The sequence below is a fragment of the Myotis yumanensis genome, unplaced genomic scaffold (assembly GCF_028538775.1).
Source record: "Myotis yumanensis isolate MYYU_CA2020_CCGP unplaced genomic scaffold, mMyoYum1.0.hap1 SCAF_2, whole genome shotgun sequence".
Classification (NCBI taxonomy): domain Eukaryota; kingdom Metazoa; phylum Chordata; class Mammalia; order Chiroptera; family Vespertilionidae; genus Myotis; species Myotis yumanensis.
In genome coordinates, this window is record NW_027223753.1 from 92,631,610 (window position 1) to 92,737,555 (window position 105,946).

Genomic DNA, 105,946 nt, shown 5'->3' on the forward strand with positions numbered 1-105,946 from the left:
CTCGCCTGAGCCCTCCCCTGCCAGCCGGAGACATCCCAATGTGATCTGGGGGCGGGTGGAGGCTGGGGCAAGGCAAGCGGTGCCCATTGCCTCCCTGGAGCCCTTGCCCGCCCACCGGAGACACGTGCCAATGCGCGTGGGCTGGGGCGAAGGCAAGCGGTGCGGATCGCCAAGCCAGAGCCTTCACCTGCCCACCGGAGACATGTCCCAATGCGATCCGGGGTCGGGCGGAGGCTGGGGCAATGCAAGCGGTGCAGATGCTTCACCGGAGCCCTCGCTTGCCCACAGGAAACATCCCAATGCAATCTGGGGGCAGGAGGGGGCTGGGGCAAGGCAAGCGGTGCTCATTGCCTCGCCCGAGCCCTTGCCTGCCCACCGGTGGGCAAGCAAGGGCTCCGGAGAGGCATCTGCACCAATTGCATTGCCCCACCCCCCACCCGCCCCCCAGATCGCATTGGGATGTGTTTTCGGTGGGCAGGCGAGGGTTTGGGTGAGGCATCTGCACAGATTGTATTGCCCCAGCCCCCGCCCGCCCCCCAGATCGCATTGGGACATGTCTGCAGTGGGCAGGCAGGGCTCAGGTGAGGCGATCAGCACCGCTTGCCTTTGCCCCAGCACCCACCGGCCCGTGTTGTGTCTTGTCTCTGGTAGGCGGGCTAAGCGATTGGCTCCACTTGCCTTGGCCCCAGCCCCCGCCGGCGGATGGCACACGCGAGTGGCCCCCTGTCTCTGGTAGGCAGGCGAAGCAATCGGCACCTGCTTGCCTTGGCCCCAGCCCGACCCGATGGCACACGGGGGTGGGCCCTGTGACTCCGGTGGCCGGGGGAGGGCTCCGGTGCAGTGATCAGCACCGCTTGCCTTGGCCCCAGCCCCCAGCAGACCCCATGGCAAACGGGGGGCCTGGATGGTGGCTTATGCTGTCCTACCCTGCCTTCAATATGCAAATTAGCCACCATCTTTGTTGGCGGTTAACCACCAACTTGGCTGGCAGTTAATTTGCATATCGCCCTGATTAGCCAATGGGAAGGGTAGCGGTTGTACGCTAATTACCATGTTTCTCTTTTATTTTATATATATATATATATATATATATATATATATATATATATATATTAGTAAAAGCCTAAGTGACCAAAGGACTGTTCATAGCTATGACATGCATTGGCCACCAGGGGGTAGACACTCAATGCACAGGCATGGAAACATGAAACAGACTGATGAATCTCAGAGGGAAGCAGAGGACGGGAAGAGATTAACCAAAGATCTTATATGCATACTAGAGGCCTGGTACATGGATTCATGCACCAGTGGGGTCCCTCAGCCTGGCCTGTGCCCTCTCACAATCTGGGACCCCTCGGGGGATATTGTACTGCTGGTTTCAGCTTCCTTAGAGTATAGAAGAAAAACAGAAAAGATGTAAGGCATGGATGTGCTCTTGCCAGAGCGTGGTGTGGCTCCTTTGTCTTGAGGCTTTAGTTACCAAGGGAGGTGGAGCGAGTTGGGAGTGGCACCAACTCCTGTGCTAAGCTAATACACTTTAATGCTGATCCAATCCTGTATCTCCAGGGCAGAGCTTTCTTGAAAACCCAACTTAAGACAGAGGCATTTTAACATGGAATCAAGAATGCCAATCTCTCAGACTCCTATTCCAGAGCATTCACTCTTCAGGGAGTGACTCCCCAGACAGTAGAAGGGGACAGTGAGGCTTTTCCGTGGAAAAGAGTGAGCCTTGGTCTGCCCCAAGTCAAGACTGATCATGGCTTTTATTTACATCAGCGATTTCCAACCTTTTTGATCTCATGGCACACACACATAAACTAATTTCTAAATCCTGAGGCACATCAAAGAATATACTTTTTGCTGATCTGACAAAAAAAAAACACGGGTATAATTTTGATTTATTCACACTGATGGCTGTTGTTGTGTTGGCTGTTGTCATTTTTTTTTTATTTGACAGTCTGTTGAAATTGCTGATTCAGAATAATTGGAGGTTGGGATGCAATTCCTAGCCATGCCCACATGGTGTCACCGTGATTCTATATTAGGTTATTCCTCACCAGCTTCATGAGAAGAAAAAGTAACTGCCCTGTAGCTAGTTAGTAGTCTTCAAAGATGAGAGGAGACTTGCAGGGAATCCAGGAATGCTGGTACATTAAAAGGAGGCTATGACAGCGGTGACAGAGGCCACACAGACAGAGCTGCCAGTCCACCTGGAATGTACTAGCCATTCAATGTGAGCCACCATTTAAGATGCAATGCCAATCATGCATTTCAAATGTATTACTGATGGGAACAGTGACTGGTAGAGATATTGTAATAGCTGTCTTAATTTTTCAAAGCTTTCACTTGTGTTTTGCAATATGCATACACCCTTAAAACGATTCTTGGACCTAATTACTAAATTATTTTTCAACCAGGAAGTCAGGAACATTTAGAAATAAACTGAAGAGGTGGGGGCAAGACTATATGCCCGGCCATATTTCAGGTTTCTCAGAAATCATTGCAGACCTCAGGCAGAAATGTTCATCTCTGAGCCCTCCCAGTTGCTTTGACCACTCCAATTACAGGGATGTTCTCCCTGCCTCCTCTGATTAATCATTAATGAATACTTACAAGCTTCCCCCTAACACTATGCAATGTAATGTGCAAGAAGCTGAGGGATCAGAGATACATAATACTAGAGACCTCCTCTCTGAGAACTCAAAATGTAGGTATGGAGACAGTTCTATAACCAAAGATGGCGGTGGTTGTGGGACCACTCTGCCATTGTTTTTTCTTATATTCCATCTCTTTCATTTCCATGTCATTACTAGATTTGATTGTTTAAGAAGTGTTTCCATGGTGATTCTAACACACCTGCATAGAGATTTGGCTACAATAAACTTTCAGGTTCCTAGCATGCCATCTAGGACTAGTTTGCCCATCTCTGGGATCCATAAGTCTGAAGACTGGTTGGCGATTCCTCTTCTATCTGCTGCACTTTTGTACTTTATTGGTAAGGGAAAATCAAATCTACTAAATTTGAGCATTTAGCAACATGTGGTTGAGCAGAAGGACTCCTTGGAGATATTTCTTTCTTTGTCATTGAGGCAGGATAGTAAGAAGCCAGGGAAATTCCCTGACAAATGGAATAAGAGAAACTGAGACAAAATAATTAGACAAGGTCAAACCATTTGAGCAATTTATAGCCAGCTAAAAAATCACAAGGCTTTATCTCCCTAACCAAGCATACTTAGGAATTCCAGACTGTCCCAGGGAAGACTGGTATTGGTCCCAGTCCCTCTTCGATGGCATTCTTTAAAAGTAAAACTAACCATAAAATAACCCTGGCCCCTTTATGCACACATTTTGATGAATCAACATATTGAAGGGCACATCTGAAAAACTAATGAATATTCTGTTGAGACCCTCCCCATAAGCCTCCCCTAGGATTCCAGCTGGCAAAGAGAGAAAAAAAGCCTCAAGACAAAGGAGCCACACCACGCTCTGGCGAGAGCACAGCCATGCCTTCAATCTTTGCTGTTTTTCTTCTATACTCTAAGGCAGCCATGAGACTTGCAACCAGGGTAGCAGTGGGCAGTGGCAACTCCACCCGGACTAAGCCCCTGAACCTGTCGCCAAGGCCCCTTTTCTCTGACTTTTCCTCTCCCATTGCTTTTTCTATCTCAATTAAGCCCCCCTTTTATTTCGCTGTCCCCAGCTTTAATAAACATACTCTCAAAACCACCTTGTCTTGTGTTGTAAAATCTTTCCTACACAGAGTCAAGAACCCACACACTCCTGGTGAGCCCTAGGCAGACCCACCCCAGGCCCAGACCCATCCAGTACATCATGAGCCTGTCTGCTTAACATATTCATGAAGGTTTAGAGTCTGGAACCTTGGGATTGGTGTGAAGGGCTGTGGATGCTGCTATTCCGAATAGCCTTCAAACTTTGAGAAAACGTGTCTGGTAGGAATTCACTACAGGGAAGGACTGTATAAATGAAAGAGTAGACTACCTTGCTCAGCCAGCATGGCTATGAATGTCAACCTATGAACCAGGCGATCATGGTTTGATTCCTGGTCAGGGCACATGCCTGGGTTGTGGGCTTGATCCTCAGTGTGGGGCATTCAGGAGGCAACTGATCGATGATTCTCTCTTATCACTAATGTTTCTATCTCTCTCCCCCTTTCCCTTCCTCCCTCTGAAATCAATAAAAATATATATTTTTTTAAATAATACACTATCTTACTGGAACTATTCTTGACAAAAGTTTTGACCAGCTAATATTTTCCTGGAAGAATTATACTTGCTAACTGAGGATGAAAGTCTGCCCCTGCCTATTACCCAGTGGTGATAACTGGAGCAAAAACAAGGAGGTGGGGGAAGAAACGTCGATAACACCAGAACTTCCTCATGTAGCCAATCATGTTTGTTGAGGGCCTCTTCTATGCCCTAGATAGGTAGTCAGGGTGGCAGAACTGCCACTTTGGGCTAGTGAGAGGGGCAGGAGCAAAAAGCCAATGGCCATACAGAAAGGACATTTTAAAGACTACAGAGGCAAAACATAATTAGAACCCGGGGTAAAAGGAAGGATAAGAACAGGCTTAGAGAAGCAGTATTTCCACTGAGAGTGGTGCCATTGTTAGACTGTGTGTGCCCACGTGGCCTGGGAAAATGAGAAAGGAGGTAATTACACACAGCGTGGTGAGTGCTATTCATAGAGAGAGGCGCCGGTGGTGTGGGAGCACAGACAAGAGAAATTTCTTCCTCCTCCTCAGGGAAAAGATAGCAAGAAAGGAGAAGCTTTCATTAATAGTGACTGCTCCCTGTGGCAAGGTGGGCCCTGAGGGGCAGATGGCACTTGCTAAGTCAGAACCAGGACAGGTGACACGTTGCACATGGGATTGATCCTGACCGAGTAATTCAAACACTTACTGAAATTGCTATTGGTCATCAGAGAAGTCCTCACAGACAAGGAACAGAAATGTAAAGAGGACAGTGTAATGTGCAGATAAATGTGGTCTACAAAGAAATTAATGGTCTGGTCTCTGCACCATCTTTCAATCCTATAAAAAGAAATCTCTTAGGACATGGCCCTGAGAGAATAAGGTGTTACTGAGACCATCTCATGACTGTATAAACTTTTAAAATTTGCTGGGAAGGTGCAGAAGTTTAATTATCTTGTGGCTGCCAAGACAAGTTTTGGAGGATCCCTTGTTAGTTAAAACTGTCACCTATGGATCTGGAGAGGTTTGCCTCTTGCGTCCCTCGTTGCCCTCCAGGTAACCAAAAACTGGCCAATGTGGACCTGAATGGAGCAGAAAGGTAGAGGAAAGATGAATTTGCCTTTTGTGTGAGTGGGGACATCAGTGCTCCTTGTTCTTAATCTTCAGACTTGGGCCAGGACTTAAGACAATTGGCTTCCAGTTCTCAGGCTTTGGATTTGGACTCAATCTACACCACTGGCTCTCCTGGGCCTCCAGCTTGCAGACAACAGATTGTGGGACTTCTCAGCCTCCATAATCACCAGATTCAAGCAACAGCGGACTCCTGATCACCACACGTTCTGTCTGGGGAACACTTACTGTGTGTGAAGCCTCCCTCCACCAGCCAGAAGAGCCACCACAGCTGTGAACAGCACCCACCAGAGGCCCTGCTACCAACGGAGGAGCAGCTGCTACCACAACCACCCAAGGAGCAACCACAGCCCAAGGAGCCACTGCCACCCAGGGAGCAGCCACTGAACGACTCAACAACTAGATATGTCAGTGAGATCAAACATGGGTAGACAAAGAAACCCCCAAAGGAAAGAAAAGGAGGACTCGCCAGAAAAGCAGCTAAGTGAGACAGAGGCATGCAACATGACAGAAAAAGAATTCAGACTAAGGGTCCTAGAGTGCATACACCGGACGGAGGAAATAATCAATACCATATGAAGAAGCTAGAAGAAACAGATGAAAAAATCAACAACTTAAGTAAGTCCCAAGAAGAAATGAAGAGCAATATAGCTGCAATAAGAAACACCATTGAAAGCATCAACAGTAGACTAGGAGAAGGGGAGGACCGAATTAGTGAATTAGAAGACAAGGAAGCAAAACACATCCAAACTGTACTGCAATTGGAGAAAAAAATTAAAAGACAGGAGGAGAGCCAAAGGGAGCTTTGGGACAACATGAAACAAAACAACATACGAATAATAGGGGTGCCAGAACAATAGAAAGATGAACAAGGATTAGAAAACCTATTCGAAGAAATAATATCAGAAAACTTCCCTGAGGTGGGGAAGAAAAAAGTCACACAAGCACAGAGAGTCCCAAACAAGGTGAACCCGAAAAGACCCACACCAAGACACATCATAATTACCATGGCAAATGTTCAGGACAAAGAGAGAATCTTACAGGCTGCAAGAGAGAGACAGAAAGTTACATACAAGGGATCTCCCATTAGATTATCAAATGATTTCTCAACAGAAACACATCAGGCCAGAAAAGAATGGACAGAATTTTACAAAGTGATGCAAAGCAAAGATCTGAATCCAAAAATACTCTATCCAGCAAGGCTATCATTCAAAATTGAAGGGGAAATAAGAAGCTTCACAGACAAAAAAAGGCTAAGGGAGTTTATCACCACCAAGCCAGCCATGCAAGAAATGCTAAAGGGACTGGTGTAAAAAGAAGAAATAAAAAGCTCAGAAAGAAAACAGCCACACACAAAAAAAGAAATGGCTACAAACAAGTACCTTTCAATAATAACTTTAAACGTAAACAGACTAAATGCTCCAACCAAAAGACATCGAGTGGCTGAATGGATAAAAAAACATGACCCATACATCTGCTTCTACAAGAGACCCACCTCATTAGAAGGGACTCACACAGACTGAAAGTGAAGGGATGGAAAAATATCTTCCAGGCAAATGGAAAGGAAAAGAAAGCTGGGGTAGCAATACTTATATCGGACAAAATACATCTCAAAGTGAAGGCCATAACCAGAGATAAGAAAGGCCACTTCATAATACTAAAGGGATCAATACAACAAGAAGATATAACCCTGGTAAACATTTATGCACCCAATGCAGGAGCATCCAAATACATAAAAAAAAAACTCCTGGAAGATATCAAAGGAGAGATCGACAACAATACAATCATAGTAGGGGACTTTAATACACCACTGACATCTCTGGATAAATCCTCTAGACAAACATCAGCAAAGAAACAGCAACCCTAAATGACTCACTTGATCAGATGGACTTAATTGACATCTTCAGAACACTTCACCCCAAAGCCACGGAATATACATTCTACTCAAAGGCTCATAAGACATATTCAAAAATAGACCACATATAGGGTCACAAACAAAGTCTCCACAAATTCAAGAAGATTGAAATCATAAAAAGCATCTTCTCAGATCACGATGGCATAATATTAGAAATGAACTACAAAAAAAACAACCCAAAATACTCAAACACTCGGAAGCTGAATAGCATGTTATTAAATATTGATTGGGTTACCAATGAGATCAAAGAAGAAATTAAAAGCATCCTGGAAACTAATGACAATGAAAACACAACAATCCAAAACCTATGGGACACAATGAAAGCAGTCCTGAGAGGGAAGTTCATAGCTCTACAGGCCTATCTCAAAAAGTAGGAAAAAATGATAGTAAATCATCTAACTCTACAACTCAAGGAATTAGAAAGAGAGCAACAAGAAAACCCCAGAGTGAGCAGAAGGAAGGAGATAATAAAGATTAGAGCAGAAATAAATGACATAGAGACCAAAAAAAAATACAGAAAATCAATGAAACCAAGAGCTGGTTCTTTGAAAGGATAAACAAGATTGACAAACCTCTAGCCAGGCTCACCAAGAAGCAAAGAGAGAGGACCCAAATAAACAAAATCAGAAATGATAGAGGCGAAATAACAACAGACCCCAAAGAAATACAAATTATTGTTAAAAAAATACTATGGACAACTCTACTCCAACAAACTAGACAACCTGGAGGAAATGGACAAATACCTAGAAAATACAACATTCCAAAACTCAATCAGGAAGAATCTAAAAATCTCAATAGGCCAATAACTATGGAAGAAATTGAAGCAGTCATCAGAAAGCTTCCAGCAAACAAAAGCCCAGGACAAGACGGCTTCACAGGGGAGTTTTACCAAACATTGAAGGAAGAACTAAAACCTATCCTCCTCAGACTACTACAAAAAATCCAAGAGGAAGGAACACTTCCAAGCTCATTCTATGAAGCCAGCATCACCCTAATACCAAAACCAGGTAAAGACAACACAATGAAAGAGAATTACAGGCCAATATCCCTCATGAACATAGATGCCAAAATCCTCAACAAAATCTTAGCAAATCGGATCCAGCAGTACATCAGAAAGATCATACACCATGACCAAGTATGATTTATCCCAGGGATGCAAGGTTGGTACAATATACGCAAATCAATAAACGTGATACATCACATAAACAAATTGAAAGAAAAAACCACATGGTCATATCAATTGATGCAGAAAAAGCATTTGACAAAAATCCAACACCCATTTTTGATAAAAACTCTCAGCATGGTGGCAGTAGAAGGATCATACCTCAACATAATAAAAGCCATATATGACAGGCCCACAGCCAACATCATACTCAATGGACAAAAACTAACACCATTTCCCCTAAGAACAGGAACAAGACAAGGATGCCCACTCTCACCAATCCTGTTCAACATAGTCCTGGAAGTATTAGCCCTTGCAATTAGACAAGAAGAAGAAATAAAAGGCATCCAAATTGGAAAAGAGGGGGTAAAACTGTCCTTATTTGCAGATGATATGATATTATACATACAAAACCCTAGAGACTCCATCAAAAAACTACTAGACTTAATACATGAATTTGGCAAAGTAGCAGTATACAAACTTAATGCCAAGAAATCTGAGGCATTTCTATACACCAATAGTGAACTTTCAGAAAGAGAGATTATAAAAACAATCCCATTTACCATCGCACCAAAAAAATTAAGCTACCTAGGAATAAACTTAACTAAAGTGGTAAAAGACCTCTACTCAGAAAACTACAGGACGTTGAAAAAAGTGATAGAGGAAGACATAAACAGATGGAAGAACATACCGTGTTCATGGATTGGTAGAATCAACATCATTAAAATGTCCATACTACCCAAAGCAATCTATAAATTCAATGCACTTCCCATTAAAATACCAATGGCATACTTCACAGATCTAGAACGAACTCTCCAAAAATTCATCTGGAATAAAAAAAGACCCCGAATAGCTGCAGCGATCCTGAGAAAGAACAAAGTAGGTGGGATCTCAATACCAGATATCAAACTGTATTACAAAGCCACTGTTCTCAAAACTGCCTGGTACTGGCACAAGAACAGACATATAGATCAATGGAATAGAATAGTGACCCCAGAAATCGGCCCGAACCAATATGCTCAATTAATTTTTGACAAAGGAGGCAAGAACATACAATGGAGCCAAGATAGTCTCTTCAATAAATGGTGTTGGGAAAATTGGACAGATATATGCAAGAAAATGAATCTAGACCACCAACTTACACCATACACAAAAATAAACTCAAAATGGATAAAGGACTTAAATGTACGACAGGAAACCATAAAAATTCTAGAAGAATCCAAAGGCAACAAAATCTCAGACATATACCAAAGCAATTTCTTCACTGATACAGCTCCTAGGGCAGTTGAAACTAAAGAGAAAATGAACAAATGGGACTACATCAAAATAAAAAGCTTCTGCACAGCAAAAAAAAACCATCAACAAAACAACAAGAAAACCCACTGCGTGGAAAAACATATTTGCCAACGTCATAACTGTTAAGGGCCTAATCTCCAAAATTTATAGGGAACTCATACAACTTAACAAAAAGAAGATAAACAATCCAATCAAAAAAATGGGCAAACGATCTAAATAGACATCTTTCAAAAGAGGACATTCAGAAAGCCAAGCGACATATGAAAACATGCTCAAAGTCACTCATCATCTGAGAGATGAAAATCAAAACAACAATGAGGTACCATCTCACACCTGTCAGACTGGCTATCATCAACAAATCAACAAACGACAAGTGCTGGAGAGGATGTGGAGAAAAAGGAACACTTGTGCACTGCTGGTGGGAATGCAGACTGGTGCAGCCACTATGGAAGACAGTATGGAGTTTCCTCAAAAGTCTAAAAATGGAACTCCCATTTGACCCTGTGATCCCACTTCTAGGAATATATCCCAAGAAACCAGAAACACCAATCAGAAAGGATATGTGCACCCATATGTTCATAGCAGCACAATTCACCATAGCTAAGATCTGGAAACAGCCTAAGTGCCCATCAGTAGATGAATGGATTAGAAAACTGTGGTACATCTACACGATGGAATACTATGCTGCTGTAAAAAAGAAGGAACTCTTACCATTTGCAACAGCATGGATGGAGCTGGAGAGCATTATGCTAAGTGAAATAAGCCAGTCAATGAAGGAAAAATACCACATGATCTCACTCATTCATGGATAATAAAGACCATTATAAACTTTTGAACAATAATAGATACAGAGGCAGAGCTGCCTCACACAGATTGTCAAACTGCAGCGGGAAGGCCGGGGAGGCTTGGAGGGCAGGAGGGAGGGGGGTAAGAGATCAACTGAAGGACTTGTATGCATGCATATGAGCATAACCAATGGACATAAGACACTGGGGGGTAGGGGAAGCCGGGGTATTGTCAAGGGCGGGGAAAAAAAAGGACACATATGTAGTACCCTTTGTAATGCTTTAAGCAATTAAAAAAAAAATAGATGATGTTGGGACAAATGACTATCCATATGGCAAAAGGTAAAATTAGTTCCTTATCTCACGCTATATACAAAAATAGAGTCCAGATGGACTAAAGACCTAGATGTAAGAAGAAAGAATATGTAAAATCATGGGTAAATATCTTCATGAAATCTGGATATGAAAGATTTCTAAAGAAGTGAAAACCAAAAATTATAAAGAAAAATATCCTGTATAACAAAAGCCTAATATGCTAAGTGTCCAGTTGACTGGTTGGCTGTTCAACCAATCAAAATGTAATATGCTAATGATATGCTAAAGCCGCTGAACCGCTCGCTATGATGTGCATTGACCACCAGGGGGCAGACACTCCAACTGGTAGGTTAGCTTGCTGCTGGGGTCTGGCCAATCGATACAGGGTGAGACAGGTTGGACACACCCTGGAGACCTCCCTCGGTCCCTTCCCTGCTTGCCAACCTCCTGTGTCCCTCCTGGGCCCTGATCATGCACAGGTGGTGTCCCTCGGCCTGCCCTGAGCTCTCTTGCAATCCAGGAACCCCTCATGGATGTCAGAGATCCAGTTTCAGCCCAATTCCACAGGCCAAGCCCAGGGACCCCACTGGTGCATGAACTCATGCACCAGGCCTCTAGTTTTAAAGAATAAACACATGAGACCTAGCCAGTGTTTCTCAGTGGTTGGAGTGTCAGCACAAACACAGAAATGTTTTGGGTTCAATTCATGGTCAAGGGCAGGTACCTGGGTTGGAAGTTCAAGCTGGGGCCCAGGTCAGAGGCCACTGATTGAGTTGCCTCTCACAGGTTGATGTTTCTTTCTCTCTCTCTCTCTCTCTCTCTCTCTCTCTTTCCCACCTCTTTCCTTCCTCCCTCCACTCTCTAAAAATCAATAGAAAAATATCCTCGGGTGAGAATTAAAAACAAAAAGTGAAAAAGGAATAAACACTTGATAAAATTCAATGATTAAACATAAAATACGATTAAAAATAAGTCCTAGCAAACTTAGAAAAGAAGGTAATTTTTTCAATAAAGAAAATTTACTAAAGTTCTACGCAAACATATTTAATTGCAAAATATTTCAACCTCTTCTCCTCAAAGAAAAGAAAAGACAATTATGTCTGCTATCACCACTTGTGTTCAACATTGTACTAGAGATCTTAACTAGCAAGAAGGTCTTACAAGAAGGCAAGAAAGAGGGGATAGTAAGGTTAAAAAGGAAGAAATACTCGCTGGGGCCTCCAAAGAGAAAAAATTTAAAAAAAAAGAAGAAAAGGAAGAAATAAAGCTATCATTATTTGCAGACAAGTTTGTGTACATATAAAATCCAAAAAAAGATTATTAGAATAAATAAGTAAATTTAGTAGTGTTGAAAACTATATGGTCAATATGCAAAAATTAACTTAATTTCTAGATATTACCAAAAAAATATTAGAAAATAACAGCATCAGAAAAAAATATGTAGAATAAATCAAACAAAAGATTTATAAGACCTCTATATAGAAAACTACAAAATAGAAAAAAAATATTCAAAACCTAAATAACTGAAGAGATATTCCATGTTCATAGATTGAGAGAACATTGTAGTTACCTGGCCGGGTAACTCAGTTGGTTAGAGCATAGTCCTAACGTGCTAAGGTTGTGGGTTTGATCCCCAGTCAGGCTACATACAATGAATGCATAAATAATTGGAACGACAAATTGATGTTTCTCTCTGTGTCTCTCTCTTCCCCTTTCCTCTCTCTCTAAAATCAAGAAATAAAAATGTAAAAAAAAAGAAAGGAATGTTATAAATATGTCATTCTCACCACATGGTACTATAGATGCAATATGATCCCAATCAAAATCCCAGCAGAGCTTTGTTGTTTGTTTTTGTTTTTGGTTTGGTTTGGTTTAGCATGAAAAGAGACAAACATGGAAATGTAAGGCTGACATTATCTTATAGACAGAAGACATACAACAACATACATCCAGGTCTATTATAAAACTGCAATAATTAAATTAACATGATATTGTTGAAAGTATAGACAAATAGACCAAATAAGATAATAGAGTTCAGAAACAGACGCACACATATACTGTATTAGGGAAAGTGGTCTCCTTAATAAATGGTGCTGGGAGAATTGGCATCTCTATGGGAAAAAAAATAAATCCTGGCTCCTACTTTACACCATAGACCAAAACCTGGTCCAGGGGGATTTTTTTAAAACAAAATATGAGCAGTAACGAAATAAAGCTTCTTAAAAATAAATGGAAAGGAATCTTCATGACTCTTAAGTAGGCAAAGATTTTTTAAACAGTACATTTTTAAAAATCAACCCTAAAGGATAAGCTTGATGAACTGAAGAAGCTAAGAATTTCTGTACATTCAGAAAAAGTAAGTCATCAAAAGAAAAAAAAATAAAGCCAATAAAAGGCAAGTAGAACAAAATAAACTGTTGTAAACCAATAAGAAAAGACAGAGAACCCAATATAAAAATGGGCAAAAAATTCAAATAGGCACCCCAAATAAAGACACAAATAACCAAAGCTGTTTAACATGATTAATTAGTCATAAAGTATAAGCAAATTGAAACTGATACCATTGTGATAATCTGTTTATTATTTAACAGGAAAGGAGTAAGGGAAAAACTAAATAATATAGGCGTGCCATTTATACAGCTTTTGCTAGAAAGCTGTGATTTAACATTCAAGTCTGTTCCCTGCTGATCAATGGGGGAAGGGACTGGACAAAGACAGGTTAGACGAATGCCTGGTAAGGTCTAAGTGGCGTGGTAAGGTGCTTACCTGTCTATCAATCACACCTGGGAACAAGTGATTGGTCAGAATTGGTATGCCTACGGCTGGGGCTCAAAACCTGAATATTTAAACTTCTGAACAAAGGCAGTTTGTCTCTTGGCTCTTGCCTCTCCTGCTTGCCTTCGCTCCTGTGACTCCTGTTACAGGGGGCGTCCCATGTGGCTCATGGCCATGTGGGCTCCACACAATGGACTGATGGACTTTAATTAGCCTGAATGCTGAACTGGACCCGGCTACAACATGGAACCAAAACTCTGGACACTGGCTTTGCTTCTGGCTCTGCTGGAGCCCCAGTTGCACCGTCTCCAGGGCTGGATTAAGAGACATGGGACTTTACAACCCGAGGCATGTAACTCCACCACGCAAATAAAGTCTTTTACCACATCTCATTCTCCATGGGGGCTTCTGTAAGTGTTCATTTCAGCCGTGCCCCAAGAACCCCACTCCCACAAGCAACAGAGGAATCCCACTCAGGTATTCCTCCAGTAACAAAACTACAATGAAATACCAATATGCACCCATTAGAATGGCTCAAATATTTAAAATGACAGTATTCAGTACAGGCAAGACTGTGGAACAGCTGAAACTTCTGGTAAGAGTGTGAGTTACTGCAGTTATTTAGGAAAACTGGCAGTATCAACTACAGCTGAAAAAACACATTCCCTTCCTATGCATCTGCCCAATACAAATTCACACAATTGTGCACCAAACACCATGGATATTAATGTTCACAACGGCATCATTTGTACAACAAGAAAGAGAAAGGCATGACATCCAGGAAAGGAGGAATACAACACAGAAAAAAGACAAAAGGAATTCCAAGAATAAGAGCAAAGAAAAATCCCAGGACAACAGGGGAACAGAGGGCAATTGGCACAGGGGGGAGAAAAAGGTAATCTCCAGTTGGTGTCTTTGGAGGAAAAAAAAAAATAGAACCAATAGATTATTTGATATGAATCACCTTGAGGAAAATTGCACTGTGAAGCGATGACATGTTGAGATGTGTGCAAAGCATTAGCAATGAACGCAAAGAAACTAAGCAAATAAAGACACAGGTAACTGCTACTTTCGGTGGGCTGGCACGGGGGGCGGGGAGGAAATGACCATGGTGCACTTACAACTATCAGCTGCAAAGATTATCTGCAGATGTATATTAATAAACTGAATATTGCTTTTGCAAATTGAGTGACTGTGAAGGAGGGTAGGGGAGGAGATTCAGAGACAAAGACTTTGTAAGAAAGATAAATCTTTCTCACAATAGGCAGTCAATAGGTAATGTCTAAATTTTGAAAATAATTAGATGCGCAAGGACCAGAGGAGACAGATAAAATAATTGAAAGTAACTGTCTCTGGTGGGGATTCCAGAGGGAGTGGGGAAGGGAGAGAAAGGAAACCACTGCATTTGATTTTTTACAATTCTGTGCTCATCTTACTTCAATAACATGAAAATTAAGTAATTAAACAAAGAAAGAATGAAATGAGAAAAAAAAGTCTAAAAGAACATAAACAAAAATATTAGTAGCAGTGTCATGTGATTACAGGCTATTATTTTTTCTTTCTTTTGGCTTCTTTGATTTTTCTACAATGGACATTTTTCACAATAAAATGATACAATGAATTCTTAGGCAGAATATTTTATTTCTTTGAGGTGGTAATTGTCTGACATCAGGGCACTCCCCAGGGAGCTATTACAGGTCATTGGGCAATAGAATCAGAACTCAGGAATCAAGCTGGGGCCTGGGCAAAGGTGACATCTCTGAACAAGGAGAGAGCAACCAAGTGGTCCCAACAGCACCTAAAAGGGCACCCCGTGTTCAGACATATTCCTGAATCAGTCAGTGCACAAGTCTGACAGTAGGTAGGGGGCAGAGGGGCTAATGGTGGCTGTAGAAGCCTGGCAGAGAGTGAGTCCTCAGGAGCCCACAACCGGCTAGTATTGTTCAGAAGAGGCCCTGCCTTCCACATCTTCGATGCTCAAGTAGGATCTGTTTTCAAGTAGTCATCTAAGCTGGGGACAGGTGAAGCCTCAGTCTTAGAAGGGGAAACTAGAGGATCAGGCAAGTAATCATTCTACACTCAGTGAGTTCAGAAAAAGCCAACATGAGAAGCTGAGGGGTGTCCCTAGGCTTCCCAACAGTGGAGACACCTGAGGGCAACTCAGGAAGTCTAGTCATTGTGACCAAGCCCCTGGAAACTGGCCAGGAGGAGTAAATTCCTTTATAGCTGTTAGTTTCCTAGGGCTGCCATGACAAAGTACCACAAACTGAGTGGCTTAGACGGCAGAAATGTGTCTCACAGTTCTAGAGGCTGCATGTCCAACATCGAGGTGTTAGCAAGGTCATGCTTCCTCTGAAGGTGCTAGAGAAGGATCTGTCCCAGGCCTTTTTTCCAACTTGGATAGTCTTTGGCTGTGGCAACATAATTCCAGTCTTCATGTGGCATTCTCCCTGTTGTGCATGTTTGTGTTCAAATGTCCCCTTTTTATAAGGACACCAATCATATTGGATTTAGGGCTCACCCTACCTCAGTATGACTTTATCTTAACACTAGAGGCCTGTTGCACGAAGATTCGCACAATAGGCCTTCCCTCCCCTGGCTGCCAGTTTTCCTTCGACACCTGGGACCCAGGCCTTTGGTCCGGCCGCAGCAGAGAAGCCAAGTGTTGAGGCTAGGCTTCTCCACTCCAGCCGCAGTGGAGAAGCCAAGCCTCTTCAGTCTTTAGTCGTCTTCAATCTTCGCTCTGTGCCTGCATACGCAAATTAACCTGCCATCTTTAGTGGGTTAATTTGCATACTCATCTTGATTGGCTGGTGGGTGCATCGGAGTGATAGCCAATTTACATATTTCTCTTTTATTAGTGTAGATTTGGAAGGAACCTATTTCCAAACAAGATCATAGTCTGAGGTTATGGAAGTTAGGACTGTAACATGAATTCTGGGAGACACAGCCCCATGTGGCTATGGATGGTACCATCTGGACTTGGCCTCAACCAGTAATGAAGCACACCGGTGGGTCCAATTTCAAGAAGCTGAGGAAAGCAGAGACGGGATAAAAGAGCAAAGCTACACTTACGCTCAAGCACATATGTGAGGATGGATAAAGAGATGGCATTATCCATTTTATTTCAGATGTGACATGGGAGTATAGCATAGTGGGATAGCACAATGGGGTCATTTTTCTCAATGCCATCATGGCATAAGCAAAATCACAGCTGAAAAATGCTGAGCACTTACAGAAGTGTGCTGTTTTACATGACTAGACACAGTTAATCCTCAACTCAGACCAATGGGGGAGGTGTGACTATTACCCCATTTTATTTTATTTTTTTAAATATATTTTTATTGATTTCAGAGAGGAAGAGAGAGGGAGAAAGAGACAGAAACATCAATGATGAGAGAGAATCATTGATTGGCTGCCTCCTGCCACTCCCTATTGGAGACTGAGCCCACAACCCGAGCATGTGCCCTTGACTGGAATCAAACCCGGGACCCTTCAGTCCACAGGCCCATGCTCTATCCCAGCTGTTCTCAACCTGTGGGTCGCAACCCCTTTGGGGGTCGAACAACCCTTTCACAGAGGTCGCCTAACACCATCAGAAAACACATATATAATTACATATTGTTTTTGTGATTAATCACTATGCTTTAATTATGTTCAATTTATAACAATGAAAATACATCCTGCATATCAGGTATTTATATTACGATTCATAACAGTAGCAAAATTACAGTTATGAAGTAGCAATGAAAATAATTTTATGGTTGGGAGTCACCACAACATGAGGAACTGCATTAAAGAGTCGCGGCATTAGGAAAGTTGAGAACCACTGCTCTATCCACTGAGTCAAGCCTCATTTTTCAAATGAGGAAAGTGAGACTTGGAAAGACTGAGTGACTTTGTATAAGTTCCCAGCAATTCATGAAATGACCCAGGATTTGCTCTTGATCTGTCTAACTCTAAAGTCTGTGCTCACCTTCACCTCTCTTCTTGTGCTCACACCCATTGAATGAAAGGGCTGCCAGGTCTCTTATGGAAAGAAATGGTGAGGTTTAGTGGGAACCATTAATTGTGGGTGTCTGCCATAGACATGCAAGTGGGGAGCTAGGGCACATGTGCTGTGTCTTTGCCACTCTAGTGGGAAAAGTTCTAAACAGGGAGTCCAGAGAGCTGGGTACTAGGCCTGGCCCTGCTTTTTCTATGGGCTTAAGGTGTCATCTGTCTGTGTAACAATGGGCTCATGAGATGATTTAAAATTTCTCTTCTTGCCCTAATATTCTATCCTAATATATAAAAACCCTGGGTCCTAACAAACAGTCATGACCGAGGCTGACCAACTGGAAGTCAGTCCTACAGTCAGCACTGGGTTGCTGTGGCTGACTGCAGGACTGACTTCCTGTTGGTCAGCCTGGGTCGTGACTGGTCATTAAGATCCAGGGTCTGCTTCCGCTGCAGGCGAGGTGCCCCAGCTGAGGGGGCTGCGAATCAGGGCCAGAGAGAGGCCTGAAGAGAGAAGCAGGGACTGATCCATTGCCTCTGTGGCAATTTTGATCACCACTTGCCTCTCTCTTTCTCTCCCAGTCTGGCCAGCAGCCATGCATCCATTTCTCTCCAGGCCAGCACCCAGCCCCACCTTTCTGATCAGGACCCATTGATAGGCCCAGAGACGCTGACTGGCATAGGAACTGACCAATCAGAACAGAATCTGGGTGCTATGAGGAGCGAATGGCTGCCTAGGAGGTGGAGCTTTTGACGTTGATTGACATAAGAACTGACCAATCAGAACCAAATGTGGGTGCTGTGGAGAACCAATGGCTGTCTAGGAGGCAGAGCTTTTGACGCTGACTGGCATAGGAACTGACCAATCAGAACCAAATCTGGGTGCTGTGAGGAGCCAATGGCTGCCTAGGACAGTGATGGCGAACCTTTTGAGCTCAGCGTGTCAGCATTTTGAAAAACCCTAACTTAACTCTGGTGCCGTGTCACATATAGAAATTTTTTGATATTTGCAACCATAGTAAAACAAAGATTTATATTTTTCATATTTATTTTATATATTTAAATGCCATTTAACAAAGAAAAATCAACCAAAAAAATGAGTTCATATGTCACCTCTGACACGCGTGTAATAGGTTCGCCATCACTGGCCTAGGAGGTGGAGCTTTTGATGCTGACTGGCATAGAAATCGACCAATCAGAACCAAATTGGCAAGCAGAGGAGGACAGTTGGGGGTGAGATCAGGCCTGCAGGGAAGGGCAGTTGGGGGTGAAATCAGGTGGCAGGGGAGGGCAGTTGGGGGCAAGATCAGGCCAGCAGGGGAGGGCAGTGGGGGGCAACCAGGCTGGCAGGGGAGGGCAGTTGGGGGTGATCAGGCAGGCAGGCAGAGGCAGTTAGGGGTGATCAGGCAGGCAGGCAAGTGAACAGTTAGGAGCCAGTGGTCCCAGATTGTGAGAGGGATGTCCAATTGAAGAGGATGCAGGCTGGGCTGAGGGAACCCCTCCCTCCGTGCACGAATTTCATGCACCGGGCCACCAGTAATTTCTATAAAGGAAATGATTCAATTGTTCTTCCTGTCTCCTAAAGAACAATTTATAAATGTGTAAATTTCTATATGTGTGTATATTTACATAAAATGTTTTATGTAAAAAATACATATTTTTATCTGAACAAAATTCCCTTACAGGATTTCTTTCCCAAATGATGTGTAAGTTGGTCAGAGAAATATCTCTGGCTATTAGCAATAGGCTCCTATATAATTAGCATTAAAAACAATGTGTGGTGGGTGTTCTTGCATAAGACCTCTGGAGCTCCCATTAATATGCCACTAACACATAAAAAAGGGTTCTTCCATCATTCATTGTTCAGGTTGGGGATGGGTAAGCATAGGTAGGAGGCTATTTACATTCATCTCAACCATTCAACTGTATTCTTCATTGCACAGGAGTGCTAGAAGGATTAATGCTTGTCAGGCAGTTTAACATTTGTAAAGCATTTTGTAATCCTTGAAGAAAAGACACATATACATGTAAGCTCATACATGTCAGCCAAAAATAACAACCTTGTTCTCCTCTCCTTCAATTCATGCTAATAAACTTTCTCTCTATACAAATCCCATCATGCTGCTGTGGAAGAACTTCAAAGAAAACCCATGGGAACTTCTCCTAACCTCTTCACTTGAAGCAAGTCTTGCCCCATAAGGGTGTCTCCAGCACAGAAGTTCTCCCACTGCAGACACAGCTGATTCTCACAGCCAATTGACCTGGAGGTCAATTCCTCTCAGTGACACCTACAACAATCAAGGCTTAACTACAACAAGACTGTGCACAAAGCCCACAAGGGGGTGCACCAAGAGTGCCCACCTCAGGTAATTGGGGAGGCTGAGCCACTGGGCCCTATAGGACATTAGCACAGAAAGCCACTCTATCAAAAAACTAAAAATGAAACTCCCATTTGACCCTGTGATCCCACTTCTAGGAATATATCCCAAGAAACCAGAAACACCAATCAGAAAGGATATGTGCACCCATATGTTCATAGCAGCACAATTCACCATAGCTAAGATCTGGAAACAGCCTAAGTGCCCATCAGTAGATGAATGGATTGGAAAACTGTGGTACATCTACACAATGGAATACTATGCTGCTGTAAAAAAGAAGGAACTCTTACCATTTGCAACGGCATGGATGGAACTGGAGAGCATTATGCTAAGTGAAATAAGCCAGTCAATGAAGGAAAAATACCACATGATCTCACTCATTCATGGAAAATAGAGACCATTACAAACTTTTGAACAATAATAGATACAGAGGCAGAGCTGCCTCAAACAGATAGTCAAACTGCAGCGGGAAGGCCGGGGAGGGTCGGGGTGCAGGAGGGAGGGGGGTAAGAGATCAACCAAAGGACTTGTATGTGCATATAAGCATAACCAATGGACATAAGACACTGGGGGGTAAGGGAGGCCAGGGGATTGTCAAGGGCGGGGGGGGAAAAAGGGACACATATGTAATACCCTTTGTAATACTTTAAGCAATAATAAAATAAAATAAAAAGAAAGCCACTCTATCAACACAGGGAAGCAGCCAAAATGTGGAGACAAAGAAACAGGACACAAATGACAGAAATGGAGGAAAGCAAACTATTGGATATAGAGTTCAAAACCCTACATATAAGGTTTTTCAAGGACTTTCAAGAAACCGCCGACAAATTTAGTAAGACCCTCAAAAAGACGGTGAGACCGCCGATAAATGTAGTGAGATCCTTAAGAAATCTAGTGAGACCATCGAGGGTATGAAAAGGGACCAACTAGAAATTAAGCATACAGCCCTAGCCGGTTTGGCTCAGTGGATAGAGCGTCAGCCTGTGGACTGAGGGGTCACAGGTTCGATTCCGGTCAAGGGCGTGTACCTTGGTTGTGGGCACATCCCCAGTGGGAGGTGTGCAGGAGGCAGCTGATCGATATTTCTCTCTCATCGATGTTTCTGACTCTCTGTCACTCTCCCTTCCTCTCTGTCAAAAATCAATAAAATACATTTAAAAAAAAAAAGAAATTAAGCATACACTGACTGAAATAAAGAATATTATACAGACTCCCAACAGCAGACTAGAGGATCGCAAGAATCAAGCCAAAGATTTGAAATACGAACTAGCCAAAAACACCCAACCAGAAAAGCAAAATGAAAAAAGAATCCGCCCTCTCTCTGTCTTCTCTGCACTGGGAGCAGCTCCCCTCACCCCCTGAAAATGTATGCCTGCACCAAGTTTGTCTCCGCCCCCTCCTTGGTCCGGAGCACCTCTCAGCTGAGCCGGTCAATGTCTGCAGTGGTGCTGAAACGACCAGAGACACTGACAGATGAGACTTCATTTGGAACATTTAGTCCCAGAAAGATGATCTCTTCGCGGCACCAAGCACGGGCTAGGATTTTGATCTTAGAAAGCATACTTGAATTTTAAAGAGCCTCAGCAGCTTGGCAGCCCCACGTCCCCTGACCTCGCTTATTTCTAGCCGTAGCTTCCAAACCAGTGCCATTTCAAGGGACATCGACACAGCAGCCAAGTTCATTGGGGCTGGGGCTGCCACAGTAGGGGTGGCAGGCTCTGGGGCTGGAATTGGGACTGTGTTTGGGAGCCTCATCATTGGTTATGCCAGGAACCCTTCTCTGAAGCAACAGCTCTTCTCCTACGCCATTCTGGGCTTTGCCCTCTCAGAGGCCATGGGGCTCTTTTGCCTGATGGTGGCCTTTCTCATCCTCTTCGCCATGTGAAGGAGCTGTCTCCACCTCCCATAGTTCTTTTTCCCGTGTCTTGTCTGCCCTGTATGTTCCTTTTCCTATACCTCCCTAGGCAGCCTGGGGAAAGTGGTTGGCTCAGGGTTTGACAGAAGGAAGACAAATAAATACTGTATTAATAAGAAAAAAAAAAAAAAAGAAAAAAGAATCCAACAATACGAAGATAGTGTAAGGAGCCTCTGGGACAGCTTCAAGCGTACCAACATCCGAATTATAGGGGTGCCAGAAGATGAGAGACAGCAAGATATTGAAAATCTATTTGAAGAAATCATGACAGAAAACTTCCCCTACCTGGTGAAAGAAACAGACTTACAAGTCCAGGAAGCACAGAGAACCCCAAACAAAAGGAATCCAAAGAGGACCACACCAAGACACATCATCATTAAAATGCCAAGAGCAAAAGACAAAGAGAGAATCTTAAAAGCAGCAAGAGAAAGAAACTCAGTTACCTACAAGGGAGTACCTATATGACTGTCAGCTGATTTCTCAACAGAAACCATGCAGGCCAGAAGAGAGTGGCAAGAAATATTCAAAGTGATGAATAGCAGAACCTACAACCAAGATTACTTTATCCAGCAAAGCTATCATTCAGAATTGAAGGTCAGATAAAGAGCTTCACAGATAAGGAAAAGCTAAAGAAGTTCATCACCACAAAACCAGTATTATATGAAATGCTGAAACGTATCCTTTAAGAAGGGGAAGAAGAAGAAAAAGGTAAAGATACAAATTATGAACAACAAATACACATCTATCAACAAGTGAATCTAAAAATCAAGTGAATAAATAATCTGATGAACAGAATAAACTGGTGATTATAATAGAATCAGGGGCATAGAAAGGGAGTGGACTAACTATTCTTGCAGGGGAAAGGGATCGGGGGATGTGGGAAGAGACTGGACAAAAATCATACACCTATGGCTGAGGACAGTGTGGGGGGTGAGGGCAGAGGGTGGGGGTCGTGGGACCGGGTGAAGTGGAGCTATGGGGAGAAAAAAAAGAAACAACTCTAATAATCTGAACAATAAAGATTTAATTATTTTTAAAAAATAAAAATAATTTTTTTTGCATCAAGAAGAACTGAGGTCCCAGCTGGTAAGTGGTCATCCTATCTAATAAAAGAGAAACATTGTAATTAGCCGTACCTCCGCTACCCTTCCCATTGGCTAATCACTGAGATATGCAAATTAACTGCCAGCCAAGATGGCGGCCGGCTGCCAGGCAGCTTGAAGCGAACAGGGAGGCTTGCTTGCTTCAGTGACGGAGGAAGCCAAGCTTCTCTGCCTGCCTTGCCGGCCTCTGAGCTTGCAGTTTGAAACATTGTTACAAATATAGAAACTAAACAAAACCCCAGAAACCTGTTTTCAGTCAGCCGGGCTTCAGCCAGCAAGACCGCAACATTGTATCAAATACAGAAGGTAAACAAAGGCCAGAAACCTGCTTTCAGCAGCTGAGCCTCAGAGAGAAAGCCGGCTCTCAACTCCAGTGACAGGCATAGAAGGTAAATAAATGCCAGAATTTTAAAAAAAGAAGAAAAAAAGGAGTGGTTGGGAGCTTCAGTCACCCGCCAGCCTGAAAACAGCCCTCAATCCCTCACCCAGACTGGCCAGGAACCCCAGTGGGGACCCCCACCCTGACGCAACAAGATGGCTTCTAATTTGCATACTGAAGGCAGGCGGTAGGAGGCAAGGCTGTTTGCAGTCCCGGGACCCGGATCTGTGACCCTGCCAGGCAGGGGACAGTGCTTGAGGCTGTCTGCAGTCTGGGACCTGGATCCATGTCCTTGCGGGCAGGGTGGCAGTGCTTGAGGCTGTCCGCAGTCCCAGGACCCAGATCTGTGACCCTGCCAGACGGGGGGCACCGCAGGAGGCTGTCTGCAGTCCTGGACTTGGATCTGTGACCCTGCCGGGCGGGGCGGCACTGCTTGAGGCTGTCCGTGGTCCCGGGACCCAGATCTGTGACCCTGTCAGGCGGGCGGCAGTGCTTGAGGCTGTCCGCAGTCTGGGGCCTGGATCCAGGTCCTCGCGGGCGGGGCGGTAGTGCTTGAGGCTGTCTGCTGTCCCAGGACCCGGATCTGTGACCCTGCCAGGCTGGGGGCAGGGCTTGAGGCTGTCTTCCATCTCAGGACCCAGATCCATGACCCTGCCAGGCGGAAGGCAGTGCTTGAGGCTGCTCACTGTCCCGGGACCCGGATCTGTGACCCTGCGTCTTCACCATCTCCATCTCTGAACTGTCTCTTCTGTCTTTGTGGCTGGCTTTCTGGGATCCATTGTTACAGAAATCCACATGGTCTTGTAGCTGTTCTCTGAAAGTATACAAACATATTCTCGACCAAACGTTAAAGGAAAAACCTTACTTGGGTTTTTTTCTTCCTAAGGGACATTAAATTTCTGGTGTTAGTCTTTGGGTAAATTTATATAAACTTTGTTTAAGGAGGCAAAACACAAATTATTTAATTTAGCTTATGAGGCCCAATATATTGATTTTTAATTTTAGTTAGACATATGAAGGAAATCTCTTTTTATTTCCTTCCAGACACTTCTTTCTCACACAAACAACAAATGTAAGAAACATGGTTGCCTTTTGAGATTTTAACAAGTACTGCCGCAAAGCCATGTATTTCAAGTGATTTTTTTTTATGGTGACTAATTATTGTCAGATTTAGTATTTTAACAACAATCCGTAAATGTTAGCAATTATATTTTTAAAGAGTATACCCTTTGGCTTATTTGCATATACAAAGTGTTATGCCCAGATTTCAAGATCCCCACAGACCAACAGGGAGCCAGCCAGTCAGATGCAAAAGCATAAGAGTCTGTATTTCAAACCCGGGTTTGGCTCCTCTACCCTCCTTACCGACTCAACAGCAAGCCAAGAGGCAGAGAGAGAGAGAACTCTGTGTGGAGAGGGGTTTTATAGGGGGTTGGAGTAAGGGGAGGAGAAAGGGCTGTGGCCTTGCCGATTGGCCAGGCGCAAGTCGGTGTCTTGTTCCTGGGTGTGGCTAGCAGAGGCTTAGACTTCTGGGAAGAAGCTCCTTGCCAAGCACATGGCCAAGGTAAGATGGAGGGCGTAGCCCTTGCCCTTTCACAGAGGAATCATGGGAAGCCTTCAGTAACCTTTTTAGAAGAGTTTACTTTACTAGGATTCAATTGCTTACAAGGATAGTAATTTAAGTATTTTTTAAAAAGGCAAAGCGAAGCAAGTAAATTTAGTATTTAGTAAACTTCTGATTCACAAGGGGTAAACGCTGCCCCACCTCCAGCCTAATTTAAAATGCAGCAGCAAGGAGCTTTTGTTATTTCAAATCACATCTTAAAATTCCACTGCTGTATTTTAAGAAATATTAAACAAAATAACTTGTTTTGCCCTTTCTCAGAGGCAAAAACTTAATATATTTGTTAATTTTTATTTGATAATGCTTTCCATGTGATTTCAAGTATATTAAATTTGGATGAATTGAAAAATCCTTTAAAAAGAGAGAATAAACTTTTGAAAATATTTCAGGGAGAGAGAACCAAGATGGCGGCATAGGTAAACACCGGAGACTGCTGCCGCAAACAACCACTTCAAAAATACAACTAAAAGACGGAACAGACATCACCCAGAACCACAGGAATTCTGGCTGAGCAGAGACTCTTCAACTAGAAGGAAAAAGAACAGCAAACCGAGGCTCAGAGGCGGCGCAGTGTGGAAAATACAAAGGTACCGAGGTGCGCGCACAAAGCGGGGTGGTGGCTGAGGGCGCGGTTGTCGTTTTCAGTCGGGAGGGAGTCTCAGACTCTGGGCTCCAGATCCGGGCGAGTCTCTAGGGACTCAGACTCAGACGGGAGAAGCGGGATTGTCCGGCATCAGTTGGAATCTGAGGGCAGCTTTCTCGCCAAGGTTTGCAGTGGCTGCCGGGGTTCTGAGAAGCAGAGCCTCTGGGAACGGGACTGAGAGCAGCCAGAACTGCTCCCTCCACCCACCCTGTTGATCCCGCCCCGCCCAAGCCCTGTGCACAGCCATTTGCCGGATCCCCTCAGGCAAAGGCTAGATTAGCACCTCCCCAGAGGACAGAAGTTTTCCCACAGCTGATTCTCACAGCCAGTCAGCCTGGTGGTCAAATCCCTCAGTATTAACTTAAAAAATCAAGGCTTAACTAGAACAAGACTGCACACAAAGACCACAAGGGGGTGCACCAAGAAAGCATAAAAAATGCGGAGACAAAAAAACATGACAGAAATGGAGGATATGGAGCTAAAAAACGCAATTTTGAGGGCTTGCAATAAACTTGCGGAGAGCCTCACAAAAACTAATGAGACCCTCGATGCTACGATAAAGAAACTAGAAATTAAGCATACACGGACTGAAATAAAGAATATTATACCCAATAGCAGACCAGAGGAGTGCAAGAATCAAGCCAAAGATTTGAAATTCGAAGAAGCAAAAAACACCCAACCGGAAAAGCAAAATGAAAAAAGAATCCGAAAATATGAAGATAGTGTAAGGAGCCTCTGGGACAGCTTCAAGCGCACTAATATCAGAATTATTGGGGTGACAGAAGATGAGAGACAGCAAGATATTGAAAACCTATTTCAAGAAATAATGGCAGAAAACTTCCCCCACCTGGTGAAAGAAATGGATTTACAGGTCCAGGAAGCGCAGAGAACCCCAAACAAAAGGAATCCAAAGAGGACCACACCAAGACACATCATCATTAAAATGCCAAGAGCAAAAGACAAAGAGAGAATCTTAAAAGCAGCAAGAGAAAGAGACTCAATTACCTACAAGGGAATACCCATACGACTGTCAGCTGATTTCTCAACAGAAACTTTGCAGGCCAGAAGGGAATGGCAAGAAATATTCAAAGTGATGAATAGCAAGAACCTACAACCAAGAGTACTTTATCCAGCAAAGCTATCATTCAGAATTGAAGGTCAGATAAAGAGCTTCACAGATAAGGAAAAGCTAAAGGAGTTCATCACCACTAAACCAGTATTATACGAAATGCTGAAAGGTATCCTTTAAGAAGAGGAAGAAGAAAAAGGTAAAGATACAAATTGTGAACAACAAACATGCATCTATCAACAAGTGAATCTATGAATCAAGTGAATAAATAATCTGACGTACAGAATGAACTGGTGATTATAATGAATCAGGGACATAGAAAGGGAATGGACAGACTATTCTTGAGTGGGAAAGGGGAATGGGAGATGCGGGAAGAGACTGGACAAAAATCGTGCACCTATGGATGAGGACAGTGGGTGGGGAGTGAGGGCGGAGGGTGGGGCGGGAACTGGGAGGAGGGGAGTTATGGGGAGGAAAAAAAGAGGAACAAATGTTATCTGAACAATAATGATTTAATTAAAAGAAAAAAAAGAAAATATTTCAGGGCCTGTGAAATTTCTCAAAGTCATTCCTTGGTTATAGTTTTGAAATCCAACTTGAAAGACCATCAAATCTACACTAGTAAAAGAGAAACATGGTAATTAGCGTACGACCGCTACCCTTTTCATTGGCTAATCAGTGAGTATATGCAAATTAACTGTCAGCCAAGATGGCGGCAGGCAGCCAGGCAGCTGAGAACAGGAGGCTTGGTTGCCCCAGGACAGAGGAAACCAAGGTTCCCGCCTGCAGCTGCGGGGCTCTGAGCTCCTGAAGCAACAGTTCCAAAAGATACAATGTTTCAATCATAGAAGCTAAAAGATGGCGGTTAATCTGCATACTAAGGCTCCAAGCGGTAGAGCAAAGCCAAACAGCCCTGAAGCCGCAGAGCAGAGAGGCCTCACTGCTCAGGGATCAGCAGAGCCGGGAGGCCTCCCAGCCCGGGATCAGCAGAGCAGAGAGACCTCAGGGCCCCAGGATCAGCAGAGCCGAGAGACCTCCCAGCCACCTGGATCAGCGGAGCTGAGAGGCCTCCCGGCCCCGGGATCAGCAGAGCCGAGAGACCTCCCGGCCACCTGGATCAGCGGAGCCGAGAGGCCTCCCGGCCCCGGCATCAGCGGAGCCTGATGGAAGCCCTATGTGTTTATGCACCTGGGGGTGCAGAGGTCCTGTCCTAGGCAGAGGCCTATGGCGAAATTTTTGACTCTGAGAAGCAGCCTATGGGCTGGAAGGCGGCTCCTCTGACCTCAGTGCTGGAGAAGACCATTAAGCAGAAAACTAAAGAAACCGATTTTACATCATTTCCCAGGTGGAGAACAGTTGGCATGTAAGCCCCTGACCAGTGCCCAGCCTCTCCTCTGTCAGTCTATCTCACTCTTAGGTACCATGTTCTTTGTTCTGTCTTAACTGCAACTCATTTTTAAACTAGATTGCTTTTAAAAGAAGACTAAATAAAGTTTCCCTTAAGTTATTTAGGTGGTGCTGGGGCTGCTGGGGCTGCTGGGGGCCTGATAGAAGACACAAACACGCAACAGGGGGCCTGTACCCAGCAGCCCCAAGGCCCACCACCTTGGTGCTGGGGCTGCTGGGGGTATCAGAGACACAAACCCGCAGGCCCGGCACCCAGCAGACCCAAGGCCTTCGTGGCAGCACTAAGGAGCAGCAAGCCAAGTGGTAGGAAGCAGCAAGCAGGTGGGCAGTAACAAGGGAGGGGTCCCGGACTGCAAGAGGGCACATGCTGGGCTAAGGGACCCCCCATCCATCCCCAGTGCACGAATTTCATGCACCGGGCCTCTAGTATATATATATATATATATATATATATATATATATATATGATTTAAAAATTATATACTTCTTATAATTATTAAGAGATATCAATTAGATTTAAACTGGTTTTAAAAATTTGGCTGGGGTCACAGAAATTGGATTACTGCTATCAGTCCCTTTTAAATACTTTGACATAAGCTATTTAACTTTTGTTTAGGGATGGAACATATAACCTTTAATTGTCCTTAGTTTAAGGAAAGCCGGGTTTTCTAGATTTCAGACATTAGAAACACTTTCTGTAGAAAAATTCTGCCTTAAAGCTCCACCCCTGAAATTCCATCCTGCCTCAGTGAGAAGACATTCCTTTTAGGCTAAATCAGAGGGAGGGGCCTTTGTTGTTTCAAGGTGGCAGCCCCCAGGGGAGCAGCAAGCCATGTGGCTGACATGGCGGTTGCCAAGTCATGCAGCCCAAAATGGTGACTGTCTACATTGTTCTTTGCAATTAAATTTAAACTGGTTTTTATAAAATTTCGGTTGAGATCATAAAATTAATCCTCTTTTTTAATCAAACCAATAAGCAACATATTTTGAATTCTAATTATTTCAGAAAAAAAAATTTCTTAAAGATAAATTTTTACTTTTTTAGGCATTTAGCTATCATAATTATACAATTTTTCCCAATTCAATCTGAATCTTAAACTTTTAGCTAGTAAGTCAAATATTCAGCATTTCTCAATCAGTATCATTTTTAAGAATAAATTTCAAAAATGCAAGACATAATCAACCAACAGATTTAATTCTGTTCTTTAGCAATATTTCAGCATTATTTCATTTCAAAATACCTAGACATAAGTTTTTATCGTTTGAATTCAGTAAGCTTCAAGGTCCTCAGTTCCCAGCGGCTTTGGAGAACCACGTTTGAAGCTGGCAAATAGGCCTGGCCCAGCCCTTGATTTTAACAAAGGGCCAGTTTTTTACCGGGCTATTTAGATTTTTGAAATTAAAATTTTTTTAATAATTCTTGAGATTCTAATCCAATTATTTTAAGGCATTTACTTTAGCAAATTTTTGTAACAGAGACAATTTTACTGATTTTCCTTTTAGAGGTCTTAAAGTTAGCTTTGGAATAGGCTTCATTAACATTATTATGGAAAAATACCAATCTTGTTGCTAGAATCTAGCTAGCATTTCTACCCTGGGTCAAATTCTCCATTTTCTTTTGGAAATAATCAGTCTTGGGTTTTATTTTGTACATTTGTAAAGAGATTTTTTAGCTTAAAACTCTATCTAAATGTCCAAAATCGGACAGTGCGCACATTAGTTTCAAGCCAGGTTTTCTCTTTATACGTGAACAGAAATCCCAGACGCATTTTTTAAATTTTGTAAAACTTTTTAATTACGTGAAGGAGATTTTAAATTAGAATACTGGGGAGGAGGCATCCATATAGGATCGCCATGTGCTCCCTTTTCCTTTCCCCTACATCCTGCTTTGGGGGAAGTTTTAGCAAATGACGTAGATGGCGTATTTGTTCCCAAAGTCATGCTTAATAGAAGAAGACATTTTAAATTTTTTCCTATTTCGCTTTCTAAAGTCATGGCTAGCACCCAAGGTAATCTTAGCCAAAGTTTGGTTGTCATTAAGATGTTCTCTGGTAATTTTTTAAATAAAACATTAAGTAATCTCATTGTAGGAGAGCTTACAGCTCTGCCCTCTCCTGCCACCTTTGAATCTCTCCGAACCAGAGAGAGATTCGGCAGCGGAGTTTCATTTCTTATTATAGATAGATTCCAACTACAAATTAAGATTTTAATTTGGACAAGAAAACACATTAAGATGACCATGGCACTATTTTTTCAGCCTGATCTAAAAGAGTACCTTTTTCAAGAAAAACAAAGGTTATATTCTATAATAACATGCAAAAACAGTAAAAGATTATCTTCTAAAATTTTAACACTTTAAACATGCAAATCAAAAGCCTATAACAAAGTTTCTTAGTTTTTAAAAGCCAAATATACCTTTTTAAAGCCGAATCTACTTTTTTAAAGCCGAATCTAGGACTTCCCCAATATTGCAAAATTATCTCCTGTCTTTTTCTCTCATTTGTTGTGCGGCTCCTCTTTCAGATACCGAACCCTACTCCACGCAGAATGTGGAGGGAGTGTTACTGGACAGTCCAGGACTCGAATCTGTGACCTGGTGGGCAGGGGGGCAGCACGGGAGGTTGTCTGCAGTCCGGGACCTGAATCTATGACCCTGTCGGTTGGGGGTCAGTGCTTGAGGCTGTCCACGGGACCAAGACACGGATCTGTGACCCTGCCGGGCGGGGGGCAGCGCTTGAGGCTGTGCACAGTCCCGGGACTCGGATCTGTGACCCTTCACGGCAGGGAGGCAGCCATCAGCGCCCAGAAGTGACTATGCAAGATCTGCCTCCTGGCCCAGAAGGTGCAGGATCGCAGGGACAGCCACCGTGGCAGGCCAGACTGACGTCCTCCTGGCCACACCACGGGGGTTTGTGGATCTGCAAAGCCAGAGGCCTCCGGTGTGCACACACACCCCTGGCGTGCAAACATCCCCCAGCACACTGTCACCCTCCCACGCCTGCAACAGTTGCAAACCAAGGCGTGCACAAGTTCCCCCCGCCTCTCCACCACACTTCCATCAACCCGGCATGCCTAACACCCCCACAGGATGTGCACACATCCCCTCTGATGAGCTCACGTCCTTTGGAGAGTGTCTGGGTATTCTGGGTGCTGAGAGTGGGCCCCTGTGAGATGACTGAGAGGGCGGAGTGGTGATGCCCTGTTCCCACGCCGGCCAGTGCAGCTATGAGATCACCTCTGGGGAGTTAATGCAGGTGCTGAGGCAGGAGCAGGTGCAGACAAACACACCTGGTGGGTGCGGGTGGCCCTCTCTGAGGTGCCTTCAGTCAGCGTTCAAGATCAAGAGCCCAGAGGCAGAGAGGAATTCTGTCCTCTCAGTGAAACAGTGGGATAGTTCGGGGCGACTGTAGAGGAGGAATGTGTACTTTGGGTGCCAGCACCCATGAGCGAAGGCTGCCCTGACTGAGCCTTGCTTGCTTGGGGCCTAGCGCACTCCTGCCGGGCAGTGGGTGACAGGATGTGCTTTTCCAAAGTAATGAGAGAAAACGTTGATTCTCCTGCTGCCCACGAAGGTGGAAAGTGAAGTGGGGAGACATGTGGGGAATGAGCAAGGTTCCCTGTCTGGGGGTTCCAAATCTGCTGTTGGTTTCTTTCACCACTGACTAGAGATATACAGGGTGTCCCCCCCAAAATGTATACACACTTTGAATACCTACTAATTCCAATGGTTTTAAGCATAAGAAAGGAACAACAATGGAGCTGTTATCTGTTAAAAGTGTGGGCACAAACAGGTAGTTGGACATTCCCTGAGGGGTCTCAGATTGGAGAGGGTGCAGGCCAGACTGAGGGGCCCCTTTCCCCCCTACCCCAGTGCACGAATTTCGTTCACCAGGCTACTAGTTTGCTAATAAAAGAGTAAGCACACCATCAGAAGTTATACTATAGAGAAAAGGTTGAGGCCAAGGACCAAGTCAACAGCTCTAAGCTGAATGAGGCTGTTGTAATTATTTGAACCCAAGGGCAGTCTGACATCTAAGGTGACAAGGCTCATAAAGAGGCAAGGGAAAGGAAGGGTGGCCAGTGCCTGAAACAAAAGGCACAGATCTCTAAACTCAGTGTTTGACAGCCCTTCCTTTGATGGTCTTTAGTAATATAGGCTGTGCTCAGCCTCCAACATCGCTCTAATAAATCAAATGTATAAATTCATCTGCTTAGAAATGTCAAACACTGCTGGAGTGAGCACACCCACTGTGCACTCAAAGCCATTCCTTTGTAATGCAGGCCAGTTTTCTAAACCAGAGTGCTTGTCTTCCAGCTCTCACTGACGCCTGGTGGCTAAGTGCCCAAAAGATTAGGACACTGCTTTGTAGGACTTTTTGGTTGTGGATGACAGAAATCTGACTGAGAATAGTTTACGCTATTACTTAGGAATTTTGTTATTTTTTAAAAATTATCCTATATAATAAAAGCCCAGCAACCGAATGGCTGAAGGGCCAGAACAACCGTTCGACCAGTCACTATGATGCACACTGACCACCAGAGGGAAGATGCTCAACGCAGGAAAGTCCTTCACCTGGGTAACTCCCATTTCCCACTGTGGAAGCACTGCTCGGCTGACCAGGATGAGCAGCGCTCTCACAGCAGGCCGATCCCCACAAGCCATGCCCCCCACCAGTTCACGAACCCCGTGCACCAGGCCTCTAGTTTATTAAATAATTTAAAATTTATTGGCAAATACTAAATGTATCGCTTAATTCAAGGAAGGGATGGCCAGCTAGCTATAAAGAAAACAGGGATGTATTTGGGTGTCGGTAACATTTGGAGTCAGAGTTTGGATACCCCCAGGACTCTTCATCATTATCTGTGCCTCCATTCAGTAACCTGCTGTCTCCCTGCTGGACAGCTTTTTCCACGGGGCCAGAATCATGGAAGCCAATTCCTTGCTGCTGTTGCCTATGAAGGTATGTTTCACTGACAATTCAAAACAATCCAGGAAAGGACTGTCAGAGACTCGGTGGGGCAGTGCACCCACCTGACCAATCACTGTGGTCAGGGGTTGGGGCTCCACATAGCCCACCTATAACATAAAGTGTCTGTGGGAGGCCGGGGAGAGGATTCCATAAATATGGCAACTCCCAGAAGAACCATGGAGTTGGAGAAGAGCAGCCATTCCCAAAGGAAGGAAAGGGGCTAGGCATCTCCTAACAGAGATGTCCGACGCACATTCAGAAAGTCCTTCACCTGGGTAACTTCCGTTTTCCATCAAGGCTCAGCTCAAGAAAACTTTCTCTGCCCCCTAGTCTGGATTAAGTGCCCTCCCCAGCACCCAGCACCCAGCACCCGCACATACATCTACCTCTATATTGGGTTTCTGATCAATTGCCTGACCCTACTCCAGACTATGATTTTCTTGGGAATACAATTGTGGTGATACACTTTTGTGTTTCTAATACCTAACCCAGTGCCTGGCACCTGATGTGCTTTCTATAAAAGTTTGTTGACTAATAAATGCATCAAAGAAACATTGAAAAATAACAATGGTGATGGGAGAGAGGCTATAGACAAACCAACTACAAAGCAGCTCTTGGGCCATTTGTTGCAAAAGAGAAGACACTTGAGAAGATCCTGGGAGCAGCATCACACGCCAGCACAGAACAAACTTAGTGCTCACAGAGTCATCAAGAAATAGCTAAATTTTTTTCACTTTATGTTGTTTGATATAGAGAATTTATATATTTTTAAGATGTTCATTAAAATGGTGAAGTAAATATCAGTATCCTTGATTTCTGTGAAATTGTGCTTTCCTGATTCTCTTCTCTATTTATTTTTAACTAAGGAAAGCAAAGGGCACTTTCCACCTGCCAATTCTAAAGCAGAGGCAGTGCGAGGCATCAGGGCTATAAGGTATTCACAGCCTGCTGAAACCAGTTGAGGCCTTTGGGAGCAGAGGGCAGAGGGCTCTTGGTCAGGCTGGGGGATCTGGAAGCTTCCAGAAACAGCACTATAGAGGGAGACAGAATAGAGATTTGGGTTATTTGGTTGCAAGCACAAAATCTGACTCTGGCCAACTCAAGCAAAATCAGAGCATATTAGAAAGATCTATCAAAGACAGACTCAGAAAAGACAGGAGTCAGAACAGGACCTGGGATCTAGAGGTCCAGACAGCAAGGACTTGCTGACAATTGGTCAGAGCTCCAGAGCTGGGGGAAGGAGCTTCTAGCATTTCCTGTTCTTCCTTGCATCATTTCAGTCATATTTCCTAATCCTGAGATGAGGATCTAGGGACCCAGCCTGAGTCACACATCTTTCCCTTAGCCGGGGTAGGTCAGAGTGTATAAACGGCAGATCCACAATTCTGCACATATGGTGGAGAGAAAATATCACTTTAAGAAGAACGAGGCTCAGTTGATAGTGTGTCATCCCATGCACTGAAAGGTTGGCAGTTCAATTCACGGTCAGAGCACGTACCTGGGTTTTGGGCTCGATCCCAAGTAGTGGGGTGTGCAGAAGGTAGCCAATTAATGTTCTCTCACATCAATGTTTCTCTCTTCCTCCCTCTCCCTTCCTCTCTCTAAAAAAATCTTTTAAAAAATAAGGAGGAAGAGATTTTGATAATAAAACAAGAAATAATCAGTAAGTATAGCAGAAATTATCTAAATGAGGAGGAAGAGAAGAGCTTGGCAGTTGTATGTAGATACAGTTGCTTGTATTATTGGAGCAAAAGTTCAATGTTGGGAATGACAAGATTGAGCCATAGGAATGGGAGTGGGTGGACACTGAAGAACTTTCAGTCATAGTCTATGCCAACGGTTCTCAACCTGTGGGTCGAGACCCCTTTGACGGTGGAACGACCCTTTCACAGGGATCGCCTAAGACCATCCTGCATATCAGATATTTACATTACGATTCATAACAGTAGCAACATTACAGTTATGAAGTAGCAACGAAAATACTTTTATGGTCGGGTCACAACACGAGGAACTGTATTTAAAGGGCCAGAAGGGCCCTGTCTGGTTTGGCTCAGTGGATAGAGCGTCGGCCTGCGGACTCAAGGGTCCCGGGTTCGATTCCGGTCAAGGGCATGTACCTTGGTTGCAGGCACATCCCCAGTGGGGAGTGTGCAGGAGTCAGCTGATCGATGTTTCTAACTCTCTATCCCTCTCCCTTCCTCTCTGTAAAAAATCAATAAAATATATTTTTTTTAAAAAATCTTTTTAATGATGATTTTAACACAGAATCCAAAATCCTTATCATGGATAAAATCATCTTCAGGCTCAGGTGGAGCATCTAACCCACAATGGTTCCCTTTTCTGAGAACTGGTCTCTTCACCCATAAGGCCATGGTCACCATGATTAAATGGCGTGGCCTGCACTCCTGGGAACAGTTTAATACACCAAGGTGGACATTCTCTGCCAGTAATGTCTTCCCAACCTTCTCCCCTCACTCAAACACTGCCATCTAAGGGGTCTTTAGTAAATGACAGCTGGTAGAGATGCAAATAATTTGGGGGATGGGGAGGGGAGTTACTTCAAAGGTTATGGTTTTATTGCTCTGTAGGACATTAATCATTTTTGTATCTAACTTGGCAATCTATTCCAGCATTTTTTTACACTGACTATATAAACTATTCGTTCAAATGCTGTTATTACGATACTGATTCCCTAATTAGTAAGTTAAGTCAATCTTTGACACATGTTCTTTCTGTATTTGTTAAATTATACTTTTGATAAAGAGCTAATTTCCCACACCCCACTTTTCTGTGTGAAATATAAGAGGCATAAGCCCGGGAGAGTTCACTTGTATTATAAAAGGGTTCGCAATCCAAACCTGCTTCCCAGTAAAGGACTTTTAAAAATATTAATAGTATTTCTATGAGAGGAGTTTCATCTTCTGGAGCCCACTGAATCTCCCAGAATCTGCATTTCCTGACTAGTGTATCCCATTACCTCCGAGGGCCACCTAACTCAGCCTGGGAGCGGGGTCAGGGTCTTTGACTCAGCTCAGTCTCCCAAACACCATCTTGCAATATCTGAAAAAATATTTAGAATAAGTCCAAACTGTTCTACTTGGCCTTCAATCTCACCCCCCCGCCCCCCCGGACCCCCCACACTATTACCCAGATCTGCCTGATGAAGCACAAATAATAATGGGCCACCTGCACGGAATAATAAACTCACTTGGGCCTTGGACTCCGAACAGGGGGTTGAATCAGGACTTTGACCACTTTGGGAAAGTCACCTAATTAATGTTTTCTGGACCTCAATTCCCACACCAACAAAACGAGGCACTGACCTAGCGCGTCCCCACCCACCCGCTCCCCCAGCCCCGCCTCCCGATCCGGCCCCGCCCCTGTTGTGTCCCGGCCCCGCCCCTGTTGTGTCCCGGCCCCGCCCCTATTGTGTCCCGGCCCCTCCTCGCCACCGGCCCTCCCTGCCCTCGCCACGCGCCCGCACTCCCTCCCCCAGCCCCGCCTCCCCCATCCCCGCGCCGGCCTATCCGGGGCCCTTCCACCCCGGCCCCGCCCCACCCACCGAGTTCCTCCCCGCCCCCGGGATCGCTATGGCTGGCGTGGCGGGGAGGCTGGCCCGGTGTTGGTGTCGGAGTGCCGTCCCGAGGTAAGTGCTGAGCCCGGGCCCGGTCACCCGCGGGACGCCGCTGTCCTTGCGGGGGTGCCGCCGCGGGAGCTCCCTCTCTGTGTCTTGTCTCCGCGGCACCGGGGTTTTGCTTGTAGGGTCTTCCGAGGAGAGAGTGACACCAAGTGCCCTTCGGAAAGGCGCACCCTCCTCCTCCGCGCGGAAGGGTCACGGGGAGGCGTCGGGAAGCCCGACTGCTGTTCCCTTTGCGCGGGGCCGCCACCCTGGCTGCTGGGGCTGCGAACGCATGGACAGAGAGCGTGTGAGCGTGCTGTGCTTGTGTGCGGGATGCTGTGGAAACGCAAGGCTTAGGATCAGTGTAACCAGCGGTTCTCAACCTGTGGGTCGCGACCCCGTTGGCGGTGGAACGACCCTTTCACAGGGGTCGCCTAAGACCATCCTGCATATCAGATATTTACATTACGATTCATAACAGTAGCAACATTACAGTTATGAAGTAGCAGCGAAAATAATTTTATGGTTGGGTCACAACATGAGGAACTGTATTTAAAGGGCCAGAAGGTTGAGAACCACTGTCTGCCTTTTGGAGAATACTTCTGTAATGCCAAATGCCGGGTACGAAAACCATGTAAAAACCCAAACGAATCTATCTATCCGTAGGAAACAAAAAAACCCTGGGACATGGTGGTTGCCTTGTGGTAATGGAGTTTTGAGTTATTTTCTTGATTTTCTATATTAAACGGTCGTGTTTTGTAATTTTTTAAAACTCACTTTATTTTAAATAAGTTTGCACTATAGTTTGTGAGAACTTGCACATTTAGGCCTTATTTGGACTTTTTTTTTTTTTTTTTTTTTTTTACTTTCTTTTCGTTTTCTACTTGGAATCTGCCAAGTGCCAAATTCCTGTAGGATACAGAGTTTTCCCCACGGGGGAGAAAACCAACACTAGTATAAAACCTATTGAAGACCAGTTTTATTGAATTACAGAATAATATCGCAATGCTTGATCCTAGACTTCATCCTACTCTTTGAAGATTACATTAGTGCGGAGGAAGTGATACATTTGCTATGTTTGGGCTTTATTTGTAACTATCATTTTGTCATCTTTGGTGCAATTAACTTCATTATCCAAGATCATCATTGTAAACATCCATTTTTTGTTTGTGGCCTCAATATTGTGCACTGAATTTTCCTTCCCTCTGCTAACTGTGTGAGTTTAAGAACTTGCCTGCGGTGCTTGCTGTTCTGCTCCTGGCTGTCTGGTTAAAACATAGTGGGGTTAGGAGTGCCTGCGGTGCTTGCTGTTCTGCTCCTGGCTGTCTGGTTAAAACATAGTGGGGTTAGGAGTGAGTCTGTGTCTGCTCATTGTTAAGTGCAGAGGCTGTTTCTAGGCCTTGGGACACAAACTACTAAATTCTTTCGGTGCACTTTCCCCCTTGGTCTTAGTCTCCTGCTTTCTTCTACCTTGTATGCCTTTCATTTACTTTTTGCCTGTGGCAAAATTTACAAGGGCATTTGGGTTCTGCATACCTCGTTTTATTGCACTTTGTTGCACTTAAGGGGTGTTGCATTCTCTTTACAAACTGAAGGCAAGACCCCCCACCAGCCAAAAGATTAGAACTTGCTGTATTGCAAAACTCACTTTATTGTGGTGGTCTGGAGCCAAATCTGCAGTATCTGTGCGGTATTTAATTTGAATTGCTACAAATAATGTGCTGTGTAGTAGCTTCTTTTACTGTTATTTTTAAATTACTACAGTTAGCTTCTGTATTGATGTCTTATCGAGGGATCATTTTGGAAACCACTGACCTTTGCACCCAGGTTCCTGGGGCAAGTATAGGGAAAATATTTATAGAAAAACATAGCATTTTAGTATGTAAGTGTTGGGAATAATTAGAAATCCGTCTGCCTGTTTGCAGTCCTCTGCAGGTCATTAGTTTCCCATCACTTCAGTTGCACTTGAGTGGAACAGCAATGAGAGCCAGTCAGGAGGACTTTGAAAGTGCAATGAATCAGGTAAAACTGTTGAAGAAGGATCCAGGAAATGAAGTGAAGCTGAGACTCTATGCACTATATAAGCAGGTAAATGTCTACGGTCTGATATAATTTAGAGATGTTTTGAGTAGATGGCTCCTCAAATTGATAAACTGTATGTTTTACTGAAATTCAACTTTACTATATTTAGGGTTTGTTTTGCTGCCTTTATTTTTATTTTTTTTTAGATATATTTTATTGATTTTTTACAGAGAGGAAGGGAGAGGGATAGAGAGTTTGAAACATCGATGAGAGAGAAACATCGATCAGCTGCCTCCTGCACACTCCCCACTGGGGATGTGGCCGCAACCCAGGTACATGCCCTTGACCGGAATCGAACCCGGGACCCTTCAGTCTGCAGGCCAACATGCTATCCACTGAGCCAATCGGCCAGGGCTGTTTTGCTGCCGTTAAAAAGTGTATTAACCTAAAAATAAAATGTCAAAGTGAAAGGCAACAAGTATTTATTTGAGGTCACAGAATTGCAATTCAGGGTACAGATTCAGGCAGAAACACAAATTGCATCCCAATTACAGGGTGAAGGCAAAGGTTTTTTATAAGAAAGGAAGCGCCGAAACTGGTTTGGCTCAGTGGATAGAGCGTCGGCCTGCGGACTGAAGGGTCCCGGGTTCGATTCCGGTCAAGGGCATGTACCTGGGTTGCGGCCACATCCCCAGTGGGGAGTGTGCAGGAGGCAGCTGATCGATGTTTCTCTCTCATCGATGTTTCAAACTCTCTATCTCTCTCCCTTCCTCTCTGTAAAAAATTAATAAAATATATTTTTTAAAAAAAAAGGAAGGGATATGATTACATGAATAAAGGGAAGAAATTTCTATTGGTGTTGACACATTGAGTTACTGATTCTATCTTCAGAAAGGTAAAATCTTTCCTTGTGGCCCGGATGTCTGCTTTCCTGTAGTTTTACAAATAATTGCTTTGACCCAGTCTAAAAATTATTTTGCCAGTTCACAAACATTTCAGAGGTTCTGGGAACTAAATGTACAAGCAATTTTTCTGCAATGTCTACTTTGGCTCTATTTTAAAACCGTTCCACTTGTGTGAACTTCTCACAGGAGTATACATGTGTTTGTATATTATATTTTCAAACCCTGTTAAGGCAAAAAGTAACCCCTCAGGACCACTCCAGAGGAAAAGAGACTTGAAGGATATAATCACCAAATGTGTAGACCTTATTTGGCTGCCGAATCGAATAAATCAGCTGAGGAAGTTGTTTTGAGAAAGCTGAGGAAATTTGAATATGGACTGAGTAGAAACTGTTAATAATATAGTGGTTATATAAGAAAATGCTGAATTTTTTTTCCCTGAATGCATATTAAGAATGTAGGGTGTGCCCAAGCCAGTTTGGCTCAGTGGATAAAATATTGGCCCTAAGACTGAAGGGTCCCTGGTTCGATTCCGGTCAGGGGCATGTACGTAGGCTTGATCCCCAGCCTGGTCCGGGTGTTTCCTGGTGCGTGCGGGAGGCGACCTTTCAATGTGTCTCTCTGGCATTGATGTTTCTTTCTCTGTCTCTCCCCCTCCCTTCCACTCTCTCTAAAGAATCAATGGGAAAATATCCTCAGGTGAGGCTTTTTTAAAAAAAAAATAATGTAGGATGTGCCCTAGCTGATGTTTCTCAGTGGTTAGAGCATCTGCACACACACCAAAGGATCACGGGTTCGATTCAGTGTCAAGGGCACCTGGGTTGCAGGAGCCCCAGCTCCGTAGTCGGCCTCATGCAGGAGGCAACCAATAGATGTCTCTCTCCCTCTGTCTCTCTAGAAATCAATGGAAAAAATATATCCTCAGATGAGGATTTAAAAAAAAAAGAATGTAGGAGTGAAATTGAATGGTGCTTGGAGTTCACTAAAATAATTAAAGCAAAAAAGAAAGAAAAAGATGGAGGAAGCGAGTATGGCAAAAATGATAGTTGTTGCTTGGGTGATGAGTATTGGAAATTCATTGTAATATTTTATTTTTGTGTATCTTTGAAAACTTTTATAACAAAGTTTCAAAATGTAAATTTTATGTTGCAATGTCTAAAGACTAGGGCTCCTGTGTGTTATCTGTTATTCTCTTCCTGTGATTGGCATGAGCTTCTCCTACCAAAAAGAGGTATGACCTTTGCCCTTGGCTTCTGGGCAAGATTACCTTAGATTACCCAATACCTAAACCCTTGAAATGCCATGCCTGATAGGAGTGTCTTTGCCTGCAGAATCTAACAGTGTGATTTAGAGTGAGACTGGCCATAAGATAGTAACAATGTGATTTACAGATTCCATGCCAATGGAGCTCAGGATGAAAACTCTGAACACTGAGACTTGAGTGAGCTTCCCTGGTAGGTGATAGATATCCATGTGTGTTGTCACACATCAATTCTGGGAGAGGTACACTGTCCTGACTCCACAGTGGGGTGGGAGGGGTATACTTCCCCAGACTTCACCTTATGTATCACCTCCCTTGCTGATGTTAATCTGTATTCTTTCCTGGCAGTAAATTGTAATCGTGAGTATAACAGCTTTCAGTGAGTTCTGTGGGTCATTCTAGCATATTTCTGAACCTGAGAGTGGTAATAGGAGTCCTCTAACCTTGCGTTTGGCATTAGAAGTAGGGGAAGTTTTGTGGACTTCGTTGCCTCTCATTTCTGACGTGGTTAACTCTTGCAGTCACTTGTTTCTTTGTCTTTGGACAGTCTTAGCTTTGTTTACTGCCTTTGTTTTTCAAAGCTCTTCTTTCCTCTTTTTAACTAATTGTATTATGTAATTTAACATTTTTAGTAGTTATTTAGTGTAGTCTTAAATTGCCATTTCTGAAAAGTAGTTGATGAGGTAGGATATTTTATTCACCTCAAAACACTCATTCCACCTACCCTCAAACAAGTAAAAAGTCTAGTTGCTTTTTGCTTTCTACTCACATGTCCTTTGGTTCAGTTTCCTGAGGGCCAGTGGCTCTGACAGCCCCATCCTGCTCCCTCAGTGACAACTCTGTTGCTCAGTCACCAGAAATCCACCACTGAATTAGAGGCAGTTTTTTGTATTTTTGTGGGGTTCTTTGTTGTTTGTTTTTGTTTTTTAGTTTTTTGTATTTTTGAATGGGCTTTTAGGATAGACTGTGATTTTCTAAATGTTTATTGACTAATTACCTTTAAAGATTGTTTGCTTGAATATTTTATTTATATGTGAAAAATGTGATTATCAATTTAAAACTAATGAACTATTAGAATTTTTGAAAAGTGCTTTCCCACAACCTTTATCTTGCAGTTTTTCATATGTAGGTGATTATAACTTATTTCAGGGATTCATAGCCAATAGCACACTTTGTCTCTCCAGTCTTTTTTCTGTTACTTGTGCATTTTTAGCAACAGCACCAAAGAGAAGACAAGGAAAGTTCAGATCCATTTATGTACCTTGTGAAAGTAGTTGGGAGGGAAGGCACATTCATCCTAGTTGTGCATTTTATGGATCTTAAACTTTAAGGCTCCAGTTTACTTGGACATTTGGCTAAAAATTGCCCCTCTCCTTTTCACAGGCCACTGAAGGACCTTGCAATATGCCCAAACCAGGTGTGTTTGACTTTATTAATAAGGCCAAATGGGATGCATGGAATGCTCTAGGCAGTCTGCCCAAGGTAAATTTGTTACTTTGCTTTTATTTTACTTGCTGTACTCCTAAAGGAAGTTGGGTGTTTCTCATTATCAATCCATTATAGATGGAGCCCTTGAGATCTTAATGTAATTCTATTGAATGAGAATCTCTTTCTCCATTTCAAGGTACTACTTATTAGCATAGTAAGTTTCTCCAAATGCTTATTTGTTGACCATGGGCTTAAGTTATTTGTCATCTTCTCTTCAGGAAACTGCCAGGCAGAACTATGTAGATTTGGTATCCAGTTTGACTTCTTCATCTGAGTCCTCCAGCCAAGTGAAGCCTGGAGCAGACAGGGAACAACAGGAACATGAAAACCTGGTGGTGACCTCTGAAGATGGCATCACAAAAATCATGTTCAACCGGCCCACCAGAAAGAATGCAATCAGCACCCAGGTGATGTTACCTTCCCTAGAGTTCTCGCCCCCGCCCCTCCGCCCTCCGCCCCGGCTGTTATACTCAAAAACTATAGTGTTTCAGCATCATTCCTGTTTTTGTAATATCATTTGATTTTTGCAGAAAGATTAGTAATTTGGCTACTTCTCCACACAAAAGAGGTAGGCCTTCATTATTTAGAATTTGTGAGCTTCAGGTAGGTTCTAAATTTGTGAGCTTTAGGTAGTTCTCCAAAGGGAACTACAACTTCCCAATGATGGAAGCACAGACAAATCAATATAAATGAAACATACATTAATGTGAGAGAATGGCCGAAACCGGTTTGGCTCAGTGGATAGAGCATCGGCCTGCGGACTGAAGGGTCCCGGGTTCGATTCCGGTCAAGGGCATGTACCTGGGTTGCGGGCACATCTCCAGTGGGAGATGTGCAGGAGGCAGCTGGTCGATGTTTCTCTCTCATCGATGTTTCTAACTCTCTATCTCTCTCCCTTCCTCTCTGTAAAAAATCAATAAAATATATTTTAAAAAAAAAAAAAAAAATGTGAGAGAATGTGTGTAGAGGTTCTCTAAGGTTGACATAGACCAGTGATGGCGAACCTATGACACGCGTATCAGAGGTGACACGCGAACTCATTTTTTTGGTTGATTTTTCTTTGTTAAATGGCATTTAAATATATAAAATAAATATCAAAAATATAAGTCTTTGTTTTACTATGGTTGCAAATATCAAAAAATTTCTATATGTGACACGGCACCAGAGTTAAGTTAGGGTTTTTCAAAATGCTGACACGTCAGGCTCAAAAGGTTCGCCATCACTGGCATAGACCGTCCCCAGAAGTATTTTCATGTCACTTAGGCCTGAGAGTGAGCACTGCTTTACCTGCATGAAGCTTTATTTTGTATAAGTAGAGGGAGAAAGGAGAGCAGGACTTCATCTAAAATCAATTATAACCCATCTCTGCTTGAAATGTGCTACTTCCCAAGAGCAACTTTAGTCTTTGAATCTGTCATTGAACTAGAATGATAATAAAAATAAGCACTTTAACCATTTCACCTTGAAAAAAAATTACAGGGAGTTAATTGGATGCTTGGTGCTGCACTAGAAGTGAAATTTGAGAGGGCTCTGACCCCTTTCATTGAGTTTATCATTTACGTCTTAAATAAGAATTTCATGAAGTTGGATATATGCCATTCGATTAATAAAACATTTGGTTCTCAAAGCTGTTTTTCCTTTTATCCTGACTCTTTCTACATTATCTTGTTAATAATAATAATACTAGCTACTCTTTACAGGGCCTAGTATGTGCCAGCCGTTTCCACATTCCCACAAGGAGCCTAGTTGTTCAAATTCACATAACAGATATGGAGGAAAACCTAACCCAAACCCTGATATATCCATCTCCTAATCCTGGCCCTTGCCAGTTACCCTGTCCTACTGTGTCATCATAACTATAATAATAATGGAATGACTTCCTTATCCCCTTCCTCAGTGGAAGGATTTTACCTTTATTCATATATTTTGAAAAATTCATACATATTTTTCTAAGTGTCTTTGTATCTGTAAATATCAGCCTTCTTCATCATCTTCTCCTACCTTGAAGTCTATCTAAGGTAGAAACTGCGCCTGCTTTAAATGCATTAAAAGTGATAACAACTACACATCTAGTATTTTCAGCGATGTTGCTGATTTAAATATTGGGCCTATTGTCCTTCACTATCCTTACAGTGTCTTGGAAATCCCAGTCTTTTAGCATCATTAACACTTCCCAGACTGACTCCCTGGGCTACTCATGCTCTTTCTTGAGGTTGTAGTTGAAAAGTTGCTTCAAGGAAATCTTTCTCTGAGAGCCACTTCCCGCCATATCCACCCTAGATAAGTATCACGCCTTCTCTGAGTTTCCTGCTACTTTGTACTTTCCACCCATTTTAGAGCAAACCCCTCTATTCCAAAGGCTCAAGGATTGTGTCTTATTTGTTCACTTTTGGAAAAAGCATCCACTATAGCACTTGGTACATATACAATCCCTTCAAGTGTATTGGGCTGGCTTTTTGATTATTTAAATACAGCCAACATAAGTGTTTGGCACTGGGCAGAGAGCAGGCTTGCAGACTGACATTTAGGGAATCCATCCCATAATGGTTATCATCTTCTCCTTTTCATAGATGTATCAAGAAATCATGCTTGCACTTAAAGCTGCAAGCAAGGATGACTCGACCATAACTGTTTTCACAGGTAAGACATTTTCTTAGATTCCTTTTGTTTGTTTGTTTTTAACTGGAGAAAATCAAAGTGTAATACATGCATGGGGAATTCACATAGATATAAATCAATGAAAATTCCAAAGACAGTGAGGCAACACTGGATATGTAAGGTATTTTGGCAAAGGGAAAAAGGGGAGTAACAGGGTATTAGAGTTCAGCAGAGACTGGGCGATTTACAAGTAGTTGAGGAAGAGCAAAACTTTTCTTAGATTTCTTAATTAAATTTCTATTTTGGGGGATTTCCTATTAGATAGGAAATTGAGTACATAAGCTCTAAGATCTTGTCCAGTACTAAGATAATCTAATTCTTAAATATATGAAAAATTTAATAGGCACAAATTGGTATTTATAAAAAGCAGGTACACATAAGTAAGGAAAGTATTATTGGTACTAAAATTGGGTACTTGCCAATTATAAGAGAAAAGTAATCTTGGCAGCATTACTTTGTGAAAACATTCTAAATATGTTGCCATAATAGAATAATGAAGCAAATTACAGAACATCCACTAGACTGTATTTTGCACTAGCATTCCAAAGTATAGTTCTAAAGATCAACAGTATAGAAAATGTTTAAGATATTAAAAAAATTAAAAATATATCAGTATTGTGATTATACTGGAAAATAAGATGGATGCCCATGGGCCTGGGCTGATGAAAACATGGAGAATGGAAGTTGTTGGATTTGGAATGGGCATATGCATAGTGGGGACTCAGATCAGCTTGAGGTAAATCCTGGGTTCACTCCTTACTCCTGTGGGTGACCTCTGCCTCTGAACGGAGAAGACAGTGTTTTACTGACCCCATTGAATGGGTGAGCTGATGACATGGGATAATGCAGGTAAGGGGCATGCACATAGCAGACAGCTGTCAGAAGTAGCTGTTACTGTTTGTAGGCATGGCAGAAGGAAGAGTGATTTTATTTTTAAATGTTCATTACAATTTGTAAAATAAATAATTATCTAGGGATATCAGATACGTCTTAGTAAAAAATAGAGGGGGGGGGGAAGAACTCTAATAGCTGATTCAAGGGAGGAATAAAAGGGAAGAGTTGAAAATGGCCCTCGTATTTCATTTGTATGCCCAGATAATTTAAGAGAATAAATATAAGAAAAAGAGTCTAGAAATAGCATTGGTTTGATACTGGAGAAAAAAGTTTTATATTTTTTAAATAAACTATTCCTAATTAAAGTAAAATATAGGTACATGGTATTTAAAAAAAAAAACAATATGAAAGTTACATAACAAACTAAATCTCACTCTCCTTGGAACCCCAATCCTGCTTCCTGGAATAACTCAGTTTTCCTTGATGCCTTTCAGAAAGTTGTCTATGTATATACAAGCGTGTGTGTGTTTGTTTCCCTCCACTTAAAAAAAACAAAAACAAAAACAGAAAAGGAAGCATATAATACACACATATTATACCCACCTTCCTTTCTTAACATTTCCTGAAAAATTGTTCTGCCAGTACATACACTTCTAAGTTTTTCTCTTCAGGACTACAAAGTACTAGTATTAAATTTTTTGGATTTCATAATTCATCATTCCACTATTGATGAACATGTAGATTGTACTTAGTCTCTTGCTATTGAAATGGTGTTGTAGTAAGTACCCTTGGATGTATGTCTTAGAACTAACATGCAAAATATAGGCTGTATTCCTAAAAGTACGATTCCTAAGTTTAATAACAATGATAATAATGGTTAATATTTATATAATACTTTCTGTTTTCCAGGCACTCTAAGCACTTTAATTATTTTTAAAGTTTTCTTTTAATTTCTTAATTTTTTTAAGCTTTCTCGTAACAAGCCTATGTGACTAGGCCCTATTATTACACTAATTAATAGGTAAAAAAATTGAAAGATTAAGTTTTGATAAATAGTGCTTTCACTCATTATTTTCTATATATTTTCCACTTTTGGTTTCTAATTCCTCTTTGATCTAATCATTACGTGATAATATTCCTTTAATTTCCAGAAAGTTTGTTTGGGGGTTTCCATTTCTGTTCATTCCTAGCTTTATATATTATAATCAGAAATAATTAGTTTTACTAATTTTACTTTTTTAGAATCTATTAAAATTTAGTGTATATTACTATCTATTGAAAATTCTATCTTGAAGATAAAGAAGTAGAAAATGACCAATTTTTATATCCTCCAGGAGCACTTCAACAGTTCTGTGCTATTTTATATATGTGATAATGTACAATATAATATATGAAAAATAATTTTAAGTAATACATTTATTCTCTTTTTAATTCTTACCCAAGGATATGTTTATTGATTTTCATTTTTTAGAGAGAGGGGAAGAGGGAAAGAGAGAGAGAGAAACATCAATGTCAGAGGAAACATTGATCGGTTGCCTCCCATATACACCTCGACCAGGGATAGAACCCAGAACCTAGGTATGTGCCCTGACCAGGAATCAAACCTGCAACCTTTTGGTGTACAGGACATTGCTCCAACTAACTGAGTCACCCAGGAAGGGTTATCATTTTTAAGGTGTAGAATTTAAATTGTCAGTTTATATTATTTTGATTCCTCAAATTCTGTTTTTTCTTCTAATGACTATCTTGGATGGAAAAAAATGAATTAAAGGCATCTATCACTATTGTGTTTCTGTCACTTTCTCCTTTGTGTCCAAAAAAAAAAAAAAAATAGGCCTTTGTTTTAAAGCATGTTTTTATCTTGATGATACTAAAAGATTTATGGTTAGTCTCTTCACTATGGAATTTATCCTTTATTGCCAACTGGCCCTCTAGCTCATTTAATGCTTTTTGCCTTGAAATCAACTCTGTCAAATATTAATGCCATAACACCTGCTTCAGTACTGTTTTCACTTGTCTGTAAACCTTTATTGATCTTTTAACTTGACACTTTTCTGAATCATGTTTTATTGGCTGTTTCATATAGCACATTTTTTGGGTTTTCCTTCTCTGATCGTATGTGTTTTTGTTGTAAAGGTTTGTGTATATGACAGATATGTTGGGTTTTAGTTCTGGCATCTTACATGCTGTCATTTATAATGCTTCCTTTAATTGTTATTTTTTACTTAATCGTCTGTGTTTCTCATTTTGCTTAGTGTGTGTTTTAGTCCTCACTGTTTGGAAGCTTTTTACTGCTTTTACAGCTTTATGTGGTGCACATAAACATCTCTATCTCCTATTACTCCCTTCGGGCAGTATCTGTTGGTTGCCTCCATGAAAAGTGAGGAAGTGACCATAAATCCCCTGATATCCCTAAACCTCTCTCCAAGTATATAATCTGTTAAATAGAGCTCCATTATTTTCTAGCATCAAATGTTGCTGGGGAGATATTTGAGACTACCATTAATTTTGGTTTTAGTCCTTTAAGATCATTTTTTTTCTCTAGATGACCATGGGATACTTTCCCATTTTTTTAAATCACTTTTTCCTAGGCAGTGCACATCCTTTTTAAACTGATTATTAAGGCCTTATTTTAAATTTTCTTTGATAATATCTTTGAATATTTTTGTTTCAATTGATCTGTTCTCTATGAAAGAAATTCTAGTTATTGAAAAGTAATGTTTGGTCTGCTGGATCTGTTATCTATTATTTTCTCTGAATTCTTACCTCTGTTGTCTTCCATTTGTTTTGCTCAGTTGTCTCAATCCTGTATTTCAATGCCTTGATTGTATTTTTAGCAATGTCTCTTCTCCTTTTACTGCTTCTAATGGCATCATTTCTTTAATGATTATGGTTTTCTTTTTCACTTTTTCCTGGATTCTCTCAGGCACCTTTTCATTTATTTCTATTGTCCATCACTTCTATTTTGAGTCCATAGGACAGCTCAGCTCTTAATGTTTTAGGTAGGTGGGCAGGTGGGTGGGTGGGTGGATGGATGGATGGATGGATGGATAGATAGATATAGGATAACCATAAGCTTTTTTGGGAAAAGATTTATTGCTCAGAAATTTGTTGAAAATACTATTTATGACACTATTTCCTTCTAGTGGAAACAAGGAAGAAATTGAGGAACAAACATTATGTAGTAATACTGCTGAAATTTATACAGCTCTTTGCTTCTCATCACCCCACATATAACTGTGTAAAGCCCTGCTTACAAAACAAACATGTCCTTTGAATCTTTCCTTTGAAACTGGCCCACGAGCCCATGTGATCTCTGTTTTTGCTTAGGTCTCCACTGACCATTATATAATTAAATCCACATTTTCAGGTTTTATTTGACTTTCCCTCCTTCTTAAAGCTCTGTCTTCTCTAGGCTGTAGGGGCACAGCCTGCCCCTGGTTTTCCTCCTGTTCCTGGTTGCTCTCTCTGATCGCCTTTGCAAATTCATCTTCTATGTGGCCACCAAATGAAGTATTCCTGAAGGTTTAGCCCTAGGCACTCTTCCCTTCTTGATCTGTGTTCTCCGTGGACCCTCTCATCCATGCCTACTATTAAACTTCAACAAAAGTCTTTAGCCTATGATTCCCATGTCAGTATCTTTAGTCCAGGATGCTCCCTGGGGTTCCAGACTGGTATGGGTGTCACTTCCCACATCTCTACGTGGGTCTTTTTAGTGTTCCAAATTATAGTGGTGGTTCCATATGTACCATTATGTAGATCAGAATCCTAGCATTCAATTTTAAAATATTTTTTATTGATTTTAGAGAGGAAGGGAGAGGTAGAGAGAGATAGAAACATCAATGATGAGAAAGAATCGTTGATCAGCTGCCTCCTGCACACCCCCCACTGGGGATCAACCTGGCAACCCGGGCATTTGCCCTGACCAGGAGTCGAATCATGACATCCTGGCTCATAGGTCAATGCTCAACCACTGAGCCACGCCAGCCAGGCCCCTAGCATTCATTATTGATACTTGTCCCTTCCTCAACTTCCGTGTCCAGTCTAATCTCATTTCACTCTATCAATATCTCTGGAAGAATCCACTAGTCCAAGCCACCACGGACTCAGTCTGAACTGGAGTAAGCCCATATCTAGTCTCCCTGACTCCCTTTTGCCTTCTTCTTTCTCATGCCCAGTCCAGTCTCCTCACTACATTCAAAATAATCTTTTCCAAATAAAAAGCTATTCCTCCCCTATTTAAAAGTCTTTAGTGGCACTATGGCACTTCAGTGGAGAAAGAAAAATCTTTTAACAAATGGTGCCAGAGCAACTAAATTTCCATATGGGGGAAAAATAAATTTCAATCCCATTTTACACCTTACACAAAAATTAATTTATCTAAGCATAAAACCCAGAAACATAAAGCTTCTAGAACAAAACAATATCTTGTGACTTTGGGAGAGGCAAAAATATCTTGGACAGGAAAACAACAAAACAGCATTAGCCATAAAAGAAACAATTTATAAATTAGACTATCAAAATTTAAAATTAATATAAAGTTACAGGCTGGAGAAAAAAATATTTGCCATATAAAAATATGATTAAGGACTAATATTCAGAATATATAAAGAACTACTAATTAATAACCGTCAGATTTTTTAAAAATATATTTTTATTGCTTTCAGAAAGGAAGGGAGAGGGAGAGCGAGAAACAGTGATGAGAGAGAATCATTGATTGGCTGCCTCCTGCACGCCCCCTACTCGGGATGGAGCCCGCAACCCCGATATGTGTCCTTGACTAGAATCAAACCCAAGACCCTTCAGTCTGCAGGCTGACACTCTACCCACTGAGCAAAAACAGCTAGGGATGAACGATCAGATTTAAAAACTGGATAAAGACTTGACACTTCATAAAAGAAGTGAAAAGGTTCTCAATATCATTAATCAAAGAAATGCAAATTAAAACCACCCTGAGATATGTCACCCACTAGACTGGCTAAAATCCAAAAACAGACAATATCAAATATTGGTGATGATGTAGAACAACTGGAACCCTTCGACATTTCTGATATGAGAACACTTTGTAGTTAGTAGTTGGCAACTTGTTATAGAGTTACACATCAGCTCAGTGACATACCAATGCAAAAGTTCAAGATAAATGAAGGATATATCTATAAAAAAAAAGACTTGCACAAAGAACAATCACGGTAGCCTACTTCACAGTAGCCAAAGACTGAAAGCAACGAAATGTCTATCAAGCCCAGCCGGTGTGACTCAGCGTTAGAGTGTCCACCTGTGAGCCAGGAGGTCCTGGTTCCATTCCCAGTTGGGGCACATGCCCAGGATGTGGGCTCGATCCCCAGTAGGGGGCATGCAGGATGCAGCCGATCAGTGATTCTCTCTCATCATTGATGTTTCTATCTCTTTCTCCCTCTCACTTCTTCTCTGAAATTAATAAAAATACACTTTCTAAAAATGTCCATCAATAAGAGAATAAATGATCAAGTTATCCTAGTATATAAAAAAGCCAGGGGCTGTCACGACCGAAACAACTGGACGGACGACCAAACAGCAGGCTGAGTGGGGTGACAAGGCCGGTAGGGGGATTAGTGAGGGACGACCAAACGACTGAACAGCAGGTTGCGTGGGGTGACCAGGCTGGCAGGGGGGACAGTTGGGGGTGACCAGGCCAGTGGGAGTGGCAGTTGGGGGCAACCAGGCTGGCGGGGGGTGGGGGGACCGTTAGGGGCAACCAGGCAGCGGGGGGGAGCAGTTGGGGGTGACCAGGCTGGCAGGCAGAGGTAGTTAGGAGTGATCAGGCAGGCAGGTGAGCAGTTAGGAGCCAGGGGTCCTGGATTGTGAAGGGGATGTCCGACTGCCGGTTTAGGCCTGATCCCCCGGATCGGGGCTAAACCGGCAGTTGGACATCCCCCAAGGGGTCCCAGATTGGAGAGGGTGCAGGCTGGGCTGAGGGGGCCTCCCCCCCCCCCTGCACAAATTTCATGCACTGGGCCTCTAGTCTATTTATAAAAGCCTAAGCAACCGAACAACTGGTCAACCAGTCACTATGACATGCACTGACCACCAGGAGGCAGATTTTCAATGTAGGAGCTGCCCCCTGGTGGTCAGTGCACTCCCACAGTGGGAGTGCCGCTCAGCTGACTGCCTGTCTCAGTGGCCCACCAGCCCAGTGGCAGCCACTCCCTCAGTAGTCCCTCAGGTCCAATATCTGGAGAACAGGCCAGGCACCTACAGACCACCCTGCCAGCCTCCTGGAAGTCGGCTTCGGATGCCCTGGTCTCTTCCTCTCCCTAGATGCTCCACAAGGAAGAAACGATATAAAAGCTGCTCCCAACAACTGGGGTGAACGTCAATGGAAGGGATCTGGATCCTGGGCCATCAAGGGTGTCCCACCACCCGCCTGGAGGGCCAATCACATCCTGGGCCCCCAGACCCCCCTCGGGATGGGCATCAGATGCAGGTCTCATGACTGGCAAGTCCTGCTGCTGCAGCATGAGCCTCTCCAAATCAGGACTGACTGGGCGCGAGTCCGTGTCAGGTGCAGCAGGGCCAGGATGAGTGGGAGCAGCAGGTGGTGTTGGACTGCCAGTTTCGGCCCAATCCCCACAGGTCACACCGAGGGACCCCACCCATGCACGAATTTGTGCACCAGGCCTCTAGTTGACTATAAAATGAAATGCTATTCATCAATAAAAGGGAATAAATAACTGACACACAAAAGAACATGGTGGATCTTTTGCTAAAACATGGTTGAGCAAAAGAAAGAAGACACACAAAAAAAGTACATATTGTATGATTCCAGCTAAATAAACTTCTAAAATAGGCAAAACTATGGTAATTGAAGCCAGAGAGCCTCAGGACAGGGTTGGGTAGAAGTTTAAGGGAACTTTTTCTGGGATGATGGATGTTGTGAATTGTGATCACACAAATATTTACATTTCTCAAAAATCACTGAACTGGCCCGGCCAGTGTGACTCAATGGTTGAGCATTGACCGTGAACCAAGAGGTCATGATTTGATTCCCAGTTAGGGCACCTGCATAGGTTTCAGGCTGGATCCCCGGTAGGGGGCATGCAGGAGGCAGCCAATTGATGATTCTCTCTCATCATTGATGTGTCTATCTCTCCTTGTCCCTTCCTCTCTGAAATCAATAAAAACATTTTTTTTAAATCATGGAACTGAGTCTTTAAAACTGGTCATTTTATTGTATGTAAATTATACTTTAAAACAAACAAGAAGAAAAGACCTTCAATGGCTCTTCAAAGGAAGGATCTCCAAAGCCTTGCATGCTTTATCCTACCTATCCTCATCCTACTCCTACTCCAGCTGCTTCCCCCGGCCCCCTGCTTTTTCTGCCCTGGCACAATGGTACTTCTTTGAACCCATCATAAACACCAGGGTTACCCCCTCCACAGAACCTCTGCACATGCTGTTTCCTCTGCGTGAATATTGTTCTCACACCTTTTTATCTAGTTAACCCTGCCTCTCCTTCAGATCTCAGTTCAGTTGTTCCTTCCTTAGAAAAGTCCCTCCCAAAACTCTCTGATTAAACCAAACCCCCTATTACATATACTCATATTCTTGTCATGTACCACTCTTTTGTGTCATAGTTTCATTGCTTACACTTAGTTGTGTGTTTTTAAATCAATGTCTATTTTACTCACTAATCTGTAAATTGGGGCAAGAACCAGAGCTGGTTCACCAGTGTTTCCAGTGTTTGGCACTGAGCCTGGTACATAGATTCTCAACAATTATAGAGTGAATGAAAGGTGAGCTTGTTGATTTTATTTACAGGAAATGGTGACTATTACTGTAGTGGGAATGATCTGGCTAACTTCACTGATATTCCCCCTGGTGGAGTAGAAGAGAAAGCCAAACAAAGTGCTATTATGCTGAGGTAAGAATGTCATTTCTCTGGTCCCAGAGGGTTCATCCATATTCCATCCAAGTGGTATTCAGTTGAGCAAAAGAAAAATAAATACTTCTTGTGTCCATGTGATTAATTGTGACTTTGAACAGGCATATTTCTCCAAACTGCTTTATCAACAGGTAGACATTCATTCTATCACTTTAACTTCTGTTACCTGTTCATCCTCTGCTCTACATGAGATGTGATTGGAAAGCATAAAAGTAAACTAGTAAATAAAGGAAATAAAATTCTCTCATATTGAGGCAGAGGAATTTAGCAAATTATCATGCAGCCAAAGGAATTCATGACTTCCATGATTGCTGATAATAGGAGACTTTGACGTAATCTCAAAAAACAGAAGGTGTGAGGCTCGTCTTCCTGTCTTATTTATCCCTGCAGGATCGATCTCTCATTCCCTCTGAGCTGTGATATGCAGCATATGCTCAGTCAGCCATCTTAATCTCTTAAGTCCACAGCAGCTTTATGGTCCTGACCTAACTGCCCACAATGCAAGATTTGAACCAAGGTCCAATCTAGGACTCACTTTGTGGGCTGTCAAGTGCCATTCAGATGGCTGTCCTGGATGCATCTGGGGTGGCAAGACAGGGAGGCCCTGCTGGGTGAGATGGGAACACCCAGTCTGGCCAGGAGAGTTTGTTACTTCAGAGTCCTGCTGTCTTGCCTATGCTTCCATAATGCAGCTTTACAACATTTAAACATGCTTCTGTATTTCTATTTCTGTAGGGATTTTGTAGGCACTTTTATAGATTTTCCTAAGCCTCTGGTTGCAGTGGTAAACGGTCCAGCTGTGGGGATCGCCGTCACCATCCTCGGGCTGTTCGATGCTGTGTATGCCTCTGACAGGGTAGGTGAGCTCCCAGAAACTTAGCAAGTAATGCCAGTAAAATGAGACCCTTGACTCTCCATTATTGTTGCTAGTAGTAAATAGATTATATATTGTTTGTGGCTGAATGGACTAAATTTAAATTTTTCCCAAAGAATTAGTCTAACTAATTTGACTCATTTTATTTTGAATTTTTAAGTTGAATTTTTCTAAACACCAATATTGTTGTGAACATTTTCTCAATTCTTTTCTCAAGTCATTTTACAACTCTTTCTGTATTTCAATAAAATTACACAACAGTGATTCAATTTTCATGTTACTCTAAAATATTTTGGAGACTTTAAAAGCTTCTTGGGAGAGGCGGTAAGGGAGTAGCATCTTTGCAGGTTATTCAAGTGGATTATTTGATACTTTTTTTCCTTATAAATGAATGCTACAGTTTAGAATTTTAGAATATGAAGGTCATTTTCAAGCATGATCTACTTTCACTTCCTCCTTTGCAGATAAGAAAACTGAAAGCTCAGAGGACTGACTTGCCCAAAACACAATTCAGTCTTGTGTGCACCATTGAATGATATTGATTTTAATTTCTGTTCTTACTTCAGTAGAAAATTTTGAAAAATATGGAAAAGTACAAAGAAAAAAGTTAGAAATCATTTAGCTGCCACTCAAGAGATAACTAGTGCTATCATTTGAGTTATTTAACTTATTAGTTTAACCAGTCTCTGACTGCTGGAAGCCTTGGCTGCTTCCAGTTTTTGTCATTACAAGCGAAGTCGTGATGAACATTTATCTTAGAACCTTTACCCTAGAACTTTTTACTGTAGAATTAGTAACCACTTCTAGGGTTATCTGGTTTTTAGAATGGCGCTTGATTATGTCATGGTAAAATTTGCTGTTCTACACCCTGGTGGGAAACGTGATTTGTACCACTGATGAGAGTCCTACTTGTGTTTGGAGGTGTTTTCCCCACGGAGAGCCAGGCCTGTTTAATAGGGTCCCTCACACTTTGCTTATCTTTTACTGGATTCCATTTAACCAGATTGGGCATTTTGGCAGATCTAATTCTTATTAATAATTTTCCCATAATGGGAGCAAATGAAATTCTAGGAGCTACACTGCCTAACCTTTATATGTGGAAGTTTCTGCTCAAAGGCAGAAATCAGTAGTCTTTGGCTACATTCTTTGTGTTAAATGACCAATTAATTGATCTGCTTTGAACAGGGGTGGCAAGTAAGTTAAATGCTGCTCATCGTCAGCTTAGTATGTACCTTTTTGTGGCCCCTTAGCTATGAAGGGTACCTGGCCTGAATTTGGGGGTCTCACTCTTCACTACTTAGAGGGCAAATGTCGTATTTGAATCTTGTCCTGATTCTCCCACTGTATTCAAAATGACTATCATATACATTATCCTTCTAAAGATTTCTGGAACTTTCATGTTATGATATAAATTAGAATTAAAATTAGTGTCCCCCAAAAATGTATACACATACTTTGAATAATGATAAAGGCAGTGTTTATGAAAATACATTTCATTTTCAAAGCTATCAGTTGTTAAAGTGTGTATACATTTTGGGGGGACACTGTGTGTGTGTAGCTAATATATACTTAATATATAAATATAAACTTTTTTTTAATCCTCACTCGTTATTTTTCCACTGATTTATAGAGAGTGGAAGTTAGGGGAGAGACAGAGAGAAAGAAACATCGATGTGAGAGAGACACATCGATTGGTTGCCTCCTGCACACACATACACCAGGGCCAGGTATCGAGCCTGCAACTGGGTATGTGGCCTTGACTGGGATTTAACCCAAGACCCTTCAGTCTGTGGGCCAGCACTCTATCCAGAGCCAAACCGGGTAGGGCTAAACATATATTTTTTTAATGCTAAGCGATTTGGCCCAAAGTAAAATATTTAACAAATAATGACTACTGCTAAGAGTTCACCCTACTGAATTAAATCAGGTCTTAATTTTAAATTAGGGAATGACACAGAAGTAAGAACCAGTAGAGAAGAATTCATTTTCTAGGATTTATCATCATCAGCTTCATAAATAAATACATACATTAAATATGGGTTAACATTTAACCCATGTAACCAAATTATTCTTTGTTATAATTAATAGTTAACTCCTATTAGTTTCTCTGTCAGCAAATGGTACATTTTCTCTGAGTTAATAAACAGGTTGAAATCATAAAAATAATAAGTATTTGAGTACTCGACTGTGCTAGGCACTCTGTTGATGCACACTGTAATAGTCACTCACTGAACAACAGTCCTGTGAGATAGGTGCTCATCCACATTTTACAGATGAGGAACCTGTGGCACAAAGTGGTTAAGAAACTCCCAGAGTCACAGCAGTCTAACACCAGAGCATCAGACTAAACCCTTAACTACATCTACTGCTCCGTTTCCACAGATAAATTAAATGTATACCTACAATAATGCTTACAAATAAGTTAAATGCTGCTCATCGTCAGCTTAGTATGTACCTGTTTGTGGCCCCTTACCTACGGTTGTTGGCCTTTTAGTTTTCATTTCATTTCTTGTTTTCTGTTCCTTAGGCTGTGACTTCTCAGTATATTTTCTTGAATAAGCTTTCTTTTGGGAGAGGAGGGAGAGAAAATAGGAAGAGAAGACATTAATAACTTTATATATTTTTATTATTTTGATTAATATGCTGCATACATTATATATTTACACCTTCTAACAATATTCATTAAAATAAAAACACCATATCTGATAATAGGAAACAAAGCCTAAATATTCTGTTTGCATATTGTCAATATTCATCAAGAAAAACACAGAAATATTTCTGAAATATAAAAAAAAAAAAAAAACAACACTAAAAATGACTTATTTTAAATAACCAACATTGAAATTGTTCCTAGTGTTTAAAGCAAATCAAAAAACCTCTGGGGCGAAATTGAGACAAATGACAGATTCGGAAAATAGTTTTTCTACTCACATAATAAAGACTAATCTCTCTAATATATTTTAAAAATACATCTAAAGAGTGATAGGTCACCAACTTAATATAAAAATTTGCGATTAGGGCACAAATAGCTCACAGAAAATAAAGTATAAATGACTCTTAATAATATATGAAAAAGACACCATTATGAAAATGACTTATAACCAGAGTATAAAAAGAACTCTTACAACTCAATAATAATAAAAAATAATCTAATTTAAAAATAGTGGGAAAAGTACTTATAATAGCTACTCCACCAAGGAAGATATAAAAATGACTAGTAAGTACATGAAAAGATGCACATTATTAATCATTAGGGAAATGTAAATTGAAACCACAGCAAGATACCACTACATACCTACTAGGATGGTTAAAGTTAAAAAGACTAATAATAACAAGGTTTTGCAAGGATATGGAGCAATGAGAACTCATACACTGCTGGAGGGAATGTTAAATGGTACACCACTTCAGAAAATAATTTAGCAGCTTCTTATAAAGTTAAACCATACGTTTACCACACAACCCAGCAATTCCACTCCATGAGAATTGAAAACATGTTCCTGCAGAGACTTGTACACAACCTTATTTATAATAGCCAAAATACTGTAAATTACACCGATGGCTTCAACTGATAGAAGGATAAATAAATTATGACACATCCATGCAGTGGACAAAGTAGTAATACATACAACACGGGACTCTCAAAAGCCACATGCTAAGGACAGAAGCCTACAAAAGGACAAAAGGCTACACAGTATATTATTTCATCTATATGTAAAAAGCTAAGTGACTGTCGGACCGTCCAGTAGGCATGATGCACACTGACCACCGGGGGACAGACACTCAACGCAGGAGCTGCTGAGCTGCGGTAACTTGGCAGCGGTGGTTCTCGGGGGATGCACCCCAGAACCGGAGAGAAGGGAGCCCGATTAAATATTAAAGTATTTCTTCTAATTAATTTCCTTTCAATGTGCACGAATCCATGCACCAGGCCACTAGTTTACATACAAATTTCTAGAAAAGTCAAGATTTTAGGACCAGAAAGCACATCAGCAGTTTTTTGGGGCTGAGAGGAATGGATGGCTGCGAGGGACACGGGGGATGATTGGGGGTGATGGAAATATTCTGTATCTTATTAGGGTGGTGGTTACATAACTACACATTTGTTAAAATTTATCAAACTGCATACATTAAAAGAAAGAATTGTGTGTGTGTATAATACCACAATACTAATTTTTTAAAAGTTTTCAACTAAGTAATGTGAGGGTATAAATAAATAATGATTTTTTTAAATTGCATACAAAAATTATTTCTTTTTAATTTTTTTCTCCAAATAGGCAACATTTCATACTCCTTTTAGTCATCTAGGCCTAAGTCCAGAAGGATGCGCCTCTTACACTTTTCCGAAGATAATGGGCCCAGCAAAGGTAACCTTTGAAAAACCTTAAAGATAAATCTTAATGACATCTCTTTTCCAAAAGTAATCCTGTGCTCTCTTCTCTTTCCCTCAATAACAACAACAAAAGAGAAGGAAATTTTCTGCTCATCAACTCTTAAAGAGTTTTAGAATGAAGAACCAGGCTGTGGGAAATGTCTGCTATGGGGGGGAATCAGACACTCCTCGCTCTCCAGCGCCCCAAATCTGGGGAACTGGTCTTTCCACTGGCTGCCCAGTGCCAGCTGCACCACAAGTGGCACAGGCCTCCTCCTCCACAGCTGCGCGCCATTCCTCAGGGGAAGGACTGGAGCTGTGCCCGCCTCCCTTGGTCTGCGAGGCTCATTCCTCTCCTAATTTCCTCATGGATGAGCATCATCCACTGAAAGTGATACAGTGACATCTTTACTTTCAGAATCACGGGAAGTACCAGCAGATGTGAGGCCCCACTGGGTTTCCCACTTTGTCACGGAGCCTTTCCGTCAGCTGGTTTTAGCAGGGTGTGAAGGTTCCTGGAGTGGCTAGGTGGCTGCTCAGGTCTATCACTGGGTCTATGAAAGCATAATTGTCACGCTCTGTGTACATAGCTCCAAAGGGTTCATGACAAGACCAGAGAGACAGGGATAGGGAAAGGCTTAGCACACATTCTTCAAGGTCTGAAAGGGAGAGTAGGAATTGAGCCTATTTTCATTGCTGTTAGGGTTTTGTGACATATTTTTAAGTCTATTCTGTCATATACCTTGAATTGTTATTGAGGTTTTAACTTTGAAACGTTGGCTAGAAATAACCCTAACGTTTAAAAGCATTTGGCTATGAAATAGTCTTACTTTTCTGGAAGAGAATTTGCAAGTGTAAAAATATATATACTTAGTGATATCGGGTTTTTTTGAAACTGAATATTAGTCTTATCACTTTCCTTCAGTCAAATAGAACTAATTTGAGTACCTGTGCAGGTAAAAGAAAACCATCAGAGCTGGACCACTGGCTAGAATTTCCAGGGAAGGGAATTTTGAAGGTTAGGGATTCTAAAAATTGGTTGGCATTTCCTATGACCATGATTTTTTTTCTTTTTTAAAATAATTGTTTATAGTGTATAAAATCAGAAAATCATATCTTCTGTGGGTTATAAAGTCAGCACCTGCTTCAGGTCATTTCTGCCCCAGCTTCCTCTCCAACACAGATAACACACAGAAGCAACAACCCTACAAACCTTCTAGAGAGCCTCACTGCTCAGTTTGCAAATTGTTGCCTATTGATGTCCTCAGTTTCTTCCTTTGAGAAATACTAGCAACCTCAAAAGACCACAAGTAAATCTCCCTATGTCTATTAAAAGCACTTAATTCTGAAGTTAACAGCCTCGTTTCATTAAGTTATTTTCTTAGTCTTGCTTTTCATTTCAGGCAACAGAGATGCTTATTTTTGGAAAGAAGTTAACAGCAGGAGAAGCATGTGCTCAAGGACTTGTTACTGAAGTTTTTCCTGACAGTACTTTTCAGAAAGAAGTTTGGACTCGGCTGAAAGCATATTCAAAGCTCCCCCCAAATGTTAGTATTCTTTTTTTTTTTTTTTTTTACTTGTATGAACCATGGAAATAATTTATTTACCTTAAGAAAATAAGCAATTAAAAAAAACACACACACAAGACATATCTTGGTTGGCTTTAAGTACATCTAAATTTGAGATTAAAAATTATAATGTTAGCAATACTGATTTTTAGAAAATTTATCAAATAGGCATTCCATTTCCATGACATGAAGGCAAAGGGGCCAGTTCTTTCTGGGGATAACTTTGAGGAGAATGATAGGCAGTATTTGCCAAACACTTTTAGTCTTGATTCTAGGTGAGAAACTAGGTAAGATACCTTAACTTTTAGGTGATTCTTAATGTAGCACTTTTGTTTTCATATGTGATAGGTAGTGTGACTGATTGATATTTTTGCTGCTCAAATTGCCATCCTGGAATCAGAAGCTTTAGTATCTAAGGTGGTTTGTATGCACATTAAAATTTGAGAAGCACAGTCTTATATTACACAAATATTTTAATGTCTAATCAGATTGAATGAACAGTGGAGAAACAAGAATCAGAATTTTAGAATAATCCCACGCTATTAGAATACCTCTTAACCTTATTGTTGGTTTTGTTTTTTTTAGTCCATGAGAATTTCTAAACAGGTCATCAGGAATATGGAGAAAGAAAAGCTACATGCTGTTAATGCTGAAGAAAGTAGTGTCCTCCAGGAAAGATGGCTATCAGACGAATGCATAAATGCAACCATGAACTTCTTATCCAAAAAAGCAAAACTGTGATGACTAATATAGCAAAGTTAAGCATTTCAAAGGAGGGGATGTGCTATGATTTCTAATTTCCAATACTTCAACTAAATAAACTTCACTGTGCCTTTTTTTCAGTGATGAAATATTTATGATTATTATATTCACTAGAGCCCTGATAAAAAATTATATAAAACAAGCTTGAAGAATTTACATAGTTTTGATGTTCAACACCTGACTCCGGTGGAGGTATTTGTGGGGCCGCGGTCCTCTCAACTCCAGGTGCCCCCCCACCCACCTCCTCTCCATGTGCTGGGCCTTGGCAACCTCAGCTGCTGCTCTCATATTGCCCTGAAGCCGCTTGATCATTTAGAATTTGATGACACCATACTAGTGTTCTCTACCGGGCTAGTGCTGTCACCTAACGGTATTTGGGAGTGCTGGGGCATATTTTTGGTTGTCATGGTGACGGAGGATGTATTGAGTGTCCAATACCAAGACTTTGTAATACCCAGCATGCCAGGATATTCACACCTATTAAAGATTTTCATCCAAAACACCCATCATTGAGAAACTTGTTATACCTGGCAGTTTTAGAGTTCCACATCTAATTTTTATTCCCAAAATAGAATTACCCAAGTCAGAATTACAACTACTACATTATCTGAATTTTATAGGTTTGTGGTATTTATTTTAAATCCCCACTTGTGGAAATGGTTTCTTTCCCCAGAAGAATGCTGGTGGAAACTGTGAAACAGCTAAATGTACTCTCCTGCTACACTGATGCCACAATAAGTTTTGTTTTTTCTTAACCATTGAGGTGTCTACAATTCTGCAAAACAGCCAAGTTATTTTAAAAAGTGCCCTTTTCCTAACAATCTTTGTTTTGTGTTTTGTTTTGTTTTTTAGCAAAATTACAATTTGATCTTTTACATAAACAACCAATGGGGAGAGTGTGGAGGCACATAGCATGCCTGTTTTGGGTGCTCTGGAACTGTTTTGTAGCCAGTGTTTTTAGTATGCAGCAGATGTGTGACACTTCAACACCAGCTGAGGGATTCAAACTTGACCCCATAAAAATCAAGGAATGGGAGCGGGGTGGTGGGGAGGGCGGTGGGAGGGGGGTATTGGGAGAGATCCAAAATGACTTCTCTAGTGCCGCGGGGTAGATAACTTTATTGTCAGAGTTTTCATTAGAATGGTAAGCGTTTCATAAAAGATCACTTTAAAACTGAGTTAAACCTTGATACTTTAAAAAACTTAACACACTAGATTTATTGCAGCATTTTAAAATTAGCAGTCTCACCATATCATGTATGTGATAGAGCATACTTATTCTATAACCAGTTACCTTGTGCTGCTTTGGAGTAAGACTTTTCCTGTTTAGATTTTAAGCATTGCCAAAAAGTAGAACTTGTTCTGTTCCCTTGACTGTAGCGTAGCCTCATAGCTCTTGATGCAGCATTTCTATGAGGAAAATGCGTGTCTGCCTGGAAATCCGGAGGACTAGCTATGTTTCCTCAGACCCAACATGTAGTTTGCACTCTTGCCTGTGAGGAGCTCTCTGGCATGTGATTATTTACTTCAAACTAAAGTTTCATGTGCATCCTGTGCAGAATAATTTTTTAATGTCAGATATAACACACTGCACCTATTGCTTTTTCACTATTTAAAAATTTTTGTAATAAATAGAAAATATATTCCTTGAGTATGAGACTTAAATAGATGGCCTTATCACTTTATTGTTTTATAACAAATTTTTTTTTCTCAATTATTCTGTTGCAATGTTACTCCGAGTAAATCCTATGCCAAAATCTTGCATAATGGTTGCATGGCAGATTAAATTTTACTTTTGCATGCTAAGAGTATTCAGTTATAGCCTTCATAGTTGGAATTTGGCATTCTGGCACAAAGTCCACAGTGTATTCAGAAATCCAAGTTGGTGTCATACATTTCATTTGGATTTGCTTTCCTTTGTTTTAAGACCATTTCACAATAAACATTTTGGCAGTAAAAAAGAAAAAGAACTTACATAGGTTTCTGGTAAAGGGACCCTTACAACTTTTGACATAAATGGTTGTTGCCAGGAACACTGCACCATGGTGCCAGGGGTCCTGCTGTGAAATGCACTCACAGCATTGCATGCTGAAGTCGTGTTCTCAAACACCACGATGGCACTTTGCTGTCCACAAAGGCTGACTGACTTAATTGGCCCAAAATTGGACAGCTTCTGGATTACTGACTGAAGATTTTCAGTGGGTTTCATGTTCCTTTTCAGCCATCTAGCAAGGGAGCAAATGGAAACAGTAGTATCACCCAGAAAGTAAACAAAAACCTTAGTTTTCATTTATTATACCCGTAGGGGAAAAGTAAATTTACAGTTCATATGGAAAATAACACAGTAATCCTATCTAATAAAAGAGAAACATGCAAATTGACCGTACCTTCGCTATGCCCACAAGCTAATCAGAGTGACTATACAAATTAACCCAACCAAGATGGTGGCCGGCAGCCATGGAGCTGGAGCGAGCAGGAGGCTTGGGTTGCCCCGGCAATGGAGAAAGCCAAGCTTCCCACCGGCCCTGGCCGGCTGTGGCCTCCACTCAAGGCTATAAAGTTTCAATTATAGAAGAAAAATAAATCCCAGATACCTGCTTCCAGCCAGCCTGGCAATCTGCTCACAGAGGTGCTTAAAAAAGAAAAAAGAAAAAAAAAGGAGAGGCTGGGAGCTTGGGTCGCTGGGGGGCTTGGCCAGCCTGCAAACAGCCATCAGCCCCTTACCCAGGCTGGCCAGGCCCCCTAGCAGGGACCCCCACCCTGAAGGGGGTGTGCCAGCCTGAAAACAGCCCTCAGCCCCTCACCCAGACTGACCACACCCCCATGGGGTGAGGGTGCCTGCTGAGGGGCTTGGCCAGCCTGAAAACAGCCCTCAGCCCCTAATCCAGACTGGCCAGGCACACCAGTGGGACCCCCCCACACACACCATGAAGGGACTGTGGCAGGCTGAAAACGGCCCTCAGTCCCTCACCCAGGCTGGGCAGGCCCCCCTCTGGGACTCCCCACCCTGAACGGGATGTGGCCAGCCTAAAAACGACCCTCAGCCCCTCACCCAGGCTGGCCAGGCACCCCAGCAGGACCCCCACACACACCGACCCTGAAGGGGCTGTGGCCAGCCTGATAATGGCCCTCAGCCCCTTACCCAGGCTGGCCATTGCCCCATGGAGTAAGAGTCCCCGCTGGGGGGCGTGGCCAGCCTGCAAACAGCTATCAGCCTCTCACCCAGGCTGGCCACACCCTCATGGGGTGAGGGTCCCCGTTGGGGGTCTTGGCCAGGCTGCAAACAGCCATTAGCCCCTCACCCAGGCTGGCCAGGCACCCCAGTGGGACCCCCCCACACTGAAGGGGCTGTGACCAGCCTAAAAACAGCCCTCAGCCCTTAATCCAGGCTGGCCAGGCACCCCAGCGTGATCCCCCCATCGTGTAGGGGCTGTGGCCAGCCTGAAAACGGCCCTCAGCCCCTCACCCAGACTGGCCATTGCCTCATGGAGTAAGAGTCCCCGCTGGGGGGGGCGTGGCCAGCCTGAAAACAGCCATCAGTCCCTCAGCCAGGCTAGCCAGGCACCCCAGCGGGACCCCCACCCTGATCCAGGACACCCTTCAGGGAAAACCAACCAGCCCCCACCTGTGCACCAGGCTTCTATCCTATATAATAAAAGGGTAATATGCAATTTGACCCTAACAGCAGAATGACTGTGAATGACTGGTCACTATGATACACACTGACCACCAGGGGGCAGACGCTCAATGCAGGAGCTGCCCCCTGGTGGTCAGTGCACTCCTACAGGGGTGACGGCTGCCAGCACAGCAGTGGTAGCAGGAGCCTTTCTTGCCTTCTCAGCAGCACTAAGGATGTCCGACTGCAACTTAGGCCTGCTCACCTCTGGCAAGTGGACATCCCCCAAGGGCTTCTGGGCTGCCAGAGGGATGTCTGACTGCCAGCTTAGACATGATCCCTCAGGTAGTGGGCCTAAGCCAGCAGGTGGACATCCCCTGAGGGGGTCCCAGACTGTGAGAGGGCACAGGCCAGACTGAGGGACCACCTGAGTGCACAAATTTTGTGCACTGGGCCTCTAGTCTATATATGTAAAAGCCTAAGCGACTGTGCGACCGTTCGACCATCTGACCGGTAGCTATGACATACAATGACAACCAGGGGGCAGACACTCTGACCGGTAGCTGTGACCGTGCACTGACCATCAGGGGCAGATGCTCAACACAGGAGCTGCCAAGCTGCAGTTCTCAGGTGATGCACCTGGAACCAGAGAGGAGGGAGCTCAATTCTGGGGTGCATCACCCCAGAACTGCCTTCTCGCAATCTGGGACCCCTTTGGGGATGTTGGAGAGCCAGTTTTGGCCTGATCCCCACAGGCCAGGCCGAGGGACCCCACCAGTGCACGAATCTGCATCGGGCCTCAAGTTAATAAATAATAACACAAGAACAGACTGTTTGACCTACAAGTGTAAACCTACTTTTGCCCCTCCCTGAATAGCCTTCATTCTTATTTAACTTGTTATTTTATAAAAGGCACTAGAGGCCCGGTGCACGAAATTTGTGCACTGAGGGGGGGAGTGTCCCTCAGCCCAGCCTGCACCCTCTCCAATCTGGGACCCCTTCGGGGGATGTCCGACTGCAGTTTAGGCCTGATCAGTCAGACATCCCTCTCACACTCCAGGACTGCTGGCTCCCAACCACTTCTGCCTGCCAACCTGATTGCCCCCAACTGCCCTCCCCTGCCAACCTGGTTGCCCCCAACTGTTCTCCCCTGCTAGCCATCTTGTGGCTGTGGGCGCCACTATCTTTGAGGGTGTCACAGTCAATTAGCATATCCCCTCCTTATTGGCTGATGGTGCCGCCATCTTTGAAGGTGTGGCAGTCAATTAGCATATTCTCTCCTTATTGGCTGTGGGCACTGCCATCTTTACAATGGCATGAGGGTCAATTAGCATATTCCCTCTTTATTAGATAGGATACCTGCAAGCTGCTTTAACTGTCCTTTAAATTCTGTATTGATTACTGCCATATGTATCAATTGAAAAGGATAAGGGTATAATTTCAGTGGCTACAAAATTGGCAAAAAATATTTTGCTCTTCTAAATGCCCTCTCTTTTTAACCTTCAAGCATCAGCATCCAGGTAGTCAAACCAACAACTTCTAACTTTTTAGTTCTTACTATTTTTTTTCAGTAATGCTAATCCAAAATGTTCACTCTTATAGTACATACATGAATAATACCTTAATGTATATTGAGCACTTATTGTCTGTTACTAGTGCTTAATGCCCATAATCACATTTTATTTTCAGGACACAATGCCAAAAATGAAAAACGAGGTAGGTAATTTTGCTACCACCATTGCACAAGAAGGGATCCAGAGGCATAGAGATGTAGTAGCTTTTCCAGGCTCAAACTTCTATTAAGTGTTGCAGAGTTCCAGTTCCATCCTGACACCTTGAGCCAGTGACTGCCTATCCCACTAATTTCAACTAAAATCTCTTGGCAAAAATATGAAAAAATTACTTGAGGATGCTGAAATTGAAAGCAGATGGATTGTGTCGGTACGGAGAATCATCTGCACAGGGAAGCATCAGACTGCAGGGAACAGGACCTCTCTCCTGAGCATGTGACTTATGCTTCAAAGGCAACCCCCCCTGTGGAGCAGTGCAGTAGTGGCCATGATGTGGCTGGCTAAATAAAATCTGAGGTAAAGAGAAACATCTTTCTAATTAAGAAAAGTATCCCTTGGGAGGCTAAAGTGAGAGTGAGGGGAGAATCCCAAAGAGAAAGAGACCTTCCTCTAATTCTGTATAGGAACCCACACAAGTTTTATGAGTGGGACAGACTCAAACCAACATATTAAAGGTTTTGAGAATTAAACGGGCATTTTAACCACCATCCACACAAGATCAAGAGAGAGCATGCAGTCTGACCCTAACCAGGTTGAAAACAAAAAGACCACCATTCTCCAGTAATCTCATTAGGAGCCAGGGGCCATGCAACACAACATTTACAATGTCCATGACACAATACAAAGTTATTTGACATACAAAAGACCATAATACTCTCAGGTGGCAAAAGACAATACATGTCAAGCCTGAGAAGACCTCATGGAATTGTCACATGAAGGCTTTAAAGCAATTCTTATAACTGGTTCACAAAAAAGAAGCACACATGAGAAAAGTGGTGTAACCATCACAGTGAAGTGAGAAGACTCCTTTTTATCTTCCCCTAAATTTACAAGTAGGACGTCTACAATCCAACAAGGCTCATTTGCTCAATACACAGACATGCCTGAGACATCCACACATGAGTACATCTGCAGGTGGGTGTATTGGAATGTGTAGGGGAGGCAAGATGAGAGGCAGGACAGGGATAGTGTCTGCAGGGGCAGTTCGGCAGCTGCTGCAGGAATCAGGGTTTGACCACACTGCAGTCCACAGACTATGGCGCAGTGGAGGGTAAGAGGGGCAGCGGAAACATCGGTGCCCAAGAAGCCACTCCCCCCACAATTGTGAGGAAACCTGGTAGCAGTACTTGAGAGGTACTAAACAGCACAAAGGTGCTATAAGCCATTAGCAACAATGCTACAGGCTCCTAAGCCTGGCTCTCCCTACCCTACACATCCCCTGACCATGGAGGTGGTGCCCTAAGATCAAGGTGAGCTAACACAGTGGGGAAACCCACTACCCCATCACACAGTAGTCAATTTTCATGACAAAGAAACACTCCTCTCATCTCCACCCTGGCAGCAAAGTAACAGAGGTAAGAGGAAACAAAAATTTGCACTATGGTGTTATCTATTGGTAAACAAAAGAAAAACCTTTGGTTATTAACCTGCTGAATTGTTAAGATCAAAACAGTAACTAAACAAGAGCCTAGTACTTCACATGTGCGAGCAGAAGAATAATACATCAAGTAACATGGTAACCCAAAAAGAAATGACAAGTCTCCAGAAACCAAACTCAAAGTCAGGAAAGAGTGTGACTTAAATGACAGAGAATTCAAGATGGCAATTTGAGGACACTCAATGAGATAACTCAGAAAATAAACTCAGAAGGGAGAATCGAAGATGGCGGCATAGGTAAACACCGGCTATGCCGCTGTAAACAACCACTTCAAAAATACAACTAAAAGACGGAAGGGACATCAACCAGAACCACAGGAAGGCTGGCTGAGGAGAGACTCTTCAACTAGAAGGAAAAACAACAGCAAACCGAGGCTCAGAGGAAGCGCAGTGTGGAAAATTTAAAGGTACGGTGGTGCGGCGGTGCGCGCGCAAAGCGGGCTGGTGGCTGAGGGCGCGGTTGTCGTTTTCAATCAGGAGGGAGTCTCAGACTCTGGGCTACAGATCCGGGCAAGTCTCTAGGGACCCAGACTCAAACGGGAGAAGCGGGACTGTCTGGCTACAGTCCCTCCAAGGTTTGCAGCAGTTGCAGGAACAGAGAGGCAGAGTCCCTGGGGACGGACTGAGAGCAGCCATAGCTGCTCCCTCCCCCCGCCCTGTTGAGCCCGCCCCGCCCAAGCCCTGCGCAGAGCCATTTGCCGATTGCCTCAGGCAAAGGCTGGATTAGCGCCTCCCCAGAGGACTGAAGTTTTCCACACAGCTGATTCCTACAGCCAGTCGGCCTGGTGGTCAAATCCCTCTAGTGTTAACTACAACAATTAAGGCTTGGCTAGAACAAGACTGCGCACAAAGACCACAAGGGGGTGCACCAAGAAAGCATAAAAGATGCGGAGACAAAAAAACATGACAGAAATGGAGGATATGGAGCTAAAAATCGCAATTTTGAGGGCTTGCTATAAACTTGAGCAGAGCCTCACGAAAACTAATGAGACCCTCGATGCTACGATAAAGAAATTAGAAAGTAAGCATACACGGACTGAAATAAAGAATATTATACCCAATAGCAGACCAGAGGAGCACAAGAATCAAACCAAAGATTTGACAAAAAACACCCAACTGGAAAAGCAAAATGAAAAAAGAATCCGAAAGTGTGAAGATAGTGTAAGGAGCCTCTGGGACAGTTTCAAGCGCACTAATATCAGAATTATTGGGGTGCCAGAAGATGAGAGACAGCAAGATATTGAAAACCTATTTCAAGAAATAATGGCAGAAAACTTCCCCCACCTGGTGAAAGAAATGGACTTACAGGTCCAAGAAGCACAGAGAACCCCAAACAAAAGGAATCCAAAGAGGACCACACCAAGACACATCATCATTAAAATGCCAAGAGCAAAAGACAAAGAGAGAATCTTAAAAGCAGCAAGAGAAAGAGACTCAGTTACCTACAAGGGAATACCCATACGACTGTCAGCTGATTTCTCAACAGAAACTTTGCAGGCCAGAAGGGAATGGCAAGAAATATTCAAAGTGCTGAATACCAAGAACCTACAACCAAGATTACTTTACCCAGCAAAGCTATCATTCAGAATTGAAGGTCAGATAAAGAGCTTCACAGACAAGGAAAAACTAAAGGAGTTCATCACCACTATACCAGTATTACACGAAATACTGAAAGGTATCCTTTAAGAAGAGGAAGAAGAAAAAGGTAAAGATACAAATTGACAACAACAAATATGCATCTATCAACAAGTGAATCTAAGAATCAAGTGAATAAATAATCTGATGTACAGAATGAACTGGCGCTTATAATGAATCAGGGACATAGAAAGGGAATGGACTGACTATTCTTGGGGGGGAAAGGGGAATGGGAGATTCGGGAAGAGACTGGACAAAAATCGTGCACCCATGGATGAGGACAGTGGGTGGGGAGTGAGGGCGGAGGGTGGGGCGGGAACTAGAAGAAGGGGAGTTATGGGGGGGGGGGGGGGGGAAGAGGAACAAATGTAATCCGAACAATAAAAATTTAATAAAAAAAAGAAAAGAAACTCAGAAAGGAGATTCAATGAACTCAGGAAGAAAATTAATTAACAAAAGAAATACTTTACTAAAGAGATTGAAACTATAAAAAATAACCAAACAATAGGACCAAGATAGTGGTGTAGGTAAATGCCAGTACTTGCCACCTCCCACAACCACATCAAAATTACAACTAAAATACAGAATCACCATCATTCAGAACAACCTGAAAGCTTGCTGAATGGAAGTCCTACAACTAGAGAAATAAAGAAGAAAGCACATTGAGACTGGTAAGGGGCAGAGGCACAGAACGGGCTGGTCCAACACCCATGTGTGCTGTTTTTTAATCAGAAGAGAGATGGCCCCTGTGGAGACTTCCCATGAGGAACAAGGGGTCCCCGTCCTATACTAGATCCACCCCAACCTAGGGTCCCAGAGCTGGAAAGAGAAGTCCCTATAACTTTGGGTTGTAAAAACCAGCAGGGATTGAGGCTGCTGGAGACCCAGGTGTCCCTCTTAAAGGGCTGGCACACAAACTTACTAGGACTCGACCCCTGTGAGCTCCAGCACCAGAAAGCATCAAGGGACCCAGACACATGTGTCTGTCACTGGGGCAGGAACTCAGGGGTAGCTTTCTCCCAGACGGGAGTGCTCACAGGGGTTATTGTTCCTGTGCTGGAACTCCCCTGTCACAGGGCTGAATGGCAGCTATATCTGAGTCTCCATCATCCTGGCTCAAACTGTTTGCTCCACCCTGATGATTCCTTGAGATCCTGCCCCATACAATTTGCAGCCCCATCCAAGCTTTTTGCAGAAGCTTTTCCATATGAATGGCCTGTCCAGGCTCAGGCCTCAGACTTTGCTAAAATCTCTCAAACAAACTGCAGTTGGTGTCAGCATGCCCCAAAACTATCAATAAAAGGCCCAAGACCTGGCACTAGCACCAGCCTGCCTCACTTCCCAGCTGGGCCTCACTTGGGCACTTATAAACCCAATACAAATAGAAGGCATCTGCAGATTTCTTTGTAGCTCCTACTGGGTGGCTCCAGGCAATGGCTTAATTTGCACCTTCCTGGAGACCCTAGAGCCAGTGCACCCAGTGAACAGTTTCAGACCACAGCTTCAGACTACAACTCTAGTGACAAATTCAAGGGGCAGACTCAGTGAGCACCAAAGCCTTACTGAGGCAAGTCCTGCTCCATAGTGTTGTTTCCTGCACAGCTCTCCCACTGTGGTTGCAGCTGGTCCTCACAGACAATTTGCCTGGAGGTCAGTTCCTCCCAGTGACACCAATAGCAATTAAGGCTCAACTACAACAAGACTGTGCACATAGCCTATACAGGGGTGCACCAAAAGTTCAGGTGACTACGGAGGCTGAGCCAGTGGGCCCTACAGGACACCTACAACACAAGGCCACTCTACCACCTCCAGGAGACATAGCAGCTTTACCTAATACATAGAAACAAACACAGGGAAGCAGCCAAAATGCAGAGACAAAGAAGCATGTCACAAATGAAAGAAATAAAAGAAAGCAAACTACTGGATACAGAGTTCAAAACCACAGTTATAAGGTTACTCAAGAATTTTCATAAGAGCTTCAAAGGACTTAGTGAGATGTTCAAGGGTCTCAGTGAGCGTGTCAAAGACATGAAAAAGGACCAGTCAGAAATTAAGCATATACTAACTTAAATAAAGAATAAACTGCCAAAACCGGTTTGGCTCAATGGATAGAGCGTCAGCCTGCGGACTGAAAGGTCCCAGGTTCGATTCTGGTCAAAGGCATGTACCTGGGTTGCGGGCACATCCCCAGTGGGAGATGTGCAGGAGGCAGCTGATGGATATTTCTCTCTCATCGATGTTTCTAACTCTCTATCTCTCTCCCTTCCTCTCTGTAAAAAATCAATAAAATATATTTTTAAAAAAAGAATAAATTATAGGGATTCAACAGTAGAGTAGAGGATTCCAAGAATCAAATCAATGATTTGAAATATGAGGAAGCAAAACACCCAATCAGAAGAGCAAAAAGAAAAAAGAATCCAAAAATATGAAGATAGTGTAAGAAGCCTCTGGGACAACTTCAAGTTTACCAATGTTTACATTATGGGGGTGTCAGAAGGAGAAGAGAAAAAGCAAGATATTGAAAACCTATTTGACGAAATAATGACAGAAAACTTCCCCTACCTGGGAAAAGAAATAGACTTACAAGTCCAGGAAGCACAGAGAGTCCCAAATAAGAGGAACCCAAGGAGGTCCACACCAAGACACATCAAAATTAAAATGCCAAGAGTTAAAGACAAAGAGAGAATCTTAAAAGCTGCAAGAGAAAAGCAGTTAAGTTACCTACAAGGGAGTACCCATATGACTGTCAGCTGATTTCTCAACAGAAACTTTGCAGGCCAGAAGGAGTGGCAAGAAATATTCAAAGTGATAAAAACAAAGACCTACAACCAAGATTATTCTACCCAGCAAAGCTATCATTTAGAATTAAAGGTCAAAGAGCTTCACAGACAAGAAAAAGCAAAAAGACTTCATCCCCATCAAACCAGTATTATATGAAATGTTGAAGGGTATTTTTTAAGAAGAGGAAGAAGAAAAAAAAGATAAAAAATATGAACAATAAAAGGCAATAAATACATATCTATCAACAATTGAAAAAATCAAAATAAACAAACAAGAAATCTAATGAACAAAATAAACTGCTGAATAAAATAGAAACAGAGGCATGGAAACATGGAACAATCTGACGAAACTCAGAGGGAATTGGGGAGGAGGAGCAGGAAGAGATTAACCAAAGATCTTATATGCATATATGCATTACCTATGTACACAGACATTAGGGTGGTGAAGGCCTAGGGTGGGACAGGAACCAGGTGGAGGGGAGTAATGGGGTGGGGAGAAATATCTGTAATACAATAATAAAGATTTCAAAACAGAAAAAACAAATTCTGGAGCTGAAGAATGCAATAAATTAGATGAAGAGTGCATTAAAAACATTGGAAAAAGAGAAGACCAGATGGAAGAGAGAATTAACAACCTTGAAGACAGAAATCTAAGACTGACTCAGGTAAAAGGAGAGAACTAATATTTTTTAAAAATGAAAGAACTCTATCTGACTCTGTTAGAAAGAATAGCGTAAGGATAATAAGATGCTCAAGAAGAAGAGATGGAAAAGGAAACAGAGAGCATATTGGAAGAAATAATTGATGAGAACTTCCCAAACCTAGGGAAAGAGCTGGTCATTTAAGTGCAAGAAGCTAACAGACCACCTAATTATCTCCATGCAAAAATACCTTCTCAATGCAAAAACACATTATATAAAACAATCCAAAGGTAATGATAAAGAAAGAATTCTCAGGGCAACCAGAGGAAAAACGACAGTATCCTACAAAGCAAACACCATCAGATTTATCAGTAGAAATCCTACAGGACAAGAGAGGGTGGAATGATATATTCAAAATAGTGAAAGAGTGAAACCACTACCAAGAATGGTATATCCAGCAAACTATCCTTTAAATATGAAGGCGAAATAAAGGCTTTTCCTGACAAACAAAAGCCGAGAGAACTTAACCACCACAATACCTGCATTATAAGAAACGTTGAAAGGAGCTCTTCTTCCTCACCCAGAAAGAAAAAAGTATATATAATTTTGAGTAAGTTTCCTCGTATTTTATCTCTGAGACATTTTATATAAATTACATGAAACAAAAATCCAGAGTTGAGACACAAAGCGTAAAACAGAAGAAATGGAGAAAACAGTATAGAAAACCAACAAACTAAAATGTCAGGCAGAAACATAATGGAAAGAAACAATGGAGATACGGAGAAACCAGAAAACAAAAGATAAAATGGTTGTAGTAAGTCCTCATATATCAATAGTCACCCTAAATGTAAATAGACTAAACTCACCAACCAAAAGGCACAAAGTAAATAGCTGGATTGAAAAACAAGACCCAACTATACTTTGCCTTCAAGAGACATCTTAGCTCCAAACATAGGCTCAGTGAATGGGGTGGAAGATGATACTGCAAGTAAATGATATCTGAAGAAAAGTGAGTGTCACCGTACTTATATCAGACAAAATCAATTTCAAGACCAAGAAAAAATAAAAAAATAACAAAAGACAATGATGGACATTTTTTTTATGATAAAGGGGAAAATACATCAATAAAACACAAACCTGTCCCTATCTCCAGGAGTGTTTTTTTCAATGAGGGTGTTTGAAAATGGGGTTCATGTAATTGTATACAGAGCAATGCTTGTTTTTATCCTTACCATGTATCTGAAAGACCACAGTATGTCATTTTTAGTTAAGATGTAAAGAGTTTGTTATCACCCTATATATTTCTAAAAGTATCTGCATATGACCAAAGTTAGACACTTACCTGACAACTATAGTTGACATTGGGGGATCCTTTATTCTTTTGTTCAACAAGTGGCACCTTTTCCATCCATGATTTTCATTATTGATGATTTCCCTTTTCCACAGGGGCACATTGCTTGGCTTTGGGGTCATATAAATCTCTTTTGGAAACTGACGACTTGCTAAGATCCTTTCTAAGCCACCGAGTTCAAGATCCTCACCTAGTAATAGAAAAAGCATTACCGCAATTCAGTGTTCCTCTCCATTTTTGCATAGCAAGAAAATCGTAAAATTAATTTGAGAAAGAATGTTTATGCCATTTAATAATTGCTATTTAGCTCTTCCACTCCATCACTGCAAAAATATTATTGAGCAACATCTATACATTAGCCTATTCCTAAACATCTAATACACAGCAAATGAGTGAATTAATAGATGTTCTTATACCACCACAAATACTGAAGGTTATTTGTACAACTTGTGCATGATCATCAAACTAATAGCAAGTTACTGCACAATTATTTTGACTCACTCCAAGTTAGTTAAGAACAGGGCTGGAATCAAGGGCTCCTGCCCAGTCGTATTAATAACATTTTGCATTTACGCAACACCCAGTGCTTCACATTGACCTCAATTGGCCCCTATCCAAATTTCTCATCTACATTGAGACAAAGAGCTTTGCCAGAATGTAATTCAATACACTGCTTTCTTCAGCAAAACAGCCTTGCTACAAAAAAATAAAAATAAAAAAGGAAGAAAGAAAGGAAAGGAAGGAGAAAGAGAAGGAGGGAGGGAAGGAGAGGGGGAAGAAGGGAAGGAGAGAGGCAGGAGAGAAAAGAGTTAGTGGAACTGCATAGTGTGTTTAGTGATATAGTTGACTTGTATCGGAGTGCAAGCTTCTTATCTCTTTGCTGTTAATAATTTGAGAAACAAAGCCAGTTTGCAGGTTATACTATGTATGAGTAGCTCAGCAATTCATTTAGAAATAACCGGGGCTGGATGAGTTCTGATCTAATTCCTATTCAAGGTTACCTTGAATCTCTCCAAGGCTCGGTTTCTGTTCCTGCATTAAGTTTATGATAGCTCTTTTATTTTCTAATACATTGATGGTTCTTCCCAGACAGGGCAATTGGCAGAGATCCCAAAGAACCAAGAACTGGCTCAAAGGACGTAACTTGGCAATCTGACTAAATAATATATTGACTTGATGGATAGCTTGATCCTTGAAGGCCCAAAAATCACTCCAAGTGAGTTAAGAACAGGACTGGAATCTGAGGCTCCTACCTAGTGGTCAAGGCCTGGCCCAGACAGCTCCCACATACTACTCTTAACAGTTTATTAGCTTAGTGATCACACAGCTGGGACACCTGGAAGCTCTCACAGGCATACTTGAACAATAGGCAGAACATATGATTTGCTTTGGTTGTCAGAATTTCATAGCTAAATTTAATATTCAACTAAATTAACCAAATTCAGATATTTGGTGACATCCATTTAACATAATTTTTTGCCTCTAATTATTTTATTGTTTTGTTGTATAGACATATTTAAATATTGTATACTGCCTCACCCTAGCCAGTTTGGCTCAGTGGATAGAGGACAGAAGGGTTCCAGGTTTGATTCCGGTCAAGGGCACATGCCCAGGTTGCAGGTTGGATCACCAGTAGGAGGCGTGTAGGAGGCAGCCAATCAATGATTCGCTGTCATTATTGATGTTTCTCTCTCCCTCTCTGAAATAAAATATGTAATATTGTATACTGCCTCTAATTCTCTTTGTAAGCAACTAGAGGTAAATTAGAAAGAGAATATAACATTTACAAATTCTCATATTCTCCATTTAGTAGTCATATTTAGTACTGCACACACACCAAAATTACATAAAAACTCAGAACTCATTTTGAATATTTAATTGGATCTTACAGCCCACTTTGTTTGAAATTATAAGCAAGTTTCCTGGTTTTGAAAGAAAGTATGGTAAGCATATGAATACCTCAAGAAAATTAATATCATTAGAAGTAAAATGATATTATCAATTTTAGATGGAGATATTGAACCATAAGCTACTTGATTTTTTAAAATTTCTTATTTTAGTGTGTGGAATACAATGCATGGTTGATGGATGAATGAACAAATGAATGAATTAGTAACACAATACAAATCATCATAGATAAGGTCTAGAAACCAGTACACACACCCTTGCAAGCGTGCCTGCATGCATGTGTGCGTGCATGCATGAGCGTGTGTATTTACCAGAGACAGTAAAAATAGATAACTTGAAACTTTGGGTTTTAAGGTGATCTGTTACTTTTGCACCTCCTAACTGTCTTCAATGTGGGAACAGAAGTCATGGATTTGGTAGGCAGGCGGCACGCGCTGCTGCTAAAGTTGCCCCATTGGTTTCCTCTCCAAGCCACTCACTCTGTGGAACCATTCTTCCTGCCTGCCCTGCCTCTCCCTGCATGTCCCACAGGCCAGTTAAGCAACCTCCCAAAGTATTTTTGGGGGGCGGGGAAGCAGTGAATTAACCAAGAGACTTACTTTCTTAAACATTAAAAACAACACACAAAAGCTTTTTAATCTTCCTCCCACTTCCTACTTTTTGTTTGGTACCAGTCAGTCATTTAGGAAACTGGTATGGAAAATGCACTACACTTCATAAAACCAGCGCTAACAAGTTCTCGACATAACCCCTCTCTTTGTGGTACCGGGGCCTGAGGGGGAAGGGGAGGGCCTCTTGGAGAGTGTTATGATGTTTGGAGACAATTATCTGGACAGCAGTGTATCTAAATCCATATAGCGTAATGGATCCTCATTTCTCAGTTTCATGTTGTTCTTATGACTTAACTTCACTATTATTTAAAATATAGGAGAAAAACCTGGGTTTTTAGCAATAAATCTTTAGTTGGGTTTTTTTTCTTTCTTTTTGTGATGGCCCAGGGTAACAAATACAGGCTAATACAGGCAACACTTCCCTGCAGATGAAGAAGCGGATGGCCTGGAAGGGATAAAACCGATTTTCAAGGTCAGATGAAATTTCTACTAGAAGAAAGGCTTTGGACACAGAGATTGTGAGGCAGCGGTATCCATTATTGAATTTATAGCCTGACAGATGACAGTGAGAAATGGGGCATCTCTTCAGGATGCACTTTCAAGGCAATCACTATGCATTTGGAAGTAGCATTTTGGAAATGAAGCAGCTTTTTAGTGAAGAACTCAGGGCTTCAGTGACTGGATTCCACCTTAGGCACAGTTCCTTCAGGGCATAGACTGGAAACTCAAAGGAACCATGTCTTCCCTCTGCATGCCATTCCCCGCTCCTCACAGTGCACCTCTGTAGCCTGGCTTCCAGCCCCAGCAGAGAATGACTGCAGCCAAACACCTCGGAGACAACGGCAAGGGAATCGCCACAGCAGCAGCTTCACAGGGAGGGACACGGCCAGTTGCTAAATGTGTAACCATATCAGTATCTACACTGGGAGGCTAAGGAGACAAAAGTGTACTGGGCTGCACATCAGGGCGCGCTGTGCTGTCTGTTCCTGGAGCAGACAGATGGGAGGGTACTGACATCGGGTCAGGCCTTGGGATATGGTCTCATGGTCCCTCCTCAATATACTGTGCTCTCTGTTCCCGGAAAACATAGATAGGAAGGTGATAATGCTGTGCTGTGTCGGGAACAAATTGCGTAGGCATGGCTTTGTAACTTTGTAGTTTTTGCAAATAAATTGCTGTAACTCTTGCAGTCAGGTGCTGCAGTTCGAAGCAAAGGCTGAACTGCAGACAGCTGGCCAGCTTAATAAAGGTTCCTAAATTTAAATTCTGAGTCAGTGGTCTATCTCGCTGAGTCAACCCATTACATTTGGAGGCCTGCAGCGAGATTCCCGGCAGGGAGGAGAGGGACCCCTTGTTTAGGGCAGGAGGCTCTCCCCCGGAAGGGAGGGGAGGGACCCCCTATTCAGGGCAGGAGGCTCTCCCCCACTGGTCGCCGGGCACTCAGAGAGATACCCCACACCTGTGGAGAACAACTACCAAGGAGGCCTCCAGTCCACCCAAAACTTTCAATTCGGAAACCGAACCACCTGGACTCTCGAGAGAGGTAAGGACCGGTCGTTAAACAGGAATTGGGACGTCCCACGGAAGGACCTATACGGAGGGCTGGACGCAGCGGTACTCCTGGTCCTGACCCGCGGCCACGACGGGGGCCGGGGTCCCTGGTTCGTGCGGCTGTAGGCTGCACTGGGTTTGTCTGTCTGGTATTTGTTTGTCTTGCTGTTTATTGTTAAAAAGTTGTCTGCTTCTGTGTACACCCTGCTGCAATGTTTTTTGAAAATTTTCAGGACTTCAAGGAGCAAGCTGCAGGTTCCAGGCAACCTTAGGTTGCATTTGGCTGATTTATCTTGTCTTTGTTCTTTGTTGTCTTTGTCTTTATCAAATGGGATAGGGTCAGTCATCTTCATCGACCCCCCTATCAGTCAGGCCCACTCCGGGTGAGTGGAAGGGGAGCTTGATCACCTCCCGGGAAGCTATAGAGCTCCCTCAGGAATTAGGAAATTGTTAGGAATTGGGTGGATTGTTTAAACTCTGAGTGAATGTCTGGTGAAAGTGTGTGAGTGTGGAGGGAGGGGGCCTGCCCTCTCCTCTCCTTTATGTGGCTCCACGACTTCAGTTACGGAGTCGGAGTGGGCCCCAACCTGCGGTTCCGTGATTCGTCATATGGCATAACAGTGACTCACCCCCATGTGGAGGTGACCAGGCCCGGGGTTTATACGGGTGCACCTTAGCTACGACGAATCTAAGCTCCCAAGGGACACGGCCAGGCAGGCATCTGAGTGAGGATCTGTGAAAACAGGTCACCCCCTCCCTTGTCTGTCTCTCGCCACCAATCATCATGGGGTCGGGACAAAGTTTGTTTTTGTGGGACTAGCCAATTTACTACAGAGAAGGAGGAAAAAAGTGTAAATCATTACTGGTCTGTGTGAAGTAAGAGCTACCTTGATTTATTCTGCTTTCTGTTGATATGCTTGGCTGAACGTTTGGGCTGGCCCCTTAGCAGTCCGCAAATAGTCTCTCGGCAGCTGCAACAATTATTTTTCTGAGTCTTTTGCTCACTGTTAAGGAGAATTAGCCCACTTAGTTAATAAAGATTTCTGTCTATCAGCTGCTCTTACCTAGGTTGTAATTTACTATATTAAACTGAAGTTCTAGGGTAGATTTAAAGGTTATAATGTTAATGCTTTTGATTTACAGCGATTCTGTGAATGAGAGTGGCCCACTTTCCAGGAGGGGTGGCCGGATGCAGGGTCCTTTGATCTGACCACTGCCTACCGGGTCCATTACGTCATACACGGCCGCCCAGGGCATCCTAATCAAATTCCTTATATTCAAGTTTAGGTTGACATATTGTCCAAGAAACCCTGGTAAATGAGGGCTTGCCTCCCGAGGGAAAATTGGGACAGAGACAGACAATTCTTTTGGCCGGGCCCCAGAAGGGAAAGGCTCCCCGGGTCCTTCAGGGAGAGCAGGAAGAACCCATTAGCCGGCCGCCCCTATGGTCCCCTGGTGCCGGATTCGGGTGACCTGGGCCTCAGGCCCAGGCCACGCCAGCAGCTCTTGACCCAGAGCCCCTGCCTCCCCCGCTGCCAATTGTCTTCCCTCCGCACCCACCGACGGGAGGGGCTTTGTCGTCCTTCAACCCCTTCAGTCCGTCCCATACTAGACAGGGACAGTGTATGGGGAGAGAGAAATGGCGGGGGGGGGGGGGGGGGGAGGAGAGAACCTGCAGGACCTTGCGACATCTGCCAGTCCTGCAGTTCCTATGTTGCCACTATGGCAGGCCGGCCCTCTAGATCTGGGGCTAGACAGGCAGCCCTCTGGGGAAGCAAGGCAGACCGAGGCGCTATTCCCAGCTCCAGACCGGATTAGGGAGTGAATGAGAGAAGGGGGGTGGGGGTGTTGGCAGTTAAGTTACTGGCTGCAGACCTAACAGGTCTTATCAATGAACTTCAAGGTCACAAAAAGTAACTAAGCACAGTCTTTCTCTGCCCTGGTTTCTTCTTTTTAACCCCTCCAGTGCTGAATCAATTGGGCCTGGGCTGAGAGAAGGGGGGCTGGATGCCTGAGCTGCCTGCAGTGGCCCTAAAAAAGAAGCAGCAGCAGCAGCAGCGAGAAAATAGACCTGACATTAGAGCTTCCCTGCTGCTGCCCAGTACTTGGGCCTTTGGCTTGCAGGCTACATCAGTTAAGCCATAAGGCTGAGATCTATAAAAGCTGCAGATAGAGTTAGTAAAAGCTCCCTGCTTGCAAATGTACTGAAAGGGTTTAGTACCTGTTGAGCTGGAAGAGGAGGGGCTGATATCCCCTTCCAGTACACTCCCTTCAAAGAGGCCTGGTCGCTGCTCTGCCATAAAGGGGACTGGTGGGAAGACGAGGAAAGCAGGGCCCTGTAACTATAAACAGAGTTTAAAAAAAGGGCACTCTCCCTGGACCTGGGAGCCATCAGGACTTTGAAATTCTCCAAGAGAGGAGAAGTCTGACTCAGAGACTAGCCGAAACCTCACTGGGTTAGGAGAACCGGAGGCTGCATATTGAACTTATAGACTGCAATTTGCTAGGCAGAGGTCCAAGCCTAGTTGTATAGGGATTAAGCTACCTATGTACAGCAAAACAACTTCCTCCTGTGCCAGAATACATTTTAAGGAAATTGGACAAACTGTATTTGTGGCTAGAAACAAGAACTGGCCTATGTGTAAACTGTCCTGGAAAAAGGCTATGTGGAATGAACCCAAAAAGTAAAGGGTGTCTAGCTGCCGAGAGGGCAGTTGCCCAGGTGAGCAAAGAAGAATACCCATTAAATTTTGGTCCCTATTGAGAGACAGTTGACAGTTCGCAACCTGTATACTGTCTTACAGGCCTGTGTGACCATGCCCATGTCAGGGGTGGCACAAAACCTCAACTGTAGGAAACTGGGGAAGGCCTGTCTAGAACAGAGGGGTTAATAAAGTGGTGAATACTAGCCCTCTGTTCCAGGAATTACAGACCCTGTGAGGTCCTGTGACATAAGACCCTGTAGGGAAATAAAGCTCCTTTAGTCCATTCTGAAAGAACAAATAAAAGACAGATTAGAGACTGTGTTTCCCTCCAGGCGACCCAACTGGAACCCCAATAGTGATAGGGGAAAGGAAGCTCTCGATAGGTATCGCCAGACTCTATTAGGGGGCATCCGAGCTGCTGCTTGGAGACCCACAAACCTCTCTAAGGTGACAGAGACAGTCCAGGGGCCTAACCCTGATGCCCTGGAAAGCCGGAGGGCTGTCCAAGTCGGCCCCAAATATTAGGAAAAAATGACAGAAGTTAGAAGGCTTTGAGGGGAAATCAATCTCTAAGTTGGTTGAGGTGGCCCAGAAGGTTTTTGACAATCTGAAGGACCCAATGGCAGGTTTAAACACCCAGATGGTCAAGGTCCTCCTGGCCCTAAACGAGGAAAATGGCCCAAGGGGCCGGAGAGACAACAAGGGCAAAGAAAAGCCTCGCGGATGAAAAGGAATCCAACCCCGGCTTGGGAAAAATCAATGTGCATTTTGCAGAAAGGAAGGACATTGGAAAAGGGAGTGCCCTGAACGTGCAGGGGAACCGACTCCCTCCCATGCTGGTGGAGGAGGTGGATTGGGGTTGTTGGGGCTCGGCTGGCCCCCAGGAGCCCAGAATAACCCTGACAGTGGGGGGCCAAAAGGTGGACTTCCTTGTGGAACTCATAGCACTCACTCAGGCCCTCTGGTAGAGAAAGGGGAAAAGAGTAAACATTTCAGCTTCCTGAAAACAGCTGCCTTGAACCCTGCCACACTTCTCCCTGACAAGAAGGCAGAGGCCCCTTTGCCTGACTGCGAGGAGACACTGACTACCCTCACTTCCCTCTGTGAGGACCTTGTGGACCAGCCCTGCAGAATCCGGATGAGACCCTCTACACGGAGGACGGGAGCAGCTTCGCAGAGGAAGGTACCCGGTAGCAGGGGGCACATGAGGAGGAGCCAGGGGAGATCTAAGAAGCCCTGGTAAGCGCCCCGGCACTGGCCCTGCCAGACCTACCCAAGGACTACAGGGATATATCTCCTCACACTGCCCTTACAGGAGGACACGGGAGCCACCTTAAAGAAGTCTCCTGACCTCAGGAGGAAAGGAAAAAGCTCCTGAGATACTTAACCACCTGGCAGCCATATAGGGGCCAAGGAATTGACTAAAAGACCAGTAGGACCCCTAGAAGTTCTCATAGCCCTGCCAGCACGAAGGCTCCCAGAGAAGCCTACTCATCTGCCAGAGGAGCAGAGGCTAGCTGAGAAACTAAGGGCCCGGGAAGGAGAGGCTGGATGGCTAATTCTGCCAGATGGGAGGCCTATAATGCCAGAAGCCCTGGGGCAGACCATCGCTTCCCAGACCCACCAGAGCACCCACCTGGGGGAATGAAGTTATCAGAACTACTGGGAAGAGAATTTTACATCCCAGGGCTCCAGAAAATATCTTAAGAGTTGGCTAGAAGGTGCCAAGTGTGTGCCCTGGTAAATCAAGGGCCCCTTTTGTGGCCGCACTGGGACAGTGATTCCGAGGTCAGAACCCGGAGAACACTGGGAAGTGGACTTCACCAAGATACCAGGAGGACAAGGAGGGTATAAATACTTGCTGGTTTTCATTGATACCTTCTCTGGCTGGCCTGAGGCATACCCAACCAAGGCAGAGACAGCACAGGTAGTAGTTAGAAAACTCCTCACTGAAATTGTCCCCCGGTTTAGCCTGCCACTATACATGGGTCCAACAATGGCCTGGCGTTTATCGCCAAAGTTACAATCCATAGTTAAGGCCCTAAGAGTTACTTGAAAATTGCATTGTGTTTATAGACCACAGAGTTCTGGACAGGTAGAGAAGATAAATTGAATCTTAAAGGAAACATTAACTAAATTAAAATTAGGGACTGGCGAAAACTGGGTAAGTCTCCTTCCTTTTGCTCTCCTCAGAGCTAGGTGCACCCCATGCATCCAAGGGCTAACTCCTTTTTGAGATAATGTTTGGGCAACCGCTGCCATTGGTGCCCAGGTTGGGGGAGGAGGAAGTCGCCCATCTCTCTACCCAAAATTTGCTTAAGTTCTTACAGGCTTTGCAGAGCAGTGCCACGTCAGCACGAAGGGTGGTGAGAGCCATACGGGAGGAGGACGTGCTGAGATACAGTCCAACACAGCCTGCCTTTTCTCCGGAAGATCTGTCCAACACAGCCTGCCTTTTCTCCGGAAGATCTCGTTTGGGTGAAGCGTCATGACCCTGGCAGCCTGGAACCTAGATGGGATGGACCCTACCAGGTGGTGCTGAGCACTCCAACCGCCATCAAAGTCGCAGGAAAGAGGCACTGGATCCATCGTATGCAGGTTAAGAAAACGAACAACAGCGTCGAGGGATGGGCCCTGAAGAAGAACTGCACGATCGGAAATTGGAACCCCGTCCTCCTCATGCCTCTCGCCTGGTGGACTGACCAATGGGAAGGGGAAAAGACGTGGGGACTAAGACTCTATGTAAGCGGCCGAGACCCTGGCCAGCTCTTCACCACTCAACGCCGGACTCTTCCCCAGTGGTTCAACCCGATTGGCCCCTTGCGTCCCCTAGACAAGCCAGAGAGGCCGAGCCAGCCACAGCACCCAGCCCCAGCTAAACCTCCTGGTTCCCCTGGGTCACAAAGGTCTGGGAGCCCCAGCCCTACTCCACCTGCAGCCACGACCTCACCGGCCCTTGGGGACCTACAACAGCTTTTGGATACAGGCCCAGGAAAACCAAACCAGAAGCTGCTGGGAACCTTGGACTTAATGTTTTCTTTCCTAAATCGCACCTCCCCAAACCTGACCGCGGATTGCTAGCTGTGCCTCAACTCTGAACCCCCTTATTATGTTGGGATAGGGGCCGGGGCCCAGCTCGGGAAGGACACTTCTGCCATCAGGAACCTTTCGCCAGAAAGTCTGCCAGACGGACTGTGTATGTGGGGACACAAACACCAAGGACTTACTCTTGGGGACATCTTAAACCCCGGGACTTGTGTGTACCCTATGAAAGACCCTGCTCTCCTCCTTGGCAGGACCAGTCGTTCTGCTCCTCCTAGGGCTCATATTTGGCTCCTGCATTGCCAAATGCCTCCTCAATTTCATATCGTAGAGGAGGACGCTGAATCAAAGATTTGATTCGGGAATAAGACCAGTAGGGAATGTACTGGGCTGCATATCAGGGTGCGCTGTGCTGTCTGTTCCTGGAGCAAACAGATAGGAAGGTACTGACATCAGGTCAGGCCTTGAGATATGGTCTCATGGTCCCTCCTCAATATACTGTGCTCTCTGTTCCCGGAAAACATAGATAGGAAGGTGATAATGCTATACTGTGTCGGGAACAAATTGCGTAAGCATGGGTTTGTAACTTTGTAGTTTTTGCAAATAAATAGCCATAACTCTTGCAGTCAGGTGCTGCAGTTCGAAGCAAAGGCTGAACTGCAGACAGCTGGCCAGCTTAATAAAGGTTCCTAAATTTAAATTCTGAGTCGGTGGTCTATCTCGCAGAGTCAACCCATAACATGATCAGTATGGCTCTCAAGGGCTGCAAAGTAAAGAATAAGGTCTGACTCATGGCTAACAGATACTAAATCTGGTGCCAAGATACTAAAAACTTACTAAGGAGAGTTCACACTCACCCTCTACTCACATACATTTTTCTTTGTCCAGTCCATTCCTGTAGCAACAAAGCAACTGTAGCAAATGATTTGGAAGCAGCATGTGAAGATTAGATAGAGTCTCAAAGGTGTGTTGCAGAACTTCAGGATGGTCATAGTTTTTAGATGTCTTACACTTTTCCAGGGGTGGAAATTTCAGTACAATTTGATGGCTTTCGGCCGTTTCCATAATGACCCACCGAGTTACAGAGAAGAACAAATAGAGAATTTAAAGAGTGAAGCCCCTGGCAGTTGTCCTTTCTCCAAGCTTTTCTCCATCTCCAAGAAGGTATCCTGGAGTCTGTTTTCTCATCTCTGACTGCTTAGCATTCTGAGAGTCACAATGGCCCAGACCCTAGCCTGGAACTCTGAGTGCTCATCCTGCAGCTTCAAACCCGAGGAAATCAGCCTGTCAAAAATACCTTGACAAGTCTTACAGGGATTTTTAGATAGAAACGCCTGTTTCTGCCTGGACATGAACTGTATCTGAGGAAAACAGAGTGTTTTCCTCAAAAGTAGAGGAAAAGGGGTGTGTACACATCCAGTATTCTTTTCCCACCTGGCACTTAGCAGAGGTCGTGCACCCTGTGTACATAATTAAGGCTCCACCCCCCTGAGGGGAGTGGTTATATCAGCACAGTTCTCTGAGGAAAGAGCGTCATCGTCCAAAACCAAGGAAATGTCCAGATTAACACAGGTAAGCTGCCAACTGCTTCTTATTCTCTTAACCAAATTAACACCAAGGAGACAGAGGAAACAAACAAACATGCTCAATTCTTTCTTTACTGGTAGAAGCCATTCTTCATTGTGAACCCAAAACAGAGGACAGTCAAGGTAGTAAATCTTAAATCATCACACTTGATAGCAGCTCTAAGCAATATCGTGGCTGCCAAGAACTCCCAGATTTGGGGCAAAAACACAAAGAGAAAGGTTTACTACAGCTACACCTCACTCTCAGCACACTTCATCACTGAGACAGGTTCCCCATCATTGCTCTGCTCTGTGAACTGGCTGGGTAATGACACTGCAGGATGGTGAGAAGCAGGGAAAGCCATGGAGCCAAGCAAGCTACGACAAAAGCTGGTAATGTCCGGCTTTTCACCAAACTGAAAAATCTTTGGTCAAGACAGTAAAAACATTATAATTATATCATATCATTAGTGTCCAGAGCAAGAGATATACAATTTCACTTTTTTTATTGTTTTGTGTTTGTTAGTGTGTGTGGTTTTTGTTATTCTTAACTGAGGATATATTTTTTTAAATATATTTTTATTGGTTTCAGAGAGGAAGGGGGGGAGAGAGAGAGAGAGAGAGAGAGAGAGAGAGAGATCAATGATGAGAGAATCATTGGCCAGCTGCCTCCTGCACACCCCACACTGGCGATTGAGCCTGCAACCTGGGCACATGCCCTGACAGGGAATCAAACTGTGACCTCCTGATTCATAGGTCGATGCTCAACCACTGAGCCACACTGGCTGGGCCCTGAGGGTACTTTTTCCATTGATTTTTAGAAAGAATAGAAGGGAGTGAGGAGAGAGAGAGAAACGATATGAGGGAGAAACATTGATTGATTGCCTCCCACACATGCCCTGACTGGGACCAGGGATCAAACATGCCCTTGACCAGAAATCATACCCACCACCCTTTGGTGTGTGGGCCAATGCTCTACCCACTAAGCAACACTGGCCAGGGCCAATTTCACTCCTTAATTTCAACTTGCAAACTTAAAAAGTAAAACTTTAAAAAATAAAAGATATATATTAAATAAAAATATATTTAAAATATGTTACAGAACTAACCAGAATTACTTGGATATAATGTGATCCTCATAATTTCATGGGTGTTTTTGAAAAAAGAATGAAATTGGGGTAGGTCAGAGGGTTTGAATATTTTGATAGCCAGAGGCTTCTTTCTTCCAAGCAAGTTGATTCTTACTGTAAATCCTCATTTACATAAATAGCAAAGAAAAAACCATGTTTTAAGCCATCCAATGGGCTAAGGATGTGATCTATTAAAACTGATTCTTTATACCCCATGGAAATTGACCCATGTATTCTTAATCATTGCTCTAAATAGTAATCAATGGAATGTTTCTAGGTATCTAAAGTGTATTGGCCTTGGCTGACTTCAGACATAGGCCACAATGATTACATTTTATTTTTAAATTAATTATCTGATGGATAAATGTTTTTTGCAATGGGTTAGACTTCTCCAAGGAATCCATCTTACTCATTTTCTCTAATAATGGTGTGGGGAAAAGAACACTGAATCAGGACGGGAGTTAACAGTAAAGAATGGAGCCTGGTGCTAAGCCAGGGTGGCTCAGTGGCTGAGCACTGACCTATGAGCCAGGAGGTCACAGTTTGATTCCTGGTCAGGACACATGCTGGGGTTGCAGGCTCTATCCCCAGTGGGGCGGGCGGGCGGGGGGGGGGGGGTGGGTAAGAAGGGACGTGCAGGAGGCAGCTGATCAATGATTCTCTCTCATCCTTGATGTTTCTATCTCTTTCTCTCTCTCTCTTCCCCTGTGAAATCAGTAAAATAAAAATAAAATAAAAAATGAAAAGACTGGATCCTGGCAATGCCTTGCTGCTGACTAGTTGTGTGATCTTGATCACATCCAACCAGGTCCCTGAAACTAATGCTCTTTGATAAAACAAATCCATTTGTATCTTGCTTTGTATTCCACTTACTTCTAATTCTATTCTTCAATGTCCAGTATATTTACCTTTCACAATCATGTTTGCAATATATTACTATTCTCTCACAAGAGAAGATCAGAAAAATAATCCTCCTAAGCTAGCCCTCCTTGTCTTATTATGACATGAGTTGCTATAAAGGGGCAGTAGCTCCTCTCAGCATAGCAGCTGCAGGACTCTGGGTTGTTTTCTAGTTAGGCTGATCTATTATTTTTAGGTAAATAGCAATTCCTTTTTTGTTTGTTTGTTCTTGTTCCCAAGAGGGCTGTTGTGTCCCCCAAACACCTTCCGATCCCCCTCTGCCGTGGTGGATGTGACAAGGTCAGCTGGCTTCCAGAAGGCAAAGTATTCAGTAATGTTCAAAGAGAAAAGATCATCTCCAAGCTTCTTAAAGAAAGTGTCCTAAAGAGAGTGTTCCGTTCAAAGCGAATGAGGTGGGAGGGTCCCGACCACCAGAAAGAGGAGGCAAGCTCCAGCTTTCCTGGCACCAGAAAGTAAGTTCTGATCCTAAAATTTAAATCAAAATTCAAAGTAAATTCGACAGAAGGCTAAGAAAACCAGTTACAGAATATATGCATCTGAAGGACAGAAAGACTTTTTAAACAATTCAACCTGTAGAAACCAAGTCTTGCAGAACTTACTGATGTAAATTTCTTACTTTTGGAAATATATTTATATGTATCACTATCACATTCATTCTAGGAGTAAACAAGATTTCTCATATTTTTGCAATAGAATGGTGGCCTATCAAAAAAAGAAACAGAGTATTACAGGATAATTTTTCAAACAAAAACACAACTTTTAACAAAATATTTTCAATTATACTTCTTAAACAGGGATTATAATTATAAAAATTATACAAGTAAGTTAGGGTAGTTAGAAATGGAATCCTAAATCAGGGATAAATATAATTGGCTATGACTGAAAGACAAAGGGAATAAAAAACAAGTTAGCTAAATCAGCCACTAAATACAAACTGCTCATAATTGAATTGAAATGTTCCCCACTCACTTAGCATCTACATGAGAACAAAAATGCATATTATTAATTGGAAAATATTATCCTGATTTTCTAAAAATCTATAATAATAAAAGCATAATATGCTAATTAGACTGGGAGTCCATCCTTCCATCCTTCCATCCTTCCGGACGAAGCTGGGATGGTGAGGGAAGCCTGGGTCCCTGCCAGTAGCTGGGGGGAAGCCCGGGTCCCGGGTGCCAGAGGAAAGCCAGTGCCAGCAGCCAGGGGAAGGAGGGCCTACTCTTGCACGAATTTCGTGCATCAGGCCTCTAGTATTTACATAATTACACTGAAGAAGACTCTATTGTAATATATGACCAGCCATGACCTTGGCAATAATCTAGGGAAAAACAAAGGGAGGTAAATGGGCAACGTAAAAACATGAGAGGTATCAAAAGAGGTAGACTGAAACAGAAGCCTTTTCCCTCCAGAATAAATAGAAACTAAACAATGTTATTACTGGCATTTATTTGCATAACCCTGGACTATGAAAAAAATGTATATCAAAGAGCTTTCCAAAATAGCTATCTGGTGGTCAGTATGTCACCTTTGTCACAGCAGGAGAAATTGAGGGGGGCAGCAAGGCATGCTTACCTACTAAGTGATTGGCCCAAGGCTTTTCTTCTTTTCCACCAATTCAGACCACCTTCCTTGTAATTGATGTAAGGGCTTGTTGAATGACAGGAGGAGGGAACATCAACCTTACCCTACACCATTGGATTAGCTAAAGAGGTACTGGTTTCAGTGGATGCCTGAGGCTACCACTAAAAATTGAATTTAGAGTGCCTTGGGATGACCTACAAGAAAGGTGTGTGCTTTGGGGCCGAGAACTGATGTTAAAGCTGGACCAGACCCAGTATGGAAAATAGCCCGCTTCTAATTAATCCCCTTGCTCTCAAGGCTGGACTTGAGCCAAACTATACTCAAGAGTTTGGAGAAGGCATTGTTCTCTTAGTTGTTGCCCTTATATGTCACAGTATCACATTTCACATTTAGTTCTTCTCTCTCTTAACCTTGTCTCCTCGCCACTTAGAATGAGTGTTCCCCTATAAATACTGTACAGGGACTATCCTGTCACTATCATTTTAAACATGTAATGCTAAAAACTCTCAGTTCAACAGGTGGAGGTGCGGGGATGGTACATGATTTTGAGGCTGATGTCAAAGTGTTCAAAAGTTCTCCAGAGAAAGGAAGATTTTAGGAATACGGGGAAAAAAGAATCTTAGAGGATATATTAATGGATCACAAACTCAGAGGGACTTTAGAGTCAAGAATCAGCTCAAGTTCTGAAACAAAAGAAAAAAGCAGAAGCAGAAACATGAAGCAAGAAAGATGGGAGATGTGTGAAATGCATGCATACACACACACACACACACACACACACACTTCTTGTCTCCTATCTGGAGAACAACAACAAAAATTCCCAACTAGATATATTTGTAAAAAGCATTAGCTGGAAATTCATGAACTCTAATATTTCGCCACTTCACTGTTTTTCAAGTAACTGTAAGTTGGGAAAAGTTGCTTAACATTTTTTAGTCTCAGTTTAGTCATTTATAAAATAGAAATAACTAGTGGTTTCAACTTCATTGTGTTGTTAAGAGTATTAAATTGGTTAATCTGTATAAAATGCTCAGTATTATGTCTGGTACATAGTAACCACATCATACACTCAAGCAAATGTTATTTTTGGAGTAAATTATTTCAAATATTTAATGAGTGCCTAGTATATGCCAGCACACTGCTAGCTAGAAGAAGGCCAGGTCTTGCCTTCCAAGCATTGAAATGAGTGAGATATTGTAAATGTATAATTAGACAGCAAAGAGTTGTAAACAAGTCATCATAATATAACCCAAAATAGGGTTCTTGGAAAAGGTAGCAATTTATTCTTCCTGAGGCATCAGGGAAGATGATTTGTGAGCTACATCTACATAAACAGGACTTAAGCAGATAAAAGGAGGGAGGATGTAAAAAAGAGGAGCAATTATAGAAAAAGTAAACATAGTGTATGTCCTGGGGGAGAGTGTTTAGAAAAACTGCAAAATGTGTAACGTGTTCTTCTTTTTTTTCTCATTGACTTGGGAGAGAGAGGGAGGGAAACACCGATTTGCTGTTCCACGTATTTATGCATTCATTGGTTGCTTCTTGTATGTGCCCTGACATGGGATCAAACCTGCAGCCTTGGGGTATGGGGCACTGAGCTACCCAGCCGGGGCCTGTCTAATGTGTTTGACCTGTTGTAGGCACTGAAAAGGTGATGAGCAGATGCTTAAAGCCTGGCTACATAATTTGGACTTTACCTTGGGCATGAGGAGGGCATTTGTTTTAGATCAGTGGTATAGAAAACAGTCTGAAGAGGAGCACGATTAGGAGGGAGATATCCAAACAGGCATAGGCTAATCTTACAATTATTCTTCTATATTTAATGTCTGCTACTGGGTGCCCAGCACAATTTAAAGTGATGGGATTCAGCAATGACCTAGACAGGAAAGGCCCCTGCCCTCCTCTAGGGTTGTAGTCTACGGAAAAGAGACAGATAATTTAAAAAGCAAATAAGACTGACAAGATCATGAGATGTACAGAGAAGAAACAAAAATGGTTTTATGAAATAGAGTAATGTGAAGGACTTTAAAAATGAAGTCAGGAAAGGCCTTTCTTTTTTTTCTAGTTTACTTTATTTATTTCTTGAAAAAAAAAAAAAAAGGAAAGGCCTTTCTTAGGGGAACATGGAAATGCAGAGGAAGGAGGACACCTCTGGGAGGGGGGTGGAGATGGGGACCACAGATCTGAGAAACCCATGTGCATTTTCCTTGGAAGACACTCAAAGGAGCATGGGATCCCTTTCCCCAAATGTTAAACTAGTGCAATTAGATGCTTAATAAAACATTTTGGGGGTTGAATCTAGAGCTGGGTGTTCAACCCAACAGAATGCAATAGTATCCACCAGCAAAGCAAAAAATTCGTCTTCAAATGACAATGCTGTATTATATCTACATCTGACAAACATTTTTAGTATTTAGTTACATGTACAAATATATGGCAGTCACAAATGTGTAAATATTCACTTACATACTTATTTACATAATATATGTATATATAATGACATACCCATATTCTATATGTGTATATATACATGTATTCTTTTCTCTCCTCCCCCTACTCCAAGCACTTACTTCAGGGAACTAAAGTAAGGGATATGTACTTGGAGGGCAAAATTGTCCTCCCACAATCTAAATGTATTATAGAAACAAACAAACAAAACTTCCGTTCTTTCTGGTGTGATAGCAATGACTTAGCTGGAACTGACCGGAGGTGGGCAGGCCCGCTTTGGGCGGGAACACCTACTTCTTCTACTGTTAGTATTTATGGTTCTACATATTATAAGCAAAGTGGCACTTGACATACAGCTGCACGCGCACTCAGATGAGCCTTGTCTAGCTTAGCACAGGGCACAAGCCCCGGCTGCCCGTGAACGGGAGCGGGTGGCGGCTGGAGGCTGGAGGCTGAGGGCGGGCGGGGTGGGGGCGGGGGCGCTGAGGCCGCGACCCCGCCCGTCAGAGCCCCTGGCGGCCACCCGCTCACGACGGCCCCGGGGGCCCAGGACGCCCCATGGGGCCCCGGGGGCGCGCGGGCGGCAGCGTCGCCGGTGACCCCCAGGAGGCTCGGGCCTGGGCGATGGCTACCCGGGGGCGCGGGGGAACGCCGGCCGTCGTGGGCGCCCACGCTCGACGGTAGTTGCGGGGCGACCGGGAGCCCGCGGAGCCGCAGACCCCCCACCCCCACCCCCACCCCCCGCTCATGTCGCCGGGCTCCGCGCCCGCCCGCGGGCCCCGCCGGCCGCCCCCCGCCGGCCGCCCGCTGCCCGCCCTGTCCTCCCGCTGCAGGAAGGCCGAGCCGGAGGAGGCGTCCGCCCAGCCGTTCGCCGCGCGTGCGGAGGCGCCGGGGCCGCGAGGCGGCAGCGCGTTGGGAGACGACGCCGGGGACGACGCGCGGGCCCGCGACGGGGCGGGGTAAGAGCGGCCCGCCGGCCCGACCGCGCTCCGCCCAGCCGTCCGCCGCGGGGGAGGGCGCGCCGGGCCGTGCACCCCCCCGCCCCCGCCTCCGGCACCGATCCAGACCCCGCTCCCGCTCGCCGGCCCCCAGGCTCCTTCCGGGCGCCCGGTCACCCGGCCGCCTGTCTCCGCGCCCCTCCGCCAGGGGCGGGGCGTTTGCCCGCGTCCCGGGCCCTCACCGGGCGCCCCCCGGGGGTCCCCTCCCCGCCCCGGGCAGCGACCTCCCTGCCCTCCTCCCCCCAGTGCCCGGCACAGCCGGCGGCTGCACACCCACGGGCCCAAACCCGCCCGAACTGTGTTCCGTTTCTTCGGGATGCACCTCCCCCTCCAGGAGGCAATAAAATGGAACCGATTGGCACTAGACTGGCACTGCAGTGGCTTTACTTTCGGTCTCGCACTCTCCTCTTGCACAGGAGCGGGCCTGGGGCCAGGACAGTTTGCTGTGGGAGATAGCGTTTTTCCTGCGGGCCTTTCCCTGCCTCTGAAACCGGCCTGTTTGGGGGCTAATTCTGTTTCACAGGGAGCACCTGTGGGCGATTAATAGAGTTCACCGCCCTGCTTTTTAAGTTCCAGATAATTCACCATATTTTTTTGTGATTTGTATTTTACTTTCCTATCTGATAATACCTCCTTTGTCATCCCAGACCTTAATTTCCTAATCTTCTGTTAGATCTTCCAATTTGCTTTTGTCTGTACACCTCCCTTCTGCCCCCCGCCCTTTTTTGGTCTGGCTTGCCCCTTGTTTCCGGTTGATTTTATTTGTTACCCTCACCCTACCCTCATAGTCCCGTTCTTCTGCTTTCTAAATATGTTCTTACTCTCCTTTAGATGGGGAGCCAAAGTTCATGCTTTCTTTAATCAATATTGTACCTTACCCATAAATGCGCTTGTTCCACAACCTGTATAGGATTTTAAGGACACAGAGGAGCAAAATGGGGAGAAGAAATGGTGAGAACTATGGCACCGGCCTGCGTGTGTCAAACATCTCTCATGAGGTACAGCACGTGTTACTGCCCTTGAGCGTTTGGGCAGCAGCTCCCGTTGTTCAAACCGAACCCCATGGACTTGCTGCTGAGGTCCCTTGCTGCTGTCTCTTGGAGAACAGTTTGTCCTGTGCTTTTAACCCCTTGGCACATTTGGAATCCCAAATGGAAAATTTTTATGTCTTGTAACAAAGAAAAAGTTAACCAGCTTCTCTCCAAATCTGGAGACATTTCTAATGACAATTGGATTTTGTTTTATTTTCTCTCACATATTTTGTGAAAAATATTAGTAAAGCAGGTGGAATACCAAAAATAACCAATTCCCAGCCTGTAAGGAATCTGCAACCTCGTTGGCTTCATGTGTGGTTGACGGCCTTCTTCCAACGGACAAACTTGGTTATATTACTTTTTTGTATGATCTCCACAGCACCATTCAGCAGCTCCCCTTTACTATGTTAATGTAAGAATGTTTCTCTCCCTTGATACAGTAGTATACCAGGTCACAGACATAGCTGAGAGAAGCTTGAGCATCTGTTGGAGACATTTTAAAAATACAAATAACAGGGCCATATCCTCATCCTACTAAATTAGAATTCATAGTATTTTTTTCAACTGTTATTTTTAAAAAGCTCCCTAAGTAATTCTCACATAGAGTTGAGACTTCTCTTATTTCAGAGAACATAGAATAATTTACTAATTTTATCTTCCAAACACCACCAAACAAAGATAATCTACAGGCTGCCTCCCAAGATTCAGCTCCCCTTCCTATCAGGAAATGATCCTTGCGGATCAGTTAAATCCTCAAACGGTATTTAAGCTTAATTCTCCCTGTTCCTCCTTAGTGTGGGGATGACACCTAACACTACCTAACATCTTACTTGTATATTGCTTAGAGTTTAATTTACAAATGATTTCCTCATTTGAGACAGGAAAAAACTGAGTTCATTTCTAAAAAACATTACTTTAAAAAATAATCACCTCTTCCAGGATAAATTATTACAATCCTCTCCTACACATCCCACATTTCCCCCCATAGCACTCAGCACAATGCCTGGAACATAAACACTCAGTTCATATTTGTACATTTTCTTATTCATTTTTTGAGTATTTCCTCAGTGTTTTCAACATCTGAAGCCCAGAGTGAGTAGTGGGCTGGTCGTTGTTGAGTATAATGTGAGGATTAGGAATTTCCTTTGGTTGATTTATAGGCTTTCAGATACAGAAACTGGTGAATTTTACACAGTGAAGTGGACATTATATTTTAAACTCAATTTTGAAAACCCGTGTGCCATTATTTTTAAGAAAGTGAGAGTGAAACCATAAGTTATTGTAAAAGCCTTTCCATTTCCTAATAAGTGTTATCAAGCTGATAATAACTTGATAAGAGAACATTGATACTCCTCAAATATGCTGGTAGTACCCTTATAGGTGGCAGAGGGGTCATGAAACTTTGTGCCTTTTGTCACACTCTACCCAAAGGACATGTCAAATGATGTACTTGAGCTTTTTAAAATTTTCTTAACATTAAGTTTATCCTAAAACAAATATTGTTGTAGAATTTATCTCACTGGAATTTGGATTCAGAAGTACCTGTTCCTGAGAATAAAAACCTCCCACCTGGAAGGGATAGTGCAGCAGGTGGTAAGAAATCCTAGATGTCTATATACTTATATTTATAAATATATGAAAATGTACTCATATGAATAACCACTCATATAAAAGGGGGTTTGTTTTTAGTACAACCAATTTTATGTAACTATTAATTGTTATTTTTTTATATACATTCTTTCAGGCAAAATTAACAAGGTAAGGATAAATGTTTGGCTTTAAATAATTCACAAAACATTATTTTAAAATTAAATGTTATATTCTTTAAAAAATTCTTTACTCAAAGTTAAACTTTATATTTCATGTCTGTAGAATTCTTTAATCAAGTTAAAGCTGTTATTTTTTTACAGCTGCAAATTGGTCATTAAGTTACTATTTGGTTATGTTGTTTTTTCAATATACAATACTATATATGGAAATTAACTTTATAGTGAATATAATATTTTCTAATCACTGCCAAAGGTAATGGTCTCAGCACTTAAGATATCTTAAAGCAGTTGAAACGGTTAATATTTTGTTTTGAAGTAGTGAGAAAATTAATTTCATTTACCTTTTGTTGATCAAACTATAAAACACTTAACTCTTAGTAAAATACTGATAACCTTAACAGTATTCAAGGCTCATAAGTAAACACTGTTTAGTTGGTATTTATAAGATTATACTAATTCCTATGAAGACAGCAAAAACAAATGAAATCTGTATGTCTTCAAAGGAAAAATAAATGACATCTGTATGTCTTCAAAGGAATATATATTACTATATATTTCTTTATTGAAACTACATATCCCTTAGTTACAACTATCAGTCTTAGAATAAGAGTAGGGACAGAGATGGAGTGTGCTCAAAAGTCTTCTGCTGCTTTATAGAACCATTTGGAAATTCCAGTAGAGCAACTGATGCTAGAACTTAATTTGTCAGAGCATGCTCACAAAAGAACACAGGTGGGATTTTATTCATCATATTCCTTTCCTAAAGTATTATTTTCTTTAAATGCATGTTACTAAAGTGTTGCCCATGGCTTTTCTGTTATCAGAATAGTAAACAAAGGACATTTCAGTTATGGAATTATCCTTTTAAAGAAGGAAGTACCATGGACAACAGGTAAGAGGATATTTTTGTAAACCCCTAAATTAGTGAAATAAATTTAAATACAGATGAGTTAACTATTTATCTGAAATACTAGGACAAAAAACTACTAGAAGAAAATGTATTGTGTCCAAATAATGGGAAAGTATAGAAACTCACACTAAACTAGAAAGTGACTGGCAGACACCATAGAGATAATCAGTATATGGGTAATTCAGAGTTTACTATGCCGTTAAAATTGAGGGTTTCGATGGATAGAGTTTAGAATTCTTATTGAAGGGGAAAGGAATTGGAAAGTAATATTCCGTGTGCTAGGAACAATTTTAATTTCTTGTATAAATTAACTCATTTAATCCTCACAACAATCCCATACGTAGGTAGCTACCATCATCCCTGTTTTACAGATGAAGACACTGAGGCATGAGGACAAGTTAAAGAACTTACCCAAAGTCATACAAGTAATGAATGGTAGAATGTAAAAGTAGCTTGATTCATGCTCATAATCACTATTGTATATTGCTTCTCAGACCTTACCTGGATTTGAATTCTTAAATTTTGGTTCTTTTTTTTTTTTTTAATTAATTTATTTTTATTAAATCTTTATTGTTCAGATTATTACATTTGTTCCTCTTTTTTCCCCCCATAACTCCCCTCCTTCCAGCTCCCACCCCACCCTCTGCCCTCACTCCCCACCCACTGTCCTCATCCATAGGTGCATGATTTTTGTCCAGTCTCTTCCCGCATCTCCCACATCCCTTTTCCCCCCAAGAATAGTCAGTCCATTCCCTTTCTATGTCCCTGATTCTATTATAATCACCAGTTCATTCTTTACATCAGGTTATTTATTCACTTGATTCTTAGATTCACTTGTTGATAGATGCATATTTGTTGTTCATAATTTGTATCTTTACCTTTTTCTTCTTCTTCCTCTTCTTAAAGGATACCTTTCAGCATTTCATTTAATACTGCTTTGGTGGTGATGAACTCCTTTAGCTTTTCCTTATCTGTGAAGCTCTTTATCTGACCTTCAATTCTGAATGATAGCTTTGCTGGATAAAGTAATCTTGGTTGTAGGTTCTTGCTATTCATCACTTTGAATATTTCTTGCCACTCCCTTCTGGCCTGCAAAGTTTCTGTTGAGAAATCAGCTGACAGTCGTATGGGTATTCCCTTGTAGGAAACTGAGTTTCTTTCTCTTGCTGCTTTTAAGATTCTCTCTTTGTCTTTTGCTCTTGGCATTTTAATTATGATGTGTTTTGGTGTGGTCCTCTTTGGATTCCTTTTGTTTGGGGTTCTCTGAGCTTCCTGGACCTGTAAGTCTATTTCTTTCACCAGGTGGGGGAAGTTTTCTGCCATTATTTCTTCAAATAGGTTTTCAATATCTTGCTCTCTCTCATCTTCTGGTACCCCTATAATTCGGATGTTGGTACGTTTGAAGCTGTCCCAGAGGCTCCTTACACTATCTTCGTATTTTTGGGTTCTTTTTTCATTTTGCTTTTCCGGTTGGGTGTTTCTCGCTTCTTCGCATTTCAAATCTTTGACTTGATTCTTGAGCTCCTCTGGTCTGCTGTTGGGAGTCTGTATAATATTCTTTATTTCAGTCAGTGTATGCTTACTTTCTAGATGGTCCTTTATCACACCATCGAGGGTCTCATTAGATTTCCTGTACATCTCATCAAGTTTATCGACAGACTCTAGAAGCCTCTTGAGAGATCTCAAAAGTGTGGTTCTGAACTCAATATCCTCCCTTGATAGTTTTGTCCTGTTTCTTTGTCTCCGCATTTTTTACGCTTTCTTGGTACACCCCCTAGTGGTCTTTGTGCGCAGTCTTGTTGTAGTTAAGCCTTGATTGTTGTAGTTAATACTAGAGGGATTTGACCTCCAGGCCGACTGGCTGTGATAATCAGCTGTGTCTGCAGTGGAAGAACTTGTGTCCTCTAGGGAGGTGCTAATCTAGCCTTTGCCTGAGGCTATCCGGCAAATGGCTCTGTGCAGGGCTTGGGCGGGGTGGGTCCCACGGGATCAACAGGGCAGAGGAGGGAGCAGTTATGGCTGCTCTCAGTCCATCCCAGGGGCTCTGCCTCTCTGTCCCAGCAACAGCTGCAAACCTCGGAGGGATCGTAGCCAGACAGTCCTGCTTCTCCCGTTTGAGTCTGGGTCCCTAGAGACTCGCCCAGATCTGGAGCTCAGAGTCTGAGGCTCCAACCGGATTGAAACAGACAACCACGCCCTCAGCCACCAGCCCGAGCCGTGCGCACTCCGCACCTTAGTATTTTACTTCAGCACTGTGCCTCCTCTGATTCTCGGTTCCTCCTAGTTGTAGAACTTCCATTCAGCCAGCCTTCCTGTGGTTCTGGATGATGTCCATTCCATCTTTTAGTTGTATTTTTGAAGTGGTTGTTCGAGGCAGCAAACTCCAGGTGTTAACCTATGCCGCCATCTTGGTTTCTCCCCAGAAGATAGGATTTCCAAATTTTGGTTCTTAAACTTTCGTGTGCATTAGAATCAGCTATAACGCTTCTGAAAAATGCAGGTTACTATTATTTGGAAATTAACATTTATTGAACACCATTATGTGTTACTTTTACATAGTGTATTATTTAATGGAGCACTTGAGACAATAGGGTGGTTACTTGATAGCACATATCTCCTAGTCAGAGGGTTTTTACACTTTGTGAGGCTCAGGATACTGCTAAAATTTGAAGGGGGAAACCAAGAAATGTGAAAGAAATTGTATTAATTAATGTCCTAAGGTAATGTTGGTGCTGATGAGGATAGGAAAGGCTATTTTTACTAGAAAGAACTCGGCTGGGAACAAGGATTTCAAGGTAAGAGGTCAAATGAAATGATTTCTATTATACTAACAGAAGAGCAAACAGTAGATTGCAGGCTAGGGTCCCAGACATGGGATCCTACAACCTGAGTTTAAATCCCAGCTCCACTAGATGTGTGACCTTAACCGCCTTGCCTCATTTACCTTACCCATAAAAGGTAGAACATAAAAATGCGTATTTCATGAGGTTATTGTGAGGACTAAACAGAATAATGTGTTTGAGAGGCATCTGCTGTTAATATTACAGAGTTGGAAATGTTATCAATGAAATATTTCATTATGGAGATTTTTTTCTCTTCAATATAACAAGTAAAGAGAATAAAAGTAATGGTAACTCATTCAGTGTTTAACATTTTTTCAAAGTATGTTCATATAATCATTTTATTTCTTAGACCACCTCCAGGGGAGGCGTTCTCATTTCCATTATGCTCAATGTTGAAAAAGGGGTTCAAACCTAGGTCTTCTGTCCCTAACCATGTTCTTTTTACTACACTACAGGGATTGTGTCTATTATCAATAGCAGATTTAAAATAATCTTTCTGTGGTTTTTCAAAGGCAAGTCGGGGGTTGGGGAACATCATTAGCCCCATGAAATCATTTGGTCTGGCCCTGCCAAGGTATTAGGGATGAGTTAAATGTTTGACCAAATATAGCAGGCTAATTTTTAAGTTGATAATTTTGAATTGTCCACTAATTGTATTATAAATATCCAAATGACCCTTGGCAAAAAAAAAAAAGAAGGTTCCCCACCCCTGAAAATGAATAAATTACCATTTTCTGTAGAAATGAAAACATTTTTCACAATCTTTCGAGATTACTTTGCTGTCTTTACTATAAACTAGCTTTAAAAGAAGCAAGAATTAATGAAACTATATTCAGTGTGTCCCCCCAAAAATGTATATACACAATGTCTATAGATTCTATTAAATTTTGAAAATGAAATATATTTTAATAAACACTGCCTTTATAATTCTTCAAAGTATATATATATTTTTAGAACACCCTGTACATGTCATTTAATTGATCAAATCTTTCAATGTATTTCTAGTAAGCCTTTTTTAAAAAATTAAATCTTTATTGTTCAGATTATTAGTTGTTCCTCTTTTTTCCCCCCCTTCACTGTCCTCATCCATAGGTGTACGATTTTTGTCCAGTCTCTTCCCGCATCCCCCACACCCTTTTCCCCCCACCCCCAAGAATAGTCAGTCCACTCCCTTTCTATCCCGATTCTATTATAATCATCAGTTTATTCACTTGATTTTTAGATTCACTTGATGTGTATTTGTTGTTCATAATTTGTATTTGTACCTTTTTCTTCTTCTTCCTCTTCTTAAAGGATACCTTTCAGCATTTCATTTAATACTGCTTTGGTGGTGATGAACTCCTTTAGCTTTTCCTTATCTGTGAAGCTCTTTATCTGACCTTCAATTCTGAATGATAGCTTTGCTGGATAAAGTAATCTTGGTTGTAGGTTCTTGCTATTCATCACTTTGAATATTTCTTGCCACTCCCTTCTGGCCTGCAAAGTTTCTGTTGAGAAATCAGCTGACAGTCGTATGGGTATTCCCTTGTAGGAAACTGAGTTTCTTTCTCTTGCTGCTTTTAAGATTCTCTCTTTGTCTTTTGCTCTTGGCATTTTAATTATGATGTGTCTTGGTGTGGTCCTCTTTGGATTCCTTTTGTTTGGGGTTCTCTGAGCTTCCTAGACTTGTAAGTCTATTTCTTTCACCAGGTAGGGGAAGTTTTCTGTCATTATTTCTTCAAATAGGTTTTCAATATCTTGCTCTTTCTCTACTGGCACCCCTATAATTTGGATGTTGGTACGCTTGAAGCTGTCCCAGAGGCTCCTTACACTATCTTTGTATTTTTGGGTTCTTTTTTCATTTTGCTTTTCCAGTTGGGTGTTTTTTGCTTCTTCGTATTTCAGATCTTTGACTTGATTCTTGCAATCCTCTAGTCTGCTGTTGGGAGTCTGTATAATATTCTTTATTTCAGTCAGTGTATGCTTAATTTTTAGTTGGTCCTTTTTCACAACCTTGAGGGTCTCACTAGACTTATTGAGGATCTCATTAAATTTATCAGCGGTCTCACTAGATTTCTTGAGTGTCTAAGTTTATCGGCGGTTTCTAGAAAATTCTTGAAAAACCTTAAAAGTGTGGTTTTGAACTCTATATCCAGTAGTTTGCTTTCCTCCATTTCTGTCATTTGTGACCTGTTTGTCTCCACGTTTTTTATGCTTCCCTGTGTTGATAGAGTGGCTTTCTGTGCTAGGTGTCCTATAGGGCCCAGTGGCTCAGCCTCCCCAATTACCTGAGGTGGACACTCTTGGTGCATCCCCTTGTGGGCTTTGTGCACAGTCTTGTTGTAGTTAAGTCTTGACTATTGTAGGTATTACTGGGAGGAATTGATCTCCAGGCCAACTGGCTGTGAGAATCAGCTGTGTCTACAGTGGGAGAACTTCTGTGCTAGAGACACCCTTCTGGGGCAAGACTTGCTTCAGTGGGGATTTGGTGCTCACTGAATCTGCCCCGAGTGTGTCCCTTATGGATCTGAGGAGTTGTAATCTGGATGGTCCCACTCTGACCACTGGGTACACTGGCACTTGATCTCTAAGGAGGTGCTAATTTAGCCTCTGCCTGAGGCTACCCAGCAGGAGCTATGGAGAGATCTTCAGATTGCTCTTCTTTGTTTGGGGTTTGGAGGTGCCCAGATGAGGCCCAGCTGTGAAGCAATGCAAGCTGCTGTGGGGCCTTGGGCCTTCTTTTGGAAGTTCTGGGTCTCTCTGACCCAGCTGCAGTTTGTTAAGTAATTTTCAGATTGCAAAGGGCCAGGCCTTTCATATGCAAAAGCCTCTGTGCACAGCTTGGGTGGGGCGGGGTCTCAGGGAATCAACAGGGTGGAGCAAACAGCTATGGCTGATCCTCAGTCTTACCCTAAGAGGCCCTGCATCTCAGTATCCCGGTAATCGCTGCAAGCACCTCTGAGAGAAAGCCGCGCTGGAGTTCTGACCGATGTCAGACAGTCCAATTTCTCCCCGTATGAGTCTGGTTCCCAGAGACTCACCCGGAACTGGAGTTCAGAGCAGTCGGGAGCTTGAGACTCCCTCCCGATTGAAAAAGACAACCACGTCCTCAGTTGCTAGCCCTTTCCGCGTGCACCTCAGTATCTCTGCACTTTACTTCTGCACCTCCTCTGAGTCTCAGTGTGCTTTTCTCTTTCCTTCTAGTTGTAGAATTTCCACTCGGCCAGCCTTCCTGTGGTTCTGGATGATGTCTGTTTTATCTTTTAGTTGTATTTTTGAAGTGGTTGTGCAAGGCAGCAATTTTCGGTGTTTACCTATGCCGCCATCTTGGTTTCTCCTCTAGTAAGCTTTAACAAAAACTAACTACAAACTAAACTCAGTATTCTATGGCCTGGCTTTTTTGCAGTTTTCGATTTAACATAAAACCCGGAAGTATTTACTCCTAAAGCAAAAGAGCACCATCAGATGAAAATTACTATGAACTATATCTGGGTAATTTTTGTTTGATTGACATTGTTTTTCTTTCTTTCTTTTTTTATTAGAATAATTTTTAAAAACCATAATGGCTAAAGTAGAATCCGTTATTAAGTAGCCTAATTTCTTAGTCTCCTTTTATCTAATTCTGGGTCAATAAACATTTCACTATAATTTCAGTTTGAGTTATATATAGCCTCCTTTTCAGACAGCATAATTGCATATACAATATAGTCATAGGCAAACAGATAGAATTAGCCACTTTTAACCTATGGCCATTCATAGCCACAGTTAACCATTTGTAATGGTTACAATCTCATAACCTGCGTATGCACAAGGGGATGCCCAGTTAACATTTTAATTCTTTTAAAATGTATATAGTTTATAATTAGAGCATATTTGAAAATTAGCATATTTCTGTTAAGATAGATATGCACATGCCATTGGGAACTAAACATTAAGTAGTCTTTGATTAAGGTTACATGTTATCATTTAATAGCATTTTAATTATAGTCAACAAGCCATACATTAATTAAATCATTTTTAAGGGATTTCAAAAAACCTTCAATGGAAATTGGCTTTAATACAACCAACAATCCCATAAGGCTCTTCACTCTGAACCACTCACTAACAAGTGCTCCAGCTAATAAGCAAGTTGGTTCTTACTCTGAACTGCTGACGCCATTAGGTCTCTGCTGGCCCTATGCTGATGGAGATTTTTTTAAAGACAGAAATGACTCTCTTAATAATTTATGTTCAACTGTAGAAAGCAACAATGGTGAAACTTTATCTGCTCCAACTTGGAATTTGAAATATAGAAACAGCAGTGTAGAAGAAAATTTAACAGATGAAAGTGATTTATCAGAAAATGAAAAAGCAAATGATACTTTACTCAGCTGTTTTAAAAAGATGGACCTAAACTTAAAGCCAGAAACAATAGAAAATGTTGAAGAATCTTTCACAGAAGAACCAAGTGAAGTATTTCCATATCCTGATTTTCTCCCTTCTCCTTTCAATACTCTGGACTTGCACAAATTAGCCCTCTCAAAATCTGAAAATTGGAAAGCAACAGTGGAATCTCCAGAAAGCTGTATTGAATCTTTGATAACTCGTTTATTAGAAATGGAACGATTACAACATACTACTATACAAAAAGAGAGGCCAAGATTACAAACTACCTTCTGTACTCCAGCAGTTAGTGAACGACCCTTTTCCTCTAAAACTATACCCAAAACGAGACAGCCAAAACTTTCTGACTCTGTAAGTGTTCAGACAACTTGTGTAGATAAAACTAGAGAAAAAAGGAAAAAGAATTCTGCTTCTTGCAAGCTTGAACAAAATGCTTCACAATGGAATTGGAGCAGTGCTGGCAAATATAAATGGAATTCTAGACCACCATCGCTAAAAAGTTCATCCACAACAAAACAATTGGTGGCAACTTACGATGACTTTAAAAATCCCCAAAGTTCCATTTTAAACCCATGCCAAGAACTCTCAAACAATGCTACTACTGCCCAGTCAACTCAATCACTGGTTAAAGTGGTCTCAACAAGACCCTGTCTGCCACCAAGGTCTCTAATACCAGTTTCACCTATACCTCTGTCTTTTTCTGAAAATCAGAGGGAAGAAATGAAGGCACCAAGGACCAAAAAGAAACTTTACCGAAAACATATAGCCTTGAACAGGCCATTTTATATTCAGAATCTAAACTGTCTATCACCTTCATTTAGAGCTAAGGGTAAGTGCTCACCCATTGAGCAAAAATAACATTTCCCCCCATACATCTCTATATGAGCAAATCTTTCAAGAAGCCCAGCTAAAATATGGTTCATCATTTCGAGATGCAGGTATTAAACACACACACACTACCTGATGTTATATGGAGCAGAACCTGTGGAAATCACTGCTGGGATCGGTGACGTATCAACCCAAGATGGCATATTGGACAATCTTTTGCATGTTGTTTCAAAATGTTTCGCTTAGTAAACTATTCTACTCAAAAGATTGTTCTTTTGTTGTAATTGTTTCCCAGTATAATTCCATCAATAAATTGCATAATTGACTTATTGTTGCTATAATTATCCTTGTGTTCTATTATACACACATAAGAGTTAGTTATCTCTATCAGTGATTTAAAAAAACTCTTCCCACTCTGTTATCTTTTTTCTTTCCCTTCCCATCTCCACAATCTCTTCTATTATTTTGACCTATCCTTTGGGTATTTGGCCATTAAATGCTAAGTTGCTGTTTTGTTAATATACAAGATCCTCATGGTTCTCCTATGACTTCTTAGAAACTTTCCATTTCCCACGCCCTTTTTATTTGAAAATAAGATTGATTCTTTTTGGGGCCTAACTGTAGGTTTAGGCATGAAACAACCCTCTTCCACTTAAATCTAATAGTTCTTAAATGTCCAAGGAAAAATGGGGGGAAAGTCACTGTCCACAGAGAAGCCAGAATTTCATGTAATGAAATCCCCCCACCCCCGACCCCGGCTCTTTGTTGCTGTAAGTCCTAACCCTGGCTAGTTGAAACTAAGCTAAAGCTTAACTCATTAACTGGTAAAAAGGGAAACTATGGATTGACACTTACTGTACCTAAGAATCAGGAACACAAAAAAGTAGAGTTCAATTGCAGCTTACAAAAACAGAATCTTTGGGAGTGGGGCCTGGGACCTACAAAATAAACATCCCAGATTATTTTAATGCAGGTGGTTCTCAGATCATACTCTGAAACACACTGTAAAGGAAAAACTTGATGTAATATGCTTAGCTCAGAGTTTGAATATTTGGGGGGGGGAAATGCTTTGTTTTTAGTGAATGGTTTAGTTTTTCTTAAATGTTAAAATAAAGTTGCTGAAACCGGTTTGGCTC

General features: G+C 42.6%; 3 protein-coding genes and 1 long non-coding RNA gene across 4 annotated transcripts; 3 read left to right on the forward strand and 1 right to left on the reverse strand.

The window, feature by feature from the left end:
* Nucleotides 1-20,701: 20,701 nt before the first annotated feature.
* LOC139002486 (ATP synthase F(0) complex subunit C2, mitochondrial-like) lies at nucleotides 20,702-22,023 on the forward strand. Its single transcript, XM_070403731.1, has 2 exons — nucleotides 20,702-20,818; nucleotides 21,543-22,023. Exons 1-2 carry the CDS (start codon nucleotides 20,702-20,704, stop codon nucleotides 21,849-21,851), a joined length of 426 nt encoding a protein of 141 aa, XP_070259832.1. The 3' UTR covers nucleotides 21,852-22,023.
* A 14,618-nt stretch (nucleotides 22,024-36,641) lies between these two features.
* ECI2 (enoyl-CoA delta isomerase 2) lies at nucleotides 36,642-61,445 on the forward strand. Its single transcript, XM_070405791.1, has 10 exons — nucleotides 36,642-36,722; nucleotides 38,621-38,783; nucleotides 42,264-42,362; nucleotides 42,587-42,775; nucleotides 44,939-45,008; nucleotides 53,658-53,760; nucleotides 54,517-54,637; nucleotides 58,930-59,019; nucleotides 60,428-60,571; nucleotides 61,178-61,445. Exons 1-10 carry the CDS (start codon nucleotides 36,667-36,669, stop codon nucleotides 61,331-61,333), a joined length of 1,191 nt encoding a protein of 396 aa, XP_070261892.1. The 5' UTR covers nucleotides 36,642-36,666; the 3' UTR covers nucleotides 61,334-61,445.
* Nucleotides 41,824-93,441, reverse strand: LOC139003658 (uncharacterized). The gene is made up of 4 exons (XR_011470282.1): nucleotides 93,352-93,441; nucleotides 74,596-74,794; nucleotides 57,129-57,219; nucleotides 41,824-42,662 (listed from the first exon to the last, which is right to left on the reverse strand). It is a non-coding gene; the product is annotated as an uncharacterized lncRNA (long non-coding RNA).
* Nucleotides 93,442-93,982: 541 nt separating this feature from the next.
* FAM217A (family with sequence similarity 217 member A) lies at nucleotides 93,983-105,128 on the forward strand. The gene is made up of 6 exons (XM_070405792.1): nucleotides 93,983-94,062; nucleotides 95,607-95,691; nucleotides 95,843-95,856; nucleotides 96,525-96,599; nucleotides 96,692-96,759; nucleotides 103,622-105,128. The coding sequence occupies exons 1-6, from the start codon at nucleotides 94,000-94,002 to the stop codon at nucleotides 104,838-104,840; spliced, it is 1,524 nt and encodes a 507-aa protein (XP_070261893.1). The 5' UTR covers nucleotides 93,983-93,999; the 3' UTR covers nucleotides 104,841-105,128.
* Nucleotides 105,129-105,946: the final 818 nt, after the last annotated feature.

Excerpts from the sequence above, each read along its gene's own strand:
- ECI2 (XM_070405791.1), top strand. The coding sequence starts at position 36,667 with ATGGCTGGCGTGGCGGGGAGGCTGGCCCGGTGTTGGTGTCGGAGTGCC. Across the intron at positions 38,784-42,263 it reads TCTATGCACTATATAAGCAG|GCCACTGAAGGACCTTGCAA; the intron begins GTAAATGTCTAC and ends TCCTTTTCACAG. Across the intron at positions 54,638-58,929 it reads CTGTGTATGCCTCTGACAGG|GCAACATTTCATACTCCTTT; the intron begins GTAGGTGAGCTC and ends TTCTCCAAATAG.
- LOC139002486 (XM_070403731.1), top strand. The coding sequence starts at position 20,702 with ATGACAGAAATGGAGGAAAGCAAACTATTGGATATAGAGTTCAAAACC. Across the intron at positions 20,819-21,542 it reads GTAAGACCCTCAAAAAGACG|AGCCTCAGCAGCTTGGCAGC; the intron begins GTGAGACCGCCG and ends TGAATTTTAAAG.
- FAM217A (XM_070405792.1), top strand. The coding sequence starts at position 94,000 with ATGGGGAGAAGAAATGGTGAGAACTATGGCACCGGCCTGCGTGTGTCA. Across the intron at positions 94,063-95,606 it reads TGTCAAACATCTCTCATGAG|AATTTATCTCACTGGAATTT; the intron begins GTACAGCACGTG and ends ATATTGTTGTAG. Across the intron at positions 96,760-103,621 it reads GGAAGTACCATGGACAACAG|GGATTTCAAAAAACCTTCAA; the intron begins GTAAGAGGATAT and ends ATCATTTTTAAG.